General features: G+C 38.2%; 1 protein-coding gene and 1 long non-coding RNA gene across 7 annotated transcripts; both read right to left on the bottom strand.

Moving 5' to 3' along the window:
- Positions 1–21,610: 21,610 nt before the first annotated feature.
- Positions 21,611–22,452, bottom strand: LOC129369619 (uncharacterized). The gene is made up of 3 exons (XR_008606963.1): positions 22,407–22,452; positions 22,281–22,329; positions 21,611–21,976 (listed from the first exon to the last, which is right to left on the bottom strand). It is a non-coding gene; the product is annotated as an uncharacterized LOC129369619 (long non-coding RNA).
- A 23,014-nt stretch (positions 22,453–45,466) lies between these two features.
- LOC129369261 (ephrin type-B receptor 3-like) lies at positions 45,467–113,537 on the bottom strand. Of its 6 annotated transcripts, none has more exons than XM_055044698.1 (16): positions 112,800–113,537; positions 81,382–81,446; positions 71,726–72,398; positions 68,161–68,316; positions 66,934–67,269; positions 64,826–64,950; positions 64,332–64,494; positions 64,123–64,231; positions 62,579–62,631; positions 62,255–62,389; positions 60,232–60,479; positions 58,220–58,435; positions 57,158–57,307; positions 55,499–55,698; positions 52,040–52,195; positions 45,467–49,579 (listed from the first exon to the last, which is right to left on the bottom strand). In XM_055044698.1, exons 1-16 carry the CDS (start codon positions 112,861–112,863, stop codon positions 49,471–49,473), a joined length of 2,958 nt encoding a protein of 985 aa, XP_054900673.1. In that variant the 5' UTR covers positions 112,864–113,537; the 3' UTR covers positions 45,467–49,470. The 6 variants fall into 6 exon arrangements, with proteins under 6 accessions (XP_054900673.1, XP_054900666.1, XP_054900663.1 ...); XM_055044691.1 differs by having other exon boundaries at positions 57,158–57,343; XM_055044688.1 differs by having other exon boundaries at positions 62,171–62,389.
- Positions 113,538–144,179: the final 30,642 nt, after the last annotated feature.

A 144,179-nucleotide genomic window follows, 5' to 3' on the forward strand; every position in this document is an offset into this window, starting at 1 on the left:
TTTCTTCCAGATAATCTTATAAGCATATTATGTTTTATGAAGATGAATTTAAGAGAGAAGTTAATTGTTTTTATGTATAATCTTCAGATGATAAATGCCAAGCTTTAGTTATTCGTTTTTTTCTTTATTTATTTGCTTTCATTTATGTTCATTGTAATGTCCATTTTAAATTTTTGTCTTTCAATCCCATGATCGTCTTGAAGTGGTAGCAGATTTTTATATTTAGATCAGAAACTGGTAAAGTTACAGCATTTAAAAAAGCTCAGATGCTAAAAAGAAGGCATGTTGTAACAATCAGTAAATTTTTAGTTGAATTACTTTTTTTCTCCATGAGCCCCCAGAATTGCATGTTATAGCTGCAATAATACAAACTAAAACCAGATATTCTATTGTGGCTTTCAGTTTTGCTGTAGCGCCCATAAATTATCAGTCACTGCCATCAAACTCTTCTAGAAACTTTTAACTGGCACCCTTTCACGTGGCAAATCAATGTTGAGGTGACTGTATTGACTAGTTTTTCAAAATTAGAGTCAAATGACATGGTTTAGAACTGAAAATTAATCTATTTGATGAAAGTTTTCAGCACCTAATCATATGCTGCCTTATTCAAATGCCACTGTGATAGAGACAAATAAACAAAAAACAAAGATGAATTTTACTGAAACAATATGTATCTTCTTCATAAATACATCCACTCTCTGGTCTGCAGTAAGATCAACAAATGGTTGCACCATCCTGGATGTGGCATCTTTGAGTTTACAGATGCCCCCGAGTAAAAAAAAAAAATGGCGTACATTGTTTTCTAAATCCTTAAAGCTTGAAGGAATAATATAGTGTTTCTACAACTGACAAGCCAGACAAACAGTGTAATTCATTCAACATATGCACATCTGTCAGGAGAAAATGGTTCTCGTTTTGCTAATGTTGACAGAAATCTCTTAAATGATACATGCCTTCGGTGTACAAATTAACTTTAATGGGGGTTGTTAGGGGAGATTTTAAAAGTTTCAAGATCATTTGTACTATTTTTGCTTTGTAAATGTGACATTTCTTTAACCAAAGACAACCTGTTATAGCTTATAAAAGCAACAATCCCATTGTTAATTGCACATGAGCAAATCATCAAAATGTGCAAAGTAACAACTTTATGGGACTAGGTTGAAAAATGACATGGCTGTATCGTGGCCATGCACACAGGCTTGGGGCAGGATGGTTTTGCTTCCTTCTTAAACTGGGCAGCTTTTATAAAACAAGTATTCTAAGAATTTTGGTTGTTAAAAGAATGGTGCAGTCTGTGTCACGATGGTTATCACTGACTTTTCATCACATCATTTCGGTAATTTGTTATCTTGATTAAAGCAAAACAGGAATGCAGGAAAGCAGATTAAGCATGGCCCTTCTATGCGTCATCAGCATTTTTTTTAGAAACACTGTAATTGACAAACAAAAGTATTATCAATAGAACGTCTAAATCAAAGCCAGGTCATGTGTTGTACATTAGATGTTAAGTATTACACACCCTTTATGGCTCACTCAAAGGCAAATGATTGCAAATACTTTGTCATAATGAGGCCATAGTGAAGCTCGAATCACGAAGCCACCACAAAGCTTATGGTGGCTTCCACTAAAGAAACAGACTCGCTTGTAACCTACCGTATATGGTATTTAATATAAAGAAAAGTCTGATCATACTACACAGCCATTTTAATGAAACTCCCCTTTTGTCTGAGCCAAGTCACTAATGATCAAAATGAAACAGTACACAAACACATAAAATATATTCAAGAGTGCTGTTAATAACTCGCTGCGTTGCTATGGAGGGTTCATAAAACTGTGCTAAACACTCCGTCTCCATTTCTCACGCAACAACAGGAAGCTAATTATTTCAGTATTGTGTGATGGAGACGACTGCTGCATGGGTGTTCACCCTATGGGAGCTCCTTTGATGCCGCAAATCTGTCCACTGTACAGCCTGAGATGCCAGACTACTAATGATTATTTGGCTCTGGGTGTCTTCGTCATTCTTCAGCACATTAACAAGAAAAGGCAACCACAGGCAAAACTAGTTAGACACAGACACACGCTGGCCCACGACTGGGCTTTATTGCAAATGCATCCTTTGATCAGTCCTGACATATGGTACTTCATGTTTGGGTACTATGGAGAGCTTGTTGTGAAGCACCGTCATATTACATGCAATCAGCTTCTGGATTTATACAGTGCGAACTACTATACAATAAAGAATTTCAATGAGGCAAATTTTGGCAACACTTTGTAAAAAGCATGGGATGCTCCCACCTGAAAACCAGCACTATCAGTAGCACTCTATTGCTCTGTTCTGTGTCATGTGCTTTGTAAAATGCCACTTAAAGGATGTCTGTGAGCCTCCCTTCCTATCAAAGCCACCACTCCACTTGAATCTCAAGCACCAACATACATTTCACACAACACCCCAAAATAACTCGAGCAGGTCACTGAAGCACTTGAAAAGCAAGAGGAAATTTGCAATACACCAGATACAACAGATAACAAGCCTGTCTGCAAAAGTTCTGCGTTACCTTCCCACATTGTAATATATCATGAAACTTTCATCTTTTGTTTTACATTAATTAATTTTAAGCTATATTCAAAACTAGCAGAGTTGAACTGTACCTGTGGAGGTAAGTGTTGTTCTGAAGCACTAGCAGATATGCATAATCAGTGCAGTTTACTTATGGAGTGGTTTTCTGCTACAATAGCCAGTTGACGTTGAGTTATACAAAAATACATTTTCTGTTTTTTTTCCTACAGTTTTTCTCGGACCTTTGTTCTGTACCAGCTGCAGGCAAGAGGATGGCTGTCTTCTCAGCTTGTTGTCATCCTCTCAACTGAATTACTTTGATGTTTTATTCCTTGCTGTTCCTGGGTTGTAATAAAATTAATGCCACTTTAATATGCATCACCCCCTTGATAAGTCTGGGACTGGAGGATGAATGTACCATTGTTTGAAAATGAGACCCTCTGAAGAAAAAAAATGAACTCCACAAGGGTACATTCAATCAAATTATAATTAAATTCACATGTACTTTATTTGGATTTCATGTGATGGGCCAACAAAAGTAGTCCATAGGGGTCCGGAATGTATAATTTCAAATATTTTTTATAAACACAAAGCTGAAAAGCATCAGGTGCATTTGTATTCAGTTCCATATAGGTGATAGAGTCCCAATTTCACTCCACAGCTGTAACTCTAACCTGCAGATCTGATCTGCAGTCTGTCAGACTGCCACAGGGTTTCTGTGTCTACTCAGTAGCTTGCAACCATCAGCGTGTAAATGTGTGTGTGAATGACTGAATTTAGTGTGAAGAACTTTGGAGTCCTCTGGACTTGATAAAGTCCTATACAAGTATAAGCCATTTACCTTCTCAAGAATTATTATGGGCCTCTAAACTGATTCTCTGATTAAGACTCTCCTTTCCCAGCCTGCCAATTTAGGTGGCCAATCATATCTTGACAACTTTACAGTTTCACTATACTCCATTTTTTGATAATGGAATGACCAGTTCCCCATAAACATAATCAAATGTTGGAATATTGTTTAGTAATCTAATCCTGCTTTAATCTTCAGCACAACTTTATCCCTGACCAGTCTGTTGTCTTTCTTGGTCTTGACCCAAAGATCCTATATGGCTTTCACACAAGAGAACCTATGCCCATAAGTGTCCAAATATTACACACGTTAGTAATTGTTGGTACTTAATATATTCTGTCTGCTGTATATGGGAAGCATTTTATGACATAATGTCATGAGGATCACAGAGGCTTTACAACAATATGATAAACAAGACTGTTTTCTTATGTTTCTTACAAGCATGACACCAAATGTGTAAATACAAATTGAGTGGGATTACCACCAATACATTTTGTTTCCATTAACCAACACAAAAAGGGAACTTCATTTGTTCGCATTTTCACATCAGGGTAAAAATGGATGTCCCATACATGCATTTAACACATTTCATATTACATAATACAATCTTCAACATTAATGAATGGGCACAACTGTAGTTCGAGCCCTGTTCTTGAAGGGGCACGTTTGCTGGCTTCTGTTTCCTTAATTAAATCATGAGTCACCCCAAGTGTGACAGGTGAGCAAAACAGACGGTTGAGGTTTTTTTTTTTTTTTTTTCCCCAAATCCCGTGGAGATACTTGCATCTAGAAGCCTGACACTAATGATTTTATTACCATGGATAACAGGGCATCAGTACACCTGTTCATAGTCGTATGAGCAGTTTCCCCTGTAACCTTGAGACAACAGCTTGGGAGACCCGCCAGCTCACTTTATGTTAAATAGCCACTGTTCTGAACAGTTTTGTTAAATGCTGCAAAAAGTTTTAATTTCCTTCAAGCTGAAAACACTGGAAGTCCTGTTCACTGCTAAAGAGATACCAGTAAGCCGCTTGCTGAGGTGAAGTCAAGTAGTTTTTTTTTAAATGCATGGATATTATGCGCTTTATTTCATGCTATAATATTATCCCCTCATCAAAAAAATACCCAAGCTGGAAACGCGCAACTCATTCAATGTTCTTATAATCTTTGAACTGAAAGGCATTTGGTATGACAAGCTCAGCATATGTCTAGATCCACCAAATGTTTGCTACTTGCTGTTGCCGCTAGTCTGGTGGAGCTGAATGGAGAAGGTGCGGCAAAGGAGCGCTTGCTCTGTGAGGCGAAAACTCTGCTGGAGCACACAGCTACAAGAAGGAGCTTCGAAAGAGGTGGAGCTTTGTCAGAGCAAATATTTAGGTATTCCCAAATAGTTGCCAAGGGAGATTAAAGCTTGTGCATGTACAGAGGCTTTTCATATTAAATAAAGAAATGGATGAAAGCGGAGAATGCCTATGGAAAGCGCCTTCAAGTCAAAGTTGCTCCTACTGTACTATTCTTGATTTGAGTGTTTTGGAACATAATCTATCAGGAAAAACCATCTGGACTGTCAAGAAGATCTTGGGAGTTTGAAGTAAATTAAGCATCTGGAGTTTTTCCCTAATCCCTAGTTTTCTTCTGGTATTTTTCATTTATTTTTTTTTTTGGGCTGGTAATTCTCCCAGTGGTGCTGAATATCTCTCCCTCTCTGTCTGGACCTGTTTTCCCACATCATCTCCATGATTTAATGTTCTGTAAACTGTCCAAAGAAAACCCTATCTGTTTCTTCCCCACTCCTCTGACAGCCTCACTGGTCTTTCCGCCCTTTTCTACTTCAGAACGTGATCGATAGCCCCTAAGCCCCCCTTCTCGGCTGCTTTTGCAGGTGGATATCATTAGGGGTGATAAATGCACTATCAAACCATGCAAGAGTCTGCCCACTTAATAAACTAAGCTAGCTGCTTATTGGAGTTGTAATTGAAAAATAGGGTCATACACAGAATATTGTTTCAAAATATCAGAATATCAATATCAAAAAAGGATGCCTTTTTTAAGGCATGCTTATAAACAATAAGTCTTCCGCTTTTTTTATTTTTTTATGTTTGCGTTTTTGCATTCCACAAGTATATTGCATTGTTTCTTGTTTTTCTATCCAGCATTACTTCAAAAATTAAAAGTCAGTATTTTTAAAATCAAAGTTATTAAAAATGAAATCTGGATAGGTAGTGATGCCATAAATAATGAATCCTTGATCCTGCTCACACAGGTCTTATACCAGAGAAAAAAAAAGGAAAGAAAGAAGGTCAGTTTTCCCAACTGATTCACAGTTTCCATCCTAGCTTATATAAAAACTGTTTTATAAAACAGAATACAGTCCCAAGAAACACAAAGCTGAGTAACTGAATAGAAAAGTAGCGAGAAAAAATATAAAGCCATGTAAATTGCTGAAATTTATCTGTGCATAACTGTGTAAAACACTCAAACTTTTTTACAACAGCAAAAAAGATTGTCGTCTGTGTAGTAGTATAGAAATATATATATCAGTAAATGTCAGCATGGTAGTCCTGATTCCGGTTGAATGGAGAGCGGTATAAAGAAAGCTGTGGAGGTCAGCCTGGCATCTCATTTACTCTCTGTGTGCTGATTGCGTATATCACATCCTGGATAAAATTTGGTTGCTTCTGAACAACAGATTGCTGGGTTGGTGTTGTAGAGAATGAATAATTTTGTGTTTTCCTTCTACCCTTTTAGCTAGTTGCTTGGCTAAAGCTAGAGGAAAGGACATGCTAGGAAATGCAAATGAGAGCTTTTGGTAGAGGAAAGGATACACTAAGGAATTCCCTCTTTGGGGCGTAACTTAGAGTTCAACAGAGGAGATCACAAACTCTTCTGGGGTGATATTTTGTCTGTTACCTCGTAAAGGGCGCAGGTCATAATGGACCAGCTGTATTTTGGTATTAATAAAAGGAATTCATAAATTCAACTCACTGACTCTTCTTTGACCTCATAAATCAATAACTTAGGCTGTAGAACGGATGATTCTCTACAATGTATTCTACCCAACCTCTGTTTGATCTCTGTTTCTTTGTACAAATGTTAGGTACATCATTCTAGAACTTAGTGTTTTTTTAATTTGGATAAATTTATTTGTGATACATATATTTACCATTGGTGGGCCATCAGGAATCCCTAACATACATTTGCATCCTAAATTATAGGATGCAAATGTCAAAAGTCAATCAATTAAATATTAATTTGCTTCCAAAAATCAATTTTCTTTTTTTTTTTTTGTTTTTTGTAGTATTTCTCTTGGGTATACAATGTTTGCATGTACAGACACATATATGCTACCTCATTGCAGAGTCTCTTTGTTCACATTAACATTAACACTTGAAACCCCATATCCAAACTCGGTATAAGTATTGTGACTTATACAGCAAATTCACAAAGAGACTAACCCCAACACATATTCGATAAGAGTAGTGGTGTGTTTTGTGAATCCAGCTGTGTCTAAGGAGAAAGTTCAGTTCAAATCCCTAAAACAAGCCACACATTCATTAAAGTCATGGGTCTTTTGCAAATCCTCACCGAGATCGTGCCTATCTTGTAAATGTACAGGAACAGATTTGCTTATGAAAACCACACTATTCTCCTATCACACACATGCATCAATTCCCTCGTCTGTCTCTGTATTAAGCCACCCACACAGGCAAACACACAGATTGTAAGCACGAGACAGATGTTAGATCTAATGACTGTACAAACATTGTTTCCTAAACCACTAGAAAATTTAGAAAGTTAAAGATAAAAAGACCTCTGAATTTAAGTCTTTGTATTTTCCTAAATGTCAAAGGGTTATATCAGGACAATAGTGGCAGCATCACGGATTATGATGCATTTCCCTTTCTTAAACTCCTTTCGTACCACTGTTACTAGTTTCAAAGTCAAATGCTGCACAAGGGCTGTGTTTTACTAGTATGAGACTATGGGAAGTTGTTGCATTGACATATCTCAGAATAACACTTCGAGTTGGTTTACTTTATTTAATATTTTAAAACTACTTAACAAGATCACATTGTTAATTTCTATCATTTTAGGTTTATATACAAGTTTATATCTTAGAAAAAGGGGAAGATATGACTTTGACTCCCTGACATAAGGGAAGGAACGTATGTCCACAATGTCTGGAGTTATCAGGAGCCCCAGGACTCTCCCCAAGCTCTCTGATTCCATCTGCAAGAGTAATATATATCCAGCAAGGAGGAAAGGGAGTAATGATCATGGGTGATTGCAGACAAGCGCGTCTGCCAAAGTCCAGGTTCACTACCTCCACTGTTTGACTTGGACTGCTGATGAGAACTTTGTGATTATCAAGAAACCCACAGCCTGCTTACTGGTCATTATCGCTATCTCATTTATTTTTTTTCAAAGCTGCCAAAATATGATGTAGGACATATGTTTGGGGAAGATGGATGTGTCCTGTTTTACTTTAAACTATTATCTTAAAAATGTGCAGAAATTCTGTTGACATTTGACCCTTCTCCTTTGGGATTGAGTTACTCATACTGCCTGTCTACTTCTTCAAGTATTTCTCATCTTCTTTTTTTAAAAACAAGACATTTTTATATTTTAATCCATTTCAACAGTCAAATCTGTGAAAGGGCTGAAGGACTAGGGTGCTTTCAGTGAGAACCTACTAAGGTAATTGAAGTGCTGAAGGAAATAATAAGAGTTCCCCATATGAGAGTGCTTAGCAATCAAATTCCATTTACAATTTATTTAAAAGAAAAAATAAATGAAGCAACTGACCGTAAGTTTTAAGGAGCCTTTATTGTATGTCATTTTTTTAAAGGTCATTTTTCTTTTAGTGTCATGAGGTAACTTAAAATATTATACACAGTTCATTGAGTTTTTAATTCCACTATAATTAGGATTCAGACCAACAGAAAACACAGCTGAAGCACATGCAGCTGTGGAGCAGTGAGCACACGAGATTTTGTTAGACTTGAATTGTATAATCTGAGTGAGATTGGATTTCAGTTTTGAATTTTGTGTTGCAGTAAATTGTTAGGGTTTGGTAATGCTAAGGTTTTGTCATTTTGTGTTCAGTTACTGTCATTTTGGTGTTTCTTGTGTACTTGGCTAGCCATTCTCCCTCAGTATCTTAAGGCTATTCTCCCACTCAGCTGCTCCAAATTATGTTAATTAGTCTCACACGTTCCTTTAGCAAGTGATGATGTCCTGCTTCTCAAAACATAAACCCCAGTCTTTCAGAAATTGGACCAAGATGGAGTTTTTTTTTTTTTTTTTTTTATTGTTTTCCAACCAAGTGTAGAGTAAAGGCATGAAAGTCCCCAGTGGAATCCAAAGTGAAATCTTAAGCTTTTAGTTTCAAGTCTTAAATAAGCAATTTGGTTGCAAGTGTAAAAAGTATCAATAGTTTGGGGATTTTTAAAATTCTTTTAAAAAGTGTTTTGTGTGCCAAAGCGACTAACAGGAGGAAATTAACTAAGATTTCTCAAACATAAACAAATCAAAGCAACACTCCGAGTATATTTTTATATCATAACACGATGAACAGTTCAAAAAAGTAGATTTTACTTGATACTGCCCCTTTTACAATAACTGTGGACATTTTTTTGTCATAAAACTTTAAGAGGAGAGAAAGAGGTAAGGCTCACCCAAATAAATTGTTAGTGTATTGCTGCTATACTTTAATGAGTGGGTTGATCACGGTGTCCACATTAAGGATTTGTAATTTATAGAACTGGAACACCTGCTGAGTTTTATTTCCCAGATGTAAAATAAGCATATCCACCGTCTTTCAGGATGCTAATTTATGTGTCCTTAACTGGCAGTGTAAACTCTGAGCCCTTTTGAATTGGCAACTTCACCACCTGGTCTGTCCTCATGCTTGTAAATCACTGAGAAAAAGTGTTTGGAGCTCAAGCACTTGCTGTTGTGTCCTGAAAAGTATAAAGACAGTTTGTGCAATGCTGCACTTAAGGTTTATAGAAAAAAGCCTTTATCCCACCGTTCCTTATCAGTGGGTCATCTGGTTTTATTACTGGAAGGAGAACCCAGTCTTACAGTACATGCATTATTCTCTTGAAGCTATTTTGTGATTGTGTTCCTTTTTTCCCTGTGGTAAAAGCTCCAGGGAGTATTATAGGCTGTCCAACCCACTTCTCTTTATCTGATTTTAGGAAATACTCCCTTTTGGTATTGCTATGGCAAAAACAAGCTTTTCTTTAAAGAGTGATTATGAGCCACTTTAGTATACATAGTCAAGTTTAAGTAACAACGAAACAATAGATGTAAATACATCCAGCAGCCAACAAAAACATCTAAAAATATAACAATTAAGACATCTTCAAAACATAATGAGGAATGTAATGTGAAATATAAGTGCTAGAGACTTTCCATGCATTTTATTTAAAAAAAAAATCTTAGAATAAAAATTTGTTTTGTTGTTTTCGCAAAGTTGCACTGTTGGTAGCTCTGCTGTTTTACAACAAAAAGATTATTGGTTAAAATCCTGGCCTTGGGTCTTGCAACCCAGGAGCTTGTAAGTTCTCCCACATGAAGTCCAACTTCCAAAAACACGACTGTAAGGTTTATTAGTGCAAATTTGTCTACTATGTGTCTGTGTTGCCTTGCCCCATGCTGTGCAAGGTGTGCTCTGACTTTGCCCAATGACTGCTGGAAATTTACATTATCAAAGGCATTTGATGCATAAATAAAACACATAAAAAGGCAATTCTATCTCTGTTGTATAGATATAAAAATTTCCCTTAAAGCAAAAATCCACATGCCTGTTCCATGTTTATGTTTAAAACCAAAGCCAAAAAAGCAGCAGGATGAATGAAACCAAGGAAGTGTAGTCTACTTACTGCAATCAGGATTTCTTCTTCCACTTGAGCATAACCAGTTGATAGTTAACATTTCTAAATTACATTTCAAACTTCTTTCAGACCTTCCTGAATATGAAAACCTGGAAAACTTGTGTATATTATTCTACTATTCCAAGTTATGTAACATAGTATTTATGTCCTGCTGATATGTTTTTCAACATGCCTTTTATTAACAAAAGTAAAACTTCACATAGTCTTAATATTTCAAGAATCAGTTAGCACGACAATAAAGACAAACAAAAAAAAAAAGCAATACAACAACCAACCTCATTTCTGTATTTTGGAAGGGTGCTTTTGTCTTTGATGTCTTCTTCAGTGATTTGTAATACAGTCACGAGAACATTCCCTCTCATGTCAATAAGCCATAATCCACAAAACTACCTGTCCTACTTGTGAAAGTGTTTGTCAGTGTGACCTTTGAAGTAAGCCCTTCATAGTTCAGTGTGTGAAATTGGATAAAGCCACTGTTCTAGAATGCTTCAGTTCAGCCTTAGATGTCTTATTTTATCTTCACCATCAACACAAACAGCTGCAACCTCCTCTGATCTAGTCCTACAGCTATGCTGTAGATCCTTATTGACAGCTTTATAACTCTGAAACCTGTCTGGAAATTGCTAAGTGTTGAAAAAGAGATTGCAATTGATAGTTGTTCAACCTTTGAATTTATGATTGTTTTAATTAAATATATGTGTGACACTTTTTTGTTATTCACTGTGAGAACAAAACAGAAATTGGGAACCCACCATGTGTGCTGTTACACATAGTATTGATAAATTATGTAAAATTAAATGTTCGACAGCTAAAGGGAACCCTTTATTCAAAATTCACTTGTAGCACCTTTTTGTATTTCCATTTGAGTCTCAACCGTTTATAGGAACAATTAAAAAATACCCAGCCATTTTCTGGCAATGAGTTAATGTTTTTTGGTGTCTGGAAACCAAACTGCTTCAAAAACCTCTCGTTTATTAAGTCACAGCTGGAGGATTTTGCAAAGTTCAAGGTGACCAACTGCTGTGTTTGTCAATGGATAGGGGAAGTCCCCACCACTGGCTCCAAATCTTCACCACTTTCTCAGAAGAAGGTTAACCATCTAACTTACACAAAGATGTATTCAAACACATTGCAATACCAGTCAAAAACAAAACTACAGCCTTTAGCTATTTCTGGAACACAGTGGTGCTGCATAGCCTCAGACCCCTGAAGAAACATAATTCACAAGTTAGAGCTTAATCCTTATCGGTTTTGGTTCCTTTTAACAAACCAAACTTTTGTCATTCGGAAACACAGTTTGAGAATATTTTATTTCCTCAAAAGTTTTGAACAAAACTTAAGAATTAAAGTTGAAAAATTAAAAAACAGCTACTTTTATTTCTTATTTGACTGACCTAGGTCAATTGCTCTTCTCAAGAGACAGGAAAAAGGGAATGGTATGCCACAGTAAGAAAGATGTACTGCCTGAAGCAATACATCTCGCTGAAGACAAGGTATAAAGATAGAGAAAGAGAAAAAGAGAGAAAGAGAAAGGGCATTGAAAAGGGGAGGCGATCACCTGGTACATGGAGATGAGTCAAATGTGTGCAATTCCTAGATTTTGGAGGACATAAAATCAGTCAAGGAGTCATCATTAACTGCAGTGAAAATCACCAACATGTCCTTTTGTTCCAAGAAACTACACATAGTTTCACTGAGCCATTTCCCTTTTAAAGATTTGCAGTTAATTGAAAATTAGAATGGAAAATGTTATCACTTTTGCTGTAAGATTATTTTAGGTGTTAAGATTTCCTTATGTAAGTCTGTGAAATTAATATAATGTTTTTGTTCAACATATAAATCTGGAAAAGTTACTTACTTAGCCAGATGAGCCAGATAAGACCTATTTCCACTTATCCAATGAGATTAGCAGTAAGAATATTCTTCTTGTTTTTTATATATATATATATATATATATATATATATATATATATATATATATATATATATATATATATATATTATCAGATTGTGGTTCTTTGGGAAGAAAAAACTATAATTAATTTCAAAGAAAAAAATAAAATAAACTACTCAAAGGGCGTAATGCACATTCCACCTTGCAAATGGAATATACAATCAAGTCAAATGTCTGTGCCTATTTTTTTAAGTTTGCAGTAAAGATATTTGTGTATTTATTTATTTACTTTCTAAAGCTTTATATAAAAAGTTAATAGCTATTAGCAACATGGAGGCCTTTAATTAGTTTAAGCACATCTTGGTGTCATTTGTATTTGCATATATGTATTTTGTAACATTTTTAACTGTTGTCCCTATGTTTGTTTATTTTGTTTCAAAGAAGTTGTTTAAAGCTCCCAATGTTGCTTATTTTCAGTGACTACTTCTATTTTATGCAACAGCTGTTTTTAAATAACTCTTTAACCATTTATATGTATTTAATTTATACCACTGGTTACTTTCGAGCCTGGCTAATGAAAAAAATTTGGTTCACAATCTGAGATAATGCCACAGCTTTCCTGTGTGAACTTAATTGGCTTTTTATCATAGTATGGATTTTGGGAATAACTTTTAGAAGCAACATGATTCAAAACTAATCAATCTATCTTATCTTTATAATTGCCCATTGTGGATCTCTTCAGTTTGCGAAACACCCTCGTGTTTACTTTTAACATTATGTGCATGAAAGTGTAGACAGTCTTATGAGACACACCTGTTTTCAGACATGTTTGTATGAACAGACACTTTTTTCCCAGGGGGTTACTAAACTGCTAATGTAAGCAGTGAGGCTATTTCTTTCAGGCTCGAAAAGAAAAAAAGAAAAATAATAATAATGTAGACATGACATCAAAATCTTTTGAATCCCCTTTCTATTTGAAATATGTGCAAATCTACCAAACTAAAATCCATTTTGTCATAAGACACACATTCCTACAAGCTTGTCTTTCACTAAATGATATCTGTTTAATCAAATGTCCAGTGCTCAGAATGTCCCAGCTGTCTATGTTGTCAAAATGGCTCTCAGCTTGTCATCTACATGTCTGAAAACTTGTGTCAAGCTCCACAGTAAGACTTTGGTCTTCAATGTGTCATTATGAGCTTTGAAAGAGCAACAGCACCTGAGGAATGAAAGCAGCTGATTTGGGTTTCTCAGCACATTGGGATCTGACACTTGCAGATTGACAATGACTGAGTCACTGCACCTCTGGGAGACTACCAAAGGGTGTCAACCACTGAGTGCCGAAGTGTGCAACTGAACCTGTCTGAGCTTGTGTCTGCAGTGACAAAAGCACAGTTGTATGTCAAATTGACAGAATATTCTTGTCAATCAAAACATCAGTAAAAATGTGTTAAGAGTTGACACACTCTTTCTGTACCAAATATTATTTCATTAGAATTTGCATCTGTGGTAAATTTACATGGTCAGAAAAACTCCTCGCTCATTCATTTATGCTCACTCTCTTTCTCTCCGATTCCCTCAATAATTTTGATTCATATCCACTAAATAGTATTATGGAGTTGCTAGATATTTGTCAGCTGCAGAGCCGTGATTCAACTCTACCAAATCCTACATGTGCAGTTTCCACTTGAAATCTGGAACCTAAAACTCTAATTCCTTTCCAAACATTGCCTCAGTACAGTACAGTAGGAAGGGCAGAAAAAAATATTTAAAAAATGAGAAAGCTGTTAAATATAGTTCATAAAAATAATTTGACATCAGCAAAAACTGACATATTTTTACAAAAATATTCATAATATTCATAAATATTTTTGTAAAAAATATTTATAAATATTTTTGTAAAAAAAAAAAGATAGTAAAACTTACGGTGTCTCTTCGTGATTATCTTTTGAATAATGCAAGCACACATGCAATGTCTGATTCCATTTTTAGCTCTGTCACAATATGTGACTTACCAAACAGGTTAAAAAGTATTGCAGATTGATGAGAGACACCCTTAGTTTTAATGCGGCTACACCTTGAAATGTTTTTCCCCACAGGAAGCCGCAGCTGTGATGTTTGGCTTTGTTCTTGAGCCAAAATCACTCAAATAACTGTGCACACACTCATGCACAGACATAAACAAAGTGTAATGTTGCAGACAATGTTACCAAAACTGACAAGACAAAACCACAACATAGATCAGTTGAGAGTGCCACACAAGCTCAGCGAATAACTTTGATGGTGAAAAACAAGGAAGCAACTCTATTAAAGCATGACTATGCACTCACTGAGATGTGTGAAACTGCACTACACTGCTTCTTATCCACCATAATAATGCACATAGTTGTTTGAAAGGAGCAAAATTTAAGATTAACCAAGTAGACAGCAGGTGTCACTGCTTTGTTCTTTTTTTGTCCTCGTAATGTAAAGCGGAGGAGCAGATATATGTGTATGTGTGTGTATTTGTGCCAATTATACAGTAAACCCAAAATCTTGCTCCAGCAAAATGAGGAGGAAGGGATTAAGACCAGAAAAAGCAGTGAGGGCAGCTGTAAAGTAGTGAGTTTATGCCCAGCGGACCCCTTAAGTTTCTGCTTGCCGTTTGTCTGGGCATGTGCTAGCACAGACAAACCTAACTTCCTGTCAGCGAATTTCTTTGTTCTTATTGTTAAATATTTATGTGACACATTAATTTGACCATATTTGTTTGGACACTTTTTCTATGTATTGAGGATTGATTTATAACATCTAAAGTTCCGAGCACTAGTAATCTTGATTGAAAATGGGTCTTTGCCCTGCTGACTTGAGTTCAAGCAAAGCAATTTCTTAGGGAGCAAACTGCATAACGCCTGCTGCATTTTAAATACGCTCACATGCATGCATGAGGTAACCAGGCTATCACTTTTTTCCACCATTCCTAATCACAAACTGCACAAGCAAGCACATGCAGAGACACAGGCACGCCATCACCTACACAAACACATCTTATTTTTCCCTTAAAGGGGCAGATGGTTAGTTCCACAAGTATGTTTGTGAACTCTGATGCTTGGTCAAATTAACTATTTTACAGGGTGATGCAGAAGAGGGATAGATGGAGGGATAACTTGTGATGACGCACATAAAGGTAAAGGACAAGATATATCCACAATACTGTGTTGCTAATGTTTGTATTAAACTTAAAATCTGAATGAGTTTGAGTCACTCCAGAGAAAAGGTCGCCTATCGCAGATAAGTGAGCTAAAATCTTTTTCTAAAAGAAATTGACACAAAAAGTAAAAGCCAAGTATCAGTTTCCTTTAGCATTCCAATACTTTATATGATAATTATATTTCAAACTATATTTCTATGAGATTTATATTTCAATAAACTGAATACATTTTTATGTAGCTTTTCTAGTTTTTGCTAGACCCACATTCACTCCAGCTTAACAAGAATATTTTTAGAAACCTGTTAATACATGTAAATATTTTATTCATGAACTCTAATAACCAGACATTGTTTCAATAAAATATCTACAAAAGAACATTACTGAATATGTGCGCAAGAAAAAGCACAACTGAGATTCAAATAATTGTATGCAATCCTGTGTAAGTAGTAACAAAAAACACAGAGGTAATATTTTTCCTGACATTATTCCAATATTCTACTTTTATTAGAATATCCAGGCATGTACAAAACAAACAAAGCCTTCTCCGTAGGTCGAAAAATGTACAGAACACTATTTTGCAAAAAGAATTTCCAAAGAGCAGGCCCTCATTTATAAATGAACTGCAGAGGAACGTTTTTTTTTTCTTTTCTTTATGTTTTACCAGCTTTCAAATTTGCCTCGCAGGCTTATAAAATTAGTTTTCTTCTCACTAACATGGATGGTCAGAGCATCCTCACTGTCAGGTTTTTGCTATCATCTTCTGCAATCATTACATTATTTGTATTTTTTTTTTTTTTTTTGTCCCCATCATCGCAGAAAAGAAGAACTTCATTTGGTCTCAAAAACAGTAAAACAGATTTTCAGTAGTTTTTCAAAAGAACTGGACATCATAAAGTGAGGTCAGTGTGCCTAAAAAGTGTTTTTAACTTTGAGCTGCACCACTAGCTTAATGCTTCTGAGGAACCTCGAGGCTGTTGATCAAGGACAGCTGATGAAACTGATCAGCTCCATGACAGCCACTGAACTCTTCCTCCGTAAAAAGAAGAGGACGGATTTTGTCTTTAATGAAATAATCAGCAAATGAGTAAGTAGGACGCTTTTTATTTACACATGGCACAGTTGTAGAGGTTTGGAGTTATGTTAGCAATAGTACTCACTCTCAACAAAGGAAATTCTCCTCATAATTAATTAGTAGTAGGCTAATAAATAAACACTGCTGCATAAATTACACAGTGCCCTCTTACCCCTCATCCCTGCGCACTCCATGAACATCCTGCTGCTGTATAATGATGAGGTTTAAAAAAACATGACAAAAAAGCATCAATATGAACGTCTTCTAGCATTCCTCTCTCTGTTTATTTGCAAACAGTACTAAAAGTGAGCTCTGTATCCATGCTGCCACTCAGGACACATTTAAAAATCATTTCTGAATGACTCATTCTGAAATCCAATCACTCAGTACAGATGTTGATGCCAGGGCTGAAGAGAACCTTTGTAATAGTGATGGGTCAGTCTCAAACGTTTCGGGCTCTTTGAAGTGAATGATGGGAGCTGGCTCTTCATTAAAAGGGGCGGGACTACAGACACAGCAACACCACAACCAGGACACCACACGAGGTGAATAGATAGAAAGAAAAAGAGAAGGGGAGGGAGCATCTTCCAATATTTTTCTTCCTTCTGCTGCTCAGTTCTCAATCTCAGTGCAAGAGCTCTGCTCACAACAGAACTTTGTTTGGATTAGCAAGGCTGCCTTCTGCCCAATCACGTGTGAGACTGACCTCTTAATTTGTACTACCTTTTTCAGAGAATTGAAATTAATTTGATTCTCTTGCCTTATAATTCTCTGATAATTTTTTTCTTTATCTCATCTCAGGGGTCAACTTAAACACAACCACATCTTTTCCAGTGATAATTAAGGCTAAGCGAATGGCTTATCAACATACTTGTTATAGTTGTCGGCTTCAGAAATGGTGTTTTTTTTTTGGCAAATATAAGTAAACAGCTATTAAAGCCCTGAGGAGTTCATGTATACTGGAGACTCATCATATGCAGGGAAGCAGGAAAAAGGGGAAAGGGCTGTGGGAGTTTGATGCAGATCAAAGTCTCAGTGTACCCAGGGAAGGAAAGAAGGAAGAAGGGTGGAGAAACTCTCACATACAGACACTGTTTGAGTGTGATGAGCCACAGTGAGTCCTGTGAAAAGAAAGACCAGTGATCAAAGGAAAGATGAGGCGATGGAGACAAGGGGGAAAGGCAAGAAAGAATGGGAGGTACAGTCAGTACCACAAGACCAGTGCACACAGCTGCTTTATTGTTTTCTGCCCATGTATAATTGTTTTTCATAATAGTCTTCCCTCTTTTTGCCTGGCAGATGCACGCACCACCCCACCCACATGCAAACAAACTGTCACCACCTCTCCTTCCAGTTTTACATCTGCCAGGCAGGGGGATCTCCATGGCTATAAAACTAAGCCTCAAAGCTTCCTTTCGCTATAATGACCACAAACAACAACAAAAAAACAAAACAAAAAAAAAACACATATTTAATTCCGTCTTTGCCATATTGCACCTTAAAAGGAGTAAGACTTTTGGGGCCTTTGCTTCATGTAGAGAGTCTGGGCTACTCATTTTTACGTAAAGACCAGGAATTTCTTTGTTTCAACAAGAAGCCTCTCTTTGAAATGGACAGAAGTCACATGTGAGGTACGTACTACTACGTTCATCACTATGATCACTTCAATTCAATATCTATATGCTCCCACTTGTTCAGGTTATAACAGGTTGCTGCTGTTTTATCAACCTTCCAGACTTCTCTGGATACAGGTATTCTGGTTCTGGTCTACTCTAAATCCCCAGAAACAGAACCAAATATGGAGAAACAGACTTCAGCTTTTATGCACCACAAACTTCCAGAAAACTGAAGAACAACTGAAACACAAGTTTAAACTTTTAAAAAACAAGTTCCTTTACTAAAATTCCATCTTTTTAGAGTTGCTTTTAGCCATAATAAATGATCATTACACAACATTTTTATGTGTAATAATCACACTTGGCAAAACGTAATGTTTGCTGCTGTTCTCAATTGTTGACTACATGGTGTCTTCTCTCACTTAGTAGTTTTGTGATTTTATGATGCAAAGCACTTTCAACTGCCTTGTTGCTGAAATAAACTTTAAAAATAAACTTGAACTTTAACAGCTCTTATCATTACAGACACTCTGAAGCCACATTCCCTGGTAAATAGAGTAATTTTAAAAATATTTTTTTTACATTACCCTGTAAAAATAGACACGTACTCTAAAAATAGACAAATAAATTATGTGCTTTGTGCAAGATGAGCCATTACGTTATAGTAAAATTCATCCCCAAATTACCTTTTTTGCAGATAAACAAAGAATTTTTGACTCAAGAAGTCAAAAAGTTATTAAGCAGTTTAAATTTTATACCAGTTGCAGTGGTTGTTTGGTACAACTTTGTTACTGGGTAAAAAAAAGCACAGGGCTCCTTCCCTTGCCATCCTTTTCTCGTCATGGTCATGGCAACTGGCAAGCATTGATTGATAGGATTATTCAACTTTAGAAATGTGGAACGGGTCCGCTCTGCTCTGACTACTGGTGAAGGTATGTGTGGGACTGGCTGCACTGCTGTGGAAAAAGGAGAGGCTAATGGCTGACCGCTCTCGCTGCTCGGTCAGGACAGACAGCCTGCCTGCAGACAACCTGCAGAGTGTTGTTGCCATAAAAGTCTCCAGCAACACAGAAAGAGAGTCACTAGATTGATCGCTAGTAGTTGTTTTGAAAAGGGAGGAGTATGAAAACAATGACTATCTCAGACAAATTGACAACAGAGCTTCTTTTGTCCTGATTGCAGCCACACTCACCCCCTCTGCTCATCCCCACACTTGGCTCAGCCCACTTTGAGGGAGTTTTTCAAAATGTTTGCTTTCAGAGAGGGGTTAGTTACACTTTGAACTTGAACTGTTATTACTCATTCCAGACTTATCTCTTGGCAATCATTCCCAAGAGATAAATTACACTATCAAACTGCAACTGAACAAGCTCTTGATTTACACCGTGTTCCAAATGATTGTGGATTCTAATCATTACCACCAATTACTATTATTGGTGGTGGATGGCTACCATGTCCCATCCTCCTCCGACCTCAACTCTATTGAGAACCTTTGGAGTATCCTCAAGCAGAAGATCTGAGGGTGCGATGCAGTTCATATCAAAACAGCAGCTCTGAGATCGTATTCTGACATCCTGCAAAGAAATTCAAGCAGAAACTATCCACAAACTCACAAGTTCGATAGACAAGAATTGTGCAGGTGATATCAAAGAAGGGGTCCCATGTTAACCCTCGATCTGTTGAGATGTTTTTGATTGAAATAGCTTTTGATTTTAGTACATGTGACCCGATAGGTATTTTCTCAACCTACATAAAAAGAGAACCACAGACGTTTATGAGTTTTCAATCAAGTCTTTTGCAAAAGGAGAAGACATAGCAAACCACTTCTTCAAGGTGTCTGCCATGTGTACATGTGACCACTTAATGCTGCAGATTCAAAGAATGGCCGTTGCAGTTCTTTATAATCCATAAACTGTTTAGAAAATCTGCTGTGCATAATAATTTGGAACAGTGCATTTTGAGTTTTTCATTTTTGAAAAAAAATACTGTTCTCATGGGAGATTTGTTCAGTAAAATTTGATTTATACTGTAATAGTTCATGACTTGAAAATTATACTGACCATCATTTGCATTGACCATTTAAGAAAATATCATTTGCATAATAATTTGGAACACGGTGTACATACATTCAAAATACGTTGTTACTCAGAAAGGGCATTCTCTTCTCTTTACACTCTGAATGAATGATGCATGAATGATGGCTGGCAAGAGTTTAGCAAGTAAGAGACAGCAGCCACAGAGGCAAATGAGCATTGATCAAGGTCGCTACAATTACACTGACCTCAGCTAGTTCCTTCCAGGAGGTGCCCCAAGGAATGGAGGTAATGCCCTTAGCTGGATGGGATGCAATGTCTGTCAAAAGGGGTATATTTTCAACTATTATAAGTGTTGCAAAAGCATAGTGTGGCAGTACCTAAAATGGAGCTTTCAGAAGAAGAAATTAGTAAGGAAAAGATAGAGGAGTGAGACAAAAGGGGAGGTAGGCAATAATACAAAAGGGAGAAGAAGATGTGATATGTTGGGCAAGGGAGTTGACAGATTGATGGATTGCTTCACTGCAAAAAAAAGCAAAGCACCAACAGAGCTGGAATAACACTCACACATTATTTTTCAGCTATATCTCAGTGCATTAATGTACACAAAAGTTGTAAAAAAAGAGATGACACGGCTACAGAAGAAGAATACTGGCTTAGCAGCTTTTTAAAACGTGTTGCCTTAGTAAGTACCAAGATTGCACCCTTCATACCTAAATAGTCTACCACGTAGATAAAGTAATAGAATATTCTAATAATGAGTAACATTACCATGCAACATAAATAAGGTTGAATAAAAATTTAACATCTTCAGATTTTTTATTTTTTTTGTATTTGTTTTTGATAGAGGACTTTGCCAAGGCAGTTCAGCAAAAGGTTTCTGCCAACTGCTTTGCAGACAGTTACATTAAGATCAATCAAAATCACTTGATAATAACTTATTTAACCATGTCTACTTTCTTGATATCAAAAGACCTCTTTTACAAGAGAAATCTGCCCCGGACTGTCAGCATACAGTTGAAAACTCTCTGCTGTAACTGAAGTTGTGAAGAAAATAGACACAATTTGTGAAATACCAAATCCTGATATCTCTTTTACTAGGTGTGTTACATTTAATGCACCCTCATTCCTAGGAAGTATTGTGAGAAATGGTGTAGAATTTACAGTCTTCTACTATTCCAGCATTGGGAATGTCACATTTTTGTGTTGGTCATAAGAGTATTAGCAGAAGTGATCAGAAAATGGATTGTAAGGCCATCTTCTAAACACTTCAGTATTTTGAAGTGAGATAATTTTTACTGCAGTCAAAGTATCTGCATCACATACCTTGTGATAATATATTATCAGATCACCACTTCAGCATTTATGTTTTTGTAACATATCTTACTTATATGGATTTTAAGATGACTGATTAAATAATGAAATTAGATCAGAAAAGTTCCTGGTTGGACTGCTGAAGGTAGTGGTAATTTGTAAAAACACAGTCAACAAAATAGTGCAAAATTAGTGAAATGTATTAAGTGATATTTACAACATATACAGAGACAATTTCTTCAAATAGTTCATGAGGTCCAAGATGATATTTTTTTCCCTTTATTCGAGGCAATATTTCAGCTCCTTGATGGAAGTGAGAGGAATGATGACAAACCATCCAATTCAGTTCGGTTCAGTCCAGAGTAAAGATTAAAGTGTGGCTGTGGATTGAATGCCTCCTACCAGATTGGAAGGAGTTGAAGGGACAAGATGTTTCTCTTGATTCGATGGATGGTTTTGCTCGCCAGTCTGATCCAGCTGGCTATAGACAGTCAGAATCCAGGATCTGGATCTGAAAATAGGTAGCTGGCCTGTGTGAAACAGGCCTGATGATAGTGTGTCAGTATCAAAAATCATACATGTATCATATCACTAAAGTGAATGAGTTGATGTTATACTAATAATAAAATTCATGCGAGTACTCATTCATTTCATTTTAGCATACAAATAGCACAGAAGTAGTGTTTTACTATTCAAAGTATTTTCAGTTTAAATGCTTCACCAAGGTAACAAAACAAGCTCAGATCAGGTTAGTTTACGCTGATCGAGCCCAAACAGTAACCAGGAGGCGAGCGCTAGCATGCTAGCTCCCAAACAAACAAGCAAACAAACAAACAAACAAACACTCACCAGTTTCAACTTGTCAAACAGTAGGAAGTTTTGATCCATAATCACACATCTAAAAGTTGAGAGGCACATCAGTGAGAGACAGCACTACAAACATTTGTTAGAGGCTTACAAACGCCAGAATCCTACCTGCGGCAGCGACGGACAGCGTCTCTCACATAGCCCAGTGAGCAGCAGCTGTCTGTTAAGACGCTGACGTATGGCTGGTCATGTGATACTAAACCACGCGAGAACAGGTGTTTAGATTATTTATTTATTTATTTATTTAGTGCTTAAAATAAATTAAAATGAATATTTAAATAAATTAAATAAATAACAGTGAATGTAACAGAAATGGGGAAACAAATTACCCTGGTTGCATTTTGCTTAGATGAGTGTCTTCATTGCCACAGTTTGGGTTGCAACAAGCTGTGGAAAATGTTAGACTCAAATTTCACATTCAAAACATTTGAATGTTTATCTAGATTTTTTTGTAAATTGTTATTCTAACTTGGAAATTTAAATTTGTTTTTGGTGAGTTTAGCTAATAAAGAAATATGGAGAGTGAATGTGAGAAACTGAACTTATGTGGTATATTTATGCACAGACATGGATGTATGGTACATTGAACTACATTTACTTTTTTTCAGTTTAGTCCTACTGTGTAAGAAAGTCAAGTGTATCTGTGTTTTAGCCTGAGTGCATACATTCACACCTCCATTTTTTTTGTGTGTGTACAACGCACACACAGTTTTTAGCTTTACAGCTTTGCCTTCATCATTGCTTTCATAATCTCTACAGCCACTACACAATCACTTTGTAATAAATAAACATATCAGGGGAACCTAAGGCTACACTCCCTCAAAGTGATAAATAATGGCACTTTAATTTTCACCTAAATGCACAATATAAACATTATTGCATGTGTGAACAAGCACCCAAGAGGCAGAGCAAACACCAAAACTCTATTACTGGTCAGGAGAAGGAACATAAAACATGTTCTATTCTTCCCTAATGAAGAGTGTAAGCATACATACACAAGTCCCAAGTAGTCATACATTTACAATGACTAATGCAAAACACACACACATAATTATTTAGAAAGCAATACACACCAATGGCAGTGTAGATATGAACATTTGGTTTACATCAAAAGGGCAAATCACTTGAACTCATGTTATTAATAGTGAGGTTCTGGAGCTTTGGCAGCGCTGTATAGAACGTTGATGATTGATTTTACCATTAAACCTATTTTTACTGCATATGACTGGATGACAGTTAGCAGAAGAAACTATACATGAGCTCCTGATGGTGACACATGATTGAAACTGTGGGTGGCTAATGTAACTTCCCCACTCTGAGTGAATTTTTGCAAAGCTCCATTTATTTTCTATGCAAAAGGGACAAAAATATTGAATTCAACACAGCAAAGTCATTGAATACCAAGTAATGTTCACTATTCCATTAGAGTTGATGACTTCTAGAGCATGCAGTATGACAAGATTTAAATCACAAAGCTAAAAAAAATACCTTATGAAGAATCTGCCTTTTTGGGGGGGTTTATTAGTTGCTTTTACTCAAAAGTATACAATGTCTACTTCTTTGAGCAAAATAATCCATGAGCAGTAATTATGCAGTAATTTAGTTTTCTGTTATTAATCGAACACTATTTGCCATTAATTGGCAAGTTTTTCCTTGATATATCACACTGTTAGTCAGAAAATAAAAAAAAAACTGTATTTTATTTTTCTTTAGATTAAATCTTCAGATAATTAAGGCTGTTGAAGAGCTGTATAATTGAACAAACACTCAATATTTCAACCTTGGACAAATATGTGACTGGCCACAACAAGGCCAAAAACAGGCCTCCCTCGGGGCGTTGTGAATTATTTAAAGTTTCTGAACATGTGGATTCTAACTATGTCCAACACATGAAAATAAAGACAATGAAGATATGTACATTTGAATGTTGGTGTTCTGCAAACAAAATTAGTGAGCGAACAGGCCTCAAAGTTTCAGAAAAATTGTTCCCAAACCTTGGATAACCCCTGAGAGTGTTAACAATGGCTGCTCATTTACATTATTTTGCTATAACCCCATTCTCCAGCATTGACTGTTAACATGTATGATTGTAAATGTTTGCAGTCACAGGTGAACTTTTGTCTAGCTTATCTAATTAGAAATATACAGTTGTGGGAGTTTACAAGTTAGGTCCCATTTTCCAACAAGATTTTGAACTTTTGTCATGGAGACACCTGTGCATCTTAAACAATAGGGAATAAACAGAACTGAAATACAATATGTTTGACAATCTTTTACTTTAGCCCAAAGTGTGCAAGACTTTGGGCTGAAGTATGCAGTTACCCTAATCCAAGATGCGTCTGGTCACTGTCATAGCACAGTATGAATTATTCCAGCAACAGTTTGTTCAACAGGAAGGCAGAAACAAAGAACAAATGATAGCATGATAGTCCAACACAGACAGAAATAAGGGTTACACAAGTTTTTTTCTTGTTCTATAATCTGCAACAGCTGATTGTGGCATGACCTATATGTTTTTTTGGAACCAGTTGAGTCTTATCTCAGTTCATTAAGAAATATAGAAAATAAAATGGGATAAAGGTATATATAGGGCAAAAATCTTAGATAATGAAGGTGGAGGTGACATATGGTTTTCTGCAGTAACTCAGTGGATTCTGCAAGATTTAAAAATGTAGACTTCAAACATTATCACCATAGTGAATTAAAATCAATATAAAACCAAATGCTAGCTTTAAAGTTCTTCAGGCTGCTTTTTGTGAAGAGTATATGTACTTGCAAATAATTTACATTAAACAGATGATATTGACATCTGAACACACTTGTGTGTACACACACTTCTTTTTCTGTTTGTTTGATTGATTATCCGGCAAGCCTCTCAACACTTTAATACCTCCCTATCTGTCCTTTTCCCTCACACACACACACATACAGACACAAAACATATATGGGATTGAGGAGGCCCCACTCATGGCATATTAGCCACCTGTGGGCAAGCCAAGCACTTTGTAAATACCCGCAGGGGAGAAAGGATGAGCCTTGGCGCCCTGTCAGGCCTGATATCGGCGGACACCTAATCTCCACAATACCCCACAGAGCCTTCTCCATCACTTCCAGATGGACAGAAACAGTACCTGAAAGGACACTATGAGTGTAGTACTGGAAAGAATTCCAGCATATTGTCTAGCAGAAAAGTAAAATAATGACTGGTAAATTGTGAGTGAAATGAGTTGTCTTTTAAGACAGTTTCCAAGTAGATTTAAAATGAACTTTTAATGTCATGTTTCCATTAGAGAATTATGTAGCTGTTGCACTACATCCAGAAGTTAATAGTATTTCTATGTGTGGGTGTATCAATTCAAATCAACTACATCAGGAGAGACAGAATATTTATGTATGTCAGATAAAACTTATTGCAATTTTCAAAATGTAAAATGTGTTTAATCTCAACATTCACTGTTATCTTCTGAAAGCCAGAAATTCTTAAATGCATTTCATCTTGTATACATTGTCACCAGGAAGTGACCTGGCAATTGTTTTCTGCCACAAAGCAAGTTTTTCCACAATTTCTACCTTTTTTGTTTATGCCTGAACTTCTATTTTATGTCGGTAACCTTGAAGCCATTTCAAACATCGATTACATGCTGCTTTCATGAAATCAGGTCCTATTTCTGTCTGTAATGACATGAAGTAACTGAAGTTAATTCTAAAACTGAAAAATGAAAGAAATTTTACAGAAATAGATAAACATTGCTGTATGTAACTTGTTCCTACATTTTGCTTGCCTTGTGTTTTATGTTGAAAGAAAGTGTACATTTGCAAAACCGATAGTGTAGACATGTCCCTTCTTCTCTTGATTTGGGGTGGAGGAGTTCTGACCTTTGGTAGGAAACTTGGTATGTGTAGTGGAGTCTCACTGTCTCCTTATTGTTCTGTGTGCTGCTTGCTCCAGAGTGACTTACATCAGTGGGGAAACAAGCTTCACAAAGATATCTTTTTACTTGTTTGCGTTTTATCATGGGTAGCAGTAGTAGTAGCAGCAGTATTAATATTTCATCATGGGGTTTTTCTATGTGAAAAAAACATACAAAAAATATCAAAACTAACAACCAGCAAATCCATCCATCCATTTTCTAGTACCCTTGTCCCTAGTGGGGTCGGGAGTGGTGCTGGTGTCCATCTCCAGGTAACGTTCTGGGCGAGAGGCGGGGTACACCCTTGACAGGTCACAATCATCATATGTGACTTCTAAATATCAACAATATATTTTTTTAAATATGCATTTTTCTCACTTGTTTCTATAAATAATATAAATGATTTATTATTATTATTTACCTATTGAAATTCTTGAAATTTCTCTCTGCCTCTCAAAGTTGTACTGTGTCAGGCATGAAACTTCGGCAAAGCCAGAAAAGGTGCAAATATGATTTTTCACTGTTAAAATTGGTGAGATATTAGAGATTTAGTTGGGTTTTGTTTGCTGACACAGATACCTTATTACATGTAATTCTTCTGAATCCTTGTGGAATCATGAATCAGGTTTAGTGTACAACGACAGATGTTAAATAGTCCAGGCGAAGCTTCTGACAGACATCCAAACACCTTCATATGATAAGAGTGTCTGTGTGATTAACAGGCCAGACAAAATGAGTGGAGGGCTCAGGTTTTTGGTGGAACAAGCACTTTTGAGTGGAAGTGCATCAGCACTGAATCTCCACACTAATCCAGCTACCCGCACCCAAATGTTCCAACTGTACTTCATATAGCTCTTGAAAGGTGAGTGGTATGGTGGGGTAGGGGAGAAGAGAAAAAACAACAACCAATTTGCATTTTTCAAGCACTGCTCTGGCAGGTGGAGTACTAATGAACATTTCTATGATCCATTAATCGGGATCTCGTTTGCACATGGCCGCCATATCAAAGTACCACTTGAGTTTGCGTGACTCAGTCAGAAGGACTAATGGAGACAATGCTGCTAATCAGTTCAAACTAAACAGCTCTCTAAATCCACAAGCTGTGAATCAGAAAGGTAACAATAATAGACTGATGAGGGGAGCTTGTTCTAATCTGTCACAGAGCATTATGAGTGGTACATAATTGCTTTTTTCTGCAATTCATATTATCCAGAGAGGGACAGGAAGTACATAATTGGGTATAGGATATATACATATTTCAAGCAGACAAGCATAGGAAGATAAATTATTATTATTATTATTATTATTATTATTATTATTATTATTAAAGCTTATATGACTGAAAATGTTCTTATTCCTTTCACAAACATGCTCCAGATTTGTATTTCTCTGCACAAGGCAATCTGTGGTTGCAAATCTCCTGCAGTGTTTGCATCAATCACGTATCACCCAATGCAGAAAAGTGACATGCAGACATGATAACCTAACCCTGACCTTGTTGGATAACCGCTCCTTGTGGGCCATATGGTAATAGGTGACTTGTTATGTCTGACAGAAGAAAGATGTTGATGACACATTCATAGGTGGTATGTGGTTAACCAAAATAAGTTTCCCTGCTTTATCCCTCTGTGCAACCAAGATCATAAAATTCACAACTACAAAGAAAGAAGTACAGTGGGAGCAAAAGTATTGAATAACATGTTCTCTAAAAATGCAATTCAATCAAGACTGTCCTCATAAATTTTATGTCAAGTTTCTGTATCAGAGCTGCACAGTGGCACAGTTGGCAGCACTGTTGCCTTGCAGCAAGAAGGTCCTGGGTTCGATTCCCTTCCCAGAGTCTTTCTGCACATTCCTGTGCATGCGTGGGTTCTCTCCAGGCACCTCGGCTTCCTCCCACAGTCCAAAAACATGACTGATAGGTTAATTGGGCTTTCCTAATTCACCTTGTGTGTATGGTTGTTTGTCCTGTTTGTTTCTGTGTTGCCCTGCGACAGAGTGGGGACCTGTCCAGGGTGTACCCCGCCTCTCGCAGCTGGAGAAAGGCTTCAGCAACTGGAGAAACCACTAGAAATCATTGTTAGGGTGCAATGCTTTGTCTAGTCTTTCATGCAAATTCTCCAACTCTTGGAGTTAGAGGGACTTTTATAAATATTTTTAAATTTTTTCCAGAAATATTATTTTGAATTCAAGTAAGTGCCCATGCTTCAATCAGGGCTTTTTAAAAATGCAAAGTATTGCATTAGAAAAGATTGATGGAAATGGCAAAATTTGAAAAAACTTCCTCAGTTTCATAAATATGTTTTTACACTCACTTGAGGTGCTTTTTGGCTTTTTTTTAAAAACAATTTATTGGGCAAAAAGGGAGAATGTATTGCTACATTTACAAGGAAGTACATTTGCTGAATAAGTTCTTATGTAGCAGACTTTCCCACCCACTGGTGGGTCTATGCATGAGACTTGGAAAAATGTCAAAGTCTAAACCTCCAGCACAGATGGGAATGAGAAGTTCTCCTGGCTGGGGTGAGAGTGTTACTAACTGAACATTTTCTGTCTTTGTTTTTTTTTTTTTTTTAAATGTGATGGGAAAGTCTGGAGGCCGTCAATCATTTTGATGGATTACAATTCACATACCTTACTACTTGGTGCATACACACATCCAGTGAAGGAGTGTATTCTCTCTCACTCTGAGAGTCTTGCTGTCCTCCGATCACTTCAGTTTGAGAGATGTTCCCTGATTTCAAAACACTGGCAGAGGTGCCGTTTGTAATTCCAGAATCCAGGGCGACTGCAAAGTGTGGTTCAGCCTTCAGATTAATATAAACTCAGAGACATTTTATTACAAAGTGTGTAATTCATGTCCTTGTTTATAATTTAAATGCGATTGACCATGGTCAGTTGTTTTGTCACTGAAGAATAAGTTACATGTATTCATCTGCTAAAAATATCTATTTGATTCATTCTTTGTGTAACAATATCCAATTTTGTTTCGTTTGTTTTCTTATTCTAACGGTTAATTCTCATTTTAAATCATAAAAAAAGTTTATATCAGTCAATTTTATCCTACATATTATAATCTGAGTTTATTCATTTTTGTGCTGTGGTTATGCATGTGATTTTCTTTTCTGAAATATGACCTGTTTCTCTCAGCACAGGTGGAAACTGAGGATGATTTCATGAAATTATCTGGGAAGACTGACAACCAGCATAGATCTGAATTTCTGACATGGACAAAATAAAACAATGTCTGAGGGGAGAGTAAGTGGGTGGATCCTCCTTATAAAGCCAAATCTGTGGTGAACTGATGATTAGATACCAGGAGTACCTGCTCATGGACATTTTATGGGGCAGTGAAATACTGCCCCATCAAAGAAACATAAGAAGAACATTGTCTCAATGTTCACCTTAGTGAGAGAATGGACAATTTTGGGAATACAGCTATACTCAGTTCTGTCGGTATTTTTTGCATCAACAAGATTCCAGGGAAAAGACCTCTGCAAGCTCTTTGTTTTTTAAATACACACTTAAATGCATCTGCATTTAAATGTTTTAAATCCAAATGCTTCTTCTGTATTCCTATTAAACCTGTTTTTTTTTTACCAGATGCCATTAACTGGAAGACTTAAATATTCACCTTTACTGACTGGTCTCTAAATACTGACAAATTTATTCCAGTTCTGATTTCTAGCAGCCAATTTGCTTTGTGTTATGGACTCATTTGTTTATATTTCTCTGCACGTACATGTGTCAGTGACCTCTTTTGAAAAGACTGAGAAAAATATTGGCTTGTTCAATACCTATTTTTCATGCAGTATTTATGCACAAAAAGTACGATTTTCATCAGACTCTTTAAGAAGTAATCTAAGTCTCACAAGTTTAAGTCAGAGATGCTTTTTATACATCTCTGTGCTTAATTTTGAAGACTTTACCATCCAGAAATGAATTTTGTTTCTCCAGCAGTCATTGTCATTATCTATGGGTTAAAAATATGATTTGTTTCACATTCTTTGTAATTGCATAAACTCAGCAGCTTCATCTAGGTCCAACGTGAAACAACTTGCCATTTGGGTTCGCAAATGAGATTATCATTAGCCACAAAGCAACCACTATGTGTGTCAACCCCATACGGCCAAAATATATTAATAGCAGCTCCGTGACATGAAAACTTGACAGGGGATATTGTTTAATGAGTGTGCATGGTGAGGTGTCACCTGTGCAGTCTTTAAGAATTTATAGACAATGTGAAGATCCTAATGAGTCAACTCACTGATAAATATGGTTACTGTACAGATTTGTAACATTTGTCATTTTTTATTGCTCTAATCTGTAACAATTTATATATACATTGAAAGAATGGTGGAGGGTATAAAAAAACATTAAGCTGTCTTTCCACAGTGGGATCTGACCAAATTTTTCCATTTGGGATTTTAAACGACATGAAGCCCTGCTTCACTATCCCTCTCCTGTGCTCTTTGATACATACTTGAATATGGTCCCACTGTTGGAGATGTGTCTTTTCCAACTGATGCACAGTGATATGCAAAGTGGCATCAATCCACTACTGAGGAGACACAAAGGGAGACAAAGCGAATGTCAAATTCTGTTCCCCTGAACCAAGAGCTGAGGCCCCTGGATGGCTGTGTGTGTGTGTGAGAGAGATTATGCTGGCAAGGCTTAAGTACAGAGGCAGATGTGCACTAGTCTGTTTATACATGCGTGTGTGCGAATGTTTGCATAAGCAATTAAAAGCTTCATCAGACACTATCTTGTCACTGTTATGTTTCCCATCCCAACACAAACCTCACAAGGCTGAACACTTAAAACAAGGGGGAAGGAGGGTGTCTGGCTTTACTGTGGGGCCCTAAGCTGGTTAATGACGCCGGGCACCAGAAGCCCCACAGATGGCTAATCTAACCATTGTCTTCCCTCTGCAACCCTGTCAAAAACTCCTATGTCCCTGGACCCCCATGAAGCATGCTACTGTTTACCCCTATTTCAACGAATTCTAATCCTGTTTAGAAAAATTCTCAAATGTCTAAAGGCCCTTTCCCTCCTAAACTCTTCTTTCGCCTTCTGTTTTTTCAGATGATAAAAAGGACAGCTGGGTAGAAGAAGGATCACTGTTATCCTCACTTGTGTGAAGGGAAAGATAGGGACACTAAGAAAAAGGGCAGGGATAGGGGGTTGGGCTGAAAGTAGAGCAAGAGGGTGGGAAGATCTTGGAATGTTCATGGATTCATTCAAAGCTGGTTCATGCCCCAAGCTAATTAGTGATTATTCCTCATAGATTCTGGATTCACTTATACAGAAGGATGATGGATATGGTGCTGACATTTGCAGGCTCTTCGTGGAGCTCCTGGAGACTCCCCCCTCTCTTTCCTCACTTCATCTATCACTCCACATTGAGTGTGCCAATCCAGGCCCCAGTCTGACCCACTGATACTGCAAGAATGTCTTTCCTTGTATCGAGTGAGACAATTTTGTGTGTGAGGAGGTCAGATAACATGTGACCATACATGAACACGTGCATTTGCAGCATCCTGTAACCTGTACCAGAGTTGGAATGTGGCACAGTAATATCAAGAGGGTCTATAGATTGGGACAATGTATTGACGATGTCCTTTCTTCAAGTCTTTGTTTTCACAAGTCAAAGTTTTCTTTTCAATTCTCTTGGTCTGCTAATATGACTCACTGCCGTTTATATTGATTTGAATAAGTGGATAAGGGATACAAAGGCCCACAGAGAATATGGAATGACTTCAAACTCTTTCATCGCCCACAGAAAGGGACATTGTTACCGTCCGACCTCACAGTTGAGCTCCAGAAGCATTTCAGCAGCTCGTAGGGATTACAGGCGACGAAAGAATCCACTTAGCACATTTTGTTTTGTATTTCAAGCTTTTCTTCCCCTACTATTTGCTCAGAAGCAAGTGAAAAGGAGGGTTTACACCAAAATGGGATTGGTGTCTATCTGTTGCATGTAGGTATTGGCACACTACAACTTCAAAGGCTTCACCGGGGCTTTGAAGTGCAGCATGAAGAGAGACATCTGCTTTTTTCCCCTTGTTGTAATAATTGTTTGCCATGCTGATACTTAACACTGTACAAAATGACAAGCTCAGACTCTGTGAACATAACAGCTGTCCTGGGGTCAGAAGTACCATTCACTTACAGGGGCCTACAATAGGAAAGATCATAGAAAACACCAAAGGATGCCTTACTTTGGGGATGTTTAATGAGCTCCCACACCAAGTTGCCTCCAGTCAGATCAGAAACAAACATTTTTATAGCCTGCTGCAGAATGCAGTGTTTTTTTCTTTAAAAATACATGTACAGGAGCTTTTATGTATAGCATAGAAGCTTGATATACCTTTGAGTTTTTCCACGTTGTCATCTTGTAATAATTATGAAGTGGAAGAAAATGAGCAGTTTTTCTTAAAAAAACAAAAAAATGTGATGTGTAGTTGTCCCCATTAACTCTAATATTCCTAAATAAAATCCATTGCAAATAAATACCTCAAGATGCCACTTAATTAGTGGTATCCAGTAGCCTGGTAAATACTGTGCCCTTGTTTTAAGTTTTGCTTCGAAAAGAGGACACGGACCCACAATAATTGTGAGAAACAATTGCTTATTGAAGGTGATGACAGTGTTGAAGTTTTAGATTTTACACAGTTGTAAAATTCATGGAGTTTAAATCTATAACAATTAAATCTCTGTTTATGTACTCATTCCTTAATGCTAAGTCGTGTTGTGGTTAAACAACCACAAGCTATGCTCTTACTTTCATATTGCATGGAATCATTTTATGTAGTTTTGCAACTAGTAATGAATTTGTAATGGAGTTCATTTTGACACATTGCAGTCATTTTGAAAGTTCATGAAACATCACAACAAAGAGTTTTTTATGCTCAGAAAGAATGGCAGACCAACAGCATCAGGATCATTAATCAACAATGTGGTTTCCATGCAGAGCAAGTAGAGGATCCCAGAACAAAGACAAACTCTGTTCCCCCTCTGATGAGGCAGCAAAAACTGCCAGCTCCTCACTGAATCATTTCACCAGTAAATGTCCTTCACCATAAGCTTTTATGCAGCACAGCTCCCTCACGCAGACCTCAGGCACTGTAAACGACAAGCAGGGTCAGAGTAATTGAAATCATTAATCGTGTTTTATTCTACTTTGGGGCAAAGTAAGCTTGCATTTAAAAGAAGTAGGTAATAGCTTTGGATAATATGCCTGCCTTTGAAGGAAGTAGCTGAAACAATATTGCAATGCATGTGATACTGTGATTCTGGATAAAATAATGCAGATCATGTATTATTATGCGGTCATAATAAAACCATTGATATTCATTTATGGAATTAACTTCACATTGAGAGAATTTACTGCCATATATTCAAGTTAATTGTAGAACACTGACTGCAAAGATGTGCTACACACTCAAATATATTTTATGTTCTGACCTATATTCTATGTTTTCTGTTCTAAAAGGATGTTTTATTAGTGGTATTTTTGCTTGTTTGTTTTTTAGTCTTGATTCTGTTATAGATACTTCAGAAATGTTCATTTGACCAAATCTTTGACCATTTCATTCTATATAAAATATTCAGAATGAAATTATGCAATCAACACAAAATAGTTAATTACATTAACTATTTGGTAAAAAAATAAATAAAAAAAAAAAAAAAATATGTGTGGACTCTAAAAGCTTCTCTCTAAAATTGGTTACATAATTACTATTATGTATCAGAGTAAAGGACAAAGAGCTTTTTTTGGTCTATCCACTGATTCTTAGTGACACACACTATTCAAAAATCACCCAGAACGTGAGAAGGTGCTTTAAGCCAAAAAACTATATTAACTTGAGGTGTCTTTGTTCTGCTAACTTAATCAAACTGATGATAAAATGTGTCTACAGTGTGAGAGACTTTCTTTAATGCATAGGCTTGGGTGATATTAGATTTTACCTCTGCTTTTACAATTTCAGACCAAGCTTGCTGATTTATTTGGGGCAGATCTGATAAGATCTTCCAGGAAGATGTGATCAGCACTTTTTGCTGCTTATCAGCTCTACTTTCAGCAACCCGGAGTACAGAATTGGTTGCTATTTCCTAGCACCAGAGGGGTTTTCTGGAACTCAACAAAGTGGAAAGCAATTTGAGTTACTGTTAATCCTTTGTGGGGATGCTGTCTTCTCGCTGTGTCCTGATATGAGTCAGAAAGCTCAAATAAAATATCAGTGTGTTTGGGATTTTTGCATGTATCGTGTATTTCCCATTGATTGGCAAAATGTCAAATTTTTACTGATACATGTTGATTATATTCTTGCTTTTCTTCTGAGGCTTTCATAAGCCTGTATTATTATTCTGTGAATAGAATGTCCTCTCTTTGTCCCCTATCCAATACTAATTTAATTAAAAATGGTATTTGGCTCCCATTATAAGAACAGGAATATTTTTTGTTTTGACACTTTAATTTCACAATCATATTACATTCTTGGCCCTATCAGACCGGTATCGTAAGCAGGAGTCACTTGAAACCAACATTTGAAGCATGCATTTGAAAAGATTTTCAGCAGTAATGTTTGGACTCTGATACATTTGCAGAAATGTTTAATTGACTTATTAAATGCTATGTGATGGCAGTTAACATTTTCTGAGCGCCAAAGAAAATGAACAATCTATAACAGAAGTGGTTTGTGTTTAATTTATTCTTTGTTTTTTCTCTCTAAGTTAATATTTTAATTCTTCTAAATTAATTTTATACTCGTCTGCTGTTATTTTTCTACGACTTTTAAATACCAAACTTTGCACATTTTATATATTTTGTCTGTCTGAAGACTTAATTTTTAAATATCAAATTAGTTACTCACGATTTTTACTAATCGCTTTTAATATACTTATGTCATACTAATCTTATTTGCTAGTACAGATAGTTGACGTTGGAGTGAACTTGACCTGCAGTCTCTGAATCTGATTGATTTTTTTATTATTATTATTTTGCAAAGTGTCTTAAGATAATATGTTGTGAATGGGTGCTATGTACCTAAACTGATTTGAATTAACAACATTGGGAAAAGCAAATAGGAGAAAGTGTAGCATCCTAAACATTCCTAGAGAGAAATAGAAGTGCTACTCTGTGTAAAGTCCTCTGCATAATACTGATGAAATACAGTATTATTTTACTACATACAAAGTGTTGATTGTAGTGAACTATTGGGCTGGGGCTCTATGTCCTCAAATGACTATTCATGAATGACTCATTTAGAGGATTAAAAACAAAATCCTGTTTTGGACATTGCAACTGCAGATTAGCTTTTATTATTCTCATCAAACCAGTGAAACCATAGTTGATTTTTTCTTGTGCTTTACTTTTAGCAAATTACATCGAAGCATTCATTCGAAAAGGAGGACACACTGCAGTGATATACGTAGTTGTTTGCCCAATACGCCTTTTGCAAAGGAAAAGAAGCCAGATAAAAGAAATAATCACTGAGGTTTATTGGCCAAAACACTGTGCACTAAACAAGAATTTGAATGCATAAATGAAATGATGCAGAAATTTAGATTGTGGTTGTGCAAACATATCCTCACTTTGTTGCATAGCTGAGTAACTGCTATGACTCAAGGTCGAGTATTTTATTGTATTACATGTGATACATAAAATTTGATCAAGTGAAGTGAATCTGACTTTATAAGCATGACCTCTCTTTGAAACATAGACCAGAGAGAAGATGGTCATGGGATTAAAACAAATCCATCAGATGGGTGAAAAAAAGAGAAGGTGACAAAAGAAAAGAAGTTTAAATCAAATATGTTTCAGAAGGGTTAGCTTTGCTCTCGCTTCTTTTACTTGTTTCTTTTGCTGTAAAGAAAGAAAGATCACCATCATTTCACTTACATCAGATTGATTTCATTCATTGCTAAGAGAAAAATCACTGAGACTCATCTGAACTCTTGTAAGCAAGAGTACGTTTGTGAATGAGTGTTACATGTGGGTGTGTTTAAGAGAGATAGACAAAGCTGTTTGTAAGAATGTTCCCTGGCAGAGGAAATGCAGTCTGGCAATAATCAACAGTCCAGTAAATGGCAGTATGTCCTGAGGAAAAGAAAGTCAGCACAGGCAGTAACCAGGGCCACATTATCTCAACTACACATGGCAGCCAGCTAGGAATGAGGAAATTGAGTTTTTTAGTGTAGTTGGCGGTTGAAACCAGTTTAAAACCAGCTGAAAAATTAAGAAATAGAAAATAAATGTTCAGCTTTCTATTTCAATAATCTGCCTAAGACCTAAGAAACGTAATAGCTTATAATATTTTAAGATTTGGAGGTAGCAGCAGAGTCAAAACAAACTTAGCCCTTTATGGTTTTGAGACCAACTGATTTAATAGAAGTAAAATGTTATGACTAAATTCTGGACAGAGACTGCATGTATTTTCACAAGCTCTGGCTTGCTTGGCCTCAGAAACAGCTTGAAAGTTTCAGTCTGCTTTATCATTCATCTAACACGAAGAAGCGAGATCTGGAGACATTATTGAATAACGTTTCTAGTTTGGTGAAAGTTACACAATGTTTCTGGTTGCAAGGCTTACATTTTTCAAAACTCCCAGCTCCATATATTATGTGTGATTTTATGATTTTTATTCATAACTAAACAAGCAAGGGGCCTGTGTGTCAGAGAAGATCAATTTTAAAAAACATCAAAAGCAACCTAAGGCTATATGGGTTATTGAACAGAACTGAATGTGGTGTAGTGGCCCACTGGTGTAGTGGCCCACTTGCTCATAAGGCCACCAACCAGACACAAAAACTCAGACAGAGCAGAATCACAAAGTAGAGGCTAGGGTTTATTGTTGGTTACTTTTATAAACATTGGAAACGTGGCACTTATTTGTTGATATGTATTTGGAAACAGAATACTGTGTGTGAAAGGCAACATCATAACAAAAACAGCAAAAAAGTTAAACTTTTAAAAAGATTTTAAAACATGACTTCAAGCTCAAGAAAGTCAGAATTTAATCTTCTCTTTTGCTTGATAATTACTGATTTGAACACTGTATACAGATTACACAGTAATGTTTTCAAAAGCAAAACATGCACAATTTGTATTTCTATCCATCATAATGATTTGCATTCATTTTAGTTTGTGAATTTATGCCTAACGCTGACATTTTCTGTAACTCTGACCCTTAGCAGTACAGTCCTAACCTTAATCAAAACCCAAATCCCACCTTATCTCCACACCAAACCCTGAACTGATGTTCTTGATCCAGATAATGAAAGTTATGAGAAAAGATCTGCAAAGATTTGCCAGATCCTGAAAATGTCTATTACAAAAGGGGCTCATATATAAAATATAATACTAAGAAATATTTAGGCATTGTTTAATATTTTGTCCTGAATGACAGTTTGTCATTTTTTATTATGCTTTCACTTGGTTGCACCTATATGTAACTTGTGACCTGTGTGTGTTTAAGTGGTTACAGTTCCTTTACTTGTACATTTAGTTAGTTTTTGCTTTGATGCTTTCACACTTAGTTGAAAGAGTTCAGTGCACTTCTTCAGAGCAGGCAGTTTAGTTGGATTGACATACAAGCGCTCTCCTTCCCTGTTGGGAGCAGAAAAGAGGATTAGTGGTAGGTTTGAAAAGGCAAAAAAAAAAATACAGACATGCTTGACAACAACAGTACAAACACATCTTGTACCGCACATTCTGAAATGGCCCCCGTGCGAAGTGACAAAAACTCTCATATGGGCTGAAAGGCATGGCAGGCAATTGTGAAACATGTTCAGGCGCGTCATAATCCTGTAAGTATCACTTCTCTTGGCACGCAACCCTGAGCAACACAGAGATGAAAAGAACCTGCACCTTACAAATCAGTTATATGAAAATAAATGCAGTCTTATTGTTACATCAACTATTTTTTTTCCATTGCAGAAAATAAAACCTTTTTTTTTCATTTATTTACTACAACCAGTTGTTTTCTTTCCGTTAAAGGAAACATCATTTAGAATCAGAGTGAACCGAAACCACTGCTTGTATTTTCCCAAACAGAAATACTTGCATTTTCAGACAGAACATAAGTCTAAAAATGTCACAGTCGCTCATCTAAAAAATTGTCCTGTTTAATTTTTAATTTAATTTGGTTTTAAGATATATTCAAGTTGTTAAATAAGTTAGTTGTAAATCTATAAGAAATGCATACAAGGATTTAAGTTTATGGTAACTACATGTGTCTTTGTGTGTGGGTGTACTTGTTTGGCTGTGCTATTTAGGACCATTTCTGGCATATTTACTAACCTTCTGAAAAGTGATGGGTCTTATGGCAATATATTAGTACATTGTCAGTACTAATGTAGTGGAGCCCCTGTGAGGTTTGGGTTAAAATTCTTGTGTACTCCTCTTGTAGGCATACAAGCATCATTGCACTAGATAATATTGCTTCATCAAATGCTTTCTAATGTAGAGCTGTGTTTATAGACTACTTTTGATGCATGGCAGATTCCTTTTATTTCACATCTTCCATGTGGCTAATATGATGGCTCTAACGATCTAGAATATAATGGGATGTAATTGTCAAGAATAACTATGCTGGTATCGAAAGCCTTTATTGTTCTCTATTGGACACCATTTACCCTCATACTGCACTTGGCTAAATTAGGCTTGATGCAAATCCTTGTTAATGAGCTATAAGTGAGTACTGTGTGTTTAGAATGGTCTCCATACGGCTATTAAACACAGCACTCGTTGTTTTTGTGATGGCAACAGCTATCCTTAATGTCTGATCAGTTTATTTTTATTTAACGTCTGTCTAGTTCAGCAGCGATGGCTTCTCTGTTTACCAGCTGGTCCCTTTTTTCTTCTTTGCAGAATTGCTGCTTATTAAAAAAAGGGGGGGAACATTTCACCCAAGATGCATTGTAATCTGTCCTTTGTATGACCCTGTCATGATGTGAGGGTCTTGCCATGGGTGGGGTAATACCTTAACCATTTTTTTAATCAAATATACATTGTAACAAGTAAATAATGTTAAAATAGCAAGTCTTAAAGAGTGAATTTGGACAGTGTCACACTTCCTAAAACTGTTTCTTTCACTCTCCCTTTGTTTTGTAAAGAATTGGTATGGTCTGTGCTGTTCAAAGGTCAATGGTGGTCCAGAGAGGTGAAGCAGACTTCCTAATGAGTTAACACTTAGTCCCTCAGAAAACCACATCCATAGCCTTCAAAACTACACAGCTGCAAGAATGTTAGCACATTATCTGACACCCCCTACTGTCACACCTTTATCTGGCTGCCACATGATATTAGCTTGCTTCACATTTTTCTTGTTAAAAGTCATTAGCAGGATCAAGGAGAATGACTGAACACCTGACGTTCATCAAGAATGGCCACAGTTTTGCATGAACAAGATATAAATTTAGCCAGTTACTCTAATTTTCTGCTTGTTCTCTTTTTTGAACAGGTTTGTTGCTATTGAAACATCAGTTTAAAACATATCGTTAGTCGAAGTAAAAGTGAGTGGTGGAAAAATAGCGATACTAAACTGGAACTTTCTTATCAGTCATTAAAAAGGCTTTGGCAATCACAGCACTACCATATTCCACCCTGTGTGGCCTCTTTTCTAGATATCTCACTTTTTATGCTGTAATTATTCCTACCTCCTGCTGGCCGTGTTAAGCCTCAGGATGTGTATTTAGGTTTTCTTTGAAACTGCAGAAATAGTTTTCTTGCAGAATTCTCGTTAAAAAAAAAAAACACAAAAAAACTGTCCATTCAACAACTTAAGCGAAAGTCATGTCACTCAAAGTGATGACAGTAAACAGCATGATATATAATATTCATGCTTCCATTGCTCTTCTGTTCAAGGCCTGCTCCATCGCTGCTCTGATCAGTGTTTCCAAGTTGCCCTTTATTTTCTCCTACATAATGGGGAAAGAAAATACAATATAATGTATATAAATTGTTTGTCTGTTTATTGACTCAGTCATTAGCCAAAAGTGTTTTTTTTTTGCTTATAAAACCTTTCATCATTTTGTCAAATATTTCTATTTGACTAGAATGTGGTTAGTCTTAATTCATTTGTTACAAAGCCTGACTAATTTAATTTGAAAAAATAATAATTATGTACCACCACCAGTTAAAAGTAATCTTTTAATTTCACAATGTGGTTTTTGTGAGTAATGTATATGTTTTAGGGTGGCCAAGCCACAGTCCTCAATTTAAATTTTTTGACAATTTGTTGAAGCTAATGAGAGAGATGGCAAGTTGCCCTTTCAACCTTAACTTCTTTGAACCCATCATCAAAGAAGCTAGTCTGGTCAGCTAAACCCATCATACCCAAAATAACACTAGGTGCTGGAAGGAGGAACTGTCTTTGAAAGACTACATATATATGCATTCCACAATTTCAATTTACATCCATGCAGTACTTTGTGGTGCATTACATAAAATATCAATGAAAAACTTATATATTTGATTACTTGGGATTGTTAGGTGAAATACCATATTATGGTAATAAACCGTTAGTATTTCTCAATCTATTAAAAAAATCTTTTCACCAGCTTTTGCCACCAGCTTTTCAAAAGATACTTTCCTAGACCTTTATTTTTTCAACATAGGCAGTTAACATATTGTTGAATGCCTGATGAAGCAAGTAGTTCTTATTCCTAGATTTCTTGCTGAAATATTTAATCTTGTGCTGTTTCACCATTCACAGAGATGAGGCAGAACCCGTGAATGTGCTCTTTTCTTTTCTGCCTGTTTTACACAGCTTTCAAAGTTCCTCAACCGTGCTAGTGTTTTTCCCTCAATAAATCAAGGACAGTTGGGAGGACGAGGTGTGATTGCTTTCACACACAGGAAGTAATCACACCGGACCTGTCATAGCTCTGATTAAGACTGATAAATATCGACGAGAAGTTAATGAGATGTCAGGATGGAACAAGGCCCTTCCCTTCATGCCTACCGATGACGAGGGGAAAAAAATGACCTTGACTTGGCAATGTCGTGACCGTCTTTCATAACTACAAAGCAATAGCAATTAATTATTTTTGGCTGGTGTGTGTAATTATCAGTGACGCAACGTGATCATTCACATTCAAGAAAAAGAGCCCAGCAGATGCTTGTTGAGTTGTTATTGTTAATAATTACAGCAGATAAACTGAAAATTATAGTTTGTTTTTTTAAATTCTTATTAACCAGGTTGATTTTTCATGTAAAATCTTGAGACCAACAGATATAAATAGCACCCTGCCCACAAGGAGATAATAAGCTAATTATAAACTTAGTTGAATGTGTCTTTACACACTGTGAATTTATCCCCATAATTAAATTTGAAGTTTAATATTTATCACATTAGATTGCAGATCATTTAACTCCAACAATTGATCACAAACAAAAGACTTTTGAGCAGCTATGAGAAAAGCATCTCAATACATCACTTGACTAGACACAGAATATGTATGCTCTATGTGTAGTATTTATTTCTACAACTAGCCCAAACTATGTTAAGGATGTCTTGTGTTAAACCAAGACATATTTTATTCATCGTTGTACTTGTATTATGTGCTGTTTCCAGTAAATTAATCCACTATCTTCTTAACTATAGCTGTGAGAACATTGTATTGTCCATTGCTGACATCTGGGTTTGCATGTTGAGTGGCCTTGCTGCACCTGAAGGCTGCCATATCTTTAAATGTGACAGATCCTCACTGATTGTCCAGCTTTAGACTGTGTACCCAACTCCCTTGGCACAGTCCTGTTAAATATTGTTTCCCTGACAGACATGCTTAATCTGTCAAACAGAGAGACCATGAAGTTGGACCTGAATGTCCAACAATAGGACACTTGTTTTAATTTAAAAATGAATAAATAAAATGTCTTCTGGGGTCAGGGGCAATGTTGGTGTGTTAGCAAATGTTTTCAGGGATTTAAAACTAGGATTTTCTTTGTGATGTATTTTTGTAAGAAGCTGATCACTTAAGTATATAAGTAGATTTTGACACCATTAAAAATATATCTAGAATAATTTGTATGGTTCAAAAATGAGTAAAGTTTATTTTGCACATGCTACGGTTGTTCAAACAGTAAACTAATTCTGTGAGGTTCTGCAGTTTTTCTAAAGGCATGTACCTGGAAATAATCTTAATTATGAATTTTTGGCAATCCTGCCAAAAGTTCATCAAAGAAGTTGATCAAAGTTGGATAAGCCACTGAAATTCACATTAAATACTTACTATTTTATAAGAGAATCTTGTTCAACTTGGGTTTATTTTTTCAGTGGAAGAATTTCCATATTTTCTAAGAGGTGTTTGTTGTTTGAGGTTGTTCATCGATCACCTCAGTTGGTGCTTCCTACAAACTCGAAGTGAAGTGTTATCCATCTACTGGATGTGAAGGACTATTTTCTCAACTTCCAAAATTCAGTTTACTTAAAATGCTGCATCTATTGTAATAGTTAAAGTATTTTTAACTATCTATGTAACTAAAAGCTTCAACTGCACTGGTGTTTAAAAAAGAACATTCAAGTTGGTGGGAAAGTATATTAAAAAAGTCTGAACTGGGCCAAACCAACCCAGCAAATCCAATTACCAGACAGATGGCAGGATAACACAATGGCAACAAGACATGCAATTAATACCACCATTTTTAGGGTGTTGACTTTTCATATGTGCTGCTGATTTTTTTTTATGCATTTCATTTATTTCACAGGCTTATTTCAAGTAAGAAAAAGAAAGAACTGACAAACACGCACAGGAAGATACACATATTTCTTTGTCAGAAGTATTTGCCAATTAGCAAGTTGTGGGGCTAAAGTGGTAATTAGGCTTTCCAGTTGGTCGGTGTCTGTGTACAGCTTGTTTGAGACAGGTCTCAAGCTAAACGCCTTGCTATTTGTCCAGCAATTATGTTGGGTCCCCATGTCACCGTACAGACGTGACCAATTAGTTGTTCCGAGCCAAAGTAAATGAGAGGGATTATGGCAGAGGAGATGAGAAACGATGAAGGAAAGGGTGTGTGGGTGTTAGCGGGGAGCACACGGGGGGAGGGAACAGACTATCTGGACTAAGACTGAATGAAAGGAGCTTGGCTTTGAAAATCAGGAGTCAGCAAGGATGTTGTAAGAAAGCGGTTTTCTTTCTTTCTCTCTCTCTTTTTTTTTTTTTTTTTAATGCTATGTGATCATGTTTTTCATTGATCCTCCTCCTGACCGGCATGTGGTTAAGGCATGTGAAGGTAAAAATATTTATGCTAATGCTGCCTCACAGACCAAGAGTGGATAAGAAATTAATCTTTATTGACTTCTTAATAATTTTCCCTTGCGTTATATGACATATTTTGATGAAATGGGCCTGCAGACAATCAATATTCTCCAGCTTGGAGTAATGTGACACTGTGTCAATAGCTTGAGGAAAGTGTACAGTCCTCTAGTTCATCTTGGCATGTGTCCATACTTACCTCAAACTGACAGATTCTACTATGCATTGAGAACTGAAGTAGTAGTCGCTGTGTGAGTTAACCAAAATAAATTTGAAACCTATAATAAAGTCTCTTTGTTCAGATCGGGATGTTTCCAGGTATTTTCTTACATGGGATTTGTAAGTCCTCTCTGCCAAAGTAGCCCCACAATAGATATATGGAGATTCAGTATGAAAACAATTTACTAGACAGAAGAGAGCTATGTCCATGAAACTGATCTTTCAGTTATCTCTCCCAACAAAAGTTAAAAAAAAAAAACATGGCCTTATCATAATGTTAACATTTATTCTGACAGTAGTGAGAAAAGAGTGGGATTATCTAACCTATTTTCTGAGTCTGAAGAAGATATATTTAAAAATATATATTCTATCCAAATTGAGACAGAATCAAGGCTCCAAATTTAAATGAAGACATCAATAATAAGTGATATTTAAATGAAGACCGATAATAATTTATGATTTTCTAATATCTTTAATCTTCAGCCACATGCTGCTTTCTCTTTTAAAGGTGACAATTATATTTATGGTATTTTGTCTATTGACTGAAGGCATGGACTCACCTGATCGTCCTGTGTTTCCCCTTCTCTGTTTTGATGTAATGGTATTATCCAACACCTTCACATGTGATTGGCCCCAATATTCTCGTGCTAATTAAAGCAAAGATCTGCTGTGACTAGAGCAGACTTTATTCAGCTGAGTTTCAGAAAGAGTGAGAGCTGAGAAGTTGAAAGAAAAAAAAGTTGGAAAGTGTCTGTCTTTCTCTCTCCTATGGTGTGTGCACTGTGCTACCAGTGGTACCGGGACAAACAAATTTAAGTCTGACCCTCAATATTTTCTTGATTTGTCCCTCACTTTTATCATATGGCCCACCTACTTGTGTTAAAAGAACCCCTGGATCTAGGAACAGAATATTTTTATATGCCAATAAATTTGTTAATATAATCTCCTGAGAGTTTCTTGCATATGGGTCAGAAATTACCTTAAGAAGTTACAGTTTGATGATCTTTAGAGAAAGGTTTGTCTTATTTTCGATCAAAAACAGTCAAAAACCATTTTCAAAAGAAAAAGCTTTACCTGTAAAATATTCAGCAAGGTTCTGATTAGCTTTTTCTATGATTGTGGTCTTTTGACTTTTATGAGATTTTATTTTCTCTATTTTTAAAAGCCAAAGCTAACCACATAATACAACAACTGCATTATGATGATGATGATGACGCCACTAATTTCTGATTTCAATTTGAGCAGCTGCAGCAAAGCTCACATTGGAAGTGAAGAACTCTGGATAACTTCTTAAAAGATCAATATTTACTCTTCTGGTGTTTGCAGCTAAAGATATCCCATAAAAAGCACATTTGGAAAATCATTGTTACTTTGAATGACCTCAGGCTTTCCCACTGCCGGGGCAACAATGCAGCCGAAATCCATGTGGAACACAAACACTGAATCTGAAAGCTTTTGATGGAAAATGAGTAGTTCCGTATGGAAAAAGTGCAGTTACGTTTTGTGATTTCAGATGCACTTTGTCAGCCAAATGTTGGTTATATTGAATACAGAATGAAATTCTAATAAATGCTGCATGACTAGTTCTGGTAATAATCATAAAAGCAAGAGAATGAAAACATATGTGGTAAGATTGAATGTGTTTGTCTTGGGCAATTACTTGACTTTGGAGCATGAGTGTGATTATAAACTGGCACAGTATATAAAAGACAGATAACACTTTCCATGTGGAGGAATTATCAGTGCAAAGAAACAACACACAAAGAAGAGATAGGATCACATTTCTTAAATAATTTAATTGCAAAAAAGGGTCTTTTAAAAATATTTCTACAAGAATGCATCTTCTTTTAGTAATTTGTTGTGTATGTCTGCACCATTAAATACATCTCAATGCTTTCCAAAGAGGAAGTAACAATTGCATTTCATTTTTCCAACCCCACTGTTCCTACTTTACTAATCATGTACAGTACTCTCTGAAAAATGTTGCTTATTATTAGGGGGAAAAAAAGTAAAATGTAACATAAAAGTGACCAAAAGACAACAGGTCTGTGGACATGTTAGAGGACATAAAAATGACTGTATATTTATTTAAAACAGACACATTTTAATGGAAACAAAGCTAGAGAGTGCTCAGTGTGTGTGGAGGGCTGACTGCTGTTCATAGAGGAGACTTTAATCTGTGATAATCTGCAATATATGTAAAACGGATAAAATAAAGTTGAGGAATGTTTAGATAATTAGATTTCTATTGACGCACTGAATGATAACCATAGCTGACAGCCTATGCTCTGGCAATCAAACAGTTTCTTTATAAAATAGCATTTGTTTTATTCCCACACACATACACACACAAATGTAACAGCCCGTCTTAACTTCAGCCACATGCGGCTTGATGGATGAACACAAAAAAACCAGGAGATATAATTCCTTTCCGTTCTGTGCACAGTAAGCAATTAAAACTTCCATGTTTTTCTGAAAAAAAAAATGACCTACAGATTATTTGTTAGTAGTTAAAGTGAATTAATCTTTTAAATATGTAAAATTGCTGCCAGTTGAGCACATCACTCATGGCCAGTTTGACTCTACTGAACACAGCTCCAGACCTCAAAGCACCATGTGCACTTCATCAATAGTTCACGCTCCAGGCTGCCCCTTCTCTTGAGCGTGCATGTTTGCCATCTGATTGTGTTTAGCCCCTTTATCCTACCCACTTTTCTGTATTTCAGTGCCCGGCATGTGATTCTGAGTTAGAGCAGCAGAGAAGCTAAAATGACTGAAAGATGGACGTGCCTGGAGAAAATGAAAGCAATATTGGGAAATTGTGGCAATTTCGGATTCTAATTGCCATCACTTTACAAACATGTGCTATATCAATCTTTTCCAATAAACTGAGTCCTGGCATGAAAGAGGGCAGAGTATTTATGGATAACAATAAAAAGTGCCCAGTAAAACACTTTTTCAATTAATTATTGTCATGTTGCTATATATTTTTTATGAACAATGTAATTAATCTGAATTTATTAATTTGGTGATGACAAATTGAAAGGTCTTTCTGGTACAAAACAATCTGCTATTGTGATTCTAAGTTTGCACTAAAAGAGTTACAGAATAGGAAGCGCTACGAAGAGTTCAGCTACATTGGTAAAATCATCTGCACATGTAAAAGGGCTCGTTACAAAATCGGAAACGTGCTGTTTTGCATATGATTTTTCTTAAAAGATCTGGAAAGAACCACTGCACTGCCAAAAACATTGCAATATTATCGAGATTTGTATTCACGTGTTGCATTGATCAACTCCAATCCAAAAAATATGGCGGTTATCCACCAGATCACAGCATCAATACTGCCCCACTCCCTAATCCACTCACACCAAACACCCTGCTGTGAGAAGTACAAATAGCATGGCCTCAGAGATGCAGCTGCTGTCAGTTAAGATGAGGCTGGCTCCAGATTTTGGCTGGCCTGTATCCCTCGTACTGTTGATCCAGCTCTGTGCTAATCATGCAGCACCCGGAGCTTGAGACAGGCTGATTGCAGGCCAGACAGCAAATGAATGAGAGATAATGATATGTCTGCCTGCCCTCTGTCTGCAAATGCCTGTGTGCTGCACATTCATATCCCTGCAACGCCTGATTGGCTGCCGCATTAATCGAGCTGACAGAAAAAGACCAATAGGTTTCTCCTGCCAGACAGCTCCGAATTCTCTAATGAGGATCCTGTTGGATGGAGAGGAAACTACAAGTCCTGTAATAGAGCTCCTCCTCTGAGGCTGACCGAAATAACACAAAGGTGAGACAACTAGTTTGATGCAACACTATCCCTTGGCTTGTTCCCTTACAAACCTCTTGACAAGCTTATGTAAAATGGGTTGGACAACAGTTGAGTGGTTCACGGGAGATGGGAATTATGTGCCTGGAAGACAATTAGTAACAGCCCAGTGCTTCACAAATGCTCTTTATGTTGAAAACGAAAATAGGGCTGGGGTGGCTGAGTATCAGGTTCAAGAGGCACACATACACTCGTCTATACCTACATAGTCAACACTGAGATAACAATGTATGCAAAACAAACAAAAAACAGCATGTTATTCAGCGATTGAACATGCCTGCTTTCTCTCTCCTAACATCCATTACTTCCTGATGAATTCACTCTGAGACAAACATTTTACAACAACTCTTTCTTTAGTCATTTATCTTATTTTTGTTACAAAACCTGTACAGGCTGTTTAGAACAACAACAAAAATACAAAATCCAATATATAAGCAATTACTTTATTAATTGTTATTTCATCAGGTGAATTCTCTTGGAGCTTCGTCTTCTCTTTGATTGTTTCACGTTCCCAAAACGGCTTAGTCCATCTTTATACTGATGAGGGATCTCGGGTTGGTGGGTGAGGTACAAATAAATACACAGGGCAGGATGTCAAGAAACATAGAGAAGATTTTTCTGATTAATTCTAAATCCAGATAATAGTAAAAACAAAAGCGTCAGTCATAATTGTGTGTGTGTGTATGCGTGTGTGATCAAAGTCTGTTTTTGGGATCCAATAAAGAAAGGTGAATGTTTTACAGCTGTCCACAGAATATAGCATAATTATTTCAGATATAGTGTCTGCTTATTACAGATCAGTTCATGCGTTAATTCTCCATGGTTTCAAATTACGGAAGCCATATTTTACAGTATATCCGTGTGCAACCTGGTGCACTCTAACACATCCACTCATTATTCATACATACACACACTCATGCGCGCACACACAAGTAGACACTCGCATTGAAAAAAATGCACACAAAAGGCCAGGAGGTCTTTCAAACAGTGTTGCCAGAGTCCTTGTTTTCCCCTTGTCACATACAGTGTCCAGTTGACAGGGTACTGGTTGGACCGGCCACAATTCTCCCAAAAAATGTGTGAGAGAGACAAAAAAAAACTTCAAAAGGAAACATCACGTGTTGTTTTGTGGACAGAGATCTCGTATGTAAAAAACAAAGCAACAACAACAACAAAAAAACAAAACAGTTGATTAGTAGGTGTTCCCGAGAAGAGGAACAATCCTAAGTCACTTCAGGTTAGAGTGAAGAGGTCGCCTGGTGACCCAACAGTCGAAGCAGGTGTCCAAAAAATGTGGCTCCCTTTCTTTGACCTCCATCAGCCTCTTAACCTTTCACTGCAGCACAATTATTTTTTTTCCTTCACCACTCCATGCCTCTCCAAGCATCTGCCCTTTTAGGTAACACACCTTCAATATGAAGATGAAGAATAACACACATGCACAGTAAAACAGCATCTTTTGGGGAAATAATCGTCCTCCACCTCTTGTGGTCTGGCACAGATATCTTTGTCACCTTGATTACTTTCCTGCAAGGGAAGTTCGTCCTTTAGCGTGTCTTATTACACTCAGAAGATCAAGAAACGAGGGTCTTGCATGAGGATCAGAGCACAACTAAGGCCAACTTGACAAAAAAACATGCATGCAAACATCAACCCGTTCTAGAGTTGGTGAGGCACACATGGGAATTAGGGGGAAGTCATCTTTCAAAAACATACTAATTCATTTTGGATGGAAGAAACAATGCAGGCAACAAAAAGTGGGGACAGGAAATGTAAGTGGTATTGAAATAAAGAAAAAAAAATCTTAGGCACTGCAAGCCAGTTTCATAGTGTCTAGTTGGCAGAGATAGGTCAGGCAGCTAGGGTTTTCCAGTGGCCTTCTCTGGCACAGTTTCTCCCCTTTTTCTGTCTGGCTGTCCTTTGACTGCATCCATCTTGTGTGTCCTGCTGTTCACACCTGGACAGGAAGTGTTTGGTTCATCTGTAGTCTCATGTCCTGAATGCTACCAAGAATTTTCTTCTGATGACCAGCCAACGTCACTCCTATCCGCAGCAAGTCCCTGTGGTGAACACATTGAGAAATGGGAACAGGTGTTTGTCATAAAACAAGAGACCAAACATTACAGGAGTGGGTTTCACTTTCCATCACAAGTGAACACTCATTGAACCAGGTTGATTAAGGCAGTCATCCATAAAATGGCTTCCGGAGAACATCTTAGTAAAACTGAGTGGGACAGATTGGCAGTCTGAATGAAACATACCTCTGTTACCCAGAAGATGGGAAAGAGGAAAAGTGTCAGAGGGCCATTACCATAGTTAATGATTGAATAACAAACTTTTGGCAGGTGGAACAGAAACTGAATTGTAAACTGAATATCTGGAAATTTTTTAGTAGTTCTTCAGAAAGGTACTACAAGTTTGTTTTGCTTTATGTGTGCAGGAAACTATCAAACAGAATTAAATGACTAAACCATATTTTAGAACCAACATTGAAAGCTTCCAATGACAGACTGTGCTGAGGGACATGAATTTTCTAGGTTTTTTTTGTTTTTAAGATGTAAACTACAGATATTTCAGATGCTGTTCATGTACTTGAGATGGTATTATTAGGCCTGACATTTCTTTTGTCATCCAGTTGTTCACTTTTCTAATTTGTGGAAGTCTATTGTGAAGGTATTACCGATAAAAATCTACTTCACAAGAAAATCTGACTTTAGCAGATGTAGCAAACAAAGAATATCAGGTCTAATGCTTTTCTATATAGTACGGATACTTTTAATAAATACAGTATGTGGAAAAATTAAGCTTTAATCCATTCTCTGAAAAACATTTCAGAGGACTCCTGCGTTTTATGTCATCATTCAGATGGTGTAATTTAATAATAGCATCTGTTGCACTGTACAGCAACATCAAAGTACCTTCTCTCTTCCTCTCGCTCATTTGATGTCACTAGTCAATAGGTGGAGAGAGGGCAGATCTTGTCACTTATTCTAATTCTAGATACAGACAGCCAATGACTTTGTGGCTGTGAGTATAAAGATATAAACTTACAGAACGGCAGGGACAGATATTCACACTACATTCTCATCCTGCCACATCAAAGTGCATGGAACAAATAAATGGTGTATTTTTTTCCTTCGTATTGTGCCGTCCCCTTCACCACAGCAGCAGTGGATGAAATGATAATAAATGGGAACCATTAGAGGAATTACTGGCCATTAAGGGCAACAGAGAGCCACAGTACGCCACACCTGTCAACCCAGCCAAATTGAAACAAATTACCCCCACCTCCACTGGCTATTATGCAGTTAATGAGAACAATTTATTTATCATTATATTCCTAATTCACTTATTTGATCATCACCAGCCTCTGATTTACATTGTTTCTGTGACATCATTTCCTGTTTGTAAACAAGACAGATACTGGGTCAGCCATAAGCTAAAAATTATAATTAGGCAGTGTGTACAGTTTATAAATTTCTGAAATTTTTCATCATACCTTTCTTAGTTTAAATCTTTTTATGGCGATGCCAGTTAGTGACTGTAGAATAACACTGCACATCTCCACCTTTTGTCCTTGCAGATAAACATTCTGTTGTGTGGATATATTTGTGTTTATGAAAAACAAGGATAGTAAGAATGACTAGTGCTCTGGGAGAAGTAACTTTGCCGCACAGAGCACATAAACAAATTTTTCTACTCTCAAAAACAGTGGGTGCACACACATCACTTGGGGGTGCCAACTACCCACGGAGGACTACGCATGAAAGCAGAATTGTTGAGGGTGAAGTTCACAGATATGTGTCTTTCTTTTAACAGCTGCCCTGGGCAGTTGCCTATGTGGCCCATGTCAAAAATGTATACCAAGCATAATCTTGTAGAAACTAAAGGAGCACCACAAATGACTGTTATAAGAGTTTTAAAGCCAAAGTTGGTGAGTTATGAGTGACACTATTTATCAACGTCTTGCAGATTGGCTTCCAGAGTAGGTGGCCCAGCTGATTAACCAGTTCTTATTATCTTTGCATTCTTGTGTTACAATTCAGACAAAATGGGCATAAAGGAAAATACTTTTTAGAAATTAGCACTTGAAAACTACTAGGTTTAGCAGATGTTTGTTTTATATATAAATGCAATAATTTTAAAGTTAAGTACAATAATGAATTTGTTATTTTTGACATATTAACAATAATTACTTATATTCAGTTTTGAACAAAATAAATCTGATCACATTATACACTCAGTCTTTGTGTTAGGATTGTGAAGTAAAAGTATCTTTATTCAAATGTGTATTGTGCCTACTTCCAAACCAATCGTACAGCAGAAGAAAAAATATGCTATGATTGCATAGGCTTGACATTGTAAATCCTTTGGTTTTTGCTGAAGGCCAACTGCTTCCACAACCTTCTTAATTTATCCAAGAGGTTATTTTTACTTCCTCAAGGTCAATTTTTATAACTCTAATTTGACTCTCAAACTCGACACAGTCAATCACTTTAGCCCTGATTAGCTCCACTCACTCTGCCGTCATCTGGGCCACCAGGTCAAAGGATGCAAATCCGGCGTTGACAAAGTTGTCACGGTAGCGGCTCATCTTGATGGCATCCAGCCAGTCCCCCACAGTGGTGAAAGTGGTATAGTCTGGCACACAGCGATCAAGCAAGGGCTGGGATACCCTACATCAGGGAGGAGCAGGAAAGGAGGAGAGAGAAAGAGAGACAGAGAGAGGGTTAAGGTCACTGCTCTATTGCCTCGACCGGCCAACCTTACCCCCCAAGCGCCACCTCTCCATTTCTCTGCATCTCCTTCTCTTTTCTCCTCCTTTCTACCCCTCTGCTCCAAATAGAATACAAGGAGTTTTGTGCAATGAGGCTATGTACTTTTATGGCTGTGGAGAGACTAGCTGGAGGCTTGGGTGGTGGATGTTGGCACTGCAGCTGGTGAGGCATGGTCATGTGGTAGTCATTAATGGATTTATTAGTATTTCTGTTTAAGTCATGTAAAATAACCAGAATCCTCAAAGAACCCTGGAAACATCTTTTCCTCCATTCATTGTGTCTTCTGTTAAACTCCTTTTTTTTGCTGTGAGAAAATATCAATGTGTACTTTTGGCACTGCCAACACAGAAAAAACTCCTTAGAAATTTGGTTTCTGTTGTAAAATTCTTAAACCTTTTAACAAACACGATTTGAATCTGATCCGCAAAGAATTGATTTGATGTGGTTTAATTGGTCAGTTGAAATAAAATCTAGACCATCTGTATGAACTTGAGCCCAGCTCATATTTTATAAATGTTAGGTCTTTAGACACGCAATCATTGGATTTTACAGTACTTTCTGCAAGGGCTAACACAAGCAAAGGATGAGTGAAACACAGTCACAAACATCCAGACAGACATTTACTTCTTGTAAAGAGAGAACTATCTTTGGAATGTAAACACAGATGCTGTTCACATGTACTTGTTGTAACTTGTGACTGATACGTGATCCGATGAACTCTAAAAGTAGTTTCTTTCAACTTGTTAATTTTCTGCAGCACAGCTAACTAGAAAATAAATTGTGTCTGTTGAAGCTTCTAAAATTTTGCCTTTGGATCTGAAAATAAGCTTTATAGAGCAGTACTCTGGACATTTTTGCCCACTTGTTGACAGCAAAAAGAAGCACTTCCGGAAAAAAATAAAAATCAGCCATGATCAAAAATTAAGATAAATGAGCCACCATGGGACTTTAAATAAAGTTGATCAACATCTCACAGTGAACGAGAGCCTATGAGCAAGAGCTGAGGTGGAGGTGGAGAGGATGGCAGGGAGGTGAGGGAAGGTAAATGAGGAGAAACAGTTGAGGGAGCAGGCCCAGAGAAAGAGCACCACTGTCTCTTCTTTTCTCTGCTCTGCTGATCTCTGTCATCCTTTTTGATGGCATTAAATTCATTAACAATTAAAAGAGGAATGGAGAGAGAGAAAGAGGGGAAAAAGGCATAGAGGGGGGTGGAGGTAATAACAGAGATACAGAGGCTCCATTGAGTGGTGCAGATGGAGGGATTTTTAATAAGGCCTGTGCTCCGGAGCCCAAGGGCTAAGGCTGCCGTTAACGCCAGACTCTGGCTTCTCTTAATTGAGTATTGTTAGTCCTGCTTTTCTAAAGTTGGCTTAGGCTGGCCCCAGACTGTAGCTGGTTAAATGTAACCCAAAGATAGTGGCACAGCTGGAAACGTGGCTAATCCTGTGAACTAGCTGCTAAAGACCGAACCTAAATTCGCAACGGGCTGCAATGATCCTGACAGAGGTGTATCAGATTTTACAAACAGCTTATTTACTTCTTTACATTTTAATAAGTGTATGGGCTTGATATGTTGAGCTTGTGAAGTTTGAATGAGGCATGAACTTTTACCAATATAAAGGGTATGGTTTCAAAATCATTAAATTCTTACCTCTTCACCATTCCTTTGGTCTGAAGTCGTTTTAATAAGACGCCAAGAAGCACTAGTTTTCTAAGGCTGTATTGAGAATAGAGAGATGTAAAGCTCTCCATTCCATACCCGTTGTTTGGAACTGCCTGTCAGCTTGCTTAAAGAAGTCTGCTTCCCTTATTCTGGATATTTCTTAATATTCATTGAATAGAAGCTGAAGGAGTTCCATCCGTTATCAATTAGAGGGACAGTGTTATAAAACTACAGTTTGCAGGCTCTGAGAAACATGTCTGTTAGACACACAACTCCATTTTCTAGGAGGGCAGTTATCCTGAGTAACCAGCTCATACCAGCCAGTTAAACTTCTTAAAAAACAGCAGAAGAAAAAGGGATAAAATTCTGGCAATCAGCAAGTTTACCTAAAATCAAATAAGAACTTATGAAGCATTGTTTCCTCTTTTTGGAGATAATCTATTAAAAGAATAACTTTAAGAATAATTGTAAGTCTAATCTAGTGTATAAGAGCATTCATACAAATAAATGGATGTTTTCTGTTTTGTATAAAAGCAAGTAAACAATGATTCTTTTTTATTTAAAATTTGTAAAACTCAGATACATAAAACACAAAAGCAAAGGACATTGTGTCAGAAAGTGTTTTTAAACCTGCAGTCTACTAGCTCTGCTATTCCACCGCTCACTCACTCCTCTCTTGTTAAGTTTGTCGGCAGGAGGCCACCCCTCCGCTGGCCCGTTTAAAATCTTGTTAGTGGCTAATTAGAAGGCGCTTGCATCTCTTTTTTGCATCGCCCTAATCGAGCTAATTAACCACAAGCCTAATCTTCCAAGAACGTCACTCCGATGGCCAACCGAGACCCTCTTCTCCCTTATGAGCCCAACCAAGGATTGTCTGAGGCCTTCCCTCAAGACAGAAAGACCCCGATGCAGGGACAGAAAGGTAGGTCACCCCTTTACTATATCCTCCAACTCTGCAGCCTTCTCAGCTGTGAACTATTTCCAGGAAACAGCTATAGATAAATCAGCTAAATGTAGATACAATGTTATTGATTCAACTCCCAGTTGGTGGATGAACTGCATTAAAGGCAGTATTGAGCAGTGATAATTTGGATGTGTTTTAAGAATAGCCCTCCATTTGTGAGTGCTAAAGATTTCAATACACACTGTCTGTGGCCTTAACACACACCTACAGAGTCAGTTTTTGCAAAACGGTTTCACTGAGGAGCAAATCGCTAGACTAGACCAAACCTAACAAGTCAAAAAGAGTTCCAAAAGCTAAAGTATTTAGCAAATTAGCAAATCAAATCAAATACTCGGAGCAAGATATTTGTTCTTGAAAAAAATACCTTGATAAAACCAGAACAGATTTTTGCAAAGGTTTCAGTACAACTGGACACCTCAGTAAAACAAAAAGCATGCCCAATATATATATATATATATATATATATATATATATATATATATATATATATATATATATATATGTTTACTTTGAAGCCCATCTAGTACTTATATGGTATTAATGAGAACTTAATACTACACTCTATAGGACTTACCCAGTGGACTGTGTGCTGTTGGAGACCACTTTGAGACTTGCTGCATTGCGAATAAGTTTATCCAACGTGGCCACAATCTGGGTGAATTTTGGTCGAAGGTTCCTTTCTTTCACCCAACAGTCCAACATAAGCTGGTGTAGGGCTGTGGGGCAATCCATGGGTGGGGGCAGCCGATAGTCCTGCTCTACAGCATTTATCACCTTAAGAAGAACAACAGAAATAGTAGTCTTCTGTTTCTTATTACCAAACTGGTGCTGATACAAAATGAGAGCATCGCAGATACGCAGATCTTAAAATTGTCAAAAAGTAGTACATGTCATGTGATACATATGAGTGTGAAGATAAATGTGAAATTTTATTAATTTCAATTCCAGCAGTGGTTGCAATATTTATTGGCACCCACATAAATATACATAAAAAATGTTACATTAAAATATGTTGTAAAAGGTGGGATTTTAAAAGGTTCATAATCAAAGAAATAATATTCCAGCATGATATTGAGAAACTCATCTATATATTTAACTTTGGTCAAATTGATTACTTCCACAGTATCTTCACAAGTTTGCCTAAAAAGTCAATCAGACCACTGCAGCTGATCCAGAACGATGCTGTTCTCATTAATACTAGGAAAATATAGCACATCACCCTGGTTCTACAATCCTTACACTGGCTCCCTGTAACTTAGAGAACAGACTTTACAACACACAAATTACTGAATACCTTAACAACAAAATATATCAAAGATTTGTTGTTCTTGTATCAGCCTTCCAGAGCACTGGTTGTCTGGTTCAAGTCTATGCTGCAGCCCATGAATCAAAACTAAACCTGAAGAAGCAACATTCAGTTTCTAATCTGGAAGAAACTTCCAGAAAACAACACAACTACTGAAACACAGAGTTCCTTTCAATCAAAGCTAAAAACCCGTTTATTTAGAATAACAACTAGAACATTAGAAATTGTTCCGTCAGCATTTTCTGAAACTTTGTAATGTAATGTTTTTGCTTCTTTGTCGTTTGTTCTTTTAAATCATGTAACAACATCTGTGTTGTGTATGAAAATGCCATGCCTTTCTAATACCATTAAATATAGCAAGGTCTCCGAGGCCTTTAGGAAAGAAGCAGGCCCACAACATCATAGGTCCTCATCTATTGTACCTGACACTGAATGTTCTTCCACATAGTCATGCAAAATTCTAAGATACCAGGAAACTTCATGTTTATATTTATGATGACAGGAAAGAATATACAATTGGCATGTACAGTTGAGGAAATAATTCACCCCCTTTCGAGATTTTAAAAAAAATGTTTTTCATTCAATTGAAAAGCTTGTACTGGGTTGGAAATGACACACATGTTCCAAAGCATAACAAAGCCATATTCGGAGGGTTATTTCTCAGATGGAAATGCAAAATAATAACTTCTAATCTGTGGAAACATGACGTTCAAAATAAAACATTACTTTGAAATCTACATCAACCAGGCATATGACTGAGTTTGAAATGTACTGCGGATTGCACCTCACAGTTGGTATGAAGATTTGCTGACTATGAGATGTGACTTATTGTTGCAGGTCCCCAACAGTTACCTTTAGAGACTAGAGTGTCTAAATAACATATAGAATGACGTATCTAAAAAAAAAAAACTTATTAAGTTAACTTACATCTTGATTGCTCATGTCCCAATATGGCCTCTCACCATACGACATAACTTCCCACATGACTATGCCGTAACTCCAGACATCACTGGCTGAGGTGAACTTCCTGTAGGCGATGGCTTCAGGCGCCGTCCAACGAATAGGGATTTTCCCTCCCTGTGGATATGCGAATGAGTATGTAAGCATGAAATACTGGAAGGATGGAGCACAGACAGAGAGGCAGAATCACACACACACACACAAGAGGGAAAGAGAGAGGGTGAGAAACAAAACTCCAAAGGGAGGTGTTAATGCACAACACATGGGTGCATGCCGTAGAACTCAAACACCCAAAACACACAAGGTTAGTCAACATTTAGACGAAAATGAGTACAAACACATGAAGCTTTGAGGATATTTATTGTGCTGCAAAATCTATTCTTTTGTTTTGCGCCATGATTCAAAATCCTTCCATGCAAATTGATGACAAACTGAGTTGTTAGTGTGATGTCTGAGATCAGATACTTGCAGTGTTTCTCAAGGTAAATAATATGTTTAAAATTTAATAATGCTGCATTTTGAAAACTGAAGATGTGACATTACTTGTTTGTTTTGTTTTTGCCACATATAGCTCTCAGGGTTTTTATTCTTTTTAGCCTGTTTTGTTTTACCGAACATGATATGTATTCTTAAATTGATTTTTCAGACACAACTCAATTTCACAGGAAGAACAAAGGATTTTTATGTTTTATTACACGGGAAATATGAAAATCTAAATTAATATAGTTTGGTTGTAGGATGTAGTCGTTCCTGATAACTCAACTTTGACTGGAATGAAAAAATGTTTCCTGAAAATCAGGTGGGATGTGTTTGTTTTCTTTGTCTGTTACGGTAGATTGTACTGGCAAGAACACACAGAACAGTGAAGCAATGTGGGCATAATCTGTTAATTCATGAGTAAAAGTTGCTGAAATCAAAACAATTAACATACCATTGTTAAAATTGTTACATGTAACAACTTCAAACATTGATTTCAAACATACATTCACCTTGAAAACACCCAAACATGTAATGTGTACACTGACTCACCAGAGAGCTGGTGTAGGTGGGATCTGTGGGGTCGTCTTCGAGAAATCGCGACAGTCCAAAATCGGACACTTTACACACCAGATTGCTGTTAACCAGAATGTTGCGGGCAGCTAGGTCCCTGTGCACGTAGTTCATGTCAGACAAATATTTCATGCCTGCTGCGATGCCACGCAACATGCCAACCAACTGGATTACTGTGAACTGCCCATCATTGAGCTGGTGAAGGGAAACAAAATGACAAATGTTTAGTAGGAGAATGGACCAAAGCAATTCTTGGAATATTCTTCTTGTTTAACTTCTTATTTTGCTACATTTTTTATATTTGTCGTTATGCCTTCTTTGTTCATCTCCAATCATATCACATTGTAATTGTTTTGTTTCTTTCCTGGCAACCTGTCCCTGACTCCCTTCGCTATATCTCTGTGTTTTGCTACTTTTTATCAAGCTTTGCCTGATAGAATCACTGAAAAGTTATTTTGAGGTAGAGAATCATTGGGAATTGAACTCTTTGTAAAGGTCAGTAACAATATTAATGCCTGATTTTTCAAATATCTAATGGGGACAATGTGGCTGACTTTAAACAGACCTTGCAAGGCTCAAAAGAATGCAACATGAAAATAAAATATGACTGAGATCTGAATGGTCTTGTTTGTTTAGGAGGATTGGTAAGTGTTAAAAGACAAGGCTTGTTTTCTAGAAAGGGAATGAAGAGTGAGACAGTTGGATCACATCCATCAAGGAGCAAAAGAATTAAGTGATATATCACTGGCTTAAAATCAAAATAGAAATAAAAGAGTGGAGAGACATATAATCCATGTTGTTTAAAGTCTACTCTGAAGTTGTCAGAGTCAATAAGTATTAGGGGTTTCCATGTCATCTCCTAGTGATGGTCCAATATGTTTTCTAAAGTTTGCAGTCAATGAAATCATCTAGGAAATTGTGGAGCACTTAATACTTCTTGCTACTGACAAGCTGTACAGACATGCTTTCATTTTCCTTCAGGACTTGTGATATGGCCACAATGCTGAAGGTGCCACACTGCCAAGAGTGCCATAATCTGATAAAATTACCACTGTGTGACTGTGAATGACTGACAGGCAAACTCACCTGACCTGAACCCAGCAGAGATCTACCGGGTATTGTCAAGAGCAAGATATCAGACAATAGACCAAACAATGCAAATCATGTGAGGATCACTATCAAATCAACCTGGACGTCCATTGCACCTCATTGCCTCTATGCAGTCATTCATGCAAAAGGAGGCTCAACTCAATGTTGAATATATGGAAATTAACATGCTTTTCACAATTCTGACATTTCTACTTAAAATATATTTTTTCAGTGATCTTTTGTAATTTTCTAACTGAATTTTTTGTTTTCATTGTCTACAAGACATTATCATCAAAATCACAAGCACCCAGGCCTTTAAAAATGTGACTCTATGCAACAAAGTTGAGTTTCACTTTCTGAATTGAGCGTCACAAAATATTGAACTCTTCAAATTGCTCTTCACGATATTGAATCTTTTTTAATGAAAGAAGATATTTTTCACAATCTGAAGGATGAAATACAGCAAATTGGCAGTAATACGAAGAACTTCTCTGTTTTATGGTTTAAGTCACTCCCATTCTCAATGAAGACATAACTCATAGGACATAGTTTCACTTTTAAATACTTCTTACGTCACAGTATTTCTGACTCCTTACTGAAACAAAATATATAGCTTAAATATTACTCATTTAGTTTCCACACTGATGAGTTATTTTGTGCATGATCAGTTTATGCTTTGGTGGGCTGCATTCACTGATCATAAACAGAATTTTTTTAATTCTTTTTTTTTTTTTTTTTTTGACTAACTGGTTTTGGTTGATAGAGCCAAAGATCTGATTCTGGCTGATAGACAAGTTCTCTGTAAATCTTAAAATGAGCCAATAATGTTGTATTCTGCTTGAAAAGAATAGCTATTATTAGAATGGCTTCATGGCTGTTGAGCATTTGTGTTTTCTTCTTACCCTTAGAAAAGAGTCCAGGGCCCCATTTTCCATGAACTCGGTCACAATCATAACTGGCCGACTCTTGGTGACCACTCCCTCCAGTCGGATAATATTGGGGTGGTCAAACTGGCCCATTATGGATGCTTCAGACAGGAAGTCTCGCCTCTGGCGATCAGTGTAGCCCACTTTTAGAGTCTTGATGGCCACAATGATTTCTCGACGTCCAGGCAGTTTCAATCGACCTCGGCACACCTCCCCAAACTCTCCTATGGGAGTCCAGGTGAGCCAGAAACACAGCAAAAGAGGAAGAGGAGAGATGCAAGAGAGGCATGATGGAAGAGTGGAGGAGAGTGGGGGAAAAGAGGGGAGAGGGAACAGTTAACTGGTTAGAACCAAGGAGTCAAGGAAGGGTAGGAGGAAGGTTGAGGCATGGGCAACTGCAAGAGAAGCCAGGACTTAAGGCTAGTCTTTGAGGGATGGTGGTGGAATGGGAAATTTACTACAAATTTTACTGTTAGACTAAACAATAACAAAACATAGTGAAAGACAGATTTGGTGCTCACAAATGGAAAGTTATGAAACATTGAAAACAAATTTGAAAATAAAATCAAATAGAGCGGATTAAGTTGGTAGGATAAGTAAGGCTAAGGGATGGTGGGAATTGTGGATCAGGAAGGAGGTGCTAAGCTTCAGTAGGACTAGAAAGACGGGAGCCGGACAAAGACATGGGTGGAGACAAAAGTTTTGGCGGCTTTGAGGTTGTGGACGATTTATGCTTAGATTCTACACCAAGCGTGTGCAAGAAAAATGAAATACGAGTATTGTGTCAATGAGTGCAAAGGTGACAGTGGAGGAAGTCAGGGATGTGACAGCAAGGGGAATGGATGAATGGAAGAGTGGATTAAAGGAGGAATAAAGGATAGGAAGGGGACAGGGAAGACAGGGAATGAGGGTTTGTCACTTTAGAGGCGAATGCTGGAAAGCGATGGGTTTCAAGTAGTAGCCTCATCAGTAGAAGAACTGTCGTAGTAGTAGTAGTAGTAGCAGCAGTGGTATTGGTAGTAGTAGAAGCAGTAGTAAGGGATTCCCATCTCTGCCATCACAACGTCCTCTATATTTGCTCAGATACATGTTAAAAAAATCAACCTCACACAGCATAGTCCTGCAGCTTTTAAGCAGAGATATTACTTTTAAATATGTCAAGTTCATAAATTAATTCACTGTCTACAACATCATGTAGGGAGTGGGGGATTTTAAATTAAAGGAAAGACAACCACATGACAGAAAAGGTGGAAGTGGTAAAAACTAGGTTCAAATACAGTGATTCAGTGGAACTTCTTTTCTTTAATTAAGACGTTCCCTATATAATAAAAAGTGGAAAAGGATAAAGACAATCCTGGACAAGAGACAATGCATTATATTGTCCCATGATTAAATAAATCACTTGTTTTATCTTCTTAAGGAAAAGGAAGTTATTTTAATAAAACTCTGAAAATTCTCTTAAGTGTATTTTATTCTAATGTACCAAACAGTTCAAATTCAAATAATCTATCCTCAAATTGAAGTACAACTTCTGCAAATTGGTGTTTGTATCAGGCAAAATTCTTCTTGACATGTCTTGACATTAACAAAGATCTTGTACCAGTGGTTTCAAAAATACTTCATATTTTTGTTCTCATCATTGCTCTTGTTCCAGGATTGGTTCAATATCAGGAAAGGAGTAAATGGTTATCCATTTTACAAAGCGTTTTCAGACGTCTCTATATTTGCATGGCATGTAAAGATGCAAGAATTATGAGTCACACTAACTTAAGTCAGACAGAATTAATAATTACTTCATAAGAAGGGGTTTGGATGCTGGACATAATTGTAAGACTGGGAAAGGGATCCTAAAAGGTGACAAGTGTGGCAGGGGTGGGAGGAAGAAGAGGACTAACGATGAGTTGAGTGAAAGTACCGCTTGGTGTGAAGTCCTCTAATGGTATGGCCTGGAGGTGACTAGCAGTCTTCCCCCTGTAGCTCAGGAGCTTTGGTGGGTTACCTGCGCCAATGACCTCCTCGATCTTCACGCAGGACACGTCAATCTCCTTGGCAAACTCTCGCACTGCTTCATTGGGATCCTCATAGGTGAAGGGGTCAATGTAGACCTTCATTCCCGGCGTTACTATTGGGGATTCTGTAGCAAGAACAGGAAAGTGAATATATGCTGCCAAATAAAGTTTGATCAACAAATATCAAAGTAAGCCAGTTTACTTTATGACTGTGTGAAACAACTGATGTCATGAGATGCTTTTGCAAGTTACTGAAACAGTTAGTCAACAGCAAGGTGAACAAAAAGAAAGGGGATCTTAGCAAAGATACTTACTGTACTGCTGAAGTTTCTCTGTATACTCTGATTCTGAGCCATTTCTTTGTTTTCTGCAGAGAATGACAAAAACACAAACTAAGTCACATGCACTGACTCGAATTCAAGTAATGGGAACAAACAAAGGGAACAAGAGATAACAGATCCCAACTAATTTTTGATCTTGATATGAGATGTTGTCATACTATTGCGTGCTTTGATAAAAATTGTCAGATTTTTTGTCTGTGGGAAGGGATTCACTGATAAAGAATGTATCAGTGAAGCAGAAAAATGATTCATGTTTGTCCAATGTAAGTCTAAACAAAAGGATATCAGAGAGTAAAGAAGGAAGTAAAAGCTATTCACTCTGAGTTACACCAAAATGAGCAGCTCACACTAAAAAACCCAAACAGCAAGCTCAGCTGTTTGCTTTTCTCGCCCTACAGACATCACACTTTTCCTCCCATTTTAATTTGATTCAACTTGTCTCTACATGAGCTCTTACTCTCTAGGAGTTATTATTTCTTTGTATGTTTTTATTGGTCTGGTATTTTTTCCACATATGTGTTTTCCAGTTTGTCTAACCTCACCTTCCTGCATAGGACCTGTTTGCAGTGCAAAAAGGGTGGGAACCACAGATAGGGGAATGAGTTGTTGAAATTACATGTTAATGTGCTTCTTTTGTTGTCTAACCAGTAATCGGGGGGAAAAAAAAATACCCAATGGTGATTTGCATCTCATTTCAATTTCTAATTTTGTTCTGTTATATGCAAGAGCTACGTGTTCCGTATTATTACTATTTTCTCCTTCTTCTTCTTCTTCAGGGGCAGTCAGAGCTGTGGCTAAGCCAAGACCCTGAGAGAGACACAATGTGGTGGTGTTAAAATAGAAGAGAGTGAAGGCAGAATGAAAGAGGAGGGGAGGGGGGATCAGGGAGATTATTATTCAGTCTAGCATGACCGATGCCCACGCTTGTCAGCCACTGCCTGAACTGGCTTGCAGAGGGAGCTCAGTGGGCGCCAGTCAGATATGGGTGCCAGTGGTTCACACGTACGCATTCACTCACGCATTGCATTTCCTACTTGACAAAGGAGTGGTGTGTGGATAAATGAGTGCAGTTAGACCCAGCTGATGCAGAATCAGATGTTTTGAAAGGTGAGTAGCCATTCACATCTTCCTAGTCAGTTGGGAGCATCTGGGTTCCTTGTGGTTAGGTATTTGCACAGTTGATTTTGAGTGCTGAGCTATGAGTGCAGGCCTATCAAGCTCAACAGCTGCTATCACAAGCAGCATCCAATAGGCACAGCAGCATTTTGGGCAAAGCTGTTTGCTATTCAGAGATACAGAGGGCTAATCTGGCATTCAGTAGCTTCACAGGTGGCCCAGCAATCCACTGAGACTGCTCTGCGGTTGTTTGGAGGACATGCCAACAAAACTGACATTTGAAGCTGTTTTTCTTTTCTTGCAATTGAAAAAAATGCACAACTGTTATTTTATATTTGAAGAAGTGTTGTACTTCATTATTTATTGATCTCCTATTCAAGCTACTCTTTAAACTGTCTTACCTAAGACACACAATGCCAATGACCACCACTGCAATGATGAAGACCAAGGCTGCTGTGATGGATCCAACGATGAGTGGCAGCTGTTCCTGCCATGACTTTGGTGGGTCGGCTATAGGTGTAAATTGGAACACTATTAGCCCTCTTGGGTTGAACAGAAATAAATCTGATACTAACAACAAACAAAAACGGGAAGTTTGTGTGTTACATACTTTGCAAATTGGTGCTGAAGTCCGCTGGGCTACTATAACGGCCATAACCAGCCACTGTTCTGGCCCGGACTTGAACCACATATGGAGTACCAGCCTTAAGACCCTCAATCCGGGCATTGCTCCTTTGAGCAGTCATGGTGTGGGCAATGGCTTCACCTTGATCCTGTATAAACAAAGATGAGTGAAGAAAATTACATACAACATAAAACCTATTTCTTTATTGTCCCGCTGATGTTAAATATGGTAATGTTAATCTGGCAGGTGAGGAAGTAGAGAAGAACTAGGGACAAATACCAGGTAGTAATTTAACACAGTATTACAGGGCAACAAAACGCTCTGTGATAAGAGGAGGTAATTTAAAATTTATGGAAAATACTACACAATTAAATCAAATTATGTGTAAAATTTGAGGTTTGTTTTTTGAGGTTTGTTTTTTGACAAGATATTGCCATAATTAATGAAATTATTAGGGATTCACTGACACTATTGCTTACCTTCTCGTGGTACTTGATCTCATAATCCAGAATGATTCCATTTGGTTTTTCTGGAGGAAGCCAGGAGAGACTCATTGTGCTTGCTGTGGCTGCCATTAAATGGACTGTGGGGACCGCAGAGGGTGCTACATTGGGGGAAACAGTACAGGGAAACCTGGTTTAATGATCATTTTCTGTTTGTTCTTTCAAAATTCCAAGCTTTTTTCTGTCTCTCAATGTAGTTCATATACATCTAATGTTGTGAGATTAGTGAAATGCTGTTAACACTAGTTTGCATACGGAACCCATCCCAGCAAAATGCTAAGATTTTATGTCTCACAATGCTTGACTGATGCCAAAAGAATCAAACAGTAGGAATGCGCATACATTTCTCAAACATATTATAATAATTCCCTTTTATAAATCTTCCCAGGCTGGATTAGAAAAGCCCATTCAAATTCTGTACATATATAAATATTTCCCAATTACAAACACAAGCACGGTTTGATGGGCATTTAGTTTGGGCTATACGAAGAGAACTCCATAAACTACTTTATAAAACTTAATGAATATGTAAACTGGTACTAGTTTTTACACACCATTCCAGAAAGAACAAAACACAGTGCCACTCCTCCCACTTGAGCTTTTCATACCTTTTTTGGATCTATCACCATACAAGCACTGTCTGCCTTCGCAGACTTTCTAAGTTCAGTCTTGTTGTGTGGCTCTGACTCACTTTCCTATTGCTACATTTGTCTCTTATCTTCCACTATCAGCCTCTAGTGGCACCTTTGCTTCACAAGAAATTTCAGGCCTTTTTTCTTTGAGCACACAATCATTCTCACTGTTTTGTTAACACTTCCTTAGATCCATCCAGTTTGCCCTCCCCACCCGCTATATTTTCAGTCCACCATTGTGTTTTTGACCAAGAGAGTCTTCTGTTTCTCTCACTATCTTTCGTCCCCAAAACACTAACGTTGCCTAAGTCCTTTCCTCTCTACCCAACCCAATTTATTTCTTCTCTTTATGTCTCTCTTTCTATAACAGAAGACAATACTTCCTAGGGAGGGCCCCTGGCTACTTTGGTGGAAGGATTAGAGGCCCTCCACTGGGGAAGCATGTTGCAGTAACCATGGAGGTAGCCTCTGAGGCTTATCACCACCCTTGGTATTTATTTTGGTTCTTAAAAGGGGAATCCACATGCCGGGATAGTCGTGGGACATCACAAATGGATAATCTTATCAAAGTTGATGCTCTCTTGCCCTGTTCGACTGCTCTGCACCTTATGCACTATGCAAGGACAGTCAACTCTGTCATCCTACTGCCAGACCTCCATATAAAACAATGAGGTCTCTCACATGGGGGTCTGCGAGACCTTTGGGTCCTACACTCACAAAAGCATTCCAAAAGCATCTTTTAGGGGCATGCACACAAGGTTAGAGGTGAGGAGGACATGACCATGGATCGAAGAGAAAGGGGCTGAAGCAAAGCATAATCTGTGCTGTTGTCTGAGCCTAGCCAGAGCAAATTTAACATAAGGGCTAAACACATCCAAGCCACAACTTAAGAGTCCTGGGAGCGTCTCAACAAAGAAACTGCTCTTAAGAGCCAAGGTACTGAGTAAACTTAAGATCTCTGAATTTTATTGAGGTCATTTAAGGTACAATGAGCCTTGAAAAAAAATAGAAAAAAAAATAGATTCTTGACGACGAATAGCTAATAAAAAGAACACAAAAAGATGGTTGCTTCCAAATCATCTACATGCAAAATTGCTTGATCTCAGCCAAAATTACTACGGTGGCCTATTTACTGTTGTTGCTGTAAGATGAAGAAGCAGTGGGTTGAAACCAGTGGGCAGTTAAAACACTAAAGGTTTAATACACTGCTGAGCTGCTTCTATTTGAAGCCATTTTAGAAGACAGCATGCTGTGGGTGTGTGAAAAGGGTCCCTTTCGATGCTCATTCAACAACGCCTTCCTTCTCAGCCTTTTTCTCTTTATTTAGCGAATATGTAACATACTCCCACATGAATACAAGCATTATTTTTCCAGACCTTGAAAGTTCTGACTGCCTGCAAGATCAATATTGATCTCTGCCAGGTAAGTGCAAGGTTGGACATATGTACCCACCAGCCTGATTTGTGGTGATGTTCACTGCAGCAAACTGAGGCGTATAGGGGCTCTTGTTGGACACACCGTTGAGCGCCTGGATCTCAAAGCTGTACTGCGTGTGAGCTTGGAGGTTGCGAACTGTCACACGGCGTTGCGTCAGGCCCAGGTGGCGTGGAGAAATGTCTACATTGTCATCACATCGTGAACACATTCCTCGCTCAGGGAGGCACTTTTTGCAGATGACGCTATAGAAGACATCCTCGCGGCCACCCATATCCCGAGGTTCGCTCCATTCCAGCAGCAGCAATGTTTCGTTAACGCTCGAGATGACACTGCGTGGGGCCGATGGAACAGCTGTGAAAGCGAGGTAAAGGCGTGGATGAGATGAGGAAAATTGCTCGGGAATGAGATTGAATTTAATCTCCATGCACAATAGGTGTAAAAAATTGTCTTGGTAACAGTACAAAGAAATCTTGACAATAGACAGTTATATTGTGGTACACAGAATACATATCATTACACATACACATACACGTTCATTACTGCCAGCTGCTTTCAGCACAATTCATGACCCAATAATTTGCCTGGTGCTGTGCTATTAGTACATTTTTCATGAATTAACTAGAGGATTTTTTTTTCCTTTTCAACTTGCATGAGACTCTTCCAGCAGTTCTTCAGAAGAAAGGAGAACACAAGTTAAAATCTGAATTGCATGCTTATTTCCACTGTGTCTGAGCGTGTGTGTAAAATGCTGCAGGGAAAGAGCAAGACAAACTATTGGCAGTCTTGGCAATTCTTATCCAATTAACAGAGCGTTATCTCACACTGCACTCTGGGAGAATCAGTCCCCCACTCCTCAGCAGCGGGAGAAAAAAGAAATTTTCACTCTTCACTATTTGACCGAATTTTCTCCCACATTTGCATGTTTGTATTTAATGAGGATACAGCTATAAGAAAAAAAAAAAAACGCACCACTTTCTGCAGGTAGAGAGACAATAATACCACTCATTCATAGAGATTCCAAAGAAAGGGAAGAGGGAGAACTAAGATGATAAAGGTCTGGTAATGTTGCAGTCTTGTTTGACATTTGAGGGACATGATGGGAATATTTTCTTCGAAGATTTTATCGGGTACTGAAAACACAATTCAAACTGTGGGTGAACATTTACTATGCGCCTGCCCCCCAAAAATAAGTCTTATGATCAAAATCTGTATCTGGAACACTTGAAAAAAGGCTTTACTTACTGGTGCACGGGGAGTCTGGAGTATCTGTGTCAGAGCGATAATAACCATTTCGACAGGAACAAATGCTGGCTGCTCCAGAGGTGGCTCGACTATTGGCTGGGCAGGGAAAACAGGGGCCATCCCCTTGTTTGGACTTGAAGGAGCCAGGGCCGCAAGCTGAAAGTAACAGATGAAAAACATTTGATAAGATGAAAAGTGTACATAAAATGCACAGTATTTAATTCAGTTGCCCTTACAGGTTTTCTCTGAGAAACTGTTTACTGTAAAAATGTATGGCATCTAGGGTATATTGCACAGCAAGTAGCTAAGCATATGACAAAGTTGGGACAAAGTTGTTTATTTGCAAGTCCCAAATAAGCCTCAAGTCTTTCCATCGAAGTCACAAGTTGAGTTCCAAGTAAACACATAAAAGTTCTGAGCCAAGTTGAAGTCTTGAGCTTTTATTTCAGAGTATTAAACAAGTAATTTAACCAAAATCTGCAATAAATAGGAATTTTGATATTCCTAAAATGTGTATTCAAACTGCTCCAGAACAGCAAGAGGATCTAACACTCAAACACAGCAGAAAATCATTGCAGGTAATTATGACCCATAGTTATACTGAAAAACGTCAGCAGATTTTCTTAATACATGACTGGATGAGTAGCACCAGATAATTAAAGTTACTAATCAAACTATTTATTTAGTTGTGTAGAAACTAACTTTGGTATCAAATTGATTTTTTTAGACATAATTATAGGGCTGCTGTCTGCCAACCTGGATGCCCATAGACTTGCGGTGCTTAGTGCTACTTTTGCAGCAAAGGGGAAATTAACACACAGTATGTATCAGGCAGTATGTTAGAATTGTATATCTTCTCAGTGTACATGGGCATTACCTTACCAGTTAAATGTTTGTACTGTTTGTAAGTTTGTAAATAAGATGAAACTACACAAAATTTACAACTCCACAATGTGAAAAAGTGTTTCTCATTAATTAATGTCAACACAATTTTCTCAAAACAAGCATAATGCCTTTTCTATTTTGGGTAACAACCTTTCACAGAGTTTTACCTAAACTGATTGTTGATAAACTGATGTCTCATTAATCTAAAAACATTGTTATCCTTTGTAAAAATCCTATATCTATTTTTAGTGGCTGCTTGGAAGTTTATAACACTGCTGATAAGCAACAGATGTGGAGTGTAACCGTAACAGTGGCACTGCAATCCAGAATCCTTCGGTGGGCTTCATATCTTTCATAAACTGTCTTCATAAAAGATGAATGAGCTTGCCGCTGTGCTTAATAAAAGAAGACAGAAGCAGGTAAGGCAGGCAGGGCCTGTTGATTAGCTGACCCAGTGGTGCGGTGGCTCGTCAATGTCAAGGACACACTGCAAAATTTGTCCTTCTGGATGATGATTAGCATTTAGCTTCTGTGTGGAGAATTGATGTCTCCTGCTGGAAACAAAAAGCCTGGGAGCCATGTCAACCCAAGACTAGCAAGGGTAGCAGAATGCTCCTCTTGTTCTTTTGTTTAAAAGCTTCAATATTGGCTAGAAACTGCCAGTTGGCTGCACTGTGTACACTATCACTAAGTGTATTTGTTCTTCCAGCATTAATCAGAGTCATCCACACTGCTGGCTACCAGGAAGTGCTGCTTGATTAACAGATAAGAAATGTCCACCAGTTAGACCGGGTTGTAGAACAACCTCTTAGATTGGTATCATGACCTCTGTAAGTTCATGTAGGTTCAACTTGCAAAACAGCAAACTATAACAAAATTCCCAACAGTGGATGAAATATTAGTTCTTGAACACATTGGGTTTGACCACACGTATTGAGTGAATTTCCATTAAAACAGGCTATTTTTCATTTTCATGAAAAAGGTTAAAAAGTGCTGATCAATCACTAAGGGGTCATCCTCTTCCTTTCATCTATTTTTCCCTTAGCGGATCCATTAAAAAGGGAAGCAGAAAGACAGACAAGTAGTAGAGAAAAAGGAGGGGGATGGAGGCATAAAAATGCTAATCCTTTAACCCCCCATACCCCATATCCTTTCTGCACTCCCCTGTGTCTTATCCTCTCATGCAGAACATAGAGCTTAAGGAACTGATTAGAATGTATGCTGAAATTGGAAAGTGTGAGGCATGAAGAAAGTAAAGAATATTGGGGAGTGAAAAATTTGCCTCAAAAAAGGCTCATCGATTAATATTAATGCTGACATCCCAACTGTATCTCTGGTGGCTTATTAATGAGAGCAGCGGCCTTCAGATTAGGAGGGAATGGTTGAAGTAAGTACTTTCACAGGGAAAAGGATTCACCGCCTGTTGGAACAAGGACAGAAAAGCCAAAAAGGGTGTATCCACTGTAAAAAGATGACGACAAATGAGCGCAAAGTCACAAAGTGGTAAAGGAGGAAAAATAAAGCACACCTTAGAAAAGGTGACATAAAAAAATGAAAGAAGGGGATGTACCCCTCATGGTTTTCAGTTATTAATAAATGCTACATCAGGGCCATTCACTAGAGTTTAACCTTGAGCTTTCATGTGTAAACAACAATGCTATGTTTTGGATTTTTTTCTGCTCTCATTTTCTTGCACAGACACTCTCTCAGGTGAGAATGTAATTTCAGAACCTGCCAACATAAGGTCTTCAAGATTTCCATGCCTCATTATGAGCATAGGTCCTGAAGAAATGATCTTCTTGGCCTCATCTGTCTCTTCTGAGAGGAAGGATGAGCCTCTAAAACCAAAGGACTCCAACCCCCACAAAGTGAACATGCAAAGACATCATGCAATCAGCCTTAGGTGATCAATAACGCAGCCTGCCCCTGTCCCTCTCCTTCGGTATTTTTCTGCTTTCTCTATTTGACCTACTCACTCTGAGCCTAATTTTACGCCTCATAGCCATCAACACCCACAAACAGTTTCCATTTATCCTTCATTCTTCTCCTGCTGTCACCTGCACTCTGGTTCAGACGAGCTCACGCTGTTAAAGTTCACCTCTAGCTCAACCTCTTTTTGAAAGTGTCATGTTTTCCACTCGACCAGAAACCATCAGGATCCGAGCTTCCACAAACAGACAGCATCAGCTGCATTACCATTCTGTCAGCACCCAGCTGCAAAGCAAAACCGAGGTCAGAGAAGTGGAAAGTCTCCAGCTGACAATGCTGTAAAGACTTTTATTTGCCCAGCAATCACTGTATGAAGATGTCCTATATTGAGGCAATTACCTCACTGACAATTATGTGGCAACTGGAAAATAAGTGATATCATTTAATCTATAGCCACTACAATTCAGCCTCAGTCTTTTGCACATTAATTATCTTGAGAAGTAATGCTTACAGGAAGTTTATTTTGACCTGCTTAAAGCCAAATTGTTTTTCTGATTCTCCATTACTATCTTTAAAAATGTAAAGGCAAGAAGAAAAATCACTGGCAGGTCATGATGTAGAGGTTGAACCACAGTTTCTTAATGAGGAAAGGAATCCACATCAAACAAAGAAAAGTTTTTAATCCACTACCATAAACAGTGGGTAACAGAATCCTCAACTGACCTGAGGTATTTGTAGTGAAAACACTCACCTTGACACTGGGTATCCTTCATGGCTGGTTCAAAACCAGCTGCACATGTGCATGATCCTACAGGAACCATCCACTCTCCATCTCCGTTACAGTAGAGCTTCAGTGGCACAGAAACCTCCAGGGCGTTGGGAACACAAGTTCCTGGAGCAATAACCAATGAGGTTGCCTCGGCTCCCGTTGCTGTTTCTGGGAAAACTGCAAAGTTGGCAATTGTGGTGGAGCACTTTTTGTAAAAAACCCTCACTGAGATAAGTGACATGCAAGCACCAAGGTCCTGGAAGGCCAAGTAGAACCCAGCTTTGGAAAGTGGCCCAAAACTTCTGACCTTTGTGTTTACCCGTCCAGACTCAAGCATTGAGAAGCTCTCATCTGGGGCAATAGTGTCCACTTTCACATAAGGGTTCTCCATCCAGAAAGGGCTGGTGGCGGTGGCTGAGTCTGAGTCAGACTCGTAGTAGAAAAGGTTGAAGGTTTCTTTGCAGGAACCTGGTATGTTGGGAATGCTGTTACAGTCACGAACTGTGAATTTCATCTCTACGTATACACGCAGTACGTCTTTGCGTGGGATGAAGTCACTACGTAGCCAGTTATTCTGGTTGAGCTCTCGTACATTGCAGACTTGGTATGTCCGGATGGGATTCATGGCATCATCATAGCCACTCACCTCTTCCCACTAAACAAGAGAACAGAAAAAAAGACATAAATAATTAACAAAGAGGCTTTACATGTTTCTTGACATGTCGGGCAGCTAATTAATTCAATTTATGATACTATTTAGAGCTTTTATTCAACTTTGATGAGGTACGCTAATTCATGTTTTATAGAAGGCAAAACAGTAGAAGTAATGTAGTAAAGTACAGAGCTTGTAGCTGGAATGTTTTCATTCATATTTTAAAACTTCCACTCACTTCCTCACTTCTCAACATAATGTGCCTTTCGTCTCTGATTAGTGTGGCAAAAAGCCAGGGACAAAAACTGGAAATTTATCACAATTACAGCAACCTGTCACCTCCTTACCACAGAACCACCACAGCATGTTTACCTCGTATCTGTTTGGAAGTAGTAGCAGCCACATTGCTTCACAACCAATTACGCTTCAATTATGGAGCAATGACTGCAACGTCCTCTAATAACGACTGGAAAAAAGGCATTACTTAACCTTCATGCTTTTTTTGATTTCACAGACCTACAACTTTCCGCACTACTATGTTGCCCTGGGGAGTATTTATATGGGATGAATTAGGATAAAAGTTATAAACTTTGATTACCGTTTTTAATTGATGAATGAAAGCAATTTCTGTGACACTTTGCTGTAAAAGCAAGAGGTCTAATGTATGATTCACTCCTGAATGAAGCCACACACTTAAATCATTTAATTTCAAACAGCAGTTTCTTCATGTATAGTATCCTTGTGTCTACATGTGTGGTTGCTTTGGGCTATGTTACCCTACACTTCTCCATTACACAAAGAGTTGAGCACATTAATTTTCTTAGCCAAGCCTGGTGAGTTTATTTGCATGGCAAATTCAACATACAGTCCCACAGTGTTCCACACAACACACAAAAATATATCAAACAATTTGAAGAACAAACTGAAGCTATACAAAGAGACAACAAAGAAAAAGTTCAGCTTCAATTGAAGGTAAATTTAATTTCTGTTCATGCAAGACCTACACACATTTACTTGCACAGTATTGTAGCTCTCCAAATATTTCAGATTTGATTATCCATCTACTCTAAATCTCTTTCACCAGATTAGCTAAACATGCATTTGCCATAGCTTTAAGTTTAACCTTTTTTTTCCCGCGGGGGCTGACCAAAAATCTCAAAACTATGAATATGAAGTTTTCTTCTATGTGAATCCTCCTTGAGGCAACTTTGTCAGAGTAACTTGTAATATTTGTGTCCCTTATGCCTCAGTCATTACAAATGATGTCTACAAAGACAAGTTGTTCATTCTCTCTCAGACAAAAGACTCTAGTTGAGAAACAGTAAAATGTATTTTTCACTGGCTGTCTAATATGATGTACATCTAATGTTTCTCTGATTGGTTGAACAGATCCTTGAGATTGAAGTTTAACTTCCCAAAAGGAGAAACGAGAAAAACACAATTTCACTTTTCCTTAGAGCGTGAGTTTTTCTGCAACTCAAAACTAGCAAACAGACACCACTTTGTTGTTTCAAGCTTGATGTTTCACTTTGAACAGTGAGTATCTTAATTAGGGCTGTGATATGGATGTGGTGGAGACAAGGCTATTCATCTAGGACCCTGGTGGCCATGAGGCGGTGAGAGGGAGAATGCGTGTAGTTGGGTAGTGGCATTAAAACGATGGCTCAAGAAGGAAGAAGCGACCAGAGGGAATCAATAATCACCACCTGGGTCAATGGGATGGCTAAAAGCATGAAGTGTCAATGGGTATTTAGTTCGGAGTAATAAATCACCCTTGCAAAAAACCAATGCAGCCAAGTGTTTGTGGGCGTGTGTATAAATTTGGCTGCATTTGTTTAAGGGGTTAGTGCGAGCCTGTCTCCCTGAGCTCATTTTTGTTCTGTGTGGATGTTTGATTGTATGCAAAGCTGGATGTGCACATTTAGATAAAGAGTGATCCCCTTCCCTAACACATGCACCAGTGGACAAATGCTCTAAGTGCCTGCTTACCAAGCATGAATAAATTAGGTAGGTTCTGTGAAAAGGCCCAAGATTCTTGGCATTGACTCTCATCAAGATCAATTGTGCAAAATTGGCAATCTACTGTACAGTTTTTGTGTCCTTTCCAATCAAGGCTTTGAGTTTTACTGTCAGATGACACTGAACAATACGTAAGTAATGGAGAATGCAAATTCTTGAAGCCATAATTGAGCTTGGGAATTATATTTTGGAATGTTTTGCAAAGACAAGCTGTTGATATAAACAGAATAGTGTTACGAATATACCTGTAAATACTCATGAAGAATTATTTTGTATTGCTCAAAGGTGAGAATAGCAATATTTCTGGAGTGTTTCTTGAATGCTACAGCTTGCACGTTGAAGGGACTAACTCTTTGTCATGAGAAGAAATCACTTCTGAGTTTTATTTATCAAAAACATGCTGAAATCACTTACACAAGCCAATAAGCACATCCATGCAAATGTAATTAAATTAATTGTAACTGCTACTTTTTTAAATAACCATGAGCTATAAAGTAGCAATATGATGCACATCTCTTTTGAGATTCACAATATTAAATTTATGGGAATGTAAAACCTCATTTTCTAAAAAAAAATATTCTAGCTTTGCTTGTTTAATTTGAACTCTCCTGGCTGAATATTGTCACAATAATATTTGACAACTCCCTGCAACCACTGATTTTTTAAAATTTTAATTTCACTTTGTTTTTTCCTGTCCACACCAAATCATTACTGGAAAAATTCTGAAAGTATTAATATTGAGCAAAATTGGATTGATCTTTAGAGAGGTGAGAAAGATGAGATTAGTGCTATAACTGATTATCCAAAGAAATTCAAAAGCAACATGTTGCCTATAAGTGTAGTGTTTTGTGTTAATGCATTACATAATTTAAAAATTGTCTGTTTCATGAACTCGACTGTGTCTTTTTGATTGAATGTTTTTATGGTTTTCCTTTTTGATCCCATGATTATGCAATTTTCTTACTATGATGTTAATTCAATAAAAACTGTTTTCATGGGATTTATGTACATTATCACAAAAAGCCTCAAAATACCCTCAATGTGCTTTGTGAAAAAAACTGTTACACATTCATAACTGATAATCAGTTAATACAAGCAGTGAGGAGCGAAGGGATTTATGGTTGTTTTGGACATAAGAGCTTAGAGTGACTCACAGATAATGACAATGTTCTTCAAGACCGCACAGTTTAATGAACTTTGGGTTTTATTGACTGAAGATGCTCTTTTACATGTTGACTATTCCAGTAATATTGACTTAAATGGCTCCCCTTTTTCTTTTATTAGATATTGCAAATAATTTCACTGTCATGAAATGGTGAGTAGTGGAGGTGGTGAGGCAGACGCTGGAGACCCAGGTAGGTGAATGGTGAATATTTAATGATGCCAATAACAACAACAAAACAGTCAAAGACGTAGTCCGCGGCCAGGCAGCACGGCTGAGCGGAAGCCAGGGCTCAACGCCGGTAGCAACTGGTCATACAGGCGGCAAAAAACACACAACGGCAGACAAAGGCAAAAGTACGACAAACAACGACAATCTGACAAACAACGACAAGGACCCGACGAGGAACAAAGGACACAGGAGGGACTAAATACACTGAGGGTAATCAGTGACACACCTGGGAACAATCAAGGGGAAGACAGGACAACTAGGAGAACTCAGGACACAGAAACTCAGAATTAAACACAGAACCTGACAGTACCCCCCCCTTAAAGGGCGGCTACCAGACGCCCAAAAACAAAATTCAAAAACCAGGTTGGGCGGAGGAGGGCCAGAGTCCAGAAAACAAAAAACTACCCACAAAAGGTGGGCGGAAACACAAGGAGGGGCCAAGAGTCCAAAACTAAACAGAAAGTGGGCAGAGGCGTCGAGGGGGATCCGGTGGGCGTCCTCGGCGCCCGCGGCAGACCCCACAGGGGAGGTCCGGGGGGCGTCCTCGGCGCCCGCGGCAGACCCCACAGGGGAGGTCCGGGGGGCGTCCTCGGCGCCCGCGGCAGACCCCACAGGGGAGGTCCGGGGGGCGTCCATGGTGCCGAGGAACACTAGGGGGCACGGGAGGAACACTAGGGGGCACTGGAGGAACACTAGGGGCACTGGAGGAACACTAGGGGGCAGTGGAGGAACACTAGGGGGCAGTGGAGGAGCACTAGGGGCACTGGAGGAGCACTAGGGGGCACTGGAGGAGCACTAGGAGGCTCGGGAGGAACACTAGGGGGCTCGGGAGGAGCACTAGGGGGCTCGGGAGGAGCACTGGGAGGCTCGGGAGGAGCACTAGGGATCTCGGGAGGAGCACTAGGGATAGAGGCTGCCGGAGCAGCGGCACGAGGAGCAGAGTCCACGGAGGCCGGAGCGGAATCCGGCGGAGCAGGAGCAGGAGCCGGAGCGGAATCCGGCGGAGCAGGAGCAGGAGCCGGAGCGGAATCCGGCGGAGCAGGAGCAGGAGCCGGAGCGGAATCCGGCGGAGCAGGAGCAGGAGCCGGAGCGGAATCCGGCGGAGCAGGAGCAGGAGCCGGAGCGGAATCCGGCGGAGCAGGAGCAGGAGCCGGAGCGGAATCCGGCGGAGCAGGAGCAGGAGCCGGAGCGGAATCCGGCGGAGCAGGAGCAGGAGCCGGAGCGGAATCCGGCGGAGCAGGAGCCGGAGCGGAATCCGGCGGAGCAGGAACGGCAGCTGGAGCGGGGTCCGGCGGCGCAGGAACGGCAGCCGGAGCGGGGTCCGGCGGCGCAGGAACGGCTGCCGGAGCGGGGTCCGGCGGCGCAGGAACGGCTGCCGGAGCGGGGTCCGGCGGCGCAGGAACGGCTGCCGGAGCGGGGTCCGGCGGCGCAGGAACGGCTGCCGGAGCGGGGTCCGGCGGCGCAGGAACGGCTGCCGGAGCGGGGTCCGGCGGCGCAGGAACGGCTGCCGGAGCGGGGTCCGGCGGCGCAGGAACGGCAGCCGGAGCGGGGTCCGGCGGAGCAGGAACGGCAGCCGGAGCGGGGTCCGGCGGAGCAGGAACGGCAGCCGGAGCGGGGTCCGGCGGAGCAGGACGAGGAGCAGAGGCTGGAGCTGGGGCTGGGCTGGCGGAGCGGATGTCTGGCCTGGGAGGCAGAGGTTTAGCATCCCAGGCAGCAAAGGCTGTCCGGCGTATCTCCTCTGCCTCCCGCTGCAGCTCCACCAGCGCGGGGTGCGGGAGACGAGGAACCCAGTAGTCCAGTAGCAAGCCCAGGCGTATCGCGAACCCTGGCCGTCTCAGGGCGAACGTGGACGTGGTTTTTGACTCCTCATACTCACGGATAGTACGGAGTAGCTCCTCTAAACCCTCTGGGTCCATGATCAGATTCAGCGAGCCTCACCGTATTTCTGGTCGGGTCCTACTGACATGAAATGGTGGTGGTGAGGTGGTGAGGCAGACGCTGGAGACCCAGGTAGGTGTATGGTGAGAAATTTAATGAAAATAAGTCCACAAAAACACAGAGTCAATAAACAATAGTCCGCGGCCAGGCAGCACGGCTGAGCAGAAGCCAGGGCTCACACCGGTAGCAACTGGTCTTAAGGGCGGCACAAAAAAAACAACGACAATCTGACAACAATACGACAAGGACCCGACGAGGAACAAAGGACACAGGAGGGACTAAATACACTGAGGGTAATCAGTGACACACCTGGGAACAATCAAGGGGAAGACAGGACAACTAGGAGAACTCAGGACACAGAAACTCAGAATTAAACACAGAACCTGACAGTCACCTTTGTAAATTGGGTGAAAAATTTACAAAAAATAAAGGTTTTTGCAAAAAAAATAAATTATACTTTTGCAATTACTTCTAATTGTAGAAGAAAGAAGCATTCTTCTTTTTCAGCTTAGTTACTATCTCTTGAAATGTAAAATGCATTCTAAAAGATTTTAGGGAAGCTTTATAGCATGTTTTCATTAGGCATTGGACATTTTATAATATCAGGTTACAGCAACATTTTGAGAAGTTAACAATTTTAAAAACAGCTAACATTCTTTTTCATAAAGAAGGGGTCTCTAAAATGAAGGTAGTGGGCCTTCTCCAGCCTTTGGAAGGGTCTCTGTAGCCCCTGAGAACAAGTTAAAAATAAAAAATTAAATAACATTTTTTCTTCCATTTCAGATTAATTTTAATAAGACTACAATACACAAAATAAGACTTAAATTCATCTAATTATTAAACTAAACTAAATACAACAGGAGTGATTCATAAGATGGCAAAATGGCTTTTTGGAAATAGTTCCAGTCACAAGAAAAACTATCACTTGTGTTGCAGAGAGTAATCACCAATCACTCTTATTAAAGTAATGGTGTTTTAAAGCAACATTTTCCAAGCTTTAAGTGGCCCCTCTATTTAGCCACTGACCGATGGGTTTTTCAAAGCAAATTAAGGACTTGAACACTATCACTTGATTTAAAAAGTATTTATTTTAGTATTTTTTTTTTACTTAATTTAATTAATTAAAGTCAAAATAATTGTAATTAATTGGCTGACACAACATAATTTCAATGATAATTTGCTGCACTCTGTATGAATTGGATCATGTTATAAATTACATGTTTGTCTAAAACCTTTGTTTTGTGAAAATATGACAATTTTCATTACTACCATACAGTGACAATCTCACTGTATGGTGCCTAAGCAACTGCTTTGGGTCAGTTTAAAGTGATAGTGTAAAACCAACTCATCTGGCCAATACAGTAGCTACTGTAGTTAACTAAAAGCTTGATGTTTACTGAAACTGTTTTTGAGGATGTTGGATAGACTTTAAAATCCGCTCTGTGCATGCAGCTTCTTTGTGCAATTACTACCTTCAGAATAGTCATCACAATAAATTCACCAGCTCACTTCGAATATTTGTTGCGAAAAAAGCCCTGTGGGTATTGCATCAAATCTGACAACCTTGCAAAAATGGAAATCCCCTTTATCTTCCATATATCTTTTGGACAAGCCTACACACAATTAAAGATGGCTGCAATGAATTGAAATTAACTAAGAAAATACTAAAAGACAAAGAAGGGTCATGAAGATGCAAACATTGGACACAAACGTGTTTCACACACTATGACACAGTGGTAAAACAGGGTAGATGGTGTGGCAGGAAAATGCTAATTCTGAAGACAGGGACAGAAATGAAACAATTTGATGAGAAGCACAATCTGTTCCTAGAAATGAGATATGTGAAGATGAATAAAGCATGCTCCTTCTGTGGTTGCATTTTTTTGGCTTCATTTCTATGTTGTTTCCTGTCACTTGAAGTAATACAGAGATGTTCTCATTTAGTTTTCTTTTCTTTTCGTTTCTTTTCTTTTTATCTTTTATGTTGGATTTATTCCTCTCTGCCAATGTATTACTTTCTCTAACATGCTTGTCCCTCACCCGAAAGGTCATGTCTTTTGCATTGGAAATATTCAAAATGAAAATAAACAATGAAATACAATTGTAATAATGTACAATGCAATCCATTGTACATTATTACAGATGGATGGAAAAGACAATTGGATTGATACTTCATTTTTTTATAGTAAACTGAAGAAAAGCACAACAAAATAGACAGATAGTAGTAGTTCTGTCAGTTTCATGATAAATAATCAATGGAAACATCAAAGGAGAATATTTCTTCAATCTTTTGGCTCAAGATTTGTGTTATAGGAGATACGAAATATGTCACTGTGTGCTTATCTGTTGAAAAGAATGAACTGATGAAATTATATTGAAATAGAGCCCTTATATCATGCCTGTCCTGTAGTGGTGGAAAGATTTCTGCAGCATTGAAAGATGTGGAAAGACGGAAGTAGGAGAAGTAGAAAAAAGGGGAAGTAGAAAGGTCATGACAGGCCGAGAGGGGATTTGGCCCCTGATTGCTTACAGCTGAGGTGGCTAATGTGTCTGCCTTCGTCAGCTGCTAGGTAGCAGAAAGACACAAAGGCAGAAGGAGTGTGGACTGCTAAGAACAGCTAAGGAAGGATTTCAGTGCCAGTATTGTTGGGGAGACAATAAAATATATATTGGGTCCACCTTTGAAGACACAAGCTGCAGAGGACTGTATAAAAGTAAGAGGAGGAGCATTGGCACCTTTGAAGAATAGCTGAGGAGAGTCAAGGTTTTATGCTCCTATTTGGCTCTTTGTGAACCCCACATGGGAATGCAAGAATAGGCTGTTACTGGCATTTTGTTTGTGAGGTAAATGTTGAAGTGGGGATGTGCACTGGTCAAAATTAAACCTATTTCAGCATTCAAAGAACTACCTAATGGCCAATGTTTCAGGTGCCTTAAGAGAAATGATTGAGAAAAAAGAAATGTGAGACTAGGCAGCTAACTTAAATTGGTTTGAAGCAAATACTTTCTTAATCGCTAAAAGCATATCCCAATGAAGATTATGAAGATAACGTTTTGAGTCATTTTAAGTTGATAATCTAAGCATTTTCCAACTCGTGGGCCCATTCACTTTCTTGATTGCGTAAAAATTTTATATCAAATGGGTTTTGAAATTAAGCTAAACGTTTCCCCCCGCCCCCCAAAAAATACATGTTTTATCTTAGCAATCATATCTTTTTATTTCAGAAGCTACAGCAGAGACATATCTAATTTTGCAGGACTCTAGCCATCAAGACCTGGAGTTGGATACCTGTGCTCTACAGTGACAAAATAGCCATTTACACTAAGCTCCATCTTAAAAAAAATAAATAGTGATACAGTCTGACTATTTATTTTACTTTATTGTACTTTTAAACAAAGGTTGTACTTTGTTCTCATGAATTAGTGCTTGATTTAAAAAAAAAAACATACAATTATAATAATTAACGTTAAGTACCTATGATATTCATCCTTAATATAGGTAAAATTGTAATTTTACCTATATTATTATTAAATACATACTTGTAAAAAAATGTGTTTGGCTCTAAACCATTGCCACTATCATGCCCACACCAGCCCCTGGTCCCAGGAGTGAAGGGACTGATTATCCAAACTTACCCCAGTCTCAGGGTGTGCAGTCCATGCCAACTCTGTCGTGGCCCACTTTGTGTCCATCAGTGTCTCTGTAAATTGAAGGAAGAAAGAAGTCATTTAGGTCAGACAAAGGAGTCGAGAGTAGGTCTATAGAACTTTCAATGGTTTTACAACAACGTCATAAAAACTGTAAAAGAGTTTCAAGCAACAGATAAGAGGCTTTGACTGGCGCCGTTCTCAGATAGCTGCAAGAATAACTGAACAGTTGGATACATTTTCAGCACATTCAGTCCAATTAAACTAAAGCAGAATATTGTGTGCTTTCCTGTATGCAACAAGAATGAAGAGAAAGACAGAAATAGAAGTATCTGATTAGCAAGGTATTGTGTAAAATGTCATTGTAGATTCTCATATGGCTAATTAGTCCCAATTAGACGGTTGTTTTAAACAAGGCGGCAAAACTCAAAGAGAAGTTGTTTTTCGTTTCCCACAGGGCGCGTACACACATACACACACACATACAGTAAGCAGCATGTTGTAAAACTCCTGCAAGATATACAACCCAACAGAAGGCTTGAATGGAGCGAGAGGTAATAAAGTTTAGAGCCACAAAGAAGGAGATTGTGAGGGATACAGAGGTCAGAAAGTTTCAATCACATATCACTTTGTGTCAATAACTGGGTGTGGACACACTTCAAGTTAAGCTCACTTTTTAACATCTATCTCTTGGTAAACTCAAATACACTCACACATACAAAGGGACAAACAAAATGGTGGACCTCTGTGGCAAATCCCTTCTTTTCCTGCTGATTTTCCACTCTCTAATTTCCACCAGCAAAGAGCTACCGGCTTTGTTAGAAAAAGGAAGGGAGGCTATAAACGTCGGTTCTTTTACTACCTGACGCTCTAGGCACAGTGTGTAGCCATAGTTATTATCTCAACCGCCACGCTGTTCTACATGATGGTAAAAGATGATGAAAAAGCATGCAGAAAAAAGAGCAATTGTGCTGTATCTGTTCATTTAAAAAATGTACGGTAAGGTTCATTTCACTAATGAGGTTTTAGTTCTTTTAGCTGCTATCTTTCTCTTGGTCTGGTTTTTCCTAATAATTTTACTTCACTTGGTGAGGTGATAGGAAATGAAACTCATGTTCAAAATCCATTTTCATAACTTTAAATGCTATTGTGACAGAAAAGGATAATTTTACACTTGGCTGATTTGGATCAGTAATTGACCAGACAGAAACAAAACAAAAAAAAACTATAATTTTCCCCTGTGCATCAGTCTGACAGGAACTACTCTTTAGTGTGGAAGTTATCACTGAGTGATGAAAAAAGAGCTATTTTTAGTCTTATTGAAGTTTTTGAAAAAGTCAAACGATGCATAAAGATTGTGAAAGGTCGCCACAAAAGGAGAGAAGAGCAAACGCTGAGTTGGTTTATTGTGATTCTCCCATTTAAGATTTGGTTGCATTTATTCTTTTAGGAAAATATATGCAGAGATTTTTGTTTATAGTTTGTAAAGGTGCTTGTGCTGAATGCAGTACTTAAGGTAGAAAATGGGAGGAAATAAAATTCTAAAGACAGTTTAAACTGTGAACAATGTTGTTTCTTTGTCACTATCTTGATTTAGTCTAAATAAAAATGCATTGATTCACAGACAGTCCGCTCAGGGCTCTTCATAGTCTTAATAAATAAATAACTTTCTTTGTTCCAGTATTAAAGTAAGTTGGACACAAATTATTTATTGCTAAATGGTCTTATGGATTCACTACAAAAAATATTAGAGTGAGCAATAATCTCTCAAGTGAGATTAAAAAAAAAAGGTAAATCAGATAAACTGCAATTAATTTGAGATTAATTTTATCTGTAGCTGCTTTTGCTTCACAATGTGCAATAATATTTAGGTCTTTGTAGATTTTAAGCCCTTCAGAGTAAACTTTGTAATCTTTGAATGTTTTTAAGAAAGCATAGGTTTGTTTTCTGGAAAACATATTATTAAAACATGTATCAGCATGTCAAAGATCTGCAAATTTGGTGATAAGAAATTGGATTCAAAACCTATAACTGATGCATTTCTGATTATAACCCAAATTTCTCCCATTTCATCATATACTGTATTTGTTATCACAATCGGTGCACTTAGGAAGACTGGCTATGACAAATGCTGAGCTCCAGATGAATTATGACTAACTCTTAAAATGGCATATTCCTTAGGGGAAAGAATTCTTGTAGTCTTTTACCCCGGCACACTGAGTGACAGTGTGTCTGACACGGATAGCATATATCATCCTCATGTTCAAGATTGTTCTACAGAAAGTAAAACATCTTTGTTTGCAATTGCTTGTGATACTGACTTGTTCCCCTTGAGGAACATTGGTTGAGGGCTTCACTCTAAACCAGTTCAGACTATCGGAGTTGACATGCTTGAAGAAATGCTTGAAGAAATGCTTGAAGAACTGAAAATTGTTTTTGATACTTTAAAATGGTAAGTGATCTAAATTTACAAAGCACCTCACACTGCCTTTGTGTGTGGCAATTGCACTCACAAAAGCAGACACATTCATAAGCCCATACACAGATTAGTAGGGACCTTTGAGTTAAGGGCCTTGCCCAAGGGCACATTGACAAGGCAGGAGGAAGCTGGGATCAAACCCACAACTTACAAGACAACTAGTCAATCCACTGAGGCACGGTTGCCCAATTAAAACACGTAATGAAACTAATCTGCTGTTGCCTCCTCTTCTAAATTACAGTTTACTAGTGTCTGTTTCTCAGAGACTGTCAGCAAGTATCATGGCAAAACTTCCCCTGACTCATATTGTGACACTCTGTGATTTGAGGCTTATTACTGACAGATAAACAGGTATGCAAGCCGGTGTGGTGAAAATGATATGCCTTCACTGCCTGGTCCTTATCATTACAACTAGGTTGCATGTATGCAAGTCTGGATGTTACTCGAGCTGACCTTGCAGAAAATAATGACAACACAGTGAAACCCAATGACTGACAGAGTTGCAACACCAGTGATGAGAATGAAAGAACAAGAACCGTGAGGCAGAAAGGCAGATTTGCAAAGCAAACAGATACACTGCCCAGGCCTGTGGTCTGAGCAGTAGATCATTCTGGAGTGCAGGTGTTTTCTATAACCCCTCCTTTTTCGGTGCATGTGCATTGTTTCACCAAAATGAGATTGAGTCTATGTGTGCGTGCCTGGCTGGGTTTCTGTGCGTCTGTGTCAGGAGGCAATTATGTGTGTGTCTATTGGGAGCAAAGCCCCACATTGTGGTCAAAGTGGGGCATCAATCCTGAGTCAATGGGCCACAGTAAAAGCACAGAATGACCCCAATCTAACCTGTCGACCCCCCACCCCATACACACTCACACACACACTCACCCTCTGTGTATGCACATCTGCATTTCTCATCTACTTAGCTGAAGCTTATTAGTTGGTTAGAAAATATTGGGCAACACATGAGTACTATTATAAAAAGCATTGGCAAAAGGCACACACAAAATACCAAACAGGACAAAAGTGCATAAAGCTCATAAACAAAGGAAGAGTTTCCAACACCAAACTGAAAGATTTATTCAATATAGAAGATAAAGAACAAGGACTCAGACCAAGAAAGATTAAAGAGAGAAAGGTGTCTTTCAAAGTAAACAATCTTTGAAAGCTTCTAAGAACACACTGGACGGTTGCCCAATGGGCCTGGATGAGGAGAAGAGAAATAGACGGTAAAGAAAACCAGAAGGGCAAGTTGGAAGAGTGAAAAAAAAGCTTTGTGAAACTAAAGAGAATGAGAGACTCTTCAATATGAAGACATTTTTTTCTCTTTGTTTTATCTCTCTGTTTGAACTCTATTCTTCAAAAATATAAAACATGAGAAGGAGTGATTGTAGCTCAGGCTGTGAGTAATGGGGCAAGAGTAAATCAATTGAATGAACATGTAAACTTATGATAAACTACACAGAAAAAAAGAGTAAAACATGAGTGTCTTTAAGCTGGAATTTAGACCCTTTTTTACTGTATTTTCTCAAATATTGGACTGAGAACTTGCAGTCAAACCAGGACTGCTCACTACTGGTAGATTAAAGAGAAAAAAGAAAAGATCTATAATGTATGTAATTTTTCACCATCAATATTAAACTTAGACTTCAACCATGGGTAGTTCTTTCAGTAGTAGTAATACGAGGAAACTGAGCTAAAGTGGTAAGGTCTCACCCCACCTTTTTTGTCCTTTATTATGTCTAAAACTAATTTTATGTGTAGAACTTTTAATGGACCCTGCTGAGTTTACCTCCATTCCTCCTTAGCTATGCCAGCTGGAGTTTTGGAAGCTCACATGTGTGAGGTGTACTGCAAGATTAATTAGTGATTTATGAACGCCAGAGGCAGCTCAGAGAGGAGCCTGTCTTTGCAGGTTTATGACAGGAGGGTTTTATGAAAGAGGCTATGAGGGTATTGAGGGAAGTACATATGCCTTACACAAGACTGTTAAATATATTTAAGCCATATTCCCTTTTTATCATCATTTCATGTAAAATATCAATCTAATTCATCATTCTTTAATTTTTCCCTTCGTTTTAATAATCTCATGCTTCTACTTGGACCAAATTCATTCCTTCCAGTCTGCTCAAGGATTGCCTTGACCAGGAGGCCTAAGTGGCATAAATTTCACTATTTGGATGTGACTGTTTTTAGGAGGCTCAGCAGACTTTGGGATGCAGGCCAGACTTTCATGACCAGGACTGTACATATTTATCCTCTCATTCAGAGGGTGGGGGAGAGGAGGGAGCAAACATACAACCAAAACATGAGCAGAAGCAGAAAAAACAATAATTATGCTTGCTTTTAAGAAATACAATCAAGGGGGCTGAGCATTGGAGCAGTTGGTGGAGCCGACATGCAGCAAGAATGTCCTGAATTCAAATCCTTTCCTGAGGTCTTTCTTTCTTTTTTTATTTTTTTTACATGTTTCCTCTGGTCTGTGTGGTTTCTCTGAGTGTTCTAGCTTCCTCCTACAGTTAAATAACGTCACTGTTAAATTAATCTTTCTCTAAATTGTCCTGAGGTATAAGTTTGTATTTGTCTGTGTATGGTTGTTCAGTTTTTGGGTAATTTTACTCAGAAACAAACACAAAACTGCTTTAAAAAGCTGGTGATAAATTACTTTATTCTTGGTTTCTAATTCTTCTGTCTTTTCAGTAGAGGGTTTACAAGCCAGCCTATTATCACCTTCCAAAATTAAAGCAAGCAGATGTGTTTCAGCAATCCCTGACTGGTGTGTTTTTGTGGACACTAAGAAGTACGTCGAGACCTGAGCTCAAATTTCTCGGCTTTATGCGACTTCTCCTCAATTCCCCTCTCTTTTTCTTGCAATCCTCTGTGTCATCGCTCATGTTTTTTTCGCAACACATTGATGGATGTGACATGCAGTGTATGGGGGACTGTTTTTTCAACCACCCATTGCTTACCAAGTCTTTTCAATTAGCAACTTACTGTTTGTGCAACCTGAGAACTGCTTTAGTAAAGTGTTATTTATAATAGAGGTCAAATGCACCTGGGATTACCTTAACAACTGGGGGGAAAATGGCAGAGACATTTGTTTTCTCAGCATGCTATGACTGTGTGAGAAAAATTGTAGTAGTACAAACAGGCTCGGGGAGATCACACACAAGCAAACAACTGCTTACACGCACACACACACAAACATACACACACAAGCATGCAAAAACACAAACCCCTACAGACTAATCCCATAATGACAGGCCAGGCCTAATAACAGAGGAGGGCACTGAAGCATTCGTCCCTACGGCCGCATCCAACACACACACGTGGATGCGTGCGTGTGTGTATACACTCACGCACACATCGCAGAGTTACAAGCGCCTTAAAATATTTCTTTGTTCCAACAAGCAGGCTTCTTAAAAGGAAGAAAAAAAAAGAGGGGCCAAAGGAGGAAAGGGGAAGAATGGCTATTATTAAGAGACAGGCATGCATAGACATTTTACAAGACCTCTGGTCTCAAGGAGCAGACAGGTGAGGGGTTAAGCTTAGATCTCACCGTGACTGTGCTTTTTAGCATGCCAATTTTCGTTAGCGTGCTTCCGTCATGTGACAGGTTAACGTTAACGAAACCTTATGTTTCAACAACCAAAAGGCATGTGTGAAAACAAGAAAGTCTTTCCTAAATACTTCATCAATACTATAAAGACCTGGATGCAAAATAAATACAAAGCAAAAGCAATACTTTTTGTGGAGCATCAAATTTCCTTCGAAAAATATAACTTGCAGAGTGATAACGACTCCTTCCTTGAATCTCTTCCCCTAATGCTTTCCCCCAGTTAATTATCATCTCTCCACCTTTTCCCAAACTTGCTATTGTTGTGTTCTACAGTCAAAGAGACCAAGCACATGGCAACCTGGCATGGGGTACCCACTCCATTAAAATACTGTGCTGTCTGGTTTCCAAACACTCCAGCCTCTGTTTAGCCAGAGAAACAGTGAAATGTGTCAACACTGGGAGCGAGGACCCCACGCTCAACTTATTAGCACTATTAGCCTGATTGCTTTGTGGCCCATCTTTGTTGGCTCCACTTTTGTTACCCAAACTGAAGTGAAGCTCAGGCGGTGAAAAGAGGAAGACAGACACAGAAGAAAAGAGAGCAGGAGGAGAGATGCTATTCAAATTCAAATTGTCCAAGCAGTCTTTTTGCCTTTGTCCGAGGCCAGAGGGCGATGATTAGGAGAAGTCCTCTCCATTTTAAGGAAAGGCCTCTACTTCAACCCCCACCAATCATACACACAAATACACACGCATGCTTGCGCACATGCACACGGTAATTGGTGGCTTCAACATGGACAAGCCAAGGAGTTGATTCCTCTGTGGAATTCCTGGGCAGACTTGCCTCCCATGACAATCCCGCCCTATGAGCACACACTGTTGACACACACTTCCTCAAGCTACCACTCACTGTCAGTCATCTCACAATGGCTGTCACACAAGACGTTTATCCTCCATGTGTGTCTGTGTGCCAACAGTGTAACACCACAGATAATGGGTAAATAAGCTCCCATTCCATCTCTTCTTTTCTCCCACTTCCTCTTGATGAACCAGTGATGAAGTTTAATGAAATCAAGTTTTTGCCCTCTTCTATTTGTCACTGAGGGACATTACCGCTCTGGATTTGCTTTTCCTCACTGCCAAAAGGTACAAAAAGCTGAGTACTTTGCATGGATTTCAGACTGCACAGCTTTTTGGTGTTGCTCTTTAGCCCATCATGTCTCAAGAGGCGATTTCTGACAAACAGTTCTTACCCAGTGACTCTGCGACTTTGTGATAAATACACAAAAACAAGTTTTTTTTGTTTGTTTTTCTACAGATTATTAAGCTGAGCGAGACAGAGCAGAGCAAAACTGTTTCAATACAAGAAGAAAGGGCACAGCACGAAGGACACGAGCTATGAAACTCGTTGGCGTGTGTGTGTGTGTGCGTGTAAATGTGTGTTTAGCTTCTGTGTCTTTCAAACGCAGATAATTTCTCTTTTATTTCCTGCTGCTGGAATGGGTCACTTTGTTTTTTTTCGTTATTATTTTTAACATCCCTTTCTTCTTCTTTCTGCCCGATTCTCCTTCTCTCATCTCTTTCTTTCTCATTTCCCCTATCCTCCCATCCCTTCCTAATTACAACTCACAGAGGATCTGACAAACAGGTAGCCCTGAGGGCAGCTGTCTAAAGAACCAGGTGTGCGTCTGTGTGAGGGAGCCTAAGTGCATCAGCATGTTGGTGCCTGAATTTGTCCATTCATCAGTAAATGTATCTTTTGTTTTAAATTTACTTCTTTCTCATCAGTAAGATGTTAGAGATAAGCTAAAGTATAATTGAATGGTCTACGTTAAAAAGAAAATCTGCACGTTACTCACAACAGTGTTTTGCCATTGCTTGTCTTTATTCAATAAGTAACAGGAGGTGGAAAAAAAAAATTCTGGGGAAAAAAAATCTGACTGTCTAGAGAGTAGTTTTTGATAATTTTTTTCTTAAGTCTGTCCTGGACTCACATTGAATACCATTAGATTTTGTTGTTTTTTAATAGATATATCTATCTTTGTTTTGAAAACAAATCACCTTTACTTTCTGAGACTGCAAAAACATTGCTGTGAAACTTTAGCTACATTAAAATTCAAAAGAAGATAATCCTGAGCATGGATAAAGCAGTGCTGAGGTTCTCTTAAAAAATCTTCAGTCATTCACTTCTTGATATTACATTACAAAATGGGTTTATTAAAAACAGAGTAAAAATGGGTGGTCTACAAGAATGAATAAAACATAAAATTGTTTATAATGAAGATATTTTTAATGCAAAATGATTAAATTTTGGAAGTGTCTGGATATCCAGTCCACAAGTACACAAACAAAAGTTTTTTTTCCAATCAGCCAAATCCAACAACTTTTTCAAAAATCTTTTTTTTAACCAGAGACTCTGATTGTGTTTGGATGAGAAGTGCAAACAAAGAAAAGCAATAGATCAAAATATGCAACATAATGTGGACCAGAGCCTCATCATTCAAGCACACAACCACCACAGCAGTTGCCACAGTGGAAAATAAGCATCAGTCTGTTTTCAACAATTAGTTGCTTGAAGAAAAATTCAGAGGTTGCAGTTCCCGCATCTAAAACTTTAATTACACATGTAAGTTCTGGGCATTTTTCAAGTTTATGTCACATCTTGCAAAAAAATAATAAAAATAAAAAATACCACTATTGGTTAAATTTAGTCTCATTTATATGTTAACAAAAGCAGGCATATGTCCAGACATGCTTTGGGAATGTGCAGAAAAATACAAATATGGGGACGCGCACAGACAGCTGAAATCAACAAACAGTCCCTTCTGAAAGGACCTGCACAATGTTTACTTGTCAGCCAGACACAATTTTCTTTACAATTGCTCACCTGTAAGATAAAGACTTCACTACTTCTCCTCAGCTAAAGTTTTTGAATGTTGCAGCACAAAGAATCCTTTTCTTTTCAGTGTTGTGCAAGATGCACTTCACATGCAGTGTGAGGGGAATGTGGCCATCGATTTGTCTTTCCTATGATGTGTTTCACAACTAGGTGACAAGGACAGTCCACCTCTCTTCCCTCTTTCATTCATTTATTAATTTACCTTTTGTCAGACATGTCCCAGCATGTGATTTACTGGGTTTTTAGTCATTCAAAAGTTTAGAGAAAAAATACCTGAGGATTAATGACTGTGAAATATTGTCCGTTTGCTCTGGTATGTAATTAGAACTGATTTCACATGAGATTTAACAAAGTTTTCCCTGAAAGAAAAGTTTTTGTTTTAAGAAAGCTTCAAAGCAGATGCCGATTATGCTGCCCCGGGCGTGTAACAGTTAACCATTAACAACATTCTCACAGTGCTCATATGTTATTCATATGTCTGTCAATGTTTTGTTTTTTTCCTACCTAGAATACGCAATCCTGCTCGATTAAAAAAAAAAAGTGCTGTAAGCAAACTGTTAATACAATAAGGCAACAACCCAACAATGTCTCCTTCATCTCTTTTCTTCAATGAGAGTCGGACGGACGGACGGACGGACGGACGGATGGATGGATGGCCAATGATAATAGCATACATGTATTTTTCCAGACATCGTCGATGTGACAGTAATTAGAAATGCTTTTTAAGAAATACTTTGTTTTTGCAAGACATTTAGGAATCCTAATATTACAACCCCTTTTATTGCATCAAAATTACAAAGATCTCTGTTGAAATATCAAATGAACTTGCAATCTACAAAGTACTGGTTGTTTTGTATCTTCGGTTTGCAAACTTTCATAGTGGAAAGACATGGTCCTCATTTTGAAATGATTACTTTAAGGACATAAAGTCTGCCTGTGTTTGACCACCCCAGGAAATGGGCACCACACCAGATTTCTGTAGAGACATGGAATGTTTATATCACCCAACATGGAAAGTATTGCCTCAAACTTTTCCATAAATGAAACATTTTTTAAGCGCATTCATCCAAGAAAGGTTTTGCTCATATCCCCTCAAAGTTTTACAACATTTTATAATTTAGTCAGTTTTCTCTTTTTCCAATAAAACAAAATCTCAAATGCCAACAGAAAACACAATTTAAAGAAAATACAAGCTTATAAATTCAAAGTATACAAGAAGGCACTATGTCCTTGACTGTGCACACCTTTGCGTGAGACGCTAAGATAGAATCATCTAATTTCCTGACTGATGACTCAACCAGCCATGACTGAAAAATGCAAACAAGCAAGTGAGTAGCACATTTGGTTTTATCTGGAAGATGTGCATATGAAAATACCCTTTCAAACTTTGTGCGTTTTTGTGAGTTTGAAGCAATTTGTCTGTTTCTGTTTGTGTGTGGTAGAGCATTCTGGAGGGCTTGCTCTCACCCCAGCAATTGATTTGTCTCATCTATCACTATTTAAATCAGTATTACAACATGGAATATACGTTTAAAACACACCCACTAGACTTCACACATATCAATACAGATGCAGCAGGTAATGAGTTTAAGCTTTCCAAACCAGAGCCTTTGAGCCAAATAAAAGTAGCAAGCAGGAAAGAAAGTTTTGGATTCCCTCTTCACTTTTTAACATACATTTGCTGAAAGTGTGTTACTTTCATCAATGCATTCCTTTGTTTTTAATAGTAAAAATAGGGTTTTTCAAAGGCAGTTTAGCAAACGGTGACCTAAAGAAAAAAGTGCAGCTTTGGATGGATGGATGGATGGATGGATGGATGGATGGATGGATGGATGGATGGATGGATGGATGGATGGATGGATGGATGGATGGATGGATGGATGGATGGATGGATGGATGGATGGATGGATGGATGGATGGATGGATGGATGGATGGATGGATGGATGGATGGATGGATGGATGGATGGATGGATGGATGGATGGATGGATGGATGGATGGCATATACTTAACAATCTATTTTCTTTTTCCCTAAAAATCCAGATGTGAAAATAATTAAAATGCTTTTAAGCAACACAATTAATAGAAAAAAGCATAATGTCCATTGAATACCCAGACATTAGTGCTAAACAGTGAATTAATGAACAAGCAGCTACTTATGCAACATAAATAAAAAAAATAAAAACACATATCTCTCCTGAATAAACATTTATTTATTCAAAGCTTGTTACTGGTGTTCGTCTGTGCCTCATTATGTGTTCATCCATAAAAGAAACATAAAAGGGGCAACAGAGCCATTTACTCAGATAAAACAGTGTTAATGTTCTTTGATATGCCTCCTGCTTCAGTGGCTCCTCTGTGGAAAGTGTTAATGAACAAATGACACTCCAGAGCTCCCAATCTGATAAGAATAACGTAAGGCGGTACAGAGAAACCAAGTGCATCAGAGATCACAAAAAGGTAGAAAGATAGACTATTATTTAATTACTCTTGAAATAAGCATTTACTTACATAACAGTCTTGTTTAAAATAAATTTTTAAATCCTATGAAATTTCAATTAACTAGAGTTGCTGCATGGCATGCATATATGAAAGGTCTATTTACACAGCGCCTGTGTTGGTCTGTCGCCGCACAAAAATTCACCTAACACCTCAATGTATTAGTGGTGCGCCTAAAACTGACAGGTGAATGTCACGACTTCTTCCTAACACCTTCCAAGTCAAACTTAGAATATCATGTCAGTCGACGGTGGTTTTGTCAGGCCTCAATTTACCCTGACATCTCAGCTTAATCTCCTACTCACACTGGTGCAGAATCCATGCCTTGACTGAGTGAAAACATTTCATTATCCCGATCGTTTAACCAATGATATTCCTAAAGGGGACCAAGAATAAAGAAATAAAACTGTGTTTTCTTAGTGACGACAAGAGATTCTGCGTCTCTCTCAAATATGAAGAAAGAATGACTCATGCAAAAAAAATACAGCATGGTTTTGTTTTATGGGCGTGTAATGATGCATCAAGCTCATGTGAGGAGAAGTTAAGCAACATTTTTGGTGAAAAACTAAGTCCCCAATCCTGCCACCACAAATATTTCTTCAACTCATATTTTTTCATCTGCATCTGAAAAGGTCTGTAATCACAGCGTGAGTGATTCCAGTGAAATATGCTAAAAAAAGCTCTGCTTCGCTTGCAGGTGGCAGTCATGTTGACATTAGCTGGATATAATTCTACAGAGGATCCTGATCAACAGATAAAGCAGAGCTAGACTAAGAATTTACACAAGAGTCATAGCTTGTGTTTTCTTTAGCAATGTTTATCCTTTCTTCTCAGGCATGATTTGTTCTAAAATTTACATTGGAAGTTATTTGATAAGAACTAAGAGAGACATATATGGGAAAACCTTTCATATATCTATACTTTGGACACTGGACGGTTAAGTCAGCGGAGCAGGCACACCTTCTTCAGAGGCTATAGTCCTCAATCCAGTTGACCGAGGTAAATTCTTAGTCTCCCTCTTTTCTCTCCACACTGTTTCCTGTTAAACGACTGTTTAATAAGGCCCACTAGTGCCAAAAAAGGGAAAATTTTCCACTTTTCTTCTGGATTCTATTACAGAATGCCAGAGTGAGAGTGTACAAAATGAACCTCCTTCTAATACGTTTTATATTATCTCCACATAAATACGCCACAGAGTTTTCAAAGAAAAAAAAAAATTTCGAAAGGCTTTTAGGAAAAAAAATACATTTTTATTTCTGGAGCCAGAAATGGTGGCTTTCGCTGTTTTTACAAGGTGGCCACCGGTTAAAACCTACTGAATATTATGATGAGAGACAAACAAAAAATATGGATTATCAATATTATGTAAATAGAGGCCCAACATTTCATTCCATCACCAATGCTTTCAGCACAGACCCTCTCGTTTCAACGAAGGAAATAACCTTATATTCTTGTTTTTCAAGAAGCATAGGGAGTGGCATAAAAACAAGGGATAAACAACAGATAAAAACAATCAGCTAATTATTCCCAGCTTTGGGTGTGGCTACCACAGCTTTCTCAAAAGCAAATGAAAAGAAACACAAACACATAAAGTGGAGGAGAAAAAGTAAAACAAAAATAAGAGACAAGTTAGAAAAAGTGTGTAAGATGGGGAAAATACCACAAAAAGAGAGCAGTGGAACAAATGACAGGTGAGTGAGGCAACAAAGGAGGGAGAAAAGAGGACGAGAGAACACAAAGGAAAGAAAAGGAGGATGGAGAGCCTCTATACAGTCTCTTGTATTCCCACTTTTCCTGCACTCCTTTCTGTGCCACCGTGTTTCTGGCATGCTGGCATGCATTAGACCATCAGAGACATTCACAGTGTCCTCTCTATGTTTATTTGTTTGCCTGCGGTGCGTGGATTCCACATGGAGCCTGTTGGGAGTGTTTTTGCTCATTGCTTTACTGCAGTCCAGGGAGCCATTGTCTATATCACCACTGTCCTTTCCGCAGTTCTTCCCACCCATTCTCTCCTTTCCTCGCTTTTCTCTTTTTCCATCCTCTCCAGTGTTACCTTGCTCCACTGCATCCATTCATAACAGCTCAATTGCTTTGGTAAAAGACTGTCTGGAAGAAAGAAGTGCAGACTCCCGGGCCAAACTTGTACATGAGGCTGATAGCAGCAACTGTCCTTGGGGACTTCCGTATGAATTGCAGCGGAATCGTTTTATTGATGCTGAAAGCGGTGTTTGCATGTGTACGAGCACGTTCACCTGTGTGAATGAATATTTGCTTGTATGGTTGGAAGCTGCCGATTAGTGGATCTCAAAAGTAAAGGGAAATATAAACATCCACTAAAATACACTCTAATGCACAGTTTTTGTTTGAGAAGCTCTGCGGTGTTGCCTGGGCAGCTGCATTGTGTGTGAATAGCTACAACTGCTTTAATAGCAGGTTTCAGACTATTTTGTCAGCAATGGCTGACTCAACAATCAAAGCTTAAACATGCTGTTACAATATACTCACATAATGCAAAGGCACACACATTATACTTAATAGATACAAATAAAAAGAAGACATGTTATTAATACACATACACATGCGTGCACAGACACACACAAACATGCAAATCCTACTAGTTCACAGGGGGTATAGCCTAGAAAGAGCTGGAAAAATCTATTGAACAAAAGCCGTGGGTTTTTCAATGCCTGAGCACCACAAGAAAAGGGGCTTAGCACACAGCTTTGCCACTTTGTTTCCACAGACACAGAGTCTCTCACAAACACATGGCTTTTAAATTTCTCTGACTCTCATGGTGTATTTGTGCCTCGGCATCGCTGGGCCATTGTTTCACTTAATACATTCTCTGCTAACACAGCCATCTGCCAACGTATCAGCTCACCTTGCAATGCACTTCCAGGCCAGTGTGTAATGATTGTGTTTAATCTAATAAAAGATGGTTACTTCCTGTTCAGCCCGGAACAGCTGCCCCTGTGACTGCAGCAAGGGGCAAAGCCCCAATGCGGTCCACATTTTCCACATGCCGGTGGCTTCCAATTACTTTAAAATAGTTTACAAAAAATACTGTGGCAGTAGAAACCAACAGTCTTTGAGGTTTGCTTGTTTAATTTCTCTTTCTCCTTGGAAACATTATAAACAAAATATCACATCTGGGAGAACGGGACTCGCGATTACCATAGATTGCGACTAAATACACTAAAAGCTATCTTTTGGCTCAGTGAGCAAGAACTAATGATTTATGAAGACACTGCAGGTTAATTATCAAGGAAGTTATCATCACCAGTTATTTTACTTTGCTGGTAAGCCCTCTTTTGCCTGTGTGAAAACAAAAACTTTCAGAAATTTTAGTGGATGAGCTCCACCCTGTGATCAAATAAATATTATCACAGCCTCAATCTTTTGTGCTTTTTTTTCTAAAGAGGGAATAAGAGAAGTAGATGACGTGCGAACCCCGGCTGGCTGGTGCCTCTTACATCAGCTTTTTATACATACACAGGTATTGTCAGACTTTACCTGCTTTCCGTGCCATTGGCTTTTCAGAAACCAAAAACAAAAGGGACTGTGGGACAGTTAAAGTAAAGAATGCAACCAGCCAGGTCAGTGTTAGTGAAGGTACACACCCTTACTGTAACTATGTCAGAGTGCCTTCTTTTTTGTCTTTACATGTGAAAAAATGTGTTTGTAAGTAGAACAGGATCTGATTTTAAGAAAGGAAGTCGTACATGCAAAATGCAATGCAGCAGGAAATGAATTAATTATATTATTCTATTTGTCACTGTTGTATTTGTTGCTTCCTCTTGGCCAGGACTCCCTGGCCAAGATTTTTATGCTGGTAAATTAAAGGTTAAACAAAAATAAATTTAAAAAAAATTACCAAGATGCACTTAAGCATTTCATCCTTTCAAGACCGAACATCTACAAAGGTGGATTATGCATCATTATTCACATGGTTCTATTCTTTCTTTTTCCCAAATTCTTCCTTCCTTTCTCGTCGGCTTCTCTTTGTTCCTACTTTTATGACCGGCTCTCCCTTTCATACATATGGCTACTGCTCCCATTTGTCTTGATCCCTTCCTTCTTCCTTGATGTGGGTTTCTTAGCTTTAAATATCTAGCCACCTTTTAAACTTTTAACTGGAATACTTAATGTTTCTGCAAAACCGCCATACCGGAGCTTCTTTTTGTTGGCAGCACAAACTTTTTTTTTTTTTTTTTTACATGAGCAACATTTTATAGCCTATGATGATAAACAGCTGTATGCTTAGATTTTACAAAGAAAGGCTGAGTTTTTTTGGTGCCAGGCTTTACATCTCAGGTTAGTGGTGTGAAATAAGCGTTTATTTATTATTTGGAAACATTAATTTAAAGTAAAAGGTGAGGGGGAGCTAATCACTTTGAGCTCTTTTTCTAACACTACCTATCTGCTAATGGCTTGATAATATTAATCACACTGATCTGTTTTAGGTGGATGCTGTGTATCATGCTATCTTTACCTCTCCTCTTCTCCTCTTTGGGCATCTATCCTTAATCACAGCTGTGTTAATTAATCTTACACTTGGCTGCAGTAATGACTTGTTAGATGTACTCAGCGCAAATGGACTTTGTTTCTTTGGTAGCTAAAATCACCTGTGAAGAACCAGTATGTAGAAAAGGATAGAAGAAAATGTAGTAAGAGAATGTTATGTACTATTACTAAAAATGAACAATTACTGTATGTATTTTATGTTTTCTGTAACATCTTCTCATAAGTGTAGTACTAGTTTTTCACGGAACATAGCTTGGAATACTAAAACACTAACAACAATGGTACAACTGCAGGCAGCATTATATTATATTATATGTTATATTAACAACATAAAGTTGTGAAAGTTGTTAATATTGTCTTTAAACAAAGTCAATGTTCTCAAGGTACAAATTGCATCGCAAGTGTCTAAAAAAATAATGTTTTATTGTGACTTCTTTTAGGTCAAAAATCGAAAAGGTTAAAAAAAGTCAAGTCAACAAAAACAAAAAAATATAATAAAGAATGTTAATTTTGCTTTTCATTTGCTCATTCCAAGCCTAGATAAAGAGGTGCAACTGTAACATAAAAAATACAAATTTAGACTAGGAAGTTAATTTGTAGTTCCATAGAATTAAATACACTTGTCCAATTATTTGGTTTAAATGGCATTGTCACTTAGAGACTTGTAGCAACTTTCAGGACAACCAAAAGCTGTTTACTAAGAAACTGGAAACAGTGGGAATTAGTGGGAAAAGCAATGCTAAGGCAACATTAACATAACTGTCACTTGTACTGTTCTGTTACACTGTTAACTTGTTCCTCTCAATCATGTAACACAGCAAGCCAATTGTGGGGAAAGCGACATAAAACCAAAGTATTGTTGTGGTTACTTGCACAGAAACTGGCGGTGGCTATGCACAAAACAATAAATGTGTACATTTTCATATACTGAAGTTTTAGAAATATTTCTGCTGTAAAGCATCTTCAAATGCATCATTTGTGTGTGTGTGTGTGTGTGTGTGTGTGCGTGTGTTTTTTAAGCAACATTTTTATTTGTTTGTGTACAAACAAGTGCTAACCCAAAATAAAGTCATAGTTTTGCAAAATAACATGGCTGTGGAATTAGTTATTGGGCAATTTGGGAGTTGAAAGAATAATTTTTTTGTTTGTTTGTTTTTTTCTGTCTATTCAGTAAACATTTACCATGACCATTTTACTAAATCCCCCAGATGATAACAGGCTTTTTGGATATCTTAATTTTAGAGAAACTCTTTTGCTTTATCTAGGCTTGGAATGAACATAAATAAATAAGAGATATTATTTTTATCCAATCCATGTGTACATTTAAAAACTTGCAAATAAATAAACTGTTAAATTAAAAATGAATGTAAATCACTATTTGCACACATTGACAGAAATTAGGAAATGAAGACCAGACTATGACAGCCCTGACATCCTACAGTGTTTCTAGCCCAGCTCAGCATTATCTGGTCAATCTCATGGTCAGGGATTGGTGGGGTCCCAAACCTTATTACATATTAATGTATTTAACCTATGGAGAACCCTCTCAATAGATAGCCACAGCACAGAATCCCGGCTCTGGGCAATTAAAAGTAATTGACGGATGGACAGACAGAGATCCAAGGCTGCTGGGGTCCATATGGCAGGGGGCTTTTGGAGGCCCACTGCAATTACATAAAGACCTCTGTGCATTGGCATGACACACAGAGAGCCGTCGACAGCAACACAGGAGAGAGAAGGAATAAATCAGGCTGCAGTTAGTCTTTCTTGCAAAGACTGATAAGGACACACATAGCATATACGCACTTACACATGTACAAGTGGCAGGGAGCTAAGTCCCAGAATGCAAAAAATTCACACACCGTGCATAAAATGGAACAGACAGAGGACTTTTGTTCCCTCTAACTGTAAAAACAAGAAATGGAAACACATGTCACCTATAATTGTCAACGAGCCTCACAAGGAAGTCCAACAATCCCAAGGCCAAAAGATTATTCATTTCCTCCTCTGTCATCTAAAGGCATCTTGATGCAGCAGTGTAGATCTCAAAGGAAGACTCTGGCTGTTTGTTGAAACAAGGAAGACAATGTGTCTAAAATGAGTAAGGCTAAAGCTTACTCAAGGTGGGTGAATAATCATTGATAATTTAAAGTGAAGATTTTCTTTTTCTTTTTTCAGTTCACAATTTTTCTGTCTTTTCATTCTCTTATTTACTTTGGGGTATGAAGGAGAGATGTAAGCTACCACAGTTAATGTATTATTCACTCTTTATTGATGTGTAACTAAAACTAACAATTTAGAGGGAATGGGGTATCACCAATTATCCAACACCACCATCTCCACCTTCACTTTCACACACAGTCGCTCTAGCCACAGGGCCGCCAGGCATGCATTGATTAACATGCTGACAGAAAATGCACATTTATGCGTGCAGATGTTTCCCTGTATCTAAGCCATAAACATCTTTCACACATTTATCACTGAGTGTATTTAGAGACCTAAATTAGGCATGTTCATTAAAATGTTGGAATAACACTCCACAACGACACCAAACATCAAAAGTATGTCTACGCCCATTGGTTCTGCATAACAGTGAGTGGGTAGATGAAAATCTTTGTTAGCAAAACTTTAAAAAAAAATAATACAAAAATGAGCTAAATATTTGTTTTCTTCTGTAAGAGGAGAATGGAAACAAGAAATACCAAAATAATATTCGGTTGTCTCTTGATGATAAGTATGTAAACTTGCAGAACCACTTGTTGGTCGATGTGAAAGAGGCAGGATAAGTAAAGCTCCTTCGACAGGGTGTGGATCAGCCTTGACCCAATTAGTGACTTGAACCAGCCAAGACTATAACTGAATCCTTAGAGATTTTAGCTTGTGTATTTGACTCTGGACCACTGTGTTTTGGGCTTCCAAAACCACAACACACAAGGCCACAATAATAAGGACATTTTCCCAAAATGGTGACTTTATCGGTAAATGAAATCAAAAAAAATTCTTTTGAAGAATCTAGATTTTAAGGTTGGCACAAGATACAGAATTACACTACTATGAAAGCTTTGCTTAAAGTAAGTGAATCAATAAAGTGAATAAAATGATGGCTATGACAAAAAAAAAGTCCCTTTTCACTCCCATGACAAATAAGTTGTCTTTCTTTAAACATGCTTTAATGTTCCATGGCTGTCATGGCTCAACACATCCAGGCTGCTCTGGTCTTAGCCTAATGAACAGGTGAAGAATTCCTCAGACAGATGGCAATAGATATAGATTTTTTTTTTAAGTGTGGCCTCATTATCCCATGTGGGGGCACTTTATCCAGTACCACCGAAACACAACACCAGACAGCGTGAGTTGTGTAACGTCAAGGTCAAATTGGGTGTTACACTTTGGTGGTGCACATTGACAAAATAGGGTCTAAAAATTGTCTGGAAGCAGAGCCATTAGTGAGAGACTAATTGGGGGTGGGGAGCAAGTGGTAGGGGTCGAAGCCAAGATTCATAAATAAGTAAGTGCAGGGGCAGCTTGGTCGCTTAATTAACAAAGCGTGAAAAAAGGGTGTGAATCCCATGAGACACCAGCCCAATCTGGTTTGAGGATGGGCAATAGGCAGCAATCCTGTCTGTCTTTGTGGGATTGATTGATAGCATGCTAAATTGAATTTCTAATCATCACCACCCTTTTAGTTTCCGGACCCTTGAGGATTTACAAAGGCCAGAAGTGTCAAAGGAGGCAATGCTTTTGTATACCTGTTTCTAACACTGTTGCCATAAACACTGCACAAAATACGCACATGCACACACACCCACACACACCTAATCAACCTATGTTCGCCTGAGCTTTCCCATCTGCCCAGGGGTTATCTGACCCCCGTGTGTGTTCTCGGTTGCACTTTCATGTGTTTGTCGATTGTTTTCACACTCTATGTCATTTGCCTCACTATTTTAAACCAAGACAAGACTCACACTTAGACACCCTCTTCCACCTAGAGCAACATCTTAAATTACAGGCAACTGCGAAGCATCTGCTTATTTTTTTTAACCACTTTTTCAAAGCTAATTTTTCACATTGTCCAAGCTGACAGCTGGGGAATGCATTTTTTTTTTTTTTTTTTTTTTTTATAAAAGCCTAGGACAATGATGGCATGTTAAAAGTACACACCAAAACCTGTCATGTAAGTGTTGGTCTTTGAAATTCGTTTTCTTTTATTTCCCTTTTCTTTATATTGAGTCCCATTTGGCTTTTGTGAGATGAAGAATACAATTGCAGCCAATAGAATGTGTGAAACTGATATGTATCCCATACCTTTGAGCTGCTACCTTTCCTCTCCAGACACATAACAAGGTGAGGTATATTGACACTGAAGATCTAATTAAGTGCTAGACAGTAACAATACCATCTGTCTCCTACCTGCTTACTGTCAGGGTTGGGATTTTAGCATAGATACAGATTGTGTAGATCAATCCAAACTGACAGACTATAAAGCCTTACTTTACCAAAAGCTACGCTAGTATTGAACTATGTGGTAAAAAAGGAGGGTTTGCTCTTTTCCTATTTTCACTTGTTCAATTCATATTTTTTTGCCTCATCTGCCTATCCCTTGTTATAGCTCACAGTCAATAACTGTGACAGACTGGTGACCTGTGAAAGGTGTATGCCATCCTAGCTTGGTGCAACTCTACAATAATTAAAGGGGAATAAAAAATGGATGGATGGCTGTAAAAGCCACCAATTGGTTCAGTTTATGTTGAATTAAAGCCTGCATCTATGATTTGTGAGCAGAGAGGTTGTGCAAGTTAAAGACTGTGAGTAGGCGTTAGTAAAAGGCATTGGTAAAGAACTGTAGATCTTATATTTCAGGTCCAATTGTGAGGAAGGAAACGTTATTTTCCTAGCCAAGAGTTGGGCCTGTGTGTTGGTAATATGCTGCAGTGCAATTTATTTCCTCAAACAGATCTCAAAATCACAGCCTTCAAAATTATTTTTGACTTAATTTTTTTCTAGACTATCTACTAGAAAAAAATTCATAAATTCAGTGGAAGGGTGGAGTACTATAGGCATCATAGCAAAGATACAATATAGATGAAACTTTGCATCTTGTGATCAGATATTGATATACTACAGAATTATGAAACATATGACTGTAGCTAAAGAGTTAGGAAAACCTTAAAAGATGTATTTGCTGATCTTTTCTGTTTGCACCGTTTCATGCATACTGCCACATAACTTCAAAATGCCACATTTCTGTGAAACCAAAGCAGACAGAAAATAAGGGGGTCTTTGGACTGCCTAGATGTTTCAAACCCCTTCCTTTTCTCTCAATCCTTGAGCTTCCCTGCTGCTCTGGCAAGGCAGGGAAGAAGATCGATTGGGTCTGACAGAAATAAAAAGAACAGAGCCAGCTGATTGATTCATTAGCTGAGCTGTGAATGACTGGTGATTTGTGCTCTGACCCTAACAAGAGGTTGCAAGGGTGAAGATTTTTAGAAGGCCTGAATAAATGTGTTATATTTGGAGATAATTTGTGCATACATTTGTGTGGTTGGGCAATTAAGCAACTGTCATTATTCGTTTGAGTTAGACGTGTGTTCGAGATGGAAATGAGAGGTCAAGAGGGACTCCCATCGAGTGTGAAAGGGGAAAGAGAAGCTGTTTATAGTCTGACTTGGCACAAACGGGAGGGGGTAAATCAATAAAGCCCAGCACTTTCATCTAGCTCAATGTGGTTCACATTATCTGAATAAAAAAGAGGAGCTAACAAGAACCACGTTCAACAAATATAGCAATACACCGAGAAAACAAAAAATTATGAATTATGAGTGGTTTTCTAAAATAATTGCAAACAAAAAATTGTCGCATGCACTGTACTCCTGAGTTAATACTTTAGAACTATCTTTTCCTGCAATTACAGTTTCCTCTCTTTTGAGGTATCTCTCTCTGCTTTGCACATTGAATGCACTTTTCCTCATTCTTCTTCACAATGTGTTAAGGTTATATCTCAGTTAGTTACCCTGAAGAGCATGTTTGTATATTGGCTTTCAAGTCTTAGATTGGATATGATTTTAACTTGGTCATTCTTACTTATATGTCTATATACATATCCCTAAATTATTCCATTGTAGCTCTGATTGTATGGTTGGGCTGTTATCTTGCTGAAGGTGAACCTCAACCCCAGTCTCTTTTAGGATCTGCAGTCTGAGATTGGAATCAGGCATTCTTTATAAACAGCTCTGTGCTTAGTTTGATCTATTTTTCTATCAACTTTAACCAGTTTCCTTGTTTCACCGCATTGCTTACCCACATTTAATCAAGTTCAAGGGGTAGAAATACTGCAATCTAATGCAATGAAAATCTTCTTCATCAGTAGCTGATAGACAATCTTTTAGGAGTTCTGGTTGTATATAACTAATAGTAATGCATCAATCTGACCTCTATCTGCAACTAAAAACAGGGGATTATCTCTTTTACACACATATCTTTATCCATCCATCCATTATCTGTTCACCCTTGTTCCTAGTGGGGTCGGGAGTTGCTGGTGCCCATCTCCAGCTGCGTTCGGGGCGAGAGGTGGGGTACACCCTGGACAGGTCGCCAGTCTGTCACAGGGCAACACAGAAACAACCATGCACACACACTCACATCTCACACCTAGGGAGAATTTGGAAAGACCAATTAACCTAACAGACAGTCATGTTTTTGGACTGTGGGAGGAACATATGTCTTATATATATATATATATATATATATATATATATATATATATATATATATATATATATATATATATATATATATATATATATATATATATGTGCTTGAACATTCTTCATATTGTCCTCTAAGCAGAACACATATTTAAGCCTTTAAAGTTACAATGTCACTTAGACTTCACATCAACCCTGGCTGAGGTTAAATAAATGCTCTTCACAGTGGGCAGCTTCTGAGGAAGGTTGTGGTGGAACCATGGGGATTATGTAAATATCTTCACAAAGGTTGCATGTGATTGGTCCCGCTGCCACTGAAATGTGTTGGATTTGCCTGGGGTTAGCTGAGCAGAGGAGTGTGTTTAGGAAGTTTGGGGGAATCTGCTGAACTGTTGATAATGGAACATGGGTCTGGTTAAACCTGTTGCTGTTACTCATAAAATCCAGAAGAAAAATGATGAAAAACTTTACTGAATAGGAAACAGTTCTTCTTCCCTGAAGGTCTTTTGAGTGCAGCTGGAAAGTGTTTTTGACACGGAGGATAATAAGCATGGCAAGTGTATCAGCATCCTTCTGCAAAAGCCAAACTCAATATGAACAGGACCGCGTTCACACAGTTCACCTCACAAAGAAAAATATTGACCATTTGAGCACTTTTCCAAAATAAATTGCTGTTAATTTTTCCAGACATTTAAGCCCATCCTATCAGTTGATAGCAAAGCTTTTTATTTAAGAAAGTAACAACCTTCACACACAAGCTGACTCAGGATCTCCATTTAAAAATGCACAAGTTGCTTCTTTTTTCTTAAAAGGAATTAGGCCTGGAGCTAAGCTGGTTTTCTCAAAATGTTGAGTTATTAACCATCCAGTTATGGTTCAATTCAGCAAAAAAGTCTACCTTTTCTGCATTCTATTTCCTTCATTTCTCTTTTCTTACATTTAACAAGACCAGTAGAGGCTGAAACCAGGTAATTCCCCTCAAGCCTCAGTGTTTTACAGCTGTGTCCACTCTCCACACAGATGTAATGGGCCCTTTTTAAATAAAAATATCAAAGATCTCTTTCTGCTCCGTTGGCAGAAATTTGTTACAAGAGTCCGAAGCTCGTAAAGAAACAGTAGGAGGAACTGAGCTTGAAAAGCTGCTGGAAGGAGAAATCTACTCTTTTGAGCTCCACCCTTCGAGCCTGTATCATACAGCCTAATAGTTGTCATGTGTCCATTCTCAGTAGTGCGGGTCCAACATGCAAAACCTTTATCTGCAGGCTGGCAGTGGTGCTAAAGAGAAGTCCAGCGTACATCCCTAACATAGCTTATGTGCTGCAGTTATGCTTTGAACATTCTCCACTTGTGAGTTTCAACAGTATTCAGTGTCTAGAAAAAGAATCCATGCCCCTCAACATTTTGTCATTTTACAACCACAAACCCATGCTATATACCCTAACCCAAAGTTAAGTAGAAGCAAAGGGAAACCTGGTATTCATTCAAAAAAAGTGTATTATGAACAATTTTCAGCCCCTTAAATGTGATACCTATTAACACAAATTATTGCAACCAATTTTATTTAGAAGTCACCAAATTAGTAAATAGATTCTACTTGTGTGTACTTCAGCTTTTGCATGAAAGCAGAGGTTTGCCAGCAGACAATACTGAACAAGTGGCGTCAGGAAACCAATGACTGCAATAGACATTTAAGACACTGTGGAAATTATACATTTCAACCAGGGCAAGCCCCTTGAAAGCGCATCACTTCAGCATACAATCTTCATGATGAAACATGGTGAAAGCAACATCATGGTGTAGGGAGGCTTGTCTCCAATGGGGCAGAGAAGCTAGTCATTAAATCAAAATGTGAAAAGGATAACATGAAGCAATTTGAAAACTCCAATATAAATATGATGGAAAAGTTATATTTTCTTGTATCTACCAATAAGCAGAAGGTAAGCTGCACAATCTTTTTTTTTTTTTTTTTACAAAATACGCACCATCTTTCAATGATATTTTTATGCACTGCTGAAATTAGAAGGACCCCAGGAGATTGATTGTTTTATGACTATTGTTAAAGAACAAGACTTGCCGAGGGATGTGAGGTCCGCCTAAAAATATTCCATGTGGGGATCAGTTCTTGGCCTGTGGGTGGAGGTCATGGGGCGTGGGTTTGCTGTGGGTGGAAATCTCAGCAGGTACTAACTCAGTAATAATCTGGACAGTTTGACACATGGTAATCTCAGCTGCGCTTTATGGGCATCCGGTGCAGACAGGGGCTATAAAACATCAACTCTGATGGCCATTAATATTACACTGAACATTTCACCAGCATTTTGAAAGTCGTTTATATATTTTGGTGAGAACCTCGGAGAAGGCCCTTGCCTATAGTAGCTTCCTTTCATCTGTACTTCTAGAGGAACCTTCAATATAAGCTGATTTTTTGACTAAAACCATAAACAGCCAAAGTGTACAATAAGTCAACTAACTTAATTATTTTCCCACACACTAAGTTCTAAACACAGATGAGGGAATGTAAGTCTAAAAGTGTTTGTTTTCTCTAACCAATTGTGCGTGGATTATCTACAGTTGCAATGAAAACAAAAGTCACTCTGGTATTACCCAACCTTCTTTTTCATTTATAAATGTTAAAATAGTATATCCTTCCCTCTATGCAGTTATCACGTTACATCTTTTTTTAATCCTCCTCACTTGACACCCAGACACACTGCACCCCCAGCAATGCACACACATAAAAACACTCCCCTATCTACGTATCCCAACCAATAAACACACTCCTTCTGTTTAGATGTACCACCCATCTTGCACTCCCTGCAAGCGCAAAATCTCTCCCTTGCTCTCTTTCACTCCCTCCGTCTGTGTCTCTTCCTTTCTGTCTCTGTCGTTCCGCTCGGCCGCCTGCAGACAGCAGTGGTGTTTGCGTGTGTGCGTGTGTGTGAAAGAGAGACAGAGACTGTGTGCGTGCATGGTGGGCAGGCTCAGAGACATTCCCCCTCCCATGCTTGCTCTCAACAGTGGGTGTCAAAGACCTGCCATCCCACAAGGCCCCTCTGTTGAATGCCAGGATAGACTTCCCAAACAAATGTCACACAAATGATTCGTCCATAAAAACTGTATACCTACTCTGAAATTTTGAGTGCTTCAAATGGAAATTCTGCTTGGGAAGCCACTCATGCCACTTCAAACTACTAAAAATAGTTTGTAAATGAATACTGATATATAGTGACAAAGGTGATAAAATCTGGAAACACTGGTCACATTCATTTAACTTCTTTCTCAAACCTACATCTAGTTAAGTAAGATTGATGACACAGTAACTTGTCACCGTCGTGTGGATGAAATATGCCTGCCTCATAGATGACAAGGTCATAAAATTAATGGAAATACATGCAGAATATTTAAATATGCTGCAATCAGATGTAGTGTTGGGAGTAAGATGGACCAAATCACGACATAAAAGATCGACTGTGTACTTTTAAGAATCTAAAATGTAAGAAGCAACTGCTTTTTGATAGCCATGAGGTTTTATGAGATTCTTACAGGATAATTACTCTGACTAACAATGCCAGTTTTGCAGTTTTTATGCATGGATTTAAAAAATAAATGTAAGATATTTACTGTATTTTATCTTACATGGATAAGCAATAAGTCAGGCTACTGCTTAAATAAAATTACATCACAATTACAATTTTAACAATGTTATCTTAAGAATGTATTTATTGTTTTATAATTATTATTTTAATAGACAAACTTGAGTAAAAAACCCACCATGTAAATCAAGAAGTGTATATAGTATGTAATACCACTTTTTTCAGTTGTCCACCTTATAAGGAAACACAAGTGTGACAAGGTGATATTAAGAGATAAGTTTGTTGGGCTATATAAAGTGGTGTGTGACTTGTCTGTCACTGCTTAAGAGACCTACTGTCTTTGAAGATGAGTGACAGGCTGTAACTTTCACAGTTTGAAATGTCCCCCAATACACTATTTTATTCACACTTTTAAGTAAACAAAGAGCAGCTGAGCCTTCTTTCAGCCAGTTACCGGGCAGTGTGTATCAAAACCATCGTGCTTCATGACACTGGAGAAAATTGGTAGTAGAATCCTTTTGAAAGGACTATTTAGAACAATTTTTAAAAAGTTTGATACACAAAATTTACTGATGCAGAGTCTTAAAGTTCTAAAAGAGTACTTCAATTTCTTTCTCGCTGTCCTACTCTCACTAGTTTTCCCATACCATCCTTTCCCAGGTGAACCGACACCCCTATGGACCGAATACGGCAGCAAATTAACTGCATATAAAATTCCAGTGTGGCGATGTTAATTCATGAGCCATCGGTAGGTGAGCACGAGTGCTTGTTACATGCCTGCTCGATCTGAAAAAGACTGTCAACTCTGCTGCAGATCTCCGGGCCCATGACCCAAATCCGCCCCTCAGACCCATCACCAGCACGCTTCTCCCACAGCACCCCGCCCCAGCTCCTCAAAATGTCGTCATCCACTCCTCCATTTTCCCCCCAGAACGCCCCATACACCAATCTGAATCTAAGTCAAAGTACATCTGTTCAACATGGCGTCAGTCTATAGCATATGACCCGATGACTGGCTTGAATCCCCTGCAGAGTTCAGTATAAAGGGACACTGACGAGGGTGACAGACTGGCACAGTTGTTGTATCTCATCTCTTTTTATAATTTCTTTTTACTGTTACAAACAGCACGGATGATAATCCCAAAAAATATTTTAAGGTACAGTAAGTGATGAAAATTTTTAAAACTTCTGCTGACAGAGACAGATAGATAGATAGATAGATAGATAGATAGATAGATAGATAGATAGATAGATAGATAGATAGATAGATAGATAGATAGATAGATAGATAGATAGATAGATAGATAGATAGATAGATAGATAGATAGATAGATAGATAGATAGATAGATAGATAGATAGATAGATAGATAGATAGATAGATAGATAGATAGATAGATAGATAGATAGATAGATAGATAGATAGATCAGTTTAAGTGTCTGAATGACTTTGCTTTTATTTTGCAAATTCACTTTCACGCCTCTTTAGCCCGATTCCACTCAGCCCTTGAATAGCCTGTGTAATAGCCACCACAGTCACTAATACTTCCCTTTGTTACTCCAACGGAGACCCTAAATACATTTGTTCAGTAATTTGCGTCTGAATGTCATGTAGAGGAGATCCCAGAGAAAAGTTTGACACAGCAGCTTCCCCGCGTGAGCCCCGCTGAGGGCCCACACAGCCAGATCCTGCGTCTATAAGCATGGAGGCCTTATGGCACACCGAGCACGCCGGACAAATGGCCCCCACTTACTCTCTTTATTGCGAAGGTTAATTGTTCTTCGCGATCAGCGAGACGCCTCAAATGATCTATTGAACTAAATTGTATCTTTTATTTCTTATTGTAGAAGCGACTAAGTTTTACTAAGTATTTTTTAGGTCTGTTTTAAAGATAAGCAACAAAGTGCATACCTTTAAAATATTGCTTTAATTAAATTGCGTCAAGTTTCTGTATTTCATATTGTTCATTTTAATGTAAAACTCAATCTTTTTTTCTTTTTTTTTTTTTTTTTTTTTACATCGGAACGATGACGACGGTCAGGTCAGGGCGGGTATCCCTTGTCAGAGCGAGGGGGAGACAGAGGAGAGAAATAAATCATGTGAGAACCGTTCGATGAGAAATGTGCCAATTGAAAACAGGCACAAGAAAACTCCTGTGGAGGTGTGATCTCACCCACATAAAAACATGAACGTGCGCCACAAAGGGCCTGCTTGTGCGTAATCGTGCCACGAAATAAACAGCCATAAATAGAAGGGAAAAAAAGGCACAGAGCGGGGAAATCCTGAGCGGTGACTGTAATGTCCGCCTGTCTTTGTTTAGACATAAAATGTTGGGGGCCGAGTTGAAAATTCGCATTAAACTAAAGTCACACGTAGGCTATACTACTTAAGAAAAAAACGTATCACTTGGAGTAAGTTTCTTCCATCTTAAATATGAACATAAACGCAAAACTGCCCGTAATTCAAGCATTTGTGGCTTTAATATAAAGCAGCGGGGCATTAAGTGGAAGAGTACCAAAGTGTCCTGGGTATTATTAAGTTCTGGTTAGTACGTTTTGTTTTTGCTTTCTTCCTCCTCCCATCACAGGTAATTTACACCGAATGGTAAGCAAACTGCCTCTGCAACCACAGCGGACTGTCATCGAAGCAATTTGTCTCCTCGGCTTTCCAGCAGCTGAAGGTTCAACAAGCCAAGGCCTCATGCATGCAGCTATTCCCCACCGAGGAATACGCTGACCCTAATGGGCACCGCAACAAGCCACGCCGCGCTTTGATCAAAGCAAGAACGGCATGGATTTGTAATCTAATTAAGACCAATGAAATAAAAATAAAAAAATAAAAAGAGAGAGAGAAAAAGAGAGAGAGAGGGAAAAAAACGAGACAAGCAGTAAAAAAGTACCATAAAAGATGATTCCTTAATTTGAAAATGAATCAGCTTGACGTCCCATCATTCAGCACAATGCGTAGACAAATTGAAAGACAAATAGCACATTATAAGCAAAGCACCTATTATTAGGATTTTTTTAGATTATCTTTTTTCTCTCTCTCTCTTAAGCAATCACGTTTACCGAAACCTCTCCGTGTAATTGTGTCATAATTGCATTACAGACAGTAAACTCCATCTGCAGGATGAAAGACCCCAGTTTCATTATTGCATTTCACGTAACTCGTTATGCACAAGAAACAGCACGGAAAGGAAAACATTAATTATTTCCTCGCGAGTGTCGCCCCGAATGCCCCGACGACCCGGAGGAGACGCGCTCCGCTCCCTGGTCGATTCCTCCTGTTTCCCTCGACCTTGTTGTGCTCACGGTGCACCAGAAACAAGTTCCAGCAGGGGCCCATAAATCATCAGCTTGTATTAAAAATCCTAACAACGCCTTCAACCTGGTCAATCGGGTGCAATTCATGGCATAGGTCACGCAGGGAGTAGACTGTTATAACGAAATAGTTCAAAAACACGAAGCACGACTCGAAGCTGCGCGAACCGAGAACACTTTCTTTCTGTTATTCCCCATAATGTCCGCCTGCATCTCCCTTTCTAACTCCCCAAGAATTCACTCGTTCGTTCAAGCCATGTGTTTTAAGTCAGCGGTTCCCAACTGGGGTCCGGTGACCCGCGAGGGTCAGAGAGAAGGAGCCAGGGGGTCGCAAGGAAAATAATCGCCAACATTTTGCCCAGAGGAAGTCTGACGAACCAATAAAATGCATTTGGGTAAGTTCTTTCTCATGGCAAGCCGTTTAAGAAATCAACGTGTTTTTTTTTTCCCCAGACAGGGTTCCATTGTTTTTCCTGTATATTTTTGTTTGCCAGGTTCGGGCAAATTAAGAAAATGCGAGAGTGAAAAATAAGTAACAATACTTTGGTTCACAAAAGTAGCACGAGACATTTTCTTGGGACTTTATGAATAACATCCCTAGTTTGAATACAGCCATCGCTTAATTCACAAAACGGTTTCAGAATGCCCTCCAATCCTCTCTCCAATGAAGTATTGTAAAATACATAAATATTTCAATGAAAGCCCCAATTCATTTGCGGTTACACGACAAACTTTCCAGGTGGGTTGTGCAGTCAGATCGGGAAATAAACAGAATAAAAAAATAAAAAGTGCTCACTGAACCAGTGGCCCACTGTCCTACTTTCCTACTGGCATCGGAAACTAAAGTGCGCCTTGCCTGAAAACCAAGCATCCAGAGTTCAGGCTCCGGGCCCCTTTCTCTCAGCCTTTTTCCTATCATTTCTCACAAGTAACATGGGGAGATGCACAAAACGGTACTAAGCAAGAGAGAAAGAGAGTGATTTGCTTAAAGAAACGACAGATTGAGTTTCCCATTGATTTTACGCACTTAAAACATCAGGACTCAGCTAAAACAGATTGTCCTCTGTCGAAACAAATTACTGTAAATAACCAATCAATACTGTATTATATATATATATATATATATATATATATATATATATATATATATATATATATATATGTATAAACATACTATTTGCAAAACTTTTTAGTCATCTTGATTTTCATTCTAAAGTTTGACAATTTTGAAAGTTCGCAGGGCCTAAACTTTTTATGCTGTATTTTCACTTTTTTCTGTCATTTCTTCTCTTTTCTAAGACCATTAAACTGATTCGGAGTCCAGATGTCAAAAGACCACACATGCAAACAAGCCTAAAATACACGCAGCCGACCTGAAGGGAAAGTGGCAGTGGGGTGGGGGGCGGGCTGGTGGTGGAGAGGCCGCCGCCACTCCCCGATGAGACCTGCTGTGTGTAGCTAATTTCCCTTGAAGTGAAGAAAAAAAGCAAGCAAATTGCTATCTGAACTTTACAAAACAAAGTAAATAAACAAATAAAATAAAGACCGTCTATTTATAATGTATAATTGGAAGGCGCGAGCTTTAATTGGGGCAAACAATTGCATGTTGAATGAAGCCTGTCTTCACCGGTGCGCAAACTCCTCAAAAACAGTTACTTGAAAAAGAAATACTTTAGTTTTAATTTTTGAATGGAGACAAATAAGAATCGAGAAAGTGGATCAAGATGAGCTTTCGGGGTCCTACTAATTTGGAGTGGTGAAAAAAAAAACGCTCAGAGGCGAGCCTGCGACGCACCACAACACCAACAGAACAGAAAAGAAAAAAAGATCTTACCTTCAACGGCGGAGACCACGGACACCAAGAGGCTGCATAAGAGCAGAAAGTAATCCATTGTCATAAAGTGCTCAACTTGGACATGAACACAGAGCCGCGGCTGAGAAGAGTGTGGAGGTACAAAACAATCCCGGGGTGACCCAACGCTCCACGCGCCCCCAGTTCCGTCCTAGTCCCAGTTGCTGCGTCAATGCTCCAGGCTCAGAGTTATCCTCATTCAACAAAACACTCAGAGGTGAGAGTTCGCAGAGGATTGCCCTGTCCTCGGAACAAAACGTGTAAAAGCAGAAGCCCTTGTCGCTTTTTGTGTTATTTTCACTGATCCCCAATGCGCCCTATTAAACCAGAGAGCACGCAGGCAGCGGGTGCAAGTCTCCTAGTCCCTTTCCTGCGCACTGAGCAAACTGACCGAGAGCAGTTAGTCCAGTCCGCGGTCACCATCCAGACAGCATTCCCGTTTGGAGACTCTGCTACAAAACATCAACCTGCTCCGGGAGATTCCACAATACTTTTTCTTTTCTTTTCTGCTGGTCAGAACAGAGGTATCAGAGCCATGGCGAGTGGTCCCATATGAGCATGTGGGCGCTCACGTGCGTCCGCAACCCAGTGGTATTCCCGTAAAGAAAACAGCCGCGCAGTTCACAGATATTTATTCCCTGAGCGAATCTTTCCTCTTCTGGCTGCTCCGTTAAGCCGTCTGTCTCGCTCGGATCGTGCACAGGAATGAAGCTCCAGAGAGAGGAGGAATAAGGAGAGTGAGGAGAGTCAGAGAGAGAGAGAGAGAGAAAGAAAGAGAGAGAGAGAGAGAGAGAGGGAGAAAGAGAGACACAGAGAGAGGAGGGGTTACGAGCAGCTGCACTAAAAAATGCCAACCTATAAAATCACTTATCTTAAACTAAAAAGTATTTTTTTCTTAAAAAATCAAAATCCATGTATTTAATTTTGTTAGGATGTTTTTATATATATATCATATCTCTCATACATTCCCCACAATACAGAAATCAATCCCCTTCTCTCTTTTCCACATATTTATGGTATTAAAATAGTTTTCTTCTTTAATATATATGAAAATGCTTTCTTGAACTCATTTGATTTTGCAAATGTTGCCAACCACAAGGTAAATTTGCTCTTTTATTTTTTGTCTATTTGTACCGGGCCACTTTGGCTGATTCTCCTCTAAAGCAATGGACGCACAGCGCCCCCCTGCGGATGCCTTTCATGTTAATAAAGAGGAGCTTTCCGCTCATTTCCTTCAGCCGCAGCACTTTATTCTCAGTTCACAAGATCATTGACATTTAATGGCTGAAACCGAAACCGTCAGTCGAAACCCGCTTATAATTTTTACTCATAATCAAGTTCCTGTAAAATTTTGCCTTTGGTGTAAAACCGCATATATCAACGTCTATCTTTACTGTACGCAATCTGGTAGGACATTCGCCTGAATCGTTGGGGATAATTGTTTATTTTTCCCCGTCATTGAGTGACTTCAAGAAAAGGGGGGACGCCTATCACGACTCACCACCAGACTCTTTTTACAACCTCTCCCCCTTTGAATTGTAGTTCCTTTGGCTTTAAACACTTGTACTGTTATCGAGTCAGAAACAGCAGTCACCAAAGTGAAAAAGAAAAAAAAAAACAAACAACACAAACAAACAAAAGCATCTTCAATCGCGCACGCTTCTTTCGATGTCTTTTGTTGCGACGTTGCTTTAAATGATTTGGTTTCCAGCTAATTCAAAGCAGCTGTTAGAAAGTGAAATTCTCAGTTCCTCCGATTTTTTAGTTTAGTTATTATGTATTTAATTAACTTGACCCCATATTACTATATAAAAAGAAGGTAAGACAAAAGGTGGGACTTAAATCATCACTGAGTTGCCTTGCAAGTTTGACTATAAATTATGATTTCTTAGGCGTTCACTCCTTTCGAAAGTACAACTTCATCTACAGTGAAGTAGATGAAGTTGCCAAAGATTTATTATGTTTTCCGAGTTACAGCAGAACGGTTATGCTTTGAAAGATGTGACGATGTTAATAAGATATACAGTTAACGGATATAAAATTAAGGTATTGTGAAAAATAGAAATGTCAAGTAGACAGATGTAACCATATCTGTTGAATCTCACTGCTGTGTTGTTTGGGCTTACTGGTATAGAAAAAACACGTATTTCCCTCACCTGTGCTTCTAAATGTAATGTAAAGTTGTCGATCCCCCTCTTTAATAAAATTTTATTTCTTGAATAATGTCGTTAAAAATTTCACTTATGTTTGAAAACTTTAAATGAACACAGGAAAACAGTTTTTATGACATCACAGATATCATTATTCTGAGTGATGTGACTGAAATGCATCTTTATTTCAAAGATTCATTTTTTAAAACTTGTAAAATTATTTTATGTTTTATTAATTTTGGTACATGTGTTTGGTGAAATGGCAAAACAGCTGCAGTGACCCTAAATACAGTAATTACAGAATTGTACTAAATGTTCATCTTGAAACAGAAATTGTCACAGTTCCAAGTTATTGATGCACATTGTAAGCAAACCCCCTACCCCCCAAAAAAACAAACAATAATATATAAAAAATACATAACTAAAAAGCAAAATAAATATATAAAATAAGACTTATCAGTTTTGTTCAAGGCAATTATTTTGCAATGTTATTTCAAATATTTATAATTTCATAATGGGAATTCTCAAATTGTGATCAATAATTATTCAGAGAAATTGAAAAAAATATATTTTCTTTACATTTAAAAGATTTTTTTTTCAATGAAAGTGTCGTTTATTTATGATAAGTAGCTGGGTCATATTAGGAGCATCTTTGTTACTCCTAATGCGTGTTGTTTTCTCTTTGGCAGAACATTTGTAGAATCTGGTGCAGTATCACCAGTCTGCCTGAACGGGAAATTATCCAGTCTGGCAAAGTGACGTGAGTAAGAGGAGATGTGGCGACTTCAAAAAAGTTTTTTTTTATTTGTTGCCAAAACCACTAAAGCCCAGACTCCCCTGCCAGATTGCTATTAAAGGTTGACCAGGCGTGCTCTAAGTCATGGCAGCCACCTTCTTAACTTCAGTGTGCTTCCTGTTTTACATAAAGGGAAAGAAGAGTAGCTTTGTGGTAGAAAGCACAATCTTTGTTTTATTTCTCTACTTTTTTCATATTACACAAAACCAGGCAGTAAAAATGAAGGTGTCAGTTCTTTTTTTTATAAGCATGAAAAAAAAATTCTACATATGCTTGGTAAAAGCCAATAAGCTAAAAAAGTTTAATTTTTTCATTTTTTCCCCCAGAACCTAGAAGGTCAACATGATTTTAGCAAACTGTTGTTTTTAGAGAAGGTGTGGTTTTGCTAAATTTAAGCAGAATTATTTATCTACATGTTACAAAATATATTACTTGCTTTTTCTACTAAGAGTCCTCCCACCAAAGGTAACAGGAAAACTATACCATAGGCCTGTTTTTGTATAATGACTGAATTTTACAGCTCTGCGCCATCTGTGCGCTCCGTACACACACATGGCTTATTTTTGGGAATGTTGCATTGACGTTTTCTGCCTGGACACCCACCCTGGCCATTACCCTTTACCGTGCTTTTATTTTGAAGATTTACCTTACCTTTACTCTGTAATTCAGCCCCCATGAGAAAACGGGATATTTTAGCCGCCTTTGGACGCAACCTCTGTGAAACCAAATTGTGGACATTGATTTTGTCCCAGTGCAGCGTTTGATCTGGTTTGAAGTCCGTAATTTGTTTCAAATGCGGGTAAAACAAATGCATATAAACACATACTGCGCACAGACACAAGGAAATGGTCCGCTAAGTGCTCCTGAGAGCGTCCCAGCAGCACCTGGCACACATTAGAAACCCAATAAGCAAAGTGGCAGACATTTTACTGCCATATGGAAATTTCTCAAGCTTGCACCTACTGAGCTCTCGCCAGACCCTTGCTAACCTCATCCATCCTTCCTCCCACTCATCTTGTGCCAGGATATCAGTGTCTCTACTTTCTCTCACACAAAAACACAAGACCTTGTCTGACGCACACTGAACTTCCCTTTCAATTCCTCCCCCTCAAATCACATGCCTGGATGCATGCACAAACACACACACATGGAATCAGCCTATTCAATGTACATAAAACTCCTCCAGACTTCACCACACCAACACACACATACTATGGCTCTCATGTCTGCGTCTGCTCTAATAGCAGCACTAATGTGATGTGAGTGTGAGAGGATCGGTTTACGGTGGCAATATTAACCGAACAGCAAGATCTTGGTTCTGTTTTGAGTGTCTTTTGATGTGTATGTGTGTGTGTGTGTGCGCACTTGAATAAGTGCGAGTGCGAACAAGTGAAGAGGCAAAGTGTATTGGTAGTACTGGTGGAGGAGGAGTTGGTGGTGGGTGGCTCTGGAGAATCTCACAAAAAGCTCAAAGCTGGAATCCAGGAAAAGAGTGTGTTAGCGTGTGTGTGAGCGGAGGTGTGTGCGTGAGTGTTCAAGGGACAACAAGGGGGGCTGTTTGCAATAGTTTTAGGACGGGGATCTAATCCTCCAAGTCTTCACCGCTGAGCAACCACTTAACGCAGGATCCCCAAATTCAGTCCATACTGAACCCGTCCCACATCACCATCACCCACCCTGTTTTGCACAAACACTCACTTGGCTTCATGGCCACTGCCACAACTTCAACAGCAGTTCTGTTGTTAATCCCACCTCCCCTGTAACCTCAACAACTTTCACATTTCTGTCATCGTCTTATCTTAACCCCAATGTCTGTAATATTTGTCTCTGGTGACAATTCTTTTACGTTTTACCATCTCTCCTCAAAACTATGAAAACATTATACTTCATTATCTCAACTCACAGAAGATTTATGACTCAAACTGCCGTCACCATGAACCTGTAGTCTTTAGCCAGACAAATAGTCAGAAAGCCATTTAGGCCGACAGACAGTCACAGATAGTCAGTCAAATGCACGCATGCGGATGACGATATCTTGCAGGCACACGCATGCACAGCTGACACAGAGCCTGAGCCTGTAAATTATACACTGTACAGACAACACGTGAGAGAGAAATAACCTTTCAGCACCGTAACAGGATTACGTAGAGAACACTCAGAAGTTTGACAGGGCACGTTAAAATCTGAGGATGAAAAAGTGAGTAAGTCATTGAAGCTGCTTTTCTTGCAAAATGAGGTTTGGTTTTCAGCTTTACATGGAAGCTTATGAATATTTATTTTAGGAGTGTTGGACAGTGATATTTGTCCAAAGAAGAAGACAAGATAACAAAGCATTGACTTGATTCATGTAAATTAATGATTTTGCATAGGATCTGGAAAGCAAGATCAGCAGTTTTTTTTTGTTTCTTTTTAAATACGAGTAGGTGCAAAGAAGTCATTCAATTATTTATTCAGTATATTTTCCCTTAATTATTTGAAATAACATATGCTTGTTCTATTGAGTCTGAAAATTATTTAGTTCAAATAATTTCAAATCAGTTTAAATTATATGGGGCGAAATAAATAAAATAAATCCCAAAACACAAAGCAAGCAATATGGCTACAAAAACAAATCATAGAATCTTCTTCCAAGACACACACCTTGTCTACCACAGAATATTGCAGGGAATTATTAGGGAAGTCATGTAAACATTCACAGACAACCAACATTTCACACTGTACATGTTCGGTGGAGAAATAATTTCCCATATATACATTGTTCAATATAATCTCAAATTGTGCTTTTATACATTTGATTTCAGATGCATAAGATTTCTCATGCATCTCTCAATATACTGTTTCTGAATGGTAGTTTCCATTTAGTTTCTTCAGCAACATTTACACAATTAGTTACCTTGAAATCTGTACATTTTTCAAACAAAAAAAAGAAAAATTTGAATTGCCACAGCTTTGAACTGTTTATGCGTTTAGCTATTAAGTATATTAGTGTACATTTAAAATACAGTGCTGATATATTTTATTGAGATTTATGAGATATAGAACAAGTGTGGTGTCTGTTTTTATTTACTCCCCTTCATTGTGAAAACCCCAAATAAAGTCCAGAGGAACAAAATGAATAATCATGCTGATACATGTCTACAGTAAGATCCTGGTCCACACCTCTGTCCACACACAAATATCATGTATCCTTTTATTTTTCAGTTGAACCCAAACTCTCTCCCTACTCTTTTGACACCAGACCTCTGTTCTCTGTGTCAGTGTGTTTTATGTGGCCTTTTTGGCAAAGTAGGTGGAAAGAGGTCAGCTCAAGTCAACACTCCAGCAGAAACTCTGCAGTACGCTTCAAAGCTTTTCCCATTAACACAACAGAAAAAATCCTGGTCAGTGCTTTTTGAAGCTATCACTGAGAAATGTACTGCAACGCATATTTTTTCCTAATGTGCGACCTACTCCGTGTCTGCTGCTGAGGTATGCCCTGCCTGCACACTCCAGATTTACAATACCTTCATGCGTCAATGGCTGAGACTGAAATATCTTAAGTGGGGCTTGTGCCAACACAATTTCTTTAGATTCATAAATATGCTGGGCCGCTCTGTCAATGCTGTGGATTATCATCCTGCCGGAGAGAGAAAAAAAATTACTCAATTTATTTTTAATAAATAAACATTCTGAAGATATATAGCTTTGACAATTTTCCATGGAGGGAGACCAGACATTAGGACGGTAAAGAGGTACATGAGGCGGCTATTTGACATCGGCAGATTTCAAAGGCCCTGGATGAATAACTACTGGTGCTGGTTCAATAGTGAAATGATTGATTGGCCCAAAGCTTCTTACTGTCTGAGATAACATTCTTCAAAGTGTCCGAGCACAATGTCAACACACTGTCTCCCTTGTGAGCTGTATTCTTCTTTTCCAGTGTCCCCTCACTTGACCCTTGACATGTCAGCATATTCAGCTGCAGAAATGCAATTTTCTAAGCAACCACTGACCCACAGGCTGGGCGCCAGAGGCAGCAGTGCTCTTGACAGTGGGTTACAGAAGGTCAACACCAGTGTTCCACAGAAACAAGTCTGGAAATTAACTTGTTAAAGCAGCTCAGAGATATTTTCAGCCATTTTAAAACACATCAGAATTTGTGATTGAGTACTTACTGCTGTCTGCATGTCTCGCGTGGAGGTCAGAAGCTTCAAGTGTCAACTTCTTATGAGCATTAAATCACAACAAATCACTCCCTTTCTAGTTACTGTCATTCAACAGAAAAAAAGGATTTTCTTCCCCTTTAGTGTCCAGATCTATGTCCGCTCTCCCAGAAGTAGTTAGTCATGACAAAGTTTCAAACCACAGGAGCACATGGTTTTAGTTTAGCTCTTGCTACTATTCAACATGGCTTCCATCCGTTTCTACTCACTCTCTCTGTCGTTCTTTCTATTTTTCTCCTTCTTTCTCCCTCTCTCTTTCTGCACTACTTGTAAATGACAAACCGTGACCAAAAGGATGCATAATAAGAAACAGAACGCCAAGTCTGGGCATTCAAAAGGAAATGTCACCCACATCCATGGATAAATACTTTCATACTTAATACATGGTACGTACTAATAGCTTTTCCCATACTGGTAAAACAGTTCTGCAGAACTGCTAAATGGGATTTTTTTTTTTTTTTTTCCTGAAAAGGTGGCTGTGGTTTTTGGAGTCAGCTGGTCAATTTGTTTGGTCTGATGTTTGCTAAGTCTCCAAAGTGCATGTGCATGTGGTGAGAAAGCACCTGGCAAGCTGGTGTAAGACTTTTCTAATTCATTGTGAATGTCTGTGTGCATGTCTGTGAAGGAGCATAGCCCTTATTACCTCAGTGTGGGTGAGGTGGTCCATTTATATGTGTGCGTGCTAAGTTCCTATTAACCTAGCATATGCGCAACATAACCAAGGCCCTTATTACTGTGGCAGAACACAGTGTGTAAGTCTGTGCTCAGATTAGCTTTTGCCGTCATAATAAATGACACACCCTGAAGACTAGTAAGCATTGAGAACATTGAGAATAAGTACAACTGGAAGGTTCCATATAAACAAATAAAAAATAAAATGTTTGAAGTTATTAAATGCACAATTCATTGTAGTTTTTGCCCAGTTGTCACTAATTTTAGCTACACAAAAAATGAATCTATCCTGCCTTAAATCAAAAGATCAGATTGTTGTAGGTGGCATGACGATGTGGTGGATGCCTTTTGGTACATTTTAGGCTACTTTTCATGGAGCCTTTTTTTTAAATGCCACTTCCAACTCGAATGTTGATACTGACCATATTCATCACCTCATGAACAGAGAGTAGCCATATTTTTATAGGATCTTACACCAGAATAATGCAACATGTCATAAAGCTCAAATCATCTCAAATGGGTTTCTTAACATGCCAATCAGGTGAGTGTGTTCTACAGTCATCAGATCTTAATCCAGCTTAACACATTGGGAAGTGGTGAAACAAGATATTTGCTTCCTGGTAATGCAGATGGGTTGGTTACTGCTAACCCATCTGTAGTAAGAGCAAACATTTCACTATGCAACCAAAATCTCTCAGGAATGTTTCTAACACCTTGCAGAAAGAAATTAAGTTTGTCTGGGAGGCAAAAGCTGATACATAAGAAAGAGACTGGAAAGTATATGCCATACAGAATATTCTTGCTTGAAAAGGCATATATAGGCATATTTGAAATATACAGAACTAATGGTGTATCTTACTTGAAAATATACTTAGGAACTGGACCTGACAAAACATCAGAATACATTTTAGTAGGCATTAAAACAATATGTATTTTAAGTTGAAATATAGTACACATTTTCCCAGATTTAAGTATGATGTTTAGCATTTAGAATTATATATTTTTTAAATTGTCCTAATTGAAAATAATTAATACATCAGAGCACTTCAGTCTGAACCTTACAATGTGTGTTTGCAAACTCTGCTTCTAACGTCTAAAAAGTCCTTCCCCTGCTTCACAGAAACAAGTAACACACCTTACTCTTCAGAAATGTAAGGCTGAAGGCTAAGAATGAGCAGAAAAATGTGAAATGAAATTCTAACTTTTTTTCTTATATTTTGGTTGAAGAATTTCACAATGGTATATGCAAGAGATAATCCAGAATTGTTCATATTTTGTCTCTTCTGTCTACACATCATATATATATGTAATAAGAGATCCCGTGGTGTTTTCAATAGACTGATAACATATGCATATAATGCACATCATCGGCTTTGCTGTTAGTGACGCTCTGTTGCTTAGAAGAAAGTTTAAACTTAGTGAGGCTGAAATATTGGCAAGCTGGGTTGGAGTAGTTAAAATTGTACATATATGAGCATAAGTCTCTTTTTAGCATGTAATCTCACAGTTTCTTCTCTCCAAAGGCATAAAATACACCCATCTATCACTCTTAGTAAAATAAGTGGTTCTTTTTATTGATGCCGGCTCAAATAAACACTTACAATTCTGTATGAAAAGGTAAAGTCTATGTATGCTATAAAACACAATGAATCCAGCTGCCAACAGTTTTACCAGTTTAAATTCCATCCTTTATGGAAGGGAAGTTAAGTGTTCTCCGGCTTTCATGTAAATATTGCTGCAATGAATTCCTTGACGATTTAAACCCTAGCCGCAAATGAAACAAGTACTCAATCCCGGAGTTTCGCAGTTGTCTCGGCGTCGGCTCAGAAAACAAATCACACTGCATTACTGTTTGCCTCAAGGCTCCGACATGTCTATGCAGTTACACATGATTACATCATCAATATTTAGAGCAACAAGTGAAACTAGTGCTGCTATGCCAGCACTCATAAAATCCATCCTAACTATGAGTCACGGCAAGGAGGCTGTTTAGGAGCCAGGTGACCGGTTCTGTGAGACGACAAACGTATCTTGTCTGGTATCGGAGTGAGCTTGCTTTATGACCTGTATTTATAGACTGACTGCATATGGCTTGCAGCAAACTATCCATCCATAAATTTTCCAGATGAACTTGTGTCCCTAATGTGGGGGGTATGGAATGTGGGAGTCTATCCCACCAATTTCAAGACGACAGGTAGGTTACACCCCAGATGGATTATCCGTTCATTGTTGGGCTAACCAAAACAAAACTCTCACAGTAACACCTGAGTTAATCTAACATGATCACATGGGCTTATGTTTTGATTCATTATGGTGTTTTGTTATTCTGCTCTTTATCAGTAATCTATACAATACATGTATTTAGTTGTACTGCCCTGTGGTTTTATTACCTTCTCAGAGCCTCCCATTGAGCTTCCATTACTATCCTTGTTATTTGTTGCATTCTATGTGTTTCCTACCGGTTTGCTCCCAGTGTTGTCCCCGTAATTTTCTTTAAATTGTTTTAAGTTGCCCTGTTTCATAAATAATCTTAAGCATGAATCTGCCGTCCTAATTCTTGTGTAAAAGTCCTCCACCACCATTCATAACACTTGAATGTTTTTGGCCTATGGAAGGAAGTAAGACTACCATGATAACATCCATTTATGCAATAGCAAAACATAAAAATCCTACATTTCTAGCAGTGAGACATTACCAATCACAAGAATGGCTTTGAGGACTGCAGAAACTTTGGGCCCTTTTTTTACTCTTAGTTGTTTTAAATTTAGAAAATAGATATTTGAGTGAAAAAATATTGATTTGTTTCTAATGAAGCCCAAGAAAAAAGTTTGAGAATACGTGCGTGGTTGTTTCTTTTTATGTGCACCATAATGTTAGTGTTTATACAAATAGAAGGAAGAATTTGGAAAACAACACAAAAAAAGCTTTATCCAACTCTAATGTCATGCAGATAATGTTTTCAAAAATGTTAGAAAAAAAGGTAGAATACCTCTCTTCATATTTCACCCATGAATTTTGATGGTTTTATTTCTGATGACCAAAAAAAAAAAAAAAAGAAATCTTTCAAAAAGAAAATTACTTGCTACAATTGTTATGTAATTTAAGAACATTCTACCACTTACAGAAAGGCCTGTGCAGTATGGCAGAAGGAATGAATGAAAGCAGTTATGCTGGCAAATATACAACTGTGCCAGAGAAGCATTTGACAGACAGCAACACACAGGAGGTAGCTGAGTTCAACCCCTTTCCAGTGACATTTACATGACAAACAGGTTGACATTAACCCAAACAAGCCAGTAATTTTCACAATGTGATAGTGGGAACGTCTATAAAAACATTAAAGCCACATTGAAGAATGTTTGATGCTTATATTCATGTTTGGTTGGCACACTCACAAACAAAATCATTTTTCCAAAAGCAGAATTGCTGAACTCTAGTTACAATTTAAAATTGTGCAAATGGAGGAGAAATGCAAGTCAAGTGAATTGTCTTTTCTTTCAAAATGCACATCTATGTGAGTAAACATACACAAACACTTCACCAGTTGTTATCCTCACAGACACACCCCTAACCTCCATTAATCTGCTCTATGGTCGTCATTGATACAAACAGACAACACAAAATGCTCTGCCAAGAAGCAATCAGTCTCTAAGAGCGCTTTGGTGATTTGTTATGAGCAGGTGCAGTGGAGAAAATTGACAGGCAATGTTTTCTCAAGACAGAGAGAATTTGAAGCCAGACAATTGATAGCAGACATAATGAAACAATAAAAGTGTCTGCCAGGGCTAGGTACTCTTGAAGCTACATGTACTCATGTTTTGCATGTACATTTGTTGTGTGGAGGTGTGTAGATGTGTGTTTTAGCATTTCTCACCTTATGAAGCCCATTTTTCCAACAAATATTATGTTGTGAAGACCACTGCTCCTCTTGAGGCCCCTTAAAGATACGTTTGGGTTAGAGGTTGCATTTCAGACTGAAGCATGAATTGAGTTATGTGAGGTTTGGGACAAGGCATGTACTGGAAATGGTTAGGTTTAGGTTAAGGGTAAAGGCAGTGGCAGTTCTTGACATAGGCTGTATGGACAGATGCCCAGGGCAACATTAGAAAGAGGCGAGTTACCCACGAATTAGAAATAAATATTTAGATCTTATCTGTTTGTTGTGGCCTGAACACGTTTGCTGTGAAGTGTATTTCCCATGCTCGCTGGTGAGTACTGAGAGACTAGATTGCCTGTTTTCTGCAGAAAAAATATCAAATAATTACTTGTATTCTAATTGGTTGGAGGAAGGCAGAAGAAGGGGCTTGCTGCACAATTCCAGCAAGAACCACCACTATGTCAGGATTCGGCTATATGAATGTCTGAAAAATGAATGTAAATCAGTGCAAAGTCCCTGTGAACATAGACAGACATACCATGTGTCTCTGCGTGTGTGCATATGTTTGAAGGGATGCAGGGAGAAATGTCCGTTACTTTGCCATTCACCTATCCCCCATTACCTTCTTTCTCTTTTATAGCCTACTGTTTTCTTAACTGGTAAGGAAATACTTGAGCAGTTTGCAAACAGAGAGGACAATAGAGCTATTCAGCAGCAATACAGAATAAGAAGAGGTCAATTAGAAGAAAAGAGAAACAGTGAGGGTGGCATGTGTGTGCGAGTAGCACAGCAAAGTCCACACAGAGAGATTGCTCACTTTGCTATAACAGACCAGTTAGTGTATGCCCCCATGTGTGTGTGTATGGAAGAAGAGTACAGTGCCTAATAAAACTATAGGTACGCCTTGAGCTTTTAACATTTTGTTCACTTACAGCCACATGCTTTTGTGTATTTTATTTGGACAATGTGTGATAGAACAATAAAAAGTGTTGAACCCCTGTTGACTGAAATCTTTTGTCAGTTGTCTTTGCAAAATTACCCAGCTTAACAGCGTGAACTTTTTCCAGAATGGACGGAGGAGGAATGTGAACATTGGATAACAAGTCTTATCGGATTCTCACCTGGATTTACGACTGGACTTTTACTGGCATGTTCAAAGACATTTGATTGTTTGTTTTTGGTCTTGGTTCTTCTGATGCCTCAAGCGTATGTCTTCATTTACCTGTAACAGTCATGCCACCAGCTCTGACAGGCTTTCCTGTCTGTGATGAAAAAAACAAATACACAGCACAATGTTGCCATTACTACATTTCATCATGGAGATGGTGAAAATTTCTTGGTCAGAGTTTCTTCTTGAGGGTTTCTTATGCCATTCCTCCAGTGCTGCCATTAGCCTCTTGGCTGCTTCTATGCTAAATACTGTCTTGGGTTGTCAGCTCCAGGGTGTCATGTTGGTTTTGGAGTTGTTCTCTACCCGTCTTGTTTTTGAATGATGGATTGAGCAGTACTCCCTAAAATGTTTAGAGTTTGGGATATTGTTTTGATATTTAACCCATTTTGTTTCCTACAGATTTCTGCTTGACATGACTGCTGTGCTTTGCGGTTTTCTTGTTGATTCTCTTTGTTGGCTAATATTTTAGCAGATAACTAAAATACTCATTCAGGCCTTTACAAAATTCACAGATTTCAATTTAGATAAAATTGCACTGATTGAAAATTACTAATTGCAAAATTGGACACTTGATTTTGGTTTGGGGTTATTGGTGTAAAAGAAATGAACACCACATATTTTAATTTGTGAAAGACTTTGAAATGTGTCATTTTTCTACCACTTTGTAATTATGCACAACTTTGTTCTGTTAGAACCATACATTATTAGAATCTTATGTGGCAGTTCAACACAAAGTGTGAAGAAGCTAAAGACATGGGAATGCTTTTGCAAGGCCCTGTATGTGTGTGGTTTGTGGGGTCCCAGAATGGATGCTGTTCAAATAAACAAACTTTTCAAGAGTGGCTAATTGTAAGTATTGTTGCAATATTTCATTTTTTTCCTGCTGCAAGTCATCACAGTATGTTTAATTTCTTTGCACTGCTCTCTCTGTATTCCATGACAGCAACAAACACACACATATACACACGCAGGTCAGGCACCAATGGTGATGTGAGCCATCTCTTTGTGGACGCTGCTGTGCTGCTCAAGGGGGCATCTGGTCTTTTTCCCCTCTCAGTCGCTGAAATGTAAACACCCCAGTTGCCTGGATTTGCCAAATGAGCACCTGGTATTTCAAAGTGGCCTCCTTGCTGTGACTTTTTTTTTCTTTGACTTGGGGTGGGAGGCAAGGCTGTTCTGCATTATGTAGACTTACACACCAGCAAGCTTGCACACACACACACACATGCACACACACTTCCCGTTGTTCAGCACAGTCATGGAGTGTTATAGTGGAAGCACAGGGTGAGACAGGCCAGCAGGCCCCACACAGACACACATACACACATTAATATGGCTCCATTCACACACACACAAAAATGCATGCTCATATACACCAATACTATGACCTCACACACACACACACACACAAGCAGCACTCTGTCATTCTCTCACCTGGCCTTGTGTTTAGTCTGTATGCGGTGTAATGGTATACGCTGGGATTACTGCGACCCTCCGAGGTGCTGCAGTACAGCGGTGTGGTGTGTGTCACGACTGTCTGTCATGTCCCTGTGGACTGCAGGGACCTGTCATCAGAACAGTTAGTCACACAGAGCTGAGCCAGGCTTCACACATCACACTTTCAAGCTGAAAAAAAAACATGTAGGAATCACACAAAACATCAACTGGGAAAGATATATATATATATATATATATGTGTGTGTGTGGGGGGGGGAATGCGTGTGTGTGTGTGTGTGTGTGTGGGTGTGTGTGTGTGGGTGTGTGTGTGCATGTGCGTGTGATTGCAACAAAATGCAGCATAAAAAAAAGTCAAATGCTGGCTGAAATTTCATTGAAATAAATTCACTGTGGTGAAACATGGAAACCCTCAAAAATATATAATCCAGGAATTGTAAAACATCTCATCATAGTTGTCAGTTGAAATACTTCAAACTAGGCATCACAATTATTCTTGTTGCATTTTAAATCTAGAAATAGATTAGAAAGAACAGGGGCAAGAGTTGATTTGAGATTGGACTGAAATATGCAACATGTGTCATGATCCAATTCAATACATGGGGACAGTAGAATTAGGGATAAGTGGAAATCCATGTTGTTGTTGTTTTATCTTAATGAATGAGGCCAAGCTTGCCTTTGTGTTTGGGTCTCTGACTTATTCAGCACAACTTTGGCACACTGCATAATGAACATATTTATCAAACTATCCACTATTTAGTTGATAGGATTATATATGTAGCCTGACTTCAATTTACATCATGAGCTCATCAGATAAAAAAGTTTCTCTTTCTTTTGAGTCTACGGCTGTTTTTGACTATGCCTAAATTTGTGCTTACATTAGTGGAAATAACAAGCCATGTGCTGTCAATTTAAGTTGATCTGAGCTTTTCAAACTACAGGTGTCCCTGTTTCAAATGGTGTTCCTCAGATTAAGAAATGTTTTATGCTTAGCATTTTTCATGCAGCTTTTTATTTGACCTGGATGATAGTTGAAGACAGATCTGATGGAATGATAGGGTGCAAAAGCGTTATTGTTAGGGTGCTCTTAGAGTTCTCTAGGAACATTTCCCAAGCTGGAAAATAATTTGAACCAAATGGCGTGTCTATAAAAAAAAAAAAAAACACAAGCAGGCAAAGACAGTGTTTTGTGCAGTCACAAAATCTCAAAAACATAGTAATGCTTTATGATGAAACACCAGTTAGGAAAAAAACAGACACACCAACAGTCAGCATCACTTTCTGGCACTGGAGGCTATTTACTCATCCCCGCAAAACTCTTCCTAAAATGGAAAATGACTTGCTGCTGAAGCTGCCGTGTTTCTTTTGAGGCTGGTTCACGTTTATGTGATAACAGATTATGTCACATCAGTGCATGCCTTGGCATTGACAGCGTTGAACCAACATTGGGTATCTGTCATCAGTTAACACTGACATATCCTGGCCTACACCCTCGCAGACCTGAATGAGGCATCCTGGGTAGACGATGAGGTGTCTATTTTTTATGCCACACAAACACATTTCATGGCACTGAATCACTGGGAGCATCCATTCAGGAAATAAAAATTTAGCCAGTGTGTATTATATATGTGCATATACATGGAAAATGACAGTAGCGTATGTTTATTCAACAGGGTAAGTGAGTAGAAAATAAAGGGTGGGTGAATGAGAAAGCAGTTTTGTGGGTGTTTTATTGTGCAGATCAAAGTAGTTTTTAAAGTCCTTATGGGTCCGTGTATGAGTGTCTGTATGTGAACATTCTCATGTGTCTCAGTGAACAAATCAAATATTTCTCCTCTCCTACTTTCAAGAAACTTCTCCTCAGGGACAGTGATAGCCTGTTTTACTGACTCTGCCACAAAATGATGTTTTGTCTTTGTAGCCAATCCATGTTTTCACATTTGACTACATGCACTGGGGAAAATAAAGCAAATTCTAAACAGAAGCATAAAACAGACCAGGACAAAACAGAAAAATAACAGCATTCACTGATACAGAAAGTGTAGGAGTTTTGTTATTTCCCTCACTTTTTTTGCATTTGTGTGTGAACACTGAAATTCCCATGGGTGCTGTTGGGAAAAGTTCACAATAACATTTTATTTAGACTCTCCAAGGTTTTGCGGAACTGGCTCTTTTCTTTCCTCTCCTCTGCTTTTGTCCTTTCCTTTTCCTGTTTTTCATACTAACTTTTCCTAATGTGTGCTGGGGGCAAAGGTGTTCCAGATTAAAAGGAGCTTTGAAAATTAAATTCACACCTGATGAAACAAACAGATTTGCATGTGCCTACCCACCTGAGACAGTTTGGCCAGCTCCAGGCAAAGAACTGTATCACCTTCGAACAGAGTAATGCACTAAACTAATTAATTGTCTCTTATTAGGAAAATATGTCACGAACCTCGAGGTGAGAGCATGTGGAGAGGTGTGACTTGAGAACAAAAAAAGGTTAAGGTCTTTGATAATAGTCTAGAACCAGGTAATTTCCAAATCCATTTAGTTTAATTCTTTTTGACATTTTATGTCAGTCAGTTGACCTTATTCAAAAGCCAGAAAAAAGAAACTCAGTTCTTTGGTGTACAGATGCAAACAGGCATAATTTCTAAGCAATTTTGATCCATATTAGCAAAATATAATCATACAACTGCCATAAATTTAACTTGATAACCCTGTACTGGCTCAGTTTATTTAAAACTATATAAGAAAATATTACATTTGCTTTTGGACACCTGTCCAGAGTGTACATTGCCCCTCGCCTAATGACTGCAGGAGATAGGCACCAGGATCCAACCACCCCACCACCACTAACCTGCAAAGATAAGCAGGTATACAAACAATGGATGGATGGATAAATATACTGTAGGTATTTAGCGAGCCATTTTATTTTAAACAAGGCATACATGGGGATAACTCCCTACCACCAGATGGCAAAAAAAGGTTCTTTACATGATCTGTAGTGTGTGTGAAATTCTGATCAACATACATCAGCTGGGAAAATATGCAACCTCAGCTGTGTTGGATTTAGTTAATTGAAGCAGTTTACAAGAAAGGCAAAACAGAGGACCAACACTAAAAGATAAAATTATTGCACAAATTAGCACTGACTGAAAACTTTGCACTGGACTTCAAGCAATTTGGATTCTCTACTTCTATACTCTTTCGGTAAAATCACAGGCCTTGCTTGCCAAACGAAATGCAAATATTTCTTTTGTCTGAAAAGTGAACGTTGCCAACTTATTTAAAATACTTCGAATGTTGTCTTTGGAAATGGAGGAGTTTGACACAAGAAATGTGTCAGTTGTGTCTGATGTCCTGAATCTGTCTCTGAGTCTTATGCTCTTAAAATATCTGAATCCAGCTGCTGTTTCTTCATTTGGAAAAAAAAGTGCTTAGATGCACTTTGTTTCAAACTCTTCTTAAAGCCATAGTTAAAAAATAAGTTTAAAAAGTATTGTGTCACTCTTGTATAACAATGGTATTTAAATTCTTCAAGATGCTTTAAAGCTATGCTGTAGTGGCAGAACTGTATTTGGATTGAAAGCAAAATGTCTACTTTTGTCATCATAAAGATTCAGTTTAACACATTATATGAAATTAATGTTGAGAAGATGAGACCAAGTATTTTATGTCAACATGCTATGCTTTGTTGTGTTCAATGCTTCAAGTCACATAAAACAACAGCAGCACTTCCTCACTGCTTCATTGCTCTTTATGACAGCCTCCTTGCTGGTTGCCAACAGAGGTCGTGGGGAGACTGGTTGGGCATCAGCGACTACAGATAGACAGTCCACTGTCCAGAGGTATGTCAGAAAGACTCAAGAGGACTAGTGAGGGCAGACAGGCTGACGCGTTTCCGCCTCTTCGTGTCTCTTCAGCTATTTGCCAGACGGAGATCCCGTCTAAGCAGGAATTTCACACCCTATTGACAACGTGGCTGCTGTCAGCTGCTGCTCCAGCAGCTATTAACAGAGGCTCATCCTTCCGTTTTACTCTTGTTGCCCTGTGTGTCTCTTCCTGCCTTCTTCTAATCCTTCAAGGGGGTTCTGCCCTCTCTGGCGTGAAAAGAGAAGTCAGGAACCTGACTTTAAAATCAAGCAGTGATGATTGGTAGAAGATGTGTGTCTGGGGTGTGGCTTTGTTTTTAATGTCCTGGGTTTGTTTAGTTGGGGGATGGGAGACTTGAAAACCGAAGTGCTAAAAACCAAGAGAATAAGTAGCATTTGGACAGTGGACTTGTGACCATCCTGGGAAACATTTGAACAGCTGCTAGCACTAACTAAGCAGGGTAATTTGTAGCTTCCACCCAGCCAAAGCTGTGATTCTCATGAAGGTGTTAACCTCACAGTTTTTCCCACCTCCTAGCAGAATTTCCTGGAATGAACTAACAAAGTGTTGCTATTTAGGAGGAGAGGTTAATGATGTGACAGTATGCTATGGAGATAAAGCGGTCATTTATAATGTAAAGAGATTTCAGTAGACAAGAGGGAACAAGTAACAGGCATTGATACCCCAAACTTTACCAAACAAGCAAGGAGTTAATGAGACTTTTTATGAAAAAGATTTTGGAAATACCAATTTTTAGGCTTTCAATGGGAAAACAACGAGCAAATTTAAGTGTACTGCAAACATATATGTGAGTTAAACTGTAAAATGTGGCCTTTCTGTGTTACTTGAAACGCACATGTAAACAACTCATTACTTTTCAAACAATAAAATAATTATGCGCAACACAAAATGTAAGTATACTATGTTTGATCGGTTCAATGCTTTACTTTGATGCTACATTTTGCTAGCATAAAACATCAATAACAAAAATATTGAGAAAGAAAAATGAAGCTCTATCACATATCCCAATTTCAACCCAGAATTATCTGTTTCATGGTTTAAATCTGGTTGAGTTAACAACCTGAATAGTTCTATGCATGTTCCTATAACCATTTAGATTTGTCCTCACTGAACGTTCATATAACATGCTACTGGTTAGTAGGTAGTGTCATAGTGTTGTCACTTTAGTGTTAAGAAATGCTTGACTTTATGTTGGTCTCACAAAAAAACCCATCTCATTGAAATACATTAAAGTGCATACTTGCAATGAGACAAAATTTGGAGAAGTTAAAGGGTGGTAAATACCTTTGCAACATGCTCTGCTTTTAGAGCATGTTGCATTATTTTTGAACTTTGGCTGAAATCAAAATTGTGATACAAATATATCCAGTTTCCAAGATGTTTCAGCTCCTATATTGACGAAGTGAATGTAAGGTATTTGGCAGATAAACAGACATTTAAAGGCTGATGTCAACCAATAATGTCTACCAGGACTTCAGGCCTTTTCTAATTTTCTAATAGCCTTTTATTAGCTAGAGATATAGCTATCTCTGGCTATCGCTAGGAGTTAATATAACTCCTTGAGACCAAGAGTTGCCTCTATGAGCATTAACTAAATATAAATATGCTACATCTGTCTGAGTTGCCATAAGTGAAAAATGAATGTCCATAGCATACAAATGGGAGATAAACTTCATTCCCTTTACTCAAAGTGTTTAAAGAGCTTGCTGATAACATGGAAGTTCTTCTGTGAGAGGGAAAGGTCACATCCTCAAGTATAATAATGTGTGTGCTTGGAAATAACAACAGGGTATTGCTTTTTTTACTCTGTGTGTTTATGTGTTGCTCTAAACACAGAGAACTGAACTTAACAGTGGCTAAAGTGTGTTTATTTGAAATTTCACCGAGCAATCCATGGTACGCACTGTGATTGATGGACATGTCAGAGTAAGCTTAGTTCAAGGTGTAGTGTTTTGACTTTACGATGGAAATGTTGTGTGCTGCAAAGAAAAAGAAGAGAAATAATATGGCATGAGTGGAATATATGGAGGAAATTTTTTTTTTACCAGCATTTATACTGACAAAACATTGTCAGTATAAATAAAATAATTTTTATTTTTTAATAGACAGCTGAACACAGTGTTTGTGACAAATTCTATTGTTAAATGGTTCATTCCACACATAGAATAAACGCTGAGACATATATAAATGTATTGCAGTTATACCGATATATATTTATCTTTTCAGCTGCAGCTGGTGATGATTTCTTTTTGGTTTTGTTTTCACTGCCAATGTTTTTTTGGTGACTTAATTTATTGCATCTTGGGGATTTTTGTACACAATAAAATTTCATATGTTCAGATTACTGGATGAGTTAAAGGCTAATAAAATGATAAAAAATTGGATCTCGTATGAAAACACTGAGCAGCATGCTGGTATTCTCGGCTTAGAAATGGTCAAACTTAAAACACTCATATGGTATGCCACTTGAAGCTTGACTAAGTCCACATTGCCATGGAAACAGAATATTTTTGGTCTCAGAATATTTGCTGTATTTTTTATTTTTTTGGCGATGCAGTCTTAACACAGTTACTTTTGAAGCCAAGCCACCCCACCCCCATAGTCACACACTGTTCACATGAGACCTGAGAGCAGAGGGCTTTGGTACAGGGTTATTGTGTTAACCTTAAACATTATTAAAGAGCTGATGTAACAAAATGAAATGGAATAAAATTCAGAGATGGGGAAAGGCTTAATTAGTTTAATAAGACTGGGGAGAGTGGGAGCGGTCGGATGTGACGAGGTGGGGGTAGAGCGGATGTTTCAGAAGGGGCGTCTGTGCCATTGAGTGTCTCTTGGAACATGCCAGGGGTACAACAGGGGCATTAATCCAGCAAATTGAAAGGTGTTTGCAGAGAGGGGAATGTTCACCGGAGAGGGACCCCCCCTCAAATCCCTGGAATACAATTTTTCAATCATTAGAACCATCTCCACTTAAGCTCTCTCTGATTTGCTTGCCTGAATTTGTGAGCACTTGTTTCATAACATTTATTCTGTAAAAAAGGGATGGATGTTAAGAAAAAATACAATGAAGCGTCTGTGAGATGAGTTTGTCTGAATAAAATTTTTATATCAAGTTTCATTTTTTTATAATTTATATTTTCCCATTACATGATCCTTAGCAAAAAAATTCTACAGGTCATTTTATAGCACTTTTTTTGGTTTATTGCTGGCCCTGAAGTTAGGGTAGGTCTATGGTCTATACAAAACATTCCATTTTTTGTGCAAAAACCTTCTTAGATATTGAGATTTGAATCTTTTCAGTTCTGCCCCTTTTGAGCTCCTTCAGAACGAGCTGTTTTGGAGTCTCTTGCCATTTTAAATGCTGGCCACGCCCCCAAATCAACATTTATTATGGCATGTGAAAATGGCAGCAAACAGATGCACAATTATACAACCGTACGGCTTTGGAAAGCAGAAGTAAAGCCTCTGGCACAACCATCAAGAAAGTAGCAAGTGGTGTCTGGATGATAAGTCAACACCAAAACACTTGTTTTTTCCAGCAGCAACTTATTGCCAAAAAATGGCAGTTTTTTTTTTTTTTTTTTTTTTTAGTGCTTGGGCTGTTTTTAGAAGCAACAGAAACCCAAATGGAAGTACAAAGTGTGAATCTTGCATAGAACTTTAAGACAGTTAAAACAAATGTGCCAGTTCGAGTGTGAAGGCCAGACTGACCCTTTCATTAAACAATTTTTTTTTTCTTTTTTTTAATAAAATCCACCTTTAAACCAGAGAGGCATCTTCTCTGCTAAATGTAACAATTTAGGAAGTGGGGGCTGCCTGCTCTTCGCCTGTGGCCACCATCAAATCAGTTGCAATCATGGACTTGATGTCAGTTGTGGACATCCTCTGTTCTTAGACTCACAGGCAATAATTGTGGTTGGAATAGATGACAAAGTGAATTTAGAGGCTTAATCGTAGGAAGCTTGGTGGATGATATTCTAGTCAAACAGACCAAACATGAAAAGGGAGATTAAAAATTGTCTTCCTTTCTGTTATCCTCACAGACAAATCCATTTTTAGTCTTGTCTGTGTAATACCAAGATTTCCTGTGTCACATCCTGATCTAAGTCTTTAGTTTTTTCTCTTCTGAACTTTGTTTTCTCTACATATGTGGTGCACATGTCTTGTCTACAGTCTTTCATCTACACTCAATAAATGACAAAACAATTGCAAAAAGTTATTGGGATAGTAACTGTTTCATCACTGCTATGCCAGTACATCATTATCTGCATGATTCAGTTAAGAGATTTTCAGAAATTTTAAACAGAACCAGTGATGATCACTGGAATCACCCTGAGCCCACTGTGATTCCACTTCTCAACAAGAGTTTTACAGCATTGGATTTTCACTTATAGTGAAAGCTGCACAGCTTCATACTGAACATAACATCGTGTCTGACTTACAAACTTTGTTTATTTATGATTTACAGTAAGTTTTAGACTGGGATGTTTTGGAAAATTAACTTTCTCTGGCACTTTTTTTAGTTGCTGGAGACACTCAGGATTCACCTGAGAGCAATTTATGAGTTGAGGACAGATAACGGGAAAAAAAAGTCTTAGACAAGCATGAAAACCACCATATTTAAAGAGTTCAAACTTTGAAAACATTTATTTTGTTTATGAAAGAATGCATTTTTGGTTTTCTCCAAAATAGTATTGCTAAAATTGCATCTTATTTATTTTTTGTGAAACCTATATAATGTATTGTCTTCACTTGCAGGCATGTAACTATCATTGCATGCCTGCTATTGTATATATATATTTTTGATCTAATTTATACCATTATCAAATGCTGACTATAGCAGAAAGCATATGTCAAGTAGACTGTACATCTAAATTTTAATTTACTATTGTTCTCTGTCTTTTCTCTGTCTTTTAAAAACATAAATATTAATGAACATACCCATTTTATAATTATACTACCTTGAGAAAATACAATGCAAGTACATAAATCAAAATGTCTAACTTCACTAAATGCGAAGTTAGACAGTTACAGGAAGCTCAAGTAAAATAAAATGTTACTAAATTAGTTTAAAATATTACTGATAAACCTTAAGAAACGTGAAAGCTTTTTCAGGTCACATCAAACTCACAGAACGTGGTTGAATTCTTAGTGGATTAATACTTAATGTTCCTTTCAACAAATCGCTATGTGTGAATGCCAGAGGCATCCTCACAAACACAGAGAGAAGGCCAAATGCCAAAACCTTACAGTCACCCATTTCTCCAGTTGCTTATTTCCTGTTCTCAACTTGTTCTCTGTGCCCACAATTCATCTGTCTGCTTCTCATTCTTTCCACTCATATCTTCCTGTTGCCCTAGAAAACTGCAACTAAATAATGCACCTTATGATTAAATCACAGTATTAATTTTACATGTTCTGATGTAAATGCAGAAGGAGCACAGAGGGCTCATACTGTTAGAAGAAGAAAATAAAGAAACTTGTTCTATGGAAAATCTGACCTGACTTTTCAAAAAGTCTCATTTAGTTAGCTTCCTGTCACAACATGTTGATTATGACTTTGTGATTAAAAAGCAGCATCTCAGTGAAGACAGACTCTTACCATGATTCCATTATTTATAAAAGAGGGATATTATGCACTATGATCATATGACCACCCAAAAACCAGGATGAAGTTGGGGTTTTTTTGGCTGTGGCACCTTAACTTTGGAACAACATGCCCTCTGATGTTAGACAGGCATCATCTCTTCCATTTTATAATCTCCTTTAAAAGCACTTCTGTTTTCACTGGTATTTAATACAGTTTGAGTTGTTGTTTTTCTGATATTTTTACTCAACTTGTTTTTTGTTTGCTGTTTGATATCTCTGAGCTATTTTTATGGTTTTTTTATTGTTTTAATCTTTACTTTATATTATGATAAATGGTGTAAATTGTGAAGTGCTTTGATCAACGGCTGTTTGAAATGTGCTATACAATTAAATTTGACATTGATAACAATCCTTTAGCCCCCCACACCAAAAAAATCACAACAGTTACATGGAGGAAGGTTTTGAGCAACCCATAATCCTTGGAGGTATGTTGCCTTGAGGCTCTGGCTCCTGTTAGTGTTTCTTTTCCAAGGGACTCACAGAAGCAGGGGGCTGGAAGCAAGGCTAAGCATGGCCGAACACATCTCTTAGGCTTGGAAGAGCAGGAGAAAAGGAGCTCCCTTCTAGGTTCTGCCCTCTGCTCCACTCTTGGCTTCTTGGTTTTAATTCAAAATATGTCCTGTATGCAATTAAAAACATTGACAGGGTCTTGAACAAATTTTACACAGTTACCATCACTGAATTGAATACTGCTGTTGTTTATGTTGACATATATCCTTGTTTACTAAATCTGCTGTCATTTTAAACCGGGAGTGAAATATGTTTTTTTTTTTTTTTTTATGTTTACAGTTGTCTTTATGTTCAGAAAATATGTTGGCACCTTAAAATACTGGCTGTGAGTGTGACAGAATTATATGTGTGTACATGTGAAAATATGTTTGTTTTTTTGTTTTTTTAGATCTTTTGTGGTAAGGTTAAGTAGTCCAATGAAAAGTTTTTCAGATGCTGGTATAATGATAAAGAAAAGAAATATTGGAACAGACACAGCCTTAAAAATAGGTAGAAAAGATTAAGCTTTCATCCTGGGTGAGCTCAGACGAGAGTTGCTCTTATACATATAATAAATATCTGCTGAGGTGATTTGGGCATCTTTTCAGGATGGAGGCAGCGCACACCCAGAAGCTGCTGAAGGGGCTGAAGATTCCCGCTTGCCTGAGAACACACTGGGAGAATGATCTGGTGAGAACTGGTTAATTTCCTTCACGAGTCTTTTGCCCAGCAACTTTATCTAGAATAATTAGAAGAAGGAGTGTTAGGGTTGGAGGGGGTATGAAATGAAAATTCTCGAATTGAAATTCTAACTTTGGATTTAAATGTCTGAGTGGAGGCTCAGTGTGGATTTGTCATTGAAATGCAAACCGCTTCCCATGCAGTGCTGTACACTGAGGCATGAAAATTAACATAAATTTTGATTTTCAACACATAAAAACCAGCACCTTTTCAGCCAACATGTGAGGATTTGGAAATGCATTTATTCAGCATGCAGTCATTCATTATTCATGTTTATATGCAGGCGTCTCATGATTGCTTTGTTCAGAGTTGGGTCTTGTGTCAGCGTGGAGTCTTTTGACAGCTTACAGCTTAACTCCTTGAAATGTAGCTGCTTCAGATGTAATGAGTGTCTGCAGACACTCTGGCTCAGTCTGCCAGGTCCACCAGCTGTCTGCACACAGCTTGGCCACTGTCACTTTGAAAGTGAGTCACACAGGACGTCCTGGTGGCCAAGTGGCTCAAACTTCCTCCCTCATCTGTCACCTCAGGTTTTACAGCCCATTCTCTATTATGGCAGTTTGCTTCAAAGCACGAATTTGTCTGGTATTATAAACCACTAACCCCTGACCATTTGTGCCTTTTTGTCCCTCACAGACCAGATATTTTTAGTCAGATCTTTACAACTAAAATGCTCTCTTCTGCTGAGTTTACATTCTTCCTTTAAGCACAATGTAATAAGTGACCTGGCTCACAGGTAATTAAAGATGGAAATTGGCTTGAGCTTAAGCCGACTTGGGGATTATTTTTTCCAATCTACTGTGACAGTTATTAATGTTTTACTGGGTGACTAAAATACTTTAATTTGATTAATGAAATTGCAATAGTCCAGTAATTTTATTTCTCAGCAACAGCTATTATTCTACCACTTAAGAAAGTAAGAGTGGACATGAAATTTAGTTTAAAAATCACTTCAAAAGCTCCCCTTATTTAGTTTAATAAAAAAAAAAATACCACACTGAGTTGATACACAGCAATGAATGTAATCTAAAAAAATAATCAGACTGCTACTTAGTAGTATAAAAAGAACAAAAAACAAATCAGTTATTACCTCCCATTTACTTTGCATTTCAAAAGAAAGGCTCTTCCCAACTTGTCACACCCTGGTTAACAGTTTAATCCTGACACGGATGAAGCACACACCAGCCCCTTTGTGTGCAAACTCCTGAGTGTCTTTTAGTTGAATGGTGGGGAAGTAATGAAATCAGCAGGAACGGATGGGGAAGGAGGGAAATAGAGGAGATGATCTGAGGCTGCTCCGGCAGAAGTCACAACAAGTTATTGTCATCAGTGAGTCGAAGAGATTAGCCTGCAGGTGTTGAGTGCGCGAATAGAAGAAATAAAGTGTAGTCAAAAAGGTGAACAGATATTAGAGCTTTTTATTTTTCACAGGACTGATGTCCTGTGAGTAGTACATGTAATGTTTAAAATGTGGCTTGTGCTTAAATATGAACAATGCTTTCCCAAAGTTTTCAGACTTTCACATTGTGTCATGCAACAAACTGCAAAATACTTTGCAAGGATATTATGTCAAGAACTACACAGCATCTGAGATAGATGCTCAGGGAAAGACCATTCACACATGGTTTTTAAGTTTTTTTTTTCCAAAGGTAAAATCTGAAAAGTGTGTTGTGTATTTTTTTTTTACTTATTAAGTCAATACCGTTTTGAGTTATTGCAATTCTAGTCACATGTCTATTGTGTGTACCAGCTTTAAAATGAAGTGCCTGACTTTTTTTGTCTAATAAATTTGGATGAAGAGTGTGAATGTCAGTTTCAAAGTCTTGCAAAGTTTCTCCATATGATTTCACTCTGATTGGGACATTTAAAAATTTCAACAAACATTTGAATGTGAACATTTCCATTGTGGCTACAATATGGCTGTTTATTTAGATAGAGGATTCTACTATATTTATCCAATTTTAAGGTAATTTTCAACTCCAAAATCAAATTTCCATTTAGTTATGCTTCATATATACATTTTTATAGGTAACACAGACACTTGATAATGATATTAAATGGTACTATTTACCAGAAATACATACAAAATGTTCTCTTTTAAACATGTTTTCAGTTGTATTGCAGAAAGGCCACTACTATCCCATTATATCATAACAAAAAGTATATTAAAAAGCCTCTCCTTCCCTTCCACCCCTCCTCCTAAAATATAAAATAAAATAAAGACTGTATTACATTGTTAAAAAAATTGACAATGTAACAATTTAAGAGATGACCTCATGCCTCAGGAAACTTACCCACCCGGCACACATAGTATGAATAAAGGTGGTGGGAGACTGGGTGCACATTTGCACAGGTAAAAGTTTGAAATAGAGCCAAAAACAATTTAAAGATTACAATAGAAAACAGCAGAGGCAGATCAAAGCAATACAAAGAAAAGTTTTTGTACATTTATTGACACATTATCAAAGGAACTTTTCCCCACATGTGCCAATGATTGCCTTTGTAGTCAGAAGAAAGAAAATTTAGATTTCTCTGTCTATGTTTTCTTCCACAAGTCTAAACAGATCCATATTTAACTGCAAGTTCTCTGTTGTGGACCTAGATGAAAAGAAAGCCATTGAAAATTTTAGTCTGAGAACTGTAAAAAAAAAAAAAAAGAAAAAGAAAACCCTCCTGCTCATTGTTAGAAAAGTCTCATAAATTCCTGCTTTTTACAGCCATGATGTTGTGACTGAGTTTGAAATTCTGCCCTGTGTCTCCAGTGGAAGTGGACTTGATCGCTTAACCTCCACCCTGTGACCTCTCTTGGTCACATGGTTGGCTAAGCAGTGACCTGACTTGACCCCATTGCTGAAAGGGTATACTGGTGTGTTGGAGGGGTCACTTCGAGGTACTGCTAATAACACTTTGCACACTTTTGACTCTTGGATCTGTAGGCTAACATGGCTAAATCATTTTTGATATAGAGATATTTCAAAGCAGACTGTGAAACCCATATAGAAAAAATTGAGATCCTGATAATAATGACATAGGCAATTCCAGTAGAATTTTGGCCCTCCATTACACCTACATTTTTAATAAAAATTACCTTTTTTTCCATTCTCTTATTGACTAACTGCATAATTGTTGATTTGTATCTCTTTTTTGGAAAATCAATACACCTGAACCGAGAAATGGATTGTGAAGCTTCTATAAGACAGTGTTTTTAATTATTATTTTTTCTCCATTAAGTTGTAATATTATGAAGTGACTAAAAGCATTTTTGTCAATAATAGCTGCATGACCATAGCAATTTAGCTTCAGCTACACACACATAGCTAGACTATCAAAATTTTGTTCTCCAGGTGTGGCAGTTTTTGTTCTAAAGCAGGAAGTGTTTAAAAAACAAACAAACAAACAAACAAACAAACAAAAAAATCTAAAATTAAAGTTTTTAAAGTGAAATTAAAAATACTAGAATTGAAGCCAACCCGCTGTATGCTTCCCTTGGATTTTGACTGCTAGTCAGCTCCATCCTGTCTTTCAGATGTCTCTCCACAGACACTAGCACAAACACACACACGCAGACGAACCTTCTGCCCCACAGTGTGTTGCTCTGTACAATTGGACACTACCAAAGCTACTAGATAGCACAGGAAACATATTTATACACCACGATCTACAATAGGGATGGTGGAAGATTCTTTTAGTATTATTTCTTAATTTGATCTATTTTCATAAAAAGTTTGAGAGTTCAATTTGAGTTGTTTCACTAGTTTTTAACCATATGGCAAGTCTAAGTTCAAAGTGCCATTTGGTTCAGTTCATTAGTTTTACTTGGCAAAACTTAGAAATATTTTTACAAAGCAGACGAGCAATAGCGGTACAAAATCAGCACTAGGGTCCTGGTTTCTGTCAGGAGAATGAATCTGGTGTGATATTGGGGTTGGTGCCACTTGCTTTCTATTTCAATGCTATGGTCAGAAAAAACATGACTGTTTTCATTTCTCCTTGTACATTTTCTGAGCTATGTAATTACTGCTGTCATCTGCACTGCAGTGCCACTTCATCTGAGCCAACACAAATGTACAACAGCAAATTGGAACTGGGTTAAAAAATTAAATATCTTGGCTCATAAAATTCTACTAGGAGGGGGTTTCAGTCTGTTTTTCTTTGTTCAAAGTGTTCTACAGAAACCACAGACTGCCCCAAGAGCTTAATTCACTTTCTGTGCCTTCAGTGGAAGAAAGGGGTGGGTGGCCCGGGGAATGCCGCACAAATAACATGTTTGTTTATGCTGCTTGGATGCAAATGATAGGCCGAGGTCACAAACTTGGAAAAATCTGTGAAACAAAAGACGTCTTACATGGAGCCACACTCTGTGGATGGGATTGGAGGTTCATCATTACTCCCTGAGGGGTATGTTTGATCTGGCCTGTCTTCGCCTTAGACTGTTGTGCGTGGCTCTGTTAAGGCAGCATCTTCTATGCTTTGCTGAGGATCGTTACAAATTCTGATTCAAAAAGTTCAAACAAGCAGTCCCGGAGGAGAACTGCTGATTCCAATGCAGAAAAAGAGAGTCAGGGCACCCCGCCAAGACTTACTCCCGCTTTTCAGAAAACTGGAGAAGATGAGGGTGGAAAGGGGGTCTATTGAGAAAGAGGAATGTTTGAGTGGTTGATTATCCTCCCATCTTCTCAACAGCTGTGCAGAAGGATAGGCCATGGTCCACAGCCTTCAAATGTATACATGTGTGTCACTGATCCAATGTCAGACACATGCAGACTAACGGGGTAAGAATGTGGAGTGATCTCAGATTGGGACGAGTTCGCGAGCAAAGATGATTATTGTGGATCTTTCTAAGCCTGTGTGCAATATAAAATAATAAACAATAAACAAATGTGAAGTGTGCAGGCACAAAAACTGTGCACAGAAAGTAACCACTGCTTCTGCAAATTAATTAAAAAAAAAGAATAATTTAGCAGATTAACCCAATTGTGCTCCTAACTGGTCTCAAAAAACTACAGTGGCAAACCATGACTTGTTTTTGGTAGTTTCCGCTGCCAAGTTTCAAGAAGTATCCTGTCTGGGATTTTATTATTTTCTTTTTAACTGTCATCACTTTCGTACTCTTTAACATAATGACTGCTTGTTTGCTTTCTTGCTAGCCCAGTAAACCTCAATGAAAGACCGACGAGATATTTTACAGTTTTTCCAGGCGCTTTCATGCACTTCTCTGATCACAAGAACAATTGTCATAACTGTTTCTTCAAACTAAACAACAATTAGTCATTTCTGCACATCAAAGAAGCATTTTCTCAATCCTTCTGTGAAATCGAAAATGTTTTTGGCATCCATCACTTCCTTACACACATTTCTTTGTTGCTTTTGCTTTTGGAATATTGTTCACAGCTTTACCCAAAGGGATTTTAAAGAGCATCTGTCCATCCCTCCATGGATAGATTCATTCGTAATTTTCTGCTTAACCTGGGGTCGAGTCCTGAAGATATCTGCCTAAACAGAGAAACGCAGACTTTCCTTTCCCCTGGCACTTGGAACAGCTACACAGGGGGAATCCAACAGTGCTCCCACGCCAGCTGAGGAACAGAGATCCTCCAGTGTGTCCTGGTCTTTCTTCTAAGTCTCCTTTAACTGACTCCCCTTGATGTGGGGAGTCAGTTAAAGACAACCCTACTCCGAGATCATCCAGGATACCCAAATGTCTCATCCTATCTCTAAAGAAAAAAGTTTTGGCCACTCGTATCTCTAATCTCATTCTTTCAGCCACATACCAGGAGCATATTCAGTAAAAGTGTAAAGTTTTCAGTATCTTGTTTTCAGTTACCTTGCTGTAGTTTTTCTTGATTGCTTTGACCTGTTTAAAGAACTTAAGCACAACTCAGTTTTCATCATAACTAGCTCAGCAGAACAGAAGGCACTTCTTGCACAAATGTGTTTATTTCTCTTGGGTTTGGCACATTTTCCTCACTCTTTTGGGAAATTGTAAACAGAAATGCAATTCAGACAGTCCAAACTTTATTGTTCTAACTATGGAAACCAAATAGACAGTAAATACTAAATTAATATAAGACATGTTTCTGTTATCCATTTTAGGTTTACTTCAATGCTAAGGTGCCTCAATTTATCATCCCTCATTAGCAAACAGTTTTATAAAGTTACATTTCACAAAAGATAAAAGCATCTTCTTTCGTTATTGTTGACTTATCCTCCTGCAATATTTCTGAATTACTTAAACTCATAATAAATGCTTATATATGTAAAAAAGTAAATAAATAAAT

Source organism: Poeciliopsis prolifica, unplaced genomic scaffold, assembly GCF_027474105.1.
Source record: "Poeciliopsis prolifica strain line A6 unplaced genomic scaffold, Auburn_PproV2 SCAFFOLD002, whole genome shotgun sequence".
In the NCBI taxonomy this organism is placed as follows: Eukaryota; Metazoa; Chordata; class Actinopteri; order Cyprinodontiformes; family Poeciliidae; genus Poeciliopsis; species Poeciliopsis prolifica.

Excerpts from the sequence above, each read along its gene's own strand:
- LOC129369261 (XM_055044680.1), bottom strand. The coding sequence starts at position 112,863 with ATGACAATGGATTACTTTCTGCTCTTATGCAGCCTCTTGGTGTCCGTG. Across the intron at positions 67,270-68,160 it reads TCCAGACTCCCCGTGCACCA|CTGTTCCATCGGCCCCACGC; the intron begins GTAAGTAAAGCC and ends TCGCTTTCACAG. Across the intron at positions 55,699-57,157 it reads GGGACATGAGCAATCAAGAT|GTGATAAATGCTGTAGAGCA; the intron begins GTAAGTTAACTT and ends GTTCTTCTTAAG.